This window comes from Myodes glareolus, chromosome 2 (assembly GCF_982192425.1).
Source record: "Myodes glareolus chromosome 2, mMyoGla1.1, whole genome shotgun sequence".
In the NCBI taxonomy this organism is placed as follows: domain Eukaryota; kingdom Metazoa; phylum Chordata; class Mammalia; order Rodentia; family Cricetidae; genus Myodes; species Myodes glareolus.
Window position 1 is genome coordinate 91,015,322 of NC_142027.1, and position 139,303 is coordinate 91,154,624.

The 139,303-nt window shown below is 38.8% G+C and overlaps 2 protein-coding genes across 2 annotated transcripts; both read right to left on the bottom strand.

Annotated features, from left to right (window-relative positions):
* Positions 1 to 5,881: 5,881 nt before the first annotated feature.
* On the bottom strand, positions 5,882 to 55,188 carry LOC146895565 (uncharacterized). Its single transcript, XM_085685287.2, has 10 exons — positions 55,023 to 55,188; positions 53,715 to 53,852; positions 42,399 to 42,535; positions 42,225 to 42,323; positions 39,438 to 39,507; positions 34,660 to 34,788; positions 22,500 to 22,626; positions 21,873 to 21,968; positions 8,103 to 8,185; positions 5,882 to 7,215 (listed from the first exon to the last, which is right to left on the bottom strand). The coding sequence occupies exons 1-10, from the start codon at positions 55,107 to 55,109 to the stop codon at positions 6,577 to 6,579; spliced, it is 1,605 nt and encodes a 534-aa protein (XP_085541413.2). The 5' UTR covers positions 55,110 to 55,188; the 3' UTR covers positions 5,882 to 6,576.
* A 13,727-nt stretch (positions 55,189 to 68,915) lies between these two features.
* Positions 68,916 to 81,255, bottom strand: LOC125396173 (uncharacterized). The gene is made up of 6 exons (XM_048428005.3): positions 81,075 to 81,255; positions 79,019 to 79,178; positions 77,775 to 77,906; positions 76,928 to 77,111; positions 71,001 to 71,116; positions 68,916 to 69,794 (listed from the first exon to the last, which is right to left on the bottom strand). Exons 1-6 carry the CDS (start codon positions 81,205 to 81,207, stop codon positions 69,776 to 69,778), a joined length of 744 nt encoding a protein of 247 aa, XP_048283962.1. The 5' UTR covers positions 81,208 to 81,255; the 3' UTR covers positions 68,916 to 69,775.
* Between the last annotated feature and the right edge of the window lie 58,048 nt (positions 81,256 to 139,303).

The window sequence follows — 139,303 nt, forward strand, 5'->3', positions numbered from 1 at the left end:
CACACATTATGTCATTTACTCTAAGTTAATATGACACATATTTATGGTTGAAGTTATGTTTCTTTTATACAGCCGAAGGCTGGATCATGCTTTCATAATCATTCTCTTAGCCTGTGTTTTTCCATGGGTGAATTGAGTTCATTGATATTAAGAGATATTAATAACCAGTGTTTGTTAATTCCTGTTAGTTTTTGATGAAAGTGTGTGCTTCCCTTCTTTGGGTTTTGTTGGTATGAGGCTATCTGTTGCATGTATTTGTATGAATGCAGATAGCTTTGCTTGGTCAGAGTTTTCCTTCTTGTACTTTGTGTAGTGCTGGATTTGTGGATAGGTATTGTTTAAATCTGTTTTTTTTTTTTCGTGAATTATCTTGTTTGCCAATGGTGATTTAAAACTTTTCTCATTTTAGTAGTCTGGCAATGCATTTGTGGTGTCTTCAAGTCAGCAGCACATCTGTCCAGGATGTGACTAGAACAATGGAAGAAAACAGTATACTACAGAAACATACAGAAAAAATCATAAAGCACAATTAAACAATGAAACAGTAAAAATCATAAAAAATATTTAAGATGTAGTTAAGTGATAATGAATATGTTAAAGATTTAGAATAGGAAAAAGACAACAGGAAAATGTATGATAAATAATATAATTATACTGTCCATGAAGGCATGTTCTTGGTGGTTTGTCCTTTTTGTCCTTTCTTCCCCATGATAATTCATGTAGAAAAGAATTGATGAAGGACAAAGTGCTGTTTGTAATGTTATCTCTAATCTAGAATACCAGATTTGGGGAATGTTGTTCACGGAGTTGTTTAGTCACATTTTTTTTTCAACTGTCTGAAATTTATTAAATTATAAAAGTTTCCATTTCCGCCCCTCCTCCCAACATCCTCCCAATCCTCCCACTCCCCCTCCTTCTCCCTCTCCATCCCTAAGAGCAGTCAGGGTTTCCTGCCCTGTGGGAAGTTCAAGTTCCTCCTCCCTCCCTCCAGGTCCAAGAAGGTGAGTATCCAAATAGACTGGATCCCAAAAATCCGGTATATGCAGAGGAAACAAGTCCCAGTGTCATTGTCAATGGCTTTTCAGAAAGACTCCTGGCCAGCCACATTCAGGGAATCCGTCCACATTCAGAGAATCTGGTTGGATCACATGCTCGTTCAGTCCCAGTCCAACTGGCCTTGGTGAACTCTCATTAGATCAGTCCCCTTGTATCAGTGGGTGATCGGACCCCTCGCGGTCCTGATTTCCTTTTTCATGTTCTTCCTCCTTCTGCTCCTCATGTGGACCTGGAGGGGCTCAGTCCAGTGCTCCAATGTGGGTCTGCATCTTTATCGCCATCCATCGTCAGATGAAGGTTCCCTCTGGTCTTGTCTTCTTTGCTCACATTCTCTTTCCTTCTGCTTCTCGTTTGGACCTAGGAAGTCCAGTGTTCCAATGTGGGTCTGTCTCTATCTCCATCCATCGCTAGATGAAGGTTCTATGGTGATAAGCAAAATATTCATCAGTATGGTTATAGGCCAAGGCCGGTTCAGGCACCCTCTCCTCTGTCCAGAGAACAATCTGGGGATCTCTCCCTGGACCTGGGATCCCATTTATGATCAAGTCTCTTGTAAACCCTAAAATGACTCCCTTAGTTGAGATATATTCTTCCCTGATCCCATATCCATCCTTCCTCCCTCCCCCCCATCCCAATCCCCCGAACTTTACCCATTCCTCCCCTACTCCCTTCTCTCTAACCCTCTCCCCTTCCAACATCCCTCCCATCCCCTCATGCACCCGAGGTTACCTGGGACTCTTGTCTATTTCCAATCTCCAGGAGGATAACTACATGATTTTCTTCAGGTTCACCTTCTTATTTAGCTTCTCAAGGATCACGAATAATAGGCTCAAAGACCTTTAATTATGGCTAGAATCCACTTATGAGTGAATACATACCATATTCCTCTTTTTGGGTTTGCGCTACCTCACTCAGTAAAGGGTTTACTATGTACATCCATTTGCATGCAAAATTCAAGATGTTATTGTTTTTTTTACCGCTGAGTAAAACTCTAATGTGTATATGGTCCACACCTTCTCTAACCATTCTTCTATTGAGGGGCACCTAGGTTGTTTCCAGGTTCTGGCTATTACAAATAGCACAGCTATGAACATAGTTGAACAAATGCTTTTGTGGTATGATAGGGCATCTCTTGGGTATATTCCCAAGAATGGAATTGCTGGGTCCTGAGGGAGGTTGACTCCCAGTTTCCTGAGAAACCGCCACACTGATTTCCACAGTGGCTGCACAAGTTTGCATTCCCCCCTTCAATGGATGAGTGTTCCCCTCACTCCCCATCCTCTCCAGCACAGGCTATCATTGGTGTTTTTGAGTTTAGCTATTCTGACAGGTGTAAGATGGCATCTCATAGTGGTTTTGATTTGCATTTCCCTGATCGCTAAGGAGGTTGAGCATGACCTTAAGTGTCTTTTGGCCATTCGAAGTTCTTCTGTTGAGAATTCTCTGTTCAGTTCAGTACCCGATTTTTTAATTGAGTTAATTAGAGTTTTAGTGTCTAATTTCTTGAGTTCTTTGTATATTTTGGAGATCAGACCTTTGTCTAATGAGGGGTTGGTGAAGAGATTCTCCCAGTCGGAAGGTAGCCTTTTTGTCTTACTGACAGTGTCCTTTGCTTTACAGAAGCTTCTCAGTTTCAGGAGGTCCCATTTATTCATTGATTCTCTTATTGTCTATGCTACTGGGGATCTACCTAGGAAGTGGTCTTCTGTGCCTATGTCTTGGAGACTACTTCCCACTTTCTCTTCTATCAGGTTCAAAGTAGTCAGATTAATATTGAGGTCTTTAATCCATTTAGACTTGAGTTTTGTGCATGGTGATAGATATGGATCTACTTTCATTCTTCTACAGGTTGACATCCAGTTATGCCAGCACCATTTGTTAAAGATGCCTTCCTTCTTCCATTGTATACCTTTAGCTCCCTTTTCGAAAATTAGGTGTTCATAGGTTTGTGGGTTAATATCCAGGTCTTCTATTTGATTCCAAAGGTTGACTTCTCTCTTCTTATGTCAATACCAAGCTGTTTGCAATACTGTAGCTCTGTAATAGTCTTTGAAGTCAGGGATGGTAATGTCTCCAGAAGTTCCTTTATTGTATAAGATTGTTTTGGCTATCCTGGGTTTTTTGTTTTTCCATATAAAGTTTATTATTGTTCTCTCAAGGTCTGTGAAGAATTTTGTTGGGATATTAATGGGTATTGCATTGAATCTATAGATTGCTTTTGGTAGAATTGCCATTTTTACTATGTTGATCCTCCCAATCCAAGAGCAAGGGAGATCTTTCCATTTTCTGGTATCCTCCTCAATTTCTTTCTTCAAAGGCTTAAAGTTCTCGTCAAATAGGTCTTTCACTTCCTTGGTTAGAGTTACCCCAAGATATTTTATGCTATTTGTGGCTATCATGAAAGGAGATGTTTCTCTGATTTCCCTCTCTGCTTCTTTATCCTTTGTGTATAGGAGGGTTAACCATTTTTTGGAGTTGATCTTGTATCCTGCCACATTACTAAAGTTGTTTGTCAGGTGTAGGAGTTCTTTGGTAGAGGTTTTGGGGTCACTTATGTACACTATCATATCATCTGCAAATAATGAAAGCCTAACTTTATCCTTTCCAATTCGAATCCCCTTGATCTCCTTATGTTTTCTTTTTGCTATTGCTAGAATTTCAATAGCCTTGTTTTTTTCCTGATTATAGTTGAATGGCTTTAAGTTTCTCTCCATTTAATTTGACCTTACCTGTCAGCTAGCTTTATATTGCTTTTATTATATTTAGGTATGATCCTTGTATCCCTAATCTCTCCAAGACTTTTATCATAAAGGGGTGTTGAATTTTGTCAAATGCTTTTTCAGTATCTAAGGAAATGATCCAAAACTTCCAAGAAGAGCTAACACCTACATTCCTTCATGTGTTTCACAAGATAGAAACAGAAGAGTCATTGACAAACTCCTGTCATGAAGCTACAGTTACCCTGATACCAAAACCACACAAAGACTCAACCAAGAAAGAGAATTACAGACCAATCTCACTCATGAACATCCATGCAAAAATTCTCAATAAAATACTGGCAAACGAATCCAAGAACACATCAAAAAAATTATACATCATGATCAAGTAGGCTTCATCCCAGAGATGCAGGGATTGTTCAACATATAAAAATCTATCAATGTAATGAAAGAAAAGAAAAACCCACATGATCATTTCTCTGCCCTCTTTAATATTTTAGAATGATTTGTTTCTACCCTGAGCTTTTCTTTAGTTTGATTTTTTTTTCTTTCTATTTCCATCTCCATGGACATCTAGTTTTCCTGCAGCTTTCTATGTAGTAGCTTTCTCTGAACTATTCCCTCAATCATTTCCTCAATCATTTGCTGTTGACTTTGTATTCTCTTAGCAACAAGAGACTCATTTTTAATATTTATATTTTATTATTTGTTAATGTATACTATACATTATAAAATACAAGTATAAACAATATAAAATATAACGTAAAATTTAGCAATATTTTTGCTTCGATGATGTTTAGTGATTAGGGTTCTGAAGAACTTAGGTTTACCCGTTATTTACTGATAAACACTTAAGGAGTGTACTATTGGGGTGCAATAATTTAGGTAGGGAAAAGTAATCTTTACACAAGGAATCCTATGTGATGTTAGAGATTATGTAATCATTTGTTGGAAGATATAACAAGTAAGGTATATTTATTGTAAATCAACACTGTAATCAATACTATTTTAAGAAAGTTGGTTCATGTTTTTTTCCTACTCTAGACAAAAATGAATTGATTTCACTTCTTTTGACACTTTGAATATTAAATATGTCCAGTGTTGCTTCTAGGAGCTTGGTATGGCTTGGTTATACAATTAGCACAAGGATAACATGTATGGGTTATTATCTACCAGCAGCTCCAGCTATTATAGTAGAAAACAGAGTATACATATTTTCATTGAATTGACAACACTGTGTGTTTAACATTCCTGGCTTTCCCAGTTCTATCTGTGAGTACATGAGACTTTGTACTCCCTATACATTACAGCATTTTGTACCTTCAATTTCCAACTCTCCTATATATCACACATCTGTTGTCCTTCATGTTTCTTTTTTCATGCATTGATATTTTTATACATGAATTTGTATATACACATATTCCTAAATACAAAGAGACCAACCCATACAATGTTAATATTGTATGTGTTTTCAGAGCTGTCCATTGGTTACTGGACAACCAGTTTATGTATTCTTTGGGGAAGGGCACCTCTCCTACTCCCTGCTTTGTTCTTTGTTTGATGTTGGTGACTTGTAGCTTTTCCTTGGTAAGCTTTTCTTGCCCACTGGTATCATCCAACTACCTCACACTGATTTGAACCTTAATTATACAAATTTAAAATAATCTGTGTGTCATTCTCTGTCCTACCAGTTCCCAAATGACAGGGAGACTACTTATTATGAATTCTTGTCCTTAATGTAGGCTTGTTTCCAATTAGGTCTAATAACCTGAATTAATCCATAGTTTTAGCCTACATTCTGCCACATACCTCACAAGCTTCTTCCTCCCTGTCTACTAGCAACTCACCAGCATGACTCAATTCCTCCTTCTACTTCCTCTCTCTGCCTAGAAGTCCTGCCTTTACCTCACGCCTAAATATTGTCCATTCAATCCTTCCTAGAACACCAATCATACCAATCTATCTTTACAGTGTACACATATCCCACGACAAATCTACATCTATTTTATAATATGTTTTCATTGTTGTTGTCATTCATGGAACAGTTCACACTTATGATACCCTGCCATTAGAGAACAGACTATCAGAACAAAAAACTACAATAAAAATTGGTCAAAATGTTTAACAGTTTTATTGCACAGACACAGAATGAGAAGACCTGAATTTTAAACAAGCTGATACTTATTTAATATCACAAAAATCATAGGAAAATAATGCATATATAGAGAGTATAATCTCATTACATAAGCAAGCATATGCCAAGAAAGTAAATATGCATCAAAATCTGAAATAGTATGACACTGAATGTTTTTAACACATTATCTTAACATACAGTCAGGAAATGTTATTGCTTAATTTACTCCTACTAGAAATATTTACTTATTCATAATAGTTAATGCTTGAATTGTATGTTAACAACCATGATGCATAAATTCTGTTTACAACAAATGCTTGATGACAATAAAGTTCAAATTTGGATACAATGGTTCTAAATTCATAAGAACTGTAAAGCTGTCTATGCATTGACTAAGCTTTGAAAATTAATTGAAAGATATGAGTCTCTATAATAACTTGGTTAATGTATAAAGATCTGTACAACAAATTAATGTGAGATATACTAAAAAATTTTATGAAATGTACATCACACATGAATTTTTTGATGCTTTCTAAGACTTGAGTTTGTGTGAAAGGACTTGTCACATTCTCTACATTTGTAAGGTTTGTCACCAGTATGGAGTCTGTGGTGAGTGTGAAGAGCTGAGATCCGGGTAACAGACTTGCCACATGCTTGGCATCTGTAAGGTTACTCACCAGAATGAATTCTGTGATGATTATGAAGTGTTGAGACATGGGCAAAAGACTTGCCACATGCTTGACATCTGTATGGTTTCTCACCAGTATGGATTCTGTGATGACTGTGAAGATTTGAGACCTGGGTAAAGGACTTGCCACATGCTTGACATGTGTAAGGTTTCTCACCAGTATGGATTCTGTGATGAGTATAAAGAGTTGAGGCCCTGGTAAAGGACTTGCCACATTCTTGACATCTGAAAGGTTTCTCACCAGTATGGGTTCTGTGATGATTATAAAGTGTTGAGACATGGGCAAAAGACTTCCCACATTCTTGACATGTGTAAGGTTTCTCACCAGTATGGACTCTGTGATGTCTGTGAAGATCTGACACCTGGGTAAAGGACTTGAGACATGCTTGACATGTAAAAGGTTTCTCACCAGTATGGATTCTCTGGTGAGCTTGGAGATTTGCATAATGGGTAAATGATTTGCCACAATCTTTACATTTGTATGCCTTCTCTTTGGGATTAATTCTCTTATACATAGTGAGGCATGCACATTTGTCTAAGCATCTTCCACATTCCATATAGTTGTTTTGACTTTCTTCATTTTGATTGCTTATATAATGCTTCTCTTGTTTCTGATTATGCTGGAACAAAAATAAAGGTGTGTGTTATAATAAAAAAATCTCCTTACAATTATCGTGTATGTATGGCTCTTAGGAAAAACAGTCTTTTATGTATTTAAATAATGAGTAAGCCATATTGTGATTTGATGTTTTGGGACTTTGTTCCTTCAAGATGAGGATTCTGGTAAATAGTCTTCCTAGAGTTCCTAGGAAAAGTTTTAATAACATCATTAAATATGTAAGGCTTCTCACAACTAGAGAAGCTATGATATATTTTCAGTCTCATTTAATTGAGAAAAACCTTCTCATGTATATATCAATTGAATAGCTTGTCACAAAATATAATTATTAATTAACGAAATTAAATATTTAATAGCATATGCATCATTCAGTTCCAGATTTTTCAAAGTTATTTGTAGAATATAAACATGTTTTAAAACATTTTGTTGTTTTTTTTTTTTTCTAAGAAACTTCTTCTGAAAATAATGTGACATCTTTCAAGATAAGGTAGAGATTATTGACATTTTTTGGCAGGGCTACCCAGTGTGGTTGGTGAATACAGATTATTTCAATCATTACATAATCCATCCTCTTTTCTCTCTTCATCCTGAATGTTTTAATTAAATTTATTTATTTATTTATTTAAAATTTCCACCTCCTCCCATCCTCCCATTTCTCTCCCACTCCCCCTACTACCACTACCCCTCTCTCTCCAGTCCTAAGAGCAGTCAGGGTGCCCTGCCTTGTGGGAAGTCCAAGCCCCCTCCCCCCATTCTAGGAAGGTGAGCATCCAAACAGACTAGGCTCCCCAAAAGCCAGTACATGCAGTAGAATCAAAATCTAGTGTCATTATCATTGGCTTCTCAGTCAGCCCTCGTAAGCCACAAGTTTTTTAAGTCACTACTTACAGCTATTCCTGATATCAATTTCTGGATAGGATCTTGTCTATTCTCCTGTGAAAATAGGTCTTGTACTTGATGAAAATAGAAAACTGGAAGAAAGAAAAACATAATTACCTGCACTAGTACACTTACGTGAAACATTTTCAGATCTGCAAGTGACACAGCTTTATTAATATGTAGACCCATATTCAAGGTGGCATATTACAAAAAATAAACTTTAAATCATTCTTTCTAATATAACAATCTTTTTAAGGCAAATGGACAGATCTTTTATAACATACATTAAATAAACTATAAAAATGGAAGGATCGAAGTTATGTTACCTTAGAGATTCCAATCATAATTTTGAGAATTAAGACTATAATGGGTTGAGTGAAATGACCCCATACAATCAGATTTCTGAATACATGGTCTGAAGTTGGTGGACACTTATCGTTAGGATAAAGAGGTATCAACTTACTGGAACACCTATGTACCTGGAGACTGACTTTGAGAATTTTAATGCCCTCAGTTGACAAAAGTGAGCTCTCTTGCTTTCTGTTGTGGTTCTAGATGGGACCTCTCACTGCTGCTCTAGTCCCTTGTCAACCGCTACCTCTGATTCCTCATAATAGATCTTTCTTCTGTATTTTGCCTTTACCTTGGAGTTTTATCACAGCAATTGAAAAGTAAGTATATACAAAGCCAATAACCCAACTGCAAAAAAAAATTTATGTTAATGGATATAAGTTATCTCCACAATCTTTTCAAATGAAGAAATTGAATAATATTAGTAAATACAGAATATTTATTAGTAAAGAAAGAAGAAAATGAAGAACAGGAAGCAGTTATTACTAATTGGTCCACAGGGAATCATGTATGCCACAAGGAAGGGATCAATAAATTTTCAAGGAAATACACTGGGACTGATCTTATCAGAGATATATTTTTATAAAATATATTCTGATTATGACTTTTAATTCCTCAAAAGCCCTGAGATCATTCCCATCTTCACTAATGTCTGAATTTACCCACTTTCTGTCACGTCTTCTAAAGAATGAGAATAAAATAATATAATCAGAGTCAGTGAAATCACACAGGATAAGAGAAGAAAAGGAGACAAAGAAAAAGCACAGTAAACATGTATAGAGAAAGACACACATTTGTCCACACAAAAACTGCATAAAGCAAAACAAGGCAAAACACTAGAAGTTATAATCTACAAAAAGATACCATAAGGTCAAAAAATGAAAACAAATAAATTCCCAAACTAAACACTATGGGGAAAAGGAATGTACAAATACTCCATTGAGTGGTGTTTTTGTTATCCATCAAGTGCTGGGTATGGGGCCTTCCTCTAAGAGTGACTCTTAACCCAGTTCATACTATCTTGAAGAAACTAATTTTCTTGGGGACTTGTGGTCTACTGGAAATAGCTTAGGTAAGATTAGAATTAAAAGCAATCTCTTTGTTAAATGTATTTTTCTAGATTCCTTTATAAAATAAGCTGTCATAGATGAGCGAATTTATCTTAGTATTTACAATTTGATTTTATTGATCAATATATCAGTTTTCAACCATACAATTATGATACAAATGCTGATTATATAACGGCAGAATAATTTAAAATTGTGGATGAGCTTTTTTTTTTCATCTGCTGAGGAAAACTGGAGAGGAGAGTAAGTAGTCATGTGGTCAGAGAGCCTGATATGCAACTCTCTGGGACAGTCCCAGGGAACTGAATCCAGGCCCCCACCAATTCCCTAAGCTTTTTTGGCAACCATGCAGGGTTTGTTCCTGATGCTGGCTTTCTTTACCCCATTCCATCCTGCCCCCAAGCCCGCCTTTTAGTCTGCAAGGTCCTTGGATCCCACAAAATAGCCTGCTTCAGGGCAGAGGGGATCTGAGAGTCTGCTTCAGTGCTGAAGGAACCTAAGAGAGGGCAGACGAAAAAAAAAAAATTCCGAAGTACACAGTCAGTCAGCCACAGCAAAGATGGGACCAAGACACCAAGACTCTGCTGGTCTCATGTGAAGAAAGAGATGGGTAGGCACCAATGAAAGAATTCCTCAAACATCCAGAAAAGCAACATGGTAACACCAGAATCCAGCAAACATGCAACAGGAAGACCTGAACATCCTAAACCAAAAGAAGTAGAAGAAATCGACTTTAAACGTAATTTTATGAAAATTATGGAGACCTTTAAGTAGGAAGTGAAAAACTCTCTTAAAGAAATGGAAAAGACAAAAAAAAAGGTTAGAAAAATTTAATGAATTGCTCAAAAATACCAAAGAAAACGATGAAAATGCAAGAAAACAGGTAAAGGAAACAGTTCAAGACTTGAAGCCAGATACAGAGGTAAGAAAGAAAACACAAACCAAGGGAAGGCTGGATATGGAAAATCTGGGTAATCAATCAGGAACTACCGAGACAAGAATTACCAACAGAATACAAGAGATAGAATAAGGAATCTCAGACACTGAAGATACTATAGAGGAAATAAACTCACTGATTAAAGAACAGAACAAATCCAATAAATTCTAAACACAAAACATCCAGAACATCTGGGACACGCTGAAAAGACCAAACCTAAGAATAATAGGGGTAGAAGAAGGAGCAGAATTACAGCTCAAAGTCCCAGAACATATATTCAACAAAATTATAGAAGAAAACTTTCCCAACCTAAAGAAGGACATCTCTAGGAAGGTACAAGAAGCTTACAGGATCAAAAAATAAAAAATCCAGCAAGTGGCACTGATCCTGTAGCAGGAGATACAATGGAGGGGTAAGTATGTTCCAGACCCGCCACACAAGCCCGGTAAGGGAGCATACAATCTTCCCGCCATCCTTATCTCCCTGGATATTCCGAAGGGGCAGCTTCCCCCAACTAAACCCTCTCTCCTTCTACCCCATCCCTGCTTTCAGCCTGGAACCCCTTCCCTTCCTCTCTCCCTTTTTCGGGGAATAAAATCCTCCAACTCAGCCTGGGTGGGCACCGCCGAGATGGGGCGGTGAGTGCAAATGGGAGGGAGTTCCTTTGTTTTAATAGCCTGCCTGCAGCAAGGTAGGACTGCAGGCAAAGTGATTCCTGGCCAGCAAGGGGCACTAATCCTGTAGCAGAAGACCCAGAGGAGGGAAGAGCCATTGGAGAGCATCTGAAGGAAGAGATGGGCAGGCGCCAAGGCAAGAATTCCTCCAACAATCTTAAAAACAACATGAAAACACCAGATCCCAGCGATCTTACAACACAAGGACTTGAACACCCTATTCCGGAAGAAGAGAAAAACAGTGTCATTATGAAAGCAATAGAGTCTCTCAAACAGGGTATGAATAACTCACTTAAAGAAATAGAAGAGAAATATAACAAAAGTTTGAAGAAATGAGTAAATTCATAAACGATACCCTGGGAAACCAAGAAAAAACAAGCAAACAGGTAATGGAATCAGTTCAAGAATTGAAAACTGAAATAGAGTCAATGAAGAAAACACAAACCGAGGGCCGGCTGGATATGGAAAAGCTAGGTAAACAAACAGAGACTTCTGGAACAAGCATAACCAATAGAATACAAGAGATAGAAGAATGAATCTCAGATTGTGAAGACACCATAGAGAAAATAAATGCTCTGACCAAAGAAAACAGCAAATCCAACAAATTCTCATCACAAAACATTCAGGAAATCTGGGACACAATAAAAAAAACAAATCTAAGAATAATAGGGGTAGAAGAAGGAGAATTGCAGATCAAAGGTCCAGAAAATATATTCAACATAATTATAGAAGAAAACTTTCCCAACCTAAAGAACGATAGTCCTATGAAGGGCCAAGAAGCATACAAAACATCGAAAAGACTGGATCAGAAAAAAACATCCCCTCGCCATATAATAATCAAAACACAAAGCATTCAGAATAAAGAAAGGATATTAAGAGCTGTGAAGGAAAAAGGTCAAGTAACTTATAAAGGTAAACCTATCAGAGATACACCAGACTTTTCTATGGAAATCATGAAAGCCAGAAGGTCCTGGATAGAGGTACTGCAGAAACTAAGAGACCAGGGATGCAAGCCCAGACAACTATACCCAGCCAAGCTATTGTTCACAATCATCGGAGAAAACAAAATATTCCAGGATAAAAACAAATTTAAACAATACGTTGCTACAAATGCAGCCTTACAGAGAATATTAGAAGGAAAATCACAAACCAAGGAAGCCAACATTCCCTACACTACATACAATAACTCAGACATCTAGCAACCCTTCACAAGCACAACTCAAAGAAGGAAAACACATACACTCTACTACCCCATAAAAAAAAAGTGACCAGAGTCAACAACCAGTGGTCATTAATATCACTTAATATCAATAGACTCAATTCACCTATAAAGAGGCACAGACTTAGAGATTGGATACGAAAACAGGATCCAACATTCTGCTGTAAACAAGAAACACACCTCTGATGTGGAAGGGTCTTCTATCTATTGTTATTTTCATTGGTTAATAAAGAGACTGCCTTGGCCCTCTGATAGGACAGAAAATTAGGTAGGCGCAGTAAACAGAACAGAATGCTGGGAAGAGGGCAATGAGGCAGACGCCATGGAGCCCGCCACCAGGTCAGACATGCTGAATCTTTTCCTGTAAGCCACCACCTAATGGTGCTACACAGATTATTAGAAATGGATTAATATCAAGATATGAGAGTTAGTCAGTAACTAACTGTCTAGAGATAATGAGCCAGGCAGTGCGTAAATGAACACAATTTGTGTGTAGTTATTTCCGGGGCTAAGCTAGCCATGCAGGAGCCGGGCGGGACGAAAAGCAGGCCTGCCCGCAGCTCTGAACTCCTCACTGCACACCTCAATCACAAAGACAGACACCTACTCAGAGTAAAGGGTTGGGAAAAGGTTTTCCAAGCAAATGGACCTCAGAAACAAGCGGGTGTGGCCATTCTAATATCTAACAAAATCAACTTCAAACTAAAATCAATCAGAAGAGATGGAGATGGACATTTCATACTCATAACAGGAACAATTCATCAGGAAGAAGTGTCAATTCTGAATATCTATGCCCCTAATATAAAGGCACCCATATATGTAAAAGAAACTCTTCTAGAACTCAAGGTAGTCATCAAACCACCCACACTAATAGTAGGAGGCTTCAACACACCTCTCTCACCAAAGGACAGGTCAATCAGACAGAAACCAAACAGAGAAATAAGAGAATTATTGGAGGTATTGAATCAAATGGACATAACAGACATCTATAAAACACTCCACCCAAATAGGAAAGAATATACCTTCTTCTCTGAAGCTCATGGAACCTTCTTGAAAATTGACCACATAGTCAGTAACAAAGCAAACTACCACAGATACAAAAAAACATTAGTAAACACCTGTGTCTTGTCATATCACCATGGATTAAAGTTAGAATTCAACAACAATGCTACCCCCAGGAAGCCAACAAACTCATGGAAGTTGAACAGTCAACTACTACATCACCCCTGGGTCAAGGAAGAAATAAAGAAAGAAATTAAAGTCTTTCTTGAATTTAATGAAAATAAAGACACAACATACTCAAACCTATGGGACACTATGAAAGCAGTGCTAAGAGGAAAGTTCATAGCACTAAGTGCCCAATTAAAGAAAACGGAGAAAGCACACAATGGAGACTTAACAGGACACTTGAAAGCTCTAGAAAAAAAAGAAGCTGATACACCCAGGAGGAGTAGGAGACTGGAAATTATCAGACTGAGGGCTGAAATCAACAAAATAGAAACACAGAAAACAATCCAAAGAATCAATGAAACAAAAAGCTGGTTCTTGGAGAAAATCAACAAGATCGACAAACCCCTATCCAAACTAATCAAATGGCAGAGAGAGAACATGCAAATTGATAAGATCAGAAATGAAAAGGGGGATATAACCACAGACACAGAGGAAATTCAGAGAATCATTAGATGTTACTACAAAAGTTTATATTCCTCAATGTTGAAAAATGTAAAAGAAATGGACATTTTTTTTAGATAAATACCATATACCAAAGTTGAACCAAGAACAGGTGAACGATCTAAATAGACCTGTTAGTCACGAAGAATTAGAAGCTGTTATCAAAAATCTCTCTACCAAAAAAAGCCCAGGACCAGATGGTTTCAATGCAGAATTCTACCAGAACTTCCAGGAAGAGCTAATACCTATACTCCTTAATGTATTGCACAATATAGAAAGAGAAGAGTCATTGACAAGCTCCTTTTATGAAGCTACAGTTACTCTGATACCAAAACCACACAAAGACACAACAAAGAAAGAGAACTACAGGCCAATCTCACTCATGAACATCGACATGAAAATTCTAAATAAAATCCTGGCAAACCGAATCCAAGAACACATTAGAAAAATTATCCATTATGATCAAGTAGGCTTTATCCCAGAGATGCAGGGCTGGTTCACCATATGCAAATATATCAATGCAATCCATCATATAAATAAACTGAAAGAAAAAACCATATGATCATTTCACTGGATACTGAAAAAGCATTTGACAAAATTCAACACCCATTTATGATAAAGGTGTTGGAGAGACTGGGGATACAAGGATTATACCTAAATATAATAAAAGCAATATATAGCAAGCCGACAGCTAACATCAAATTGAATGGAGAGAAACTCAAAGCCATTCCACCAAAATCAGGAACACGACAAGGCTGTCCACTCTTTCCATACCTCTTCAATATAGCGCTTGAAGTTCTAGCAATAGCAATAAGACAACATAAGGGGATCAAGGGGATTCGAATTGGAAAGGATGAAGTTAAACTTTCGTTATTTGCTGACGATATGATAGTGTACATAAGCGACCCCAAAAACTCTACCAAAGAACTCCTACACCTGACAAACAACTTTAGTAATGTGGCAGGATACAAGATCAACTCCAAAACATGGTTAACCCTCCTATACACAAAGGATAAAGAAGCAGAGAGGGAAATCAGAGAAACATCACCTTTCACGATAGCCCCAAATAGCATAAAATATTTTGGGGTTACTCTAACCAAGGAAGTGAAAGACCTATTTGACGAGAACTTTAAGCCTTTGAAGAAAGAAATTGAGGAGGATACCAGAAAATGGAAAGATCTCCCTTGCTCTTGAATTGGGAGGATCAACATTGTAAAAATGGAGATTCTATCAAAAGCAATCTATAGATTCAATGCAATCCCCATCAAAATCCCATCAAACTTCTTCACAGACCTTGAGAAAACAATAATCAAGTTTTTATGGCAAAACAAAAAACCCAGGATCGCCAAAATAATCTTATACAATAAAGGAACTTTTGGAGACATTACCATCCCTGACTTCAAACTCTATTACAGAGCTACAGTATTGAAAACAGCTTCGTATTGGCATAAGAACAGAGAAGTCGACCTATGGAATCTAATAGAAGACCCAGATATTAACCCACAAACCTATGAACACCTGATTTTCGACAAGGGAGCTAAAGGTATACAATGGAAGAAGGAAAGCATCTTTAACAAATGGTGCTGGCATAATTGGATGTCAACCTGTAGAAGAATGAAAGTAGATTCATATCTATCACCATGCACAAAACTCAAGTCCAAATGGATTAAAGACCTCAACATTAATCTGACTACTTTGAACCCGATAGAAGAGAAAGTGGGAAGTAGTCTACAAGATATAGGCACAGGAGACTACTTCCTAAGTAGAACCCCAGTAGCATAGACAATAAGAGAATCAATGAATAAATGGGACCTCCTGAAACTGAGAAGCTTCTGTAAAGCAAAGGACACAGACAGCAAGACAAAAAGGCTACCTTCTGACTGGGAGAAGATCTTCACCAACCCCTCATCAGACAAAGGTCTGATCTCCAAAATATACAAAGAACTCAAGAAACTATACACTAAAACTCTAATTAACCCAATTAAAAAATGGGGTGCTAATCTGAACAGAGAATTCTCAACAGAAGAAGTTCGAATGGTCAAAAGACACTTAAGGTCATGCTCAACCTCCTTAGCGATCAGGGAAATGCAAATCAAAACAACTTTGTGATACTATCTTACACCTGTCAGAATAGCTAAAGTCAAAAACACCAATGATAGCCTATGCTGGAGAGGATGTGGAGTGAGGGGAACACTCATCCATTGTTGGGGGGAATGCAAACAAACTTGTGCAGCCACTGTGGAAATCAGTGTGGCAGTTTCTCAGGAAACTGGGAATCAACCTCCCTTAGGACCCAGCAATTTCACTCTTGGGAATATATCCAAGAGATGCCCTATCATACTACAAAAATATTTGTCCAACTATGTTCATAGCTGCACTATTTGTAATAGCCAGAACCTGGAAACAACCTAGGTGCCCCTCAATAGAAGAATGGTTAATGAAGGTGTGCAACATATACACATTAGAGTTTTACTCAGCGGTAAAAAACAATGACATCTTGAGGATGGAAACAGAAAACCCTTTACTGAGTGAGGTAACCCAGACCCCAAAAGAGGAATATGGTATTTATTCACTCATAAGTGGATTCTTGCCATAACTAAAGGTCTTTGAGTCTATAATTCGTGATCCTAGAGAAGCTAAATAAGAAGGTGAACCTGAAGAAAATCATATAGTTATCCTCCTGGATATTAGAAGTAGACAAGATTGCCAGGCAAACTTGGGTGCACGGGGCGTGCGGGGGTGGAAAGAAGGGGAGATGGTTAGGGAGAGGAGAGAGGGGGAGTATTGGGGATGGCTTGCGGGAATGGAAGGGGGGGAGGGAGGAAGGATAGATATGGAAGCAGGGAAGTTTATACCTCAACTAAGGGAGCCATTTTACGGTATGCAACAGACCTGATTCTGGAAAGGTTCCCAGGCCCAAGGAGAGGTCCCCATATTGTTCCCTGGGCAGCAGAGGTGAGGGTACCTGAACTGGCCTGGGCCCATAACCATACTGATGAATATTTTGCATGTCACCAAAGAACCTTCATATGGCGAAGGATGGAGATAGAGACAGAGACACATATTGGAACACTGGACTTAACTCCCTAGGTCCAAATGAGAAGCAGAGGGAGGGAGATTGTGAGCAACAAAAGCAGAACCAGAGGGAATCTTCATCTGAAGATGAATGGAGATAGAGATGGGGACCCCCATTGGAGCACTGGACTGAGCCCCCAAGGTCCAATTGAAGAGCAGAAGGAAGGAGAACATGAAAAAGGATGTCAGGACCGTGAAGGGTGAGTTCACCCACTGATATAAGGGGACTGATGGAATGAGAGCTCACCAAGGCCAGCTGGACTGTGACTGAACGAGCATGTGATCAAACCGGATTCTCTGAATGTGGCTGAAATGGGGGCTGACTGAGAAGCCATTGACAATGGCACTGGGTCTTGATTAGTTTGCATGAACTGGCTTTTCGGGATCCTGGTCTGTTTGGATGCTCTCCTTCCTGGACCTGGAGGGAGTGGGGAGGAACTTGGATTTCCCACAGGGCAGGAAACCCTGACTGCTTTTGGGAAAGGGGAGGGAGGAGGAGAGGGAGTGGGGGGAGCGGGAGCAGGGGGAGGGGGTGAGCGGGAGTGGGAGGGTATTGGGAGGAGGGGAGGAAGTGGAAATTCTTTAAATAAATAAATAATGAAAAAATAAAAATAAAGAAAAAATCCCCTCACCATATAATAATGAAAAAACACAAACACGCAGAATAAAAAACAAATTAAGAGCTACAAAGGAAAAAGGTCAAGTAACAAATAAAGGTAAACCTATCAGAATTACATCTGACTTTTCAATGGAAACCATGAAAGCCAGAAGGTCTTGGACAGATGTGCTGCAAACAATACGAGATCATGGATGCAAACTCAGACTACTATACCCACTCCCAGAAAGCCTACAAACTCAGAAAAACTGAACAGTCAACTACTGAACCACCCCTGGGTCAAGAAAAAAATAAGAAAGAAATTAAAGTCTTCCTTGAATTCAATGAAAACATATCCAAACCTATGGGACACTATGAAAGCAGTGGTAAGAGGAAAATTCAAAACACTAAGTGCCAAATTAAGGATAGTCACAAATAGAATAAAGTATCTTGGGGTAACTCTAACCAAGGAAGTGAAACATCTATTTGACAAGAACTTTAAGGCTTTGAAGAAAGAAACTGAAGAGGATACCAGAAAATGGAAGGATCACCCATGCTATTGGATTGATAGGACTAACATAGTAAAAATGGCAATCCTACCAAAGGCAATCTATAGATTTAATGCAATCCCCACCAAAATACCAACAAAATTCTTCACAGACCATGAGAGAACAATAATCCACTTTATATGGAAAAACAAAACAAAACAAAACAGTATAGCAAAACAATACTATATAATAAAGGAACTTCTGGAGGCATTACCATCCCTGACATTAAACTGTATTACAGAGCTACAGTAATGAGAACAGCTCGTACTAGCATAAAAACCAAGACGTTGATGAAGGAAATCGAATTGAAGACCAAGATATTAATCCTCAAACCTATGAACACCTGATCTTTGACAAAGAAGCTAAAATCATACAATGGAAGAAAGAAAGCGTCTTCAGCAAATGGTGCTGGCATGACTGGATATCAACCAGTTATGTAGAAGAATGTAAATAGACCCATCTCTATCACCATGCACAAAATCTCAAGTCCAAATGGATTAAAGACCTCAATATAAATCCGATCACACTGAACCAGATAGAAGATAAAGTGGGAAGTAGCCTGCAATACATGGGCACAGGAGACTACTTCCTACGCATAACCCAGTAGTACAGACAATAAGAGCAACAATGAATAAATGGGACCTCCTGAAACTGAGAAGCTTCTGTAAAGCAAAGGACAAAGTCATTAGACAAATAGGCAACATACTGAATGGGACAGATCTTCACCAACCCCGCATCAGACAAAGGTCTGATCTCCAAAATATATAAAGAACTCAAGAAACTAGACATTAAAATTCTAATTAACCCAATGAAAAAAATGGGGTACTGAACTGAACAAAGAATTCTCAACAGAAGAATTTCAAATGGCCAAAAGATACTTAAGCACATGTTCAACTTACTCAGCGATCAGGAAAATGCAAATCAAAACAACTTTGAGATACTATCTTACACCTGTCAGAATAACTAAAATCAAAAACAGGAATGACAGCTTATGCTGGAAAGGATGAGGAGTAAGGGGAACATTCATCCATTGCTGGTGGGAATGCAAACTTGTGCAACTACTTTGGAAATCAGTGTTACAGTTTCTCAGAAAATTGGAAGTCAACTTACCTCAGGATCAAGCAATACCACTCTTGGGAATATAAACAAGAGATGCCCAATCATACTACAAAAGCATTTGTTCAACCATGTTCATAGCAGCACTATTTGTAATAGCCAGAACCAGTAAACAACCTAGGTGCCCCTCAATGGAAGAATGGATAAAGAAAGTGTGGCACATCCACACATTAGAGTTATACTCAGTGGTAAAAAACAATGATATCTTGAATTTTGTATGCAAATGGATGGGAATAGAAAACACTATCCCAAGTGAGATACCCCAGACCCAAAAATACGAATATGGTATGTACTCACTCATTAGTGGATTCCAGCCATAAACAAAGGACATTGAGCCTATAGTTTGGGATCCTAGAGAAGCTAAGTAATAAGATAACCCCCCCAAAAAACATATATAGATCCTTCTGGAAATTGGAAGCAGATAGATAAGATTGCTAGGCAAAAGTCTGGAGCATTAGGGTGGGGGCTTCTTAGGGGGAAGGGGAGAGTGGGAGAGAGAAGGAAGAAGGGGAGGGTTGGGGATTGCTTGAGGGAGTGGAATGGTTAAGATGGAGGAAGGACGGATATGAGAGCAGCGAAGAAGATATCTTAATTAAGAGAGCCATTTTGGGGTTGGCAATAGGCTTGGCTCTAGAGGGGTTCCAGGTGTCCATGGGGATGTCCCCAGCTAGGAACCTGGGCAGTGGAGAAGGAGGTACCTGAACTGACCTTGTCCCGTAGTCAGACTGATGACTATCTTGAATATCTCACAGAATGATGGATGGCGATAGAGGCAGAGACCCACAATGGAGCACTGGACTGAGCTCCCAAGGTCCAGTTGAAGAGAGGAAGGAAAGACAATATGAACAAAGAAGTCAGGACCACAAGGGGTTGGTCCAACCACTGAGACAGCGTGCCTGGGCTAATGGGAACTCACCAAATCCAGCTGGACTGGGACTGAAGGAGCATGGGATCAAACTGGACCCTCTGAATGTGCCTGACAATTGATGCAGAATGAGGGGCCAATGATAATGGCACTGGGATTTGTCTCTACTGCATATACTGGCTTTTTGGGATCCTAGTCTATTTGGATGCACACCTTCCTAAGCCTGGATGGAGGGGGGGGCTAGGACTTCCCTCAGGGCAGGGTACCTTGCCCTCTCTTAGGACTGAAGGGGGAATGGGGAGGGTGCTCGGGAGAGAAGTGGGAGGAGGGGAGGAAGTGGAAATTTTGATTGCTATTATTTATAAAATAATAAGAGAAAATAAAATAAATAAAATTGTGGATGATAATACTCCACATATAGTTTTATTTTTCATGATTGTTTAAACTATTTTGAGTTTTTTATTTTTCTGTATCCATATGTTGCTGAAGACTGTCTTTTTGCAATCTTCATAGTAAGGCAGGAAGTCATGAATGACTATAAGAAAATAGTACTTTCTGTACACAACATGACAGCTGCCCATAAGAACTCAAGTGATTAGGATAGCATGCATCAGACCTGAGCAAGTTCAAGCCTGATTAATATTCTAGGAAGAATGGCTGATGGGATTTGGAATCCCAAGCCTTGTTGAGAAGTTCCTATCATCTTTAAAATGATTGGAGAAAGGACATTAAGCTTATTTTAAAAATGTGTATAACTCCTGATAGTTCAATCATATGCAGGCCATTCTCAATACCCAGGATTGTATGGGAATTACAGATTGAACTCTAAGTATAAATAAAAATGGGGGAAAAAAAAATCAAAGATATCTGGAGGAAGCAGAACATGTGAAGAGTTGGGTAGTTGAATATGATCAAAAGTCATTGTGAGGCATTCAAAATAATAAAAGTATATATGAATAATAAAAGTATATATGAATAATAAAAGTATATACAAATTTGCTTCTCCAAGCAAACTCAAATATAGATAGAGATAAATACACAAAGGAAAACACAACCTTTATGTGGAAAGCAACATAAATTTTGATATTCAGAGATTTTCAGATATTAAAATAGACCAATAACATGTAAAAATAAACAGCTCTTAGTTTCCAATGAATATTTTGCAGAAATAGAAAAAGCTATCTTTGAAATTCTGTAGATTTTAATGCAAAGAACGAATTCAATAATCTTCCAAAATGAGCAAAACTATAAAATTTATATTTTCTGATTTTATGTGATTCTAACAAACAGTGAAAAACGCATAATACTATCATAAGTACAAAGAAGCAGACATGAATTGTACAGAGAAGTATTCTTTGAAACACTGTGAAAAGTTTTTTCATGCTAATTTTCATTTCAATATTGTTCATTTCAGGACCTGGTGGCATTCAAGCATATGGCAATAAATCATCTTACTTCTGCTTTATATCATAATTAAAGTTAATTATTCAACGTCAATCTTTACGCCATTTTATGTGAATGAGACTTAGAAAGAAATTTAGAATAATTATTCAATGTGAATTTTTATACCATTTCAGGTAAAGATCTTTGCAAATCCCACTTCAGGACAGAATTCCTCCATGCCCTGTTTCCCACATGTGCTAATACTTTCTGTGGCTTACCATTTTCATTGCCTTCTTTCTCTCCTATGTTCACATTCCAGGGCTCTTTGCTTTGTTCAAGGGAGCTGATCAGGTCTGGTTTTGACACTGAAATACCTGAATATTAGAAGAGATATATGCGTATAACTTGGGATAATAGTAAAAACATGGATTTCTAATAAACCACTGTACTGACTATATAAGATGGTATATAACATAAAATTCCAAATATAATTACCTAATTGCTGTCTCCCAATATTTTAAAACACTCAAAAGCAATTTGTTAGTATTCTGTACTTTGAGTTTCTTTGTAAATTACTACTGAATCTAATGCAAATATGTAATGAATCATTAAGTTACAAATCAATATATAATCTATGATATGTCTGAAAAATAAAATGTATTATAAATGTTTGAATGATGACTGCCATCTCCAAGAGTCAGGAGTATATTGACAAGATAAAGTAACACATTTAAGATAAGTAACAAGATAAGTAACAAGATAAAGAACATTGTGTTCTAAATGATGAACTCTAAGATTTTTATTAAATTGACATGTGAAAGTGAGGCAGATAATTCAGACATAAGTGTAAAACACAGTTATAGGAAACAATTATAAGAAGGAATCATGAAAGAAAAGAGTCTCACCCGCAGAGACCATGTTACTGTAGTTCTCCAACATGACTTCCCTGTACAGAGCCCTCTGTGCAAAGTCGAGGCAGTCCCACTCATCTGGAGAGAAATCAATGGCCACATCCTGGAATGTTAAGATTCCCTGTCATGAAAGGAAAGAGTTTATCAAGTGCCCAGGTAAAAATTTCTTTACTTAGACTATGGATACAAGAATTTATTACAAAACTTGAAGTGCTCTTGATTAGCATTATTCTAAAAGACATACTCCAAATTATAGTCTACACAGAAAATCTGTGTGCTGGAAATATTAAACCAAGAAGGACAAACTTAAGCTGTAGATGTACAGGCAGAAAAGGGGTATGTGAATGGGAGCCAGACTATCTTCCTATGAAGTTCCAGACTTCACCATTTAAGGGCATCTATTCTCATGGCAAACTATTTCTTTGGGAACCACAGGTTGAAGAACCATGAGCTGTAAAGTTGCAACCATGCCTGCATGCACAGTTGTCAAATGAAAATATGTCAAAAGTAAGATGTGTTGTAAGGGACAAAATTGCCATATCCTAGAATGAAGCAGAAATTCTCACTGCAAATTATTTCAATGACAACAGTGGGAAAGACCATGAAAGAGATGACACCTGTGTGTGGCAAGCTGGGAAGAGACTGACTTCTAATGCCTTAATAAGTAGTGGGAACACTGTGGACAGATTTAGAAAGTAAAACTGAGGTGGTAGATTGCATAACTGATCCATGACATGGATCAGCTGACATTCAAAGCTGACTCTCTCCTGAAGCTTCAGGGTTCCATCATTGCTTCAAGAACACAATATGAGGGCTGGAGAGATAGCTCAGTGGTTAAGAGTATATTGTCTGTTCTTCCAAAGGTCCTGAGTTCAATTCCCAGCAACCACATGGTGGCTCACAACCATCTGTAATGAGGTCTGGTGCCCTCTTCTGGCCTGCAGGCATACATGCAGACAGAATATTGTATACATAATAAATATTTAAAAAAAATAAAAAACTTTTAAAATAAAAACACAAGATGAGTATGAGAACTAAATTGCAATAAGTTACTCATCAAAATTTACTAAGAAATCAATAAAAACACCAACAAAAATGTTGACTCAACCTCTCTGGGAACAGCAGTCACATAAATTTGATATTCCAACATTACAAACTGCACCTTGCCCTTCATATACTTTTCTACAAGAATCTTCAAGGGAAAGATAGGAAGAAAAGGACAAATCACCAAGTACATGCCCTGTTTGACAGTGTAGTTATATTATACATTGTACATTTCATTATTGTCTTTCTCCTATTCTAATTCTTGAACATATTCACTCTCAGTTAACTACATCTTAATAATTTTCTTTTATGTTTCATACTTTTGTATTGTATGTGTTTCTGTATTACACAGTTTTCTTCCATTATTCCAGTTAAAATCTGTGTAATTTACTCTCATTCCTAAATTATTTTTTCTGCCTCCTTCCAACTTTTACCTCTCACATTATTTCTGCAGTCCTTCATAGTTTTACTGATTTTTAAACACTGTGGATACTATAATACAGCTACAGTTTTCATCAATGTGCATTTTTTCTTTATTTATCATTAGTTGTTTTAATACTGATTTCCATTCTCAACTAAATGATTTTAGTTCCTAATATTAGCAGTAAGGTTAATAAAGTCATGATCTAATATCATTATTTTTAATCAAAATCAATTCACAGTACCAGAAACTACAACTCTGATTGCAAGTGTTCATTGTAAGGACTCACTTGACAGGTTCAAGGTCTTTGCTTTATTCTATACTATGCATGCTAAGTCCTCACTGTGACTCTTCTTGTATATCCTGATGTTGCCATGTGTTGTAGCAATCTTGCTTTAAAAGAATACACAGGTATTTTTACAGTGGGTATATTCAACAAGTGAGGTTGTTCTATAACTTATTAATCTACACTTAGAATATCTTGAACAAGCCCCGTGTCACAGAGTAAGTGATTTTGGAAAGAGATCTGGAAAGCTCATACCTATGTGAGACATCTATATTACCTCCAAAGACGAGGGAACATTACAAGAGAGATATGGGAAAGCATAAAGGAGCAAGAGGATTTGAAGGAGTCAATAGAAATGCTGTGTTCTGGATATGACAGTAAATAAAATATGAACTTTAAACCAACAGCCATAAAATGCCTGCAGAAAATTGAAGTTTTCAATATTCCCTTCTGGATAGAAGAAGGGCTTATGAGGACTTCTACTTTACTGAGAAGCAACTGAGTCCAGATGGTTGCATGCAGAGGAGATGTCATTTTCTTCAGTAAAGTAGTCACAGGTAAATTTGCCATGCTCCAGTAAAAAGTGCCTTAACCATTTTCATTCAATAATCTTTTAAAATTTAGTGGGTCCGAAATGAACTTGAGCACGTGGTAAGTACTAGTTGCATAAAAGTTTATCAACTGGATTTTTAAGAAATCAGGAAAAGACAATGGAGATAAATATTATCACAATAAATTATATACATGGGTGAATGGTCAAAAGAAGACAACATTATGAATTTAAGAATTAAGGAAATAAAAACAAAAAGATCAATGTAGTAATTAAGAGTCACAAAGAGGCAATCCCTACAAGGCAAAACCCTGGGCCCCTCCCCAATCTGTGTCAGCTCCTGTGGCCAACCAGCAGGCATACACTAATATGAGGACAATACAACACGCCACTCTCCCCAATAGACAGGTCAATCAGACAGAAACTTAACAGAGAAATAAGAGAACTAATAGATGTCATGACACAAATGGACTTAACAGATATCTACAGAACATTTCACCAAAACACAAAAGGATATACCTTTTTCTAAGCACAAAGAACCTTCTCTAAAATTTACCACATGCTCAGTAACAAAGCAAACCTCAACAGATTAAAAAAAAAATAGGAATAACCACTGTATCTCATTGGATCACCATGGTATAAAGTTAGAATTAACAATACTAATTGCAGAAAGCCTATAAACGCTTGGAAATTGAACAATGCTCAACTGAACGACCCCTGGGTCAAGAAAGACATTAAAGACTTCCTAGAATTCAACAAAAATGAAGGCACAGCGTACCCAAAACTATGGGACACTATGAAAGCTGTGCTAAGAGGAAAGTTCACAGCACTAAATGCCTACAAAGAGAAAGTGGAGAAAGCTCACACTAGTGACTTAACAGCACACTTGAAAGGTCTAGAACAAAAAGAAACAGACTTACCCAAGAAAACAATACCAAGAATCAATGAAACAAAGAGCTAGTTCTTTGAGAAAATCAACAAGATAGAAAAACCCGTATCCAAATTAATCAAAAAGCAGAGAAAAATATTCAAATTAACAAAATCAGAAATGAAAATGGGGACATTACAATTGACACTGAGGAAATCCAGAGAATCATTAGGTCATACGACAAAATTCTGTACTCCACAGAATTCGAAAATGTAAAAGAAAAGGTCACTTTTCTGGATAAGTGTCACATACCAAAATGAAATCATGATCAGGGGGAACAATTTAAATAATCTATAACATACAAAGAAATAGAAGTTGTCATCAAAAGTCTCCAAACGCTCCGCCACACCAAAAAAAAACAGAGTCCAATGATTTTAGCGCAACATTTAACCAGAACTTCAGAGAAGATGATAACATAGCCTATTTAAGAGCTCTATGTTGACTGAATTTTCTGTACTGCCTGGATCCCTCAATCGTTAATTCCCAAAGAAATCACACAGAGGTCTACATTAGTTATAAACTGATTGGCCCATTAGCTCAGGCTTCTCATTGACTCTTATAACTTATATTAGCTCATTATTCTTATCTTTGTTAGCCACATGGCTCGGTACCTTATTCGGCGAGGCAGTCATATCTTGCTTCTTCTGTGGCTAGACGAGGACTGCTGAAAAGGACTTCCTTCTTCCTAGAATTCTCCTGTTCTCATCGACCCACCTCTACTTCCTGTCTGGTTGTCCCGCCTATATTTCCTGCCTGGTGAGTGGCCAAACAGCGTTTATTTAAAATATAATTGACAGAACACAGACCATTGTCCCACACCACTTCCCCTCTTCTTTTTTTTTTTTAAAAAAAAAAAAACAAACCAAGAACTCTGAATCTAATATCCTTTGTTTTTCTCCTGACCATTAGCCATAACAACTTGTAACAAAAATTCTAAACAAAGGAAAATATCCACAGCCCATTTTTTGGGAATGTGGGCATAGTTTTCAGGCTATATCCTGCTAGTTGGGTGAACTGATAATCTTAGGGCAGCCTAAAGAAAATTTAGAATTATGATCAAATCCTGACTGGAGTATCCTGTGACGCTTGATCATCTCAGGTAGCATCTTGAATCCGTTCTGGATGTAGAACTCAGACACCTGGGCCATCCACTCCTACCGGGGATTTCTCAGGTGGTCTTCCTTGATCAAACCTGATTTTTCTTAACTCAGAATGAATCTATAGCCTCACATTTTCTGTGGAAACAAAAGCAAAACCTCTTCTGCAAAGTAACATATCTTTTGACTTCAATTTTGAAGTCAAGGTATATTCAAATTACCTATCTTGGATTAGTTTAGCAGCATTTATAAGCAAATATTTTTTAGCAGCTGTTGCTCCTTCCTTAGCCATTCAAACAACTCAAAGAGAGCATAATAACATACAGTATCCAGACTTTCTCTGTATTTTTAATTTTTATGTGGCATTATTTTAACCTCTATTTCTTTTATTTTTAATTTTTGGCTTTTTGAGACAGGGTTTCTCTATGTATCTTTGTCCTGGAACCTACTCTGTAGACCAGGCTATCCTTGAATTGAGAGATCTGCCTGCTTCTGCCTCCCAAGTGCTGGGATTAAAGGTGTATGCGGCCACATCTTGAACTCGCAGAGGTCTATCTACCTCTGCCTCCCAAGTGTTGGGATTAAAAGTGTGTGCCACCACACCCAACTACTTTCTCTCTCTAAGGACTTTAACGTTTTGCTTTTCTCTCCCAAGTCTGCATATATTTTTAACATACTGTAAAGCATTTAGAGGTTTTCTTTGTCTTTGAATCACTCTTTACTGTGTATCTCTCTTTTTCTGACCCCGTGAGTCTTTAATTTGCTAAGCAATATGAAAGGATTAAAGCTGTGGCTTTGACAGTTGGATCCAGCCATTCCTTAGCTTTCTGAGATTCCAGCCTCATGGCAGAGGTACTGGCTGTAGCCATGTTTATTGCCACAACTCTATAGTGTTTCAAGGTCCCTGCCAGCAAGCAAGCTGCAGCAGTCTGCTCACAAACCACACTCAAATGCTCTGTAGTCAGATCTCTTGCCTGAAAGTCAGAATTTGCACTGGCAGGATGGCCCTGAAAGCCGGCATTTTAAAACCACACAGCTTTTTTCCTGCTATGGCTGAAAACCCAAAAGCATGTGATAAGCTTTTCATCAACACCATTTAAGTGTTTTGTGGCAGGACCTCTTAAAAGAGCTGCAAGGTTTTGCAGCTAAAGCTGAGTCAGGAAACCTCTCTTAAATTAGAGTGCTTGCCTCTAGCAAGCAGAGCCGACCTGAGAGAGTGCTGCTATTAACAAGCTTTGCTTAACTCTATTATTTTATGTCTGGAATTACTTCCCAAGTTCTCCCAGGCTTTATGTGGATGCAGCTGTCCACACGGGCACCATTTGTTTACTGAGTTTTCTGTCCTGCCCAGTTACCCCAATCATGAAGTCCCAAATAAATCACATAGATGTCTACATTAGTTATAAATTGATTGGCCCCTTAGCTCAGGGTTCTTATAAACTCTTATAACTTATATTAGCCTATTATTCTTATTTTTGATAGCCACTTAGCTCGGTAACTTATTCAGTGGGGCAGTTGCATTTTGCGTCTATGACTGGGCCAGGACTGTTGAAAGGACTTCCTTTTTCCCAGAATTCTCCTGTTCTCATTGATCCATCTCTACTTCCTGTCTGGTTGTCCCGCCTATACTTCCTGCCTGGTTACTGGTCAAATCAGCGTTTATTTAAAATATAATTGACAGAATACAGACCATTGTCCCACACCACAAGAATTCTACTAGGGAACTCTTACAGCTGATAAACACTTTCGGTAATGTTGCAGGATACAAATCAACTCAAAGAAATCAGTAGCCCTCCTATGTACAAATGATAAAGGACCTGAGAAAGAAATCAGAGAAACATCACCATTCACAATAGTCATAAATAATATAAATTTATCTTGGGATACCACTAATCAAAGAAGTGAAAAACCTCTTCAAAAAGAATATTAAGTCTTTGAAGAAAGAAATTGAAGACACCAGAGAATGAAGAACTCTCCCATGCTTTTGGATAGGAAGGATCAATATAATAAAATGGTAATCCTACCAAAAGTCATCTACAGATTCACTGCAATTCCCATCAAAATCCCAACACAATTCTTCACAGACCTCAAAAGAACAATACTCAAGTTGATATGGAAAAACTGAAAGTTCAGGATAGCCAAAACAACCATGTATAAAGAAGAAACCTCTGGAGGCATCATTGTCCCTGACATCAAGCTCTATTATAGAGCTACAGTACTGAAAACAGCTTGGTACTGGCATAAAAACAGACTCAAATCAAAGACCCAGACATTAATCCACACAGCTATGATCACCTAATTTTAAAAAAGAAATTAAAATTATACAATGAAAAAAAAGAAAGCATCTTCAACAAGTGCTCCTGGCATAATTAAATGTCAGCATGTAGAAGAATGCAAATAGATTCATACCTACCATCATGCACAAAACTCAAGTCCAAATGGATTAAAGACCTCAATAATAAATCCAACCACACTGAACCTGACAGAATAGAAAGTGGGAATTAACCTTCAATGCATGGGTACACCAGATCACTTCCTAAATATAAATATAACATCACTAGCACAGACACTGAGATAATAAATAAATAAATAAACAAATAAACAAATAAATAAACCTCCTGAAACTGAGAAGCCTCTGTAAAGCAAAAGAGAGAGTCAATAAGACAAAATGCCACCCTACTGAATGGGGAAAGATCTTCACCAACCCAACATTGGACAGAGTACTAATCTCCAAACTATATAAAGAACTCAAGAAATTAGACAATAAAATTCTAAATAACCCAATTAAAAATGGGGTACTGAACTAAACAGAGAATTCTCAACAGAAGAATCTCAAATGGCTGAAAGACACTTAAAGAAAATTTCAATATCCTTAGCCATCAGGGAAACACAAATCAAAACCATCTTACCCCAGTCAGAATGGCTAAGATCGAAAATACCAATAATTGCTTATGCTGGAGAGGATGTAGAATAAGGGAAACACTTGTCCATTTCTGCTGGGAATGTAAACTTGTACAACCACTCTGGAAATTAGTATGGCAGTTTCTCAGAAAATTGGGAATCAACCAACCACAAGACCCAGCAACACCACTCTTGGGCATATACCCAAATAATGCTTAATCATACTACAAGGTCATTTGTTAAACTATGTTGTTCATAGCAGCATTATTTGTAATAAGCAAAACCTGGAAATAACCTAGATGCTCCTCAACTGAAGTATGGATAAAGAAAATGTGGTACATTTACATAATGAAATAGTACTCAGCCATAGAAAACAATGACATCTTGAAATTTGCATTTTAATGGATGGAACTAGAAAATTAATAGTGAGTTAACCTAGACCCAGAAAAATCAGCATGGCATGTACCCACTCACAGGTGGATACTAGCTATATAGCAAAGTATTAGGAGCCTATAATCCACAACCCAGAGCATTGGGCTGACTTCCCAAAGTCCAGTTGAAGAGAGGGAAGAGTGAGAATATAAGCTAAGAGGTCAAGGCCATAATGGGTTTACCCACAAAACAGCTTACCTGAGATAATGGAAGCCTTTCATCTCTGGCCTGACATCAAAGGAACCAGCCAGCAAGGGACCAAGTTATGCCCTCTGAATGAGGGTGACAGTTGTATGGCTGGGGCAGACTGTGGGGCCACTGGCAGGAAGACAAGGATTTATCCCTACTGCTTATTTTTTCTGGCTTTTTGGAATCTATTCTCTATGGAGGGATACTGTGCTCAGCCTAGATATAGTGGGGAAGGCCTTGGTCCTGCCACAAAACAATGTGCTAGTTTTTGTTGACTCCCCATAGGAAAATGCCTTACCCTCTGTGAGGAGTGGATGAGGGGTGAGATGCGGAGATAACAGGGGGGAAGGTGAGGGAGCAGCAGGAGTGGAGGGAGTGGAAAATGGATTTGGCATGTTAAATGAGAAAAGATTTTCTAAGATAAATTTAAAAAATTCATTTTAAGCAGAAAAACATGTATCATGCAAATAATATTATATTTTTTAAGACACATAGTTCAGTCTGTTTTCAAACTTCATATGCAGTTTAATCTGGCCTTGAAATCCTGATCCTCCTCCCAAGGTCTTGAGAATCTAGTCATGTGTCACTACACTTAGCCCAAAAAAGTAAATTGCATCATTAAAGACTCAATAGGGGCTCACCACATATTGTTACCATTTAAAAATAAAACAACTTGTATTTGTTAAGTATTTCTCTTCTACTGTTTAAAGCTTTTATTTCAGACATAAGGAATGTTTGGGTGTGTCTACATTTGAATGTATGGATTATACTTAAAAAGAACAGTCATTTGAGATACAGCAATGGAAAATGATTTTAAAGAAATAGGCTTTTGATATGGTTCAATGGGTAAGAGCCCTTGCCACCAAGTCTATTGACCTAAATTCATATCTCAGGCCCCACATGCTGGTGAGAACTGACTTTCTCATGTTAACCTTTGACCTACACACATGCACCATGATAAAAATCCACACAGGCACACAAGCACACATTAATGCATGCATACACATTCTCTAAATAAATGACTAGAGAAAAATGTAAAAAGATACAGTCAGTGGGAACACAGGTTTTTCTTGGGACCAATTAATTTAGGTAGATTATTGGAATGGCCTGGGTATTAGCTCACTCTACGGGATATGGGTATGAGAGAGTTTTCAGAAGTCTGCATCTTAAGAGCAGGTTTGGCTTACTTGCAATGCTCGAAAACAATCCCACACCAGTTAGGATTTAAAGGGGTATTTATTTGGGGGGGGGGGGGGGTAAAACTTACAAAACACCAACCATCAGGAAAGGAGCCTAGTCACTGGAGCAGGAGCCGGAACCAAGCACCAGAACCAAGAGAGCGAGCCGAGGCTTGCAGCTCTTTTATAAAGAGAAATATACCACGCCTCAGTGGGCTGGTGTTTCAGTGGCTACTGGCTGAAGGAGCGGAAGGTGCTCCCGCAGCATACTTGGAAGAGAATCAAAACATCTATGGATGATGGATATTCATCACAACTGAATGATCTTCAGCTCTTCTCTTTCAGTCATTCACATCTATGCCTTGCATAAGATTGAGTGCTTTTAATTTCTTGAGCATGTCAACCATAAATACCATGTGATTTTGATGGCACATTACTCAAATGCCTATAATGTCAGATTGGAAATTGTGCTGATCTGGCATGTTGTGTAAGAAATTCTTGCCTCTCTATTATTATCAAAACCCTATCAACCTATTAAATAATTGTTAGAATTGACTATGAGTTGCTTTAGTATACACATTGCCTTTACAATTTAGAATCTATTTACCATGCTAAAAGATGGATTTGTCATTTCGTTTTATGGAATACAGCAAGATTCCCCCAGACACATTTAGTTAAAGTGAAGTAAAAATTTGCAGTGTTTGAGAATGGGAATGCCTGGTGTTATCTTGATTTACTGATCAAAACAAAATCAGTGTTCCATAAAAAAAAAAAAAAAAAAAAAAACTCACTGATCACAGAGAAGTGGAGCTGGTGTCTATATAGTCTTTATCACTACCCGAGTCTTTGGTACAGCAAGGTAGTCTACACACTACTGAGAATAAACATAAGCATCAAGCCCAAATACAAACCATTTGATCTACATTGGTGTCCTGCCTTTAAGATTTGATAGTATAATTGTGGCACAAATCTTGTGGGAGTAATAATTAAAACCTGATTTGACTTAAGGCTAACTTCATAAGATGAAACCCATACTTCACACTGCTTTGGTGACCAAAAACCAGAAACTAGACAGCCCAAAGACCTGATGGAAAGCCCAACATTACGGTTCTAAAAGATAAAAATAAAATTGCTCCAAATGACATTCTACTATACAGAACATACTCATAGATCAAAGCCTTGCTCAACCAAGAAGAGGATAGTGCTCATGTAATAGGTAGAGAGAAAACATAGAGAGGCTCACAGCCAAAGTATATACAGAGATTGAGAGACCTTGAAACACTGCTAAATGGGAGGTCTCTATCAAATACCTCCCTTCAGGGATCACAGGACCATGTATAAAAGGAGGAAATGCCCACATGCCCCTCCCACACACAAACATAACAGCCCTCTCCGTCTATTGGATTGAAGCCCATATTAAGAAGCAGAAACTGAGGCAGTGTACGCAGAGCATGCACAGTTCTGCACCAAATTTAGTACTGGAACTGAAATAAGAAGTGAACACATGCCCAGATCCCTAGCCTAGAAACATCTCTGACTGATATCCCCTTGCAAATGAAAATTTGGTTTGCTTCAAAAAAATGTTACTGGGATAAACTACTCTCAAAGGTAGGCTGCATGCTGAGCCTCAAAAAACTCAACAGCATCTTGGAAGTTCCTTGTGTCATAATGTCATCAAAGAACTTCTCAACTCTTCTTTCCTTTATAATTTATTTTATTTATATATTTTCTTATCACTTGTTACCCTAAATGATATAAATATACTACAGTTTCACTTTAGTGTTTTAGGGAATTCATGACCTTGGAAAGTCGTGGGTCTCAGCGTCTATATCTGTTTCTTGTGACTTTTTCATCTGGGCTACTTTTCATCTGATTGTTTTTTCCAAAAATTCTGTGTTAGTTCTGTTATATCTTACTGCATCATATATTTTTTGTCATTATTCTACTTTAGAAACTAGTTTGTTTTCTATTGAGAGACAGAAAGGGGGATGATATGGATGGAAAAAGGTGTGGAGATTAATTGAGAGTAGAAGAAGAAGAGAAAACCATAATCATGAAATTATGTGAGGAAAAATATTTTCAATAGAAGAAAAATTAAAAATAACAAACCTATAAATACAAACCTATTTTTCTGAAATCTAGACATGAAAACAATCATGTTCATGGGGGGAAATGTGGGGAGATCCCAAGCAAGGGAGCCTCCAATGCAGGGGAACAAATCAAAATAAGTAGGGAAAGGATCCGTTTCTGCATAAAATTCGAAATATTTATGTTCATCAATTGGCAATGCTTCAAAATAATTATTGCTGATAACGTGAATCCAATGCATCATGGCTACAGAATGAAACACTATTTACAATACCAGAAACACAAAAGCTAAACTAATGACCTCTGAAGTGATAGATGTTGTCACAGAGAACCAAGTACAGATGAATGACGTCAACATCAATACATTAAGATAAACTGACGGCAGCTTTTCACACAGAGTCACATCATTATTGTAATGACAGTGACTGTTCACGAAAGAAAGCATGGAAACTGTAGAGTGAATACAACAGCATCAGTTTTATGTTAAGTATAAGCTACATGTATCTGCCACATTCTAGATTCTCAAGTGAATGCTGTATATGTAGTTTTGTTTTTCAGAGAACATGATATTTCAAATTCTACAATCTCATAACTGAAAGAGTTATGCTAAACAATGCATTCTAGGTGATTTAATGTGCATTTTTCTAAGTCAGTAATAAATACAGCCCTTATATGGAAGCCATGCCACACATTTCCATTTTCTGTCTTTATCTGAGGATATGGGATAGTCTATGGAGAAAATGGTCATCAGTAAGTTACAATATTCATCTATCACTATGGAATTCCAAGTGATGAACATGATCAGTTCACTGAGGGTCTATGTCCAGAAAAATAAGCAGGCAAGAACAAAATGGAGGTAAATTCACACTGTGTAAACAATATAAATTTATAACTCTTATAAGAAGTACAAGCAAGCAAATATAAGTCAAAATAAACTCCATTGGCTGGACTATAAGAAACAGAGACGTAAAGATGTGCAACATAAACATAGAACCTTTGCAGAAGAACTGAGCATAGTCTCTGAGCAGAGGCATACTTACAGTAGAATCAGCCCTCTCTTCTGTCTCAGGGAAAACGATGTGGCCTTGTAGCTCCTGGATTCTTTCTTGAGAAACTTGCTTCAAAATTATCAACAGACACCATTCACCTGCTACACACACACTCACCATCTGCAAAAACACAGAAATCAAGAGAGTATTTGCTCCTGGCTTGGTTCCACAGATACTCATGAAAATAAGAGAGATTAAAATGAGTTTCTCCCTTGCTGAGTTCAAGTGGTCTGCTCAGCAGTGAAGTTATATATGTTGTGCTCAACTAAGGCAAAGCAAATATATGGTAAGGAAAGCTAAACTCAAATGTAGACCAAAATCCTATAAAGCTTCACTTTGTTTTCACTGGCCAGGTTCACAAAGATGGGGTTACTACTCAGATTAATGAATGGAAGCTGTGGAATGGAATGAAGCACAACTGAAAGCAATTTCAGGTCAACATGCAGTTATTCATGACTGAAATTTTGAAGAAACTACAACTACTCTTGAATTCTTTTAATGGAAGCATTAGACTTCAAAATGCATCAGCACTAGACATTGTTTATTAAGCATGTAGCACATTATCACAGTATGTTAGGGACACAGCATGGTATGGACTCATATATACTGATATGCATAAAAAGTAAATACTGTGCTTACCGTAATTCACGTGATGATTCTACTTTTACAACCCATCTTTTTACTGAAACATACATCCTCTGCATGAAAGTTGTAGGGATGGGGATTAAAAAGGGGCCCAAGAAACTAAGAATGCATTCCTAATGTGTTTTCTGGTATCTGTACAAGCTTGAAAGATACAGGTAATTTTTAATTGTACCTGTTAGTGAACAATTCAGGGCAGTGTCATGTAAGAAGTTAACTGTTACCAGTAGTTTCTTTGGTTTATTTTTCATAATTGCATGTATACACATTTTTCACAATATATCCGTGTGTGTGTGTGTGTGTGTGTGCACGTGCGCAATATCCATAAGAAGATTTCATAAAATTCACCCCCAATTTCTGGCTTACACTTTCTTTTCAACCACTCTTCTATAAAGATACGATTACTCTATTACAAATATTTATTAGTTTCTTTGGCATTCCTCACACAGGACAACAAAATATGTAATTTTACACACATTATTAATATACTCAGTGTTACCTATAAAGCATTGGTGAACTATGGAGAGAAATCAGTAAACCCCTTCCCCTTTATGTCATCTGACCAGGAGCATCTCCAGATTTAAACTAATTCACTCAACAAGTGTCATCTATTTTATCCTGTCTGATGTGTGAGCCTGAATCTATGCCTTCCTGTAGGCTGTCTTATCAATTTGTCATTGTGCCGCAGTATATGTCTGTCCCTAGCAAGGACTTTATTCTCTTTCTCTTATTGAACAGCACAAAGAGCATCACAAGAGGAAGGGTAGAGGGATACTGTGCAGAAATCTTTAAAATGACTTCACAAGGATTAGTCACTGACTCTATTTGACCCCATCTGATACCAATAACAGACAGTGCTACAAACACCATTGTTTATCAATATCTGTTTATCTCTATACTGTATCTAGCATTTATTGTGGAAGAAAATAATTTAAGGTTTCACCTGTGCATTAGCTTATGATACAACAGCTTATTTTGTGGAAAATCCAAGACAGGTTAGTTGTTACAGTATTCACTTATAAAGACAGACTAAACAAACACTTCATGGTAGGCAAAGGGAAGAGTTTTGAAGAGAATCCCTGGAGCAAAGTATTTAAGACCGTGGAGTGACTGATGAGACATTGTAAAATTAAATGCCTTTCATAGATAGGAGACTACTAACATTTTAAAAGAGACACGGTGGGAAAGATTAGGAAAATACCATTACCAGATAAATATTCTACAGAAATTCTAGAATATTCCTAGAAGTTAAAAGCTAAACACTAAAACAAAGAAACAAACAAGGAAACAAGAACAAATAAAAGCCACTGGCATTAAACTGTGTCATAAGCATGAACAGAAATCTCAAGAGAATCATTAGGTCATACTACAAAAACCTGTACTCCACAAAATTGGAAAATGGAAATGGACAATTTTCTAGGAAGATACCATATAACAAAATTAAATCAAGACCAGGTGAGTAATTTAAATAGACCTATAAACTTCGAGGAAATAGAAGCTGTCATCAAAAAGCTCCCAACCAAAAAAAGCCCAGGGCTTATGTGAACTCTTTACAACAATCTCTGGGTATTTCCTTGTAAAGTGTCACAGGAATCTGGAAATTTCAGTGTCCACCTCTATATTTATACCCTTTAAAAAACAAAAACAAAACAAAAAAACAAGATCAGCTTTCTCCCAGCATGTCACAACACTAAGGGCAAGATCATAGAGGCTTTGCAAATCTTTAGAGTTCAGCAGCTGGTGAAATGGCTTAGTGGCCAAGAGTCACTTGCTCTTGCAGAGGACCACGTTCAATACCCAGCACCCATACAGCAGCTCAGACATCTGTAACTCCAGTCTCAGGGGCTCCAGCACCCTCTTCTGGCAACAACTATGAACATGGTACATACATACAAGCATACATACTAAAGCAGGCAAAACACCCTTACATTTTATAATGAATAAAAATGATTAATAGTTCAGAGAGGATCATTTAAAAATAACAAAAACCACAATAAGAATAAACAAACTAAATTTATTTAGTAAATAAAGCAGTTTATTGTACCCACAGTCTCAGAGCAAAGCTGCATAAACGCGATTTCTGAGGCACTTAGAGGAGCCGCTGGCTGCATCAGAAAATCATGCCTTCCAGTCCGTCCTCCATGAACTTCTTATAAAGGGCCATAAACTTGGCCACAAATGCCTCCAAGTAATAAATGGCTTTGCTGCCCAGCTGCAGTTGATGCTCATAATAGGCTGCCATCTGTGCCACCTCCCCTTTCAGCTGCCCATCACAGTTCTGTGAGACCTCTGAGAGCAGGCCCTACAGAAGTAAGGGAGACTTGAAAAGCAGTGTGGGGGAAAACTAGCCAAACATGCTTACGCCTCTCCCTCATAAAGGAAAAGCTTTAAAGTAGTTTATTTGTCTGTATGTAGGCATATATACTTACATGTATGTATATATGTGTATATACCTGTTACTTTTTGTATGAATCAGTAGTTTTCAACAAAGCCAAAAACACTATGTATACAATAAAACCTGGCGCTTATCCAAGGTCTTCCAAATTCCAAACACAGAAAGCCCCTTGCCAACAGTCTGAATGAAAGGATTGATTTTTGTTTTGGTTTGCTTTGTATGCTTTATTGATGACGCAGAAGACAGATGCAGAAGAAAGTATATCTTGATACAACTGACATTATATAGACTGAGTAAGTTGTACATATGTATTTAGGCTTATACATGCGAACACACAGAAATATTTGATTGCGCGTGTGTGTGTGTGTGTGTGTGTGTGTGTAAACAATTAATGAAAATGAAGACATGAATTTTAAAGAGAGCAAGAAGAAGGGAGAACAAGTGTATGGGGAGGGCTTGGAATAAGGAAAGAGAAAAGGGGTAATTATAATCTCAAAAAATAAAAGAAATAGTGAAAAAATAAAATGTATCTTGGATTTTGATCTTTTTCCGGGCTAGAAATGTAGTATTCGCTTGAGACCATGGCACCATGTAGGAAATCATACCAGTCAGTCACATGATTCTGATGGCGACAATCCATAATCTACAGCACATTATCACTAGCCTGTCCTGTCCGATGGGTAAGTAAGATGTACTAAATTCTTTTCTATTCTTTGAGACTGTTGTCCAGGCTGACATGCTCAAGAGATCCTTCTACCTCACCCAAGTGGCCACCAGATCTGGCTATGTCATTCGCATGACATGTTCAACTTATTACGGGTTTATCAGAAGAAAAAAAAAAGAAAAAGCCCTCATAAGTTGAGAGCAGCTGTGTGCAGTTGCACAAGGGTTCAAGGACCTATATACCAAGGCAGTTATTGTCATATTCATTATACCAATAATATAGGCAATCCAAAGTTGCACCAATAAAGGCCATCTGCAAAAAACTGATATGGTCATCTAGCCTATATTGTTGAATGAAGACTCAGTACAGTGAACAGACTACACACTACTAAACACACACACACACACACGGCTCTTGTAACTAGGTGAAAAAAACAAGTCTATTCAAAGCATTAACACTGTATATAGAAGACGCCCTTGTTCTTTTGTGTATTCGGTATCATGTGAGTTTGTTCACATTACTGTGCAATTTCAATAAATATAAACTGTGAATTCCCTAATACCTGAAATCGGTAAATTTAGCTAAGCAGCCAGCAGAGTGATCCTATAAATCCTAGACTGTACCTACATCCTCAGCCTCATTTCTCCATATGTACCATGTTTTTCCTGCAACATCTGTTTCCCATTCACTTATACAGTTTCATCCTTAGTGCTGAGTGTCAGCTAAAAAAACCTTTCCCTGATCATCCAACCATGGCTGTGCATAACTTGGCTCTGTTATTATTATTATTATTTCACTTTCCTTCCATTAAAGACTCAAAACATTATGAAACATTCTTCACTTGTCTCCCGTGTCACTCCCATGAACACAGCATCACAACTGTGGTCTTCCCTCCCGTCTTCTGTGGTCCCCTAATGATGCCTGGCACATAGGAAGAATGCATCTGTAGAATTACTGAAATGCTAAAACTGATGATGATGTACCTTAGCATTACAAAAGCGCTGTGATCACAGGACTGGTGTCAGGCTATAGCTAGGATTGTTCAAGATGTCAGACAGGGCCACTTACCTTCATTATTATCTCAGGAGGAATACAGTGAGTGACAAACTCATAGAGCCTTTCGCGGTCTTCCAAGAGCCTACAAAAAACAAAGGAATTGCCACTTTGTAATATAAAAGAAGGAACAACTTTAATGACCCAGCTGGTCCAAGTCGACTTTCTTACTTGATTTATCACCTAGCTGTAGACAGAAGCTGTCTGACTTGTGCTATAGCAATGAGAGACAGCCCCAGTACACCCTACCTGTTTGTCTTTTCAAACAGTTTCATTCTGTAGCCCAACTGGCCTGGGCCTCATGTAGCTCATACCGGCTTTGAATTGGTAGCACTCTTTCTGCCTCAGTTTCCTAGGGTAATCCACCAGGACCAAGGACCAGTTCAGTTTTTGAAAATTTTTTTCCATACATTTTAACAGTAGGTATTTATAATAAGGGCTCCTCACTGTATCTCTCACAACAGTGCTGAAGAGAAATCAAGACTTTAGGGGCCTGAGAAATGGTTTGCTGGGTAATCTTCTTGTTTTGCAAACCTAATAACCTGAGTCTGATTGCCAAGAACCCATGGTGAAGGGCCAAAGTGATTCCTGAAAGCCGTCCTCTGACCTCTACAGAGACACACTTATGGCTGTGTGCGCTTATGAGCAAGTACACACATGTAAACACAAACATAGACACACACACCCAAACAAGCAGAATAATAAAAATTAAGAAGAAAAAAAAGTAATTAAGAACTTGAAATGTGGAACCTGAGCTCATCACACCAGAAACTAAATACACTCATTTACTGATGAATCAAGTACTGTGTTTATGCAGCTTAGAATTTTATGCTTAGGGGCTGGAGAGATGGCTCAGTGGTTAAGAGCATTGCCTGCTCTTCCAAAGGTCCTGAGTTCAATTCCTGGCAACCACATGGTGGCTCACAACCATCTGTAATGAGGTCTGGTGCCCTCTTCTGGCCTGCAGACATACACACAGAATATTGTATCCATAATGAATAAATAAATAAATATTAAAAAAAAAAAGAATTTTATGCTTAAAGTATCTACAGAGAGGCTGTGAAAACACTGGCCTGTCTCCAGTCAATCACACAAGAGATGAGGTAATGTCAACATGCAGTGTGAACCTAGTCTATTAACAATACAGCAGGGGCACAAAGCTGACCTTCACAGAAGGGACAGGCAGAGCTCCCAGATAACCACAACCAGGATAAGCCAAGACGAGTGCAAACCCGAGTCCCTAACTCAGGCTCCCCTCATGGCATTTTCAGGAGGGTGGGACGAAAATGCACACACTGCATGTCAGAACAAGAATAAATAATGATACTTTCTAAACTCAGAAAACAACTGTCTTTGTCTTTCTACAATACATTACCAAGAAAAAAACAACTACCCAGGGTTCTGAATGAGCTACTGCAGATGCTCCACTGCAGAAAAATCTAAATCAAGACAGAGATTTAGAAGTTCTCTCTTAAAAGCACACGTTCAAGCTCTTCTCTTTGTCACACAGCAGCACCCACAAGGTCTCACTGACCACCTGCACTAACTGACAGAAGAATCTCCCGAATCCTAACTCATCAGATACCTACCTAGAAACACACACTCCTCTCACCGCTGTTTTCATCTAATCAGGGACGCTCAGGCTCTCCTGGGTGCACTCAAGCCTATTCTGCACCCTAAAAATGATCTTCTCCCCCTAGGGCTCAAGGCGACTTGCTTCTCCGCTGTGATGGGCAAGGATGAGGCTGCACTTCAGTGAGGCTGAGCAAATACCACACTGCAACAGCAGGGGACCTCAAAACTGTCATGTTTATTCAGAGCTACTGAGCCTGTCTTAGTCAGTTAAGCTGCCATAAACCAAACAACTAGTGGCTGAGATATTTCAGTCCTGTCCACTACTGAGTAACAAACCCACAGACGTGAATGGAAACAACTTTGGAGTAGGGCACAACGATGCTTTCTAAGTACTTCCTATTTCTCATCACAGGTCCTGTCCTGGGGCATGAGCAGTGTCTTGCAGTTCTGGACCCATATCGTACAATCTCTTTGATCTCTGTACCAAAGCACCAGTGCCCTTGGCAGGACAACAAACAGTATCACCATGAGAGAAACATTTGGCTAAGTTAGCTCTCAAGCTGGAAGCTCAGTGTCTTTCTAGCACATTCCGCATCAATTACAAAGCAATTACAACAATGACAATTGTTCTTTCAGCCTGAGCACACTGGCACTTTATGCTGTGCAATAAAACTAAGCTACTTTCTGGGGGGAAAAAGATGAATAAATTTCAAATTTTACATGTTATCAGATTAAAGAAAAGCATAAACTATACACACTAACTACTTAGGTTCACGATATTTCAGGTCTTATATAGAATTTTTTCCCTTTCAAATGAGGCTCTGTTGCCAGGAGGCCACTAGTTAGTTCCCTGCCGCTTAGCCCCGAAATAATCACACAAAAGATGCATTAATCAAATTACTGCTTGGCCCATTAGCTCTAGCTTCTTATTGGCTAACTCTTACATATTAATTTAACCCATTTCTATTAATCTGTGTCTCGCCTCGAGGCTGTGACTTACTGAGAAAAGTTCCATCTGGCTCCAGAGGCTACATGGCTTCTCTCCAATCTGCCCTTCTTTCTCCCAGCATTCCATTTAGTTTTCCCCACCTAGTTCTCCTCTGCCCTATCAGGCCAAGCCAGTTTCTTTATTCATTAACCAATAACAGCAACATATAGACAGAAGGACCTCCCACACTAAGGCTCGGGAATTATTGTAAATGTCATGTGCCTCCCTCACACTGTTACCTCTGTGGAGTCTGCTGACTGACGATAGCATTCGCAGTCTCCCTCAGATACACCTCCCAGTCTGTCTCGGGGATTTCTTGGTCTTCAGTAAAAGGGTATCTATGACACAAGAGAAAATAAATTAACAACACATCGTCATGTTCCAGATGCTCCCTGGCTAACGGCCCTACTCACTGCTGCACTCTGCAAGCTTCACACATCAGTAAGGCTTTCCTGAGGTTCCTGCAGGACTTCTCTGCCAGCCTGTGAGCCAGTTTCGAAGGAAGAGCCAGACCCTCCTTCTTGCAGACAGTGGATAGTGCACTGCAAATCTGGAAGACAAATCAACAAAGACGAAAGCACATGAGCCACTTTCTAACTTCTGTTAGCATCGCTGTGGCGCCCTTTCACAGTGCTGCTGCATCCTCCAGGAAGCCACGTGCTGCTGCTGTACAGTCTTTACTGTCTATTATGAGCGAGAGCTGCCTACTGGGAGACACTAGTGCATTTTACTAACAGCTGCTAAGATGAAAGGGAAAACAAAGGAACCAGGGATTCTTACGTTCTCTACGTCCACTATGCTCCCATTTCCCCTATTACAAAGTAAAACACCGTAAGGTAGAAGACTTTAAATACTTCATGAGTCATTATGTAGTGAATTCATAATACTCATTTGTTAAAAGATAGATGAAAGAGAACATGTTCTATATTTGTATTTACCAGTAAACACATCACTCTGTACACCTACTAATGGTTGACCTTTGGATCTGTCTGCAGCTGCCCTTAAATGGTTGATATGCTTCACCTTGTTTTAGAAAACAAAATTTGAGCTAATATTTCTGGAAAGCATAACGTGACTTACATCATCAATGCTGGGAGGAGACACATGAACTGCCAGGCACCTACGGCAGATCGGGGGGATCACCTTAGATGTGGAATTGCAACACAAGATCAGCCTGCAGGTGGACATGTACTTCTCCATGGATCTGTGCAAGGCATGCTGAGCATCCTTTGTGAGTTTGTCCACCTCTGTCAATAATACCACTGGGTCAAAAAGAAACAACACCAGCTTCAACTGGAGGGCACTCAAGCGTTAAGTTACCATCTGCCTTTACTGTGTCCTCATTAATAGGTATGAAATCTTAAATAGATGGCTGATATTCTACTTTTACCTTTGCAAAGGGCAAAATTATATATTTTTTAAATGTTATAATCAAACAAGACTAAGAAACCTGGTCAAAATGAAGTTAAATTAGAATTTCTCACTTCATCCCAGCTTTTATCATAACAAAGTTGCAAGACAAGCATGTGCTGATCTACACTATAAATTCTAGGAATTTGTTAATACTTTGGAAATCTCTGATGCAAGAGTCATAGCCAATGAATACAGTCAACAGGAGAATCTGGGAGGATGTACAGGAAAATTTCATCTGGCTGCAATCGAGGACCAGTCAGCCCCAAGAGGTTCAGGAACTGTGAGTAGGGAGGGGGTGAATCCAAGCTTTGCATTTTTTTTTTATTATAGTAACAAGCTGTTTCCAAAGGACAGCAATAGCAGGAGGATTCTGTTTAAATGTATACACAGACAAAAGGACCTCGACATGTAAGTCAAATTACATTCCATTTGTATAAAAAGAACATGTGACAAAGACACAGCCTCATGCTTGAGCGGGAGTGAAAAGAGGAATCCACAACACTTGTCCCAGCTGTGAGAATGTGAAACCACAGACTGCCAACAGAACACACTGGGGATCACATTCAATACGAACGCAGAAGCCATAAGCAGGAGCAGGCCCTAGAGGGCCCAATCTGTGGCTGAGAACATGGGACCCTAACAGTGAGAAGTAGTTGGTTCTGTAACAAAGGCACTTCCTGCTAAGAGGACGCTCCTGCAGAGCTCAGTAGTGGGCGCAGAGAGAGCAGAGCAGGAGAGACAAGGGCACGGATGTACAGTGGTAGGAAATATGGGTCACGACTTTCTGAAGACAAAACATAGAAACACCTGAGCCCCAAACCTAGAAAAACCCTCTCTGGTTTCCTACTTTCAAAGACTACAAAAAAAACTATTATTTTTTTCACATTTTGTAATAGATGGTCAACAGAAAATAATCACATTGAATTCACAGTTCTAAGAAAATAATTACTTTTCATGTAACCATAAATGTAATGGACAAACATGCTAATCTAACTTTGGAAGCATGAGGACCTGAGTTCAGCTCCAGAAACCATGTAAAAATATAGCCATAAAACCCAGAGCTGGAAAAACAGAGGCAGCTACATCCCTGGAGCTCACAGGCTCGTCAGTAGAGCCAAAATTAGTGTATCCAGGTTCAGTGAGAAACCCCACCTCAAGGATAAACTGAAGAGTGAGCTAGGAAGACAGGCCGTGAGCTAGGAAGACTCTGGCCTCCATGTGCACTTGCACACATGTCACTGTACATCACACCATGGCACCACATATCATAGACACATACATTCAAACGAAATAGACTAAAACTACGAATAATTCAAACAATAAGTATACATACAAATGAAAAAAATGACTTTTTCCTCCAAGTGACAAAGATTAAAAAAAAACAACATGCAGATAACTGCTTTGGAGAAATACAAATTTACATTGTCCCACAGATGAAGAATTTGACAACATACATGAAACACATCAAATGCTGACATTTTTGTCATCACAAAGTCTTATATGTAAGCATTATATGTGTACAAGAAACACTGGCACGCAAAAGTCACCATCAGTCATGTCTGTCCTGGAGATGGGGTTACGGCTGCTCTTCATTTTCTTTCTTCACAGTTGATGATGAAAAGTTTTGGTCACAAACCAGCTATTTTGAAATCACGTTGTTTTTTATTTTAAATGATGTGTGTTCCCAGTATTTTTTCTAAAATGTCAACAGGCACCACAGACAGAGGACTGGAAACACCACAAGCTGAAGCTGGGGCTCGCATTCTTTTGTCTTTTGTCTGTCTCTCTTCCTTCCTTCCTTCCTTCCTTCCTTTCAATACCAGTTTCTTTATGGAGCCCTGGCTGCTCTGGAGCTCACTATGTAGACCACACTGGCCTTGAACTACAGAGATCCTCCTGAATCTGCCTCCCAAATGCCACTGTACCCAGCACACATTCATTTTTAACTCCAACAAGGAGCACTGGTGCCCAGCAGCCTCACAGGAGGCTAGCCTCCTCACCACACCACTCACTTTTGACATCTCTTTGTGAGTTGGTTTCAAGCTACTGTGACTGAGTCTTCAGCATCTCCTGAATTATGACCTGGTCATTGTTTCCCGCATCACTATACAACAGGAGACGTACGATTACATGGATGTAAATACTTACCAAGTATTACACCTTTACTCTTAACCTGTTGGTACATGAAAAATTTCAGGAAGTTTGTCTTCCTTTGTTTTGTTTTTAAGACAGGGTTTTTTGATATGTGGTCCATGTTGCTTTTCAATTTTCAGTTCATCGGACTCGAGTATACCACCATGCTTGGCTACAATTGTACAATCTTGCGGTTAAAATTTTTGTTGAAACTAGTAATATGTAGTTACTATTATAAACCTTTAAAACTGGGATATTTTAGGCTCGTTAACAAACTTCAATTGTATTGGCACTGAAAGCATTCAGTGTGCTCTCACAGTGATATTACTACTCAAGGAGAAAACTAACAGTTTAACAAATACCCTGCTACTAGCTTACTCACTACAGAAAGACCTAATTACATCTCATTTGTCAATTTTACTTTACAGTTACCCATACAGCCATTAAGTTTTCCTCTCTTTGTTATAGCTGGACCAGAACATCTGGACTCTGGTGACCATTTTCCCAGGCAAGAAGTCGGTATATTCCCCAAGTAGCCTACAGAGCAAATACTCTTATAACTTGATCCATTCCCCATCTTTCCCTTGATGAACTGTGTAAGAGTTACTCTACGGATTGAAGAAGACAGTTTGTGTAGAGCATACATAGTGCCTGCCACCAAATCTACAAAAGCATGAGGTTAAGACTCCTCCCCCTACTCCCTCCATTTCACCTTCTTTTCAGAGATACTCACCTCAGTGACATGGTCCATGATGGTTGCTGCCCTAAGGACCTCTGACACTTTTCCCAACTGATACTGCACCATGGATCCCCAGTGTCCCTCCAACCCCCATAGAAGGACTTGGATCTTCTATCTCAGTAGGCATCCAGGCAATAGTTATTGCCTAACATAATCCTCTAATAGAGACAACGAAAACACAAAATATACCAAAGAAGGATGGTGGCCCACATTCAGTATTTGAAATACTTATTCCAGACGGGATTTACATTTTGGACAGCTTTGTTTATGCTCACCAACACTGAAAGAGTCAGGATAGCTCAATAGAACTCATGCAAGGAACTGGAAACTGTGAGCTCTGCAGAGCGAGCGGACTTAAGGGAGAGCACAGCAGGCCAACACCAGGCAGTGGGTCAGGAAACCAGCTTTACTTTAATCTGCTCTGTGTACCAAGCTTCCAAAGGTACAACAATATTTCAAAAAATAACTCTAAGCTGGAGGACAATGACTGTAAACTATTTTTCTTTTGCTAAATTTGTAATTCCTACTACTTTTCTAACAATATTTGGTGGCAGTTTACCTGGGATTAACTTCAAGGTGGTAGTTACTGGCAATGGTGCTGATTTCAATTTTTTTTTTTAGATGGAGTCTGTGAATGAAACAAGAATCTGCTCAACATTTACTTACTGGCTGTCTTCTTTTTCTCATATATCACCAATCACCACTGCTAACTACCTGAACAGTCTTCCACGTTAACACAGAAATAAAGGAAAAATATGTTCATGTTCCACGGCAAAGCATAGAAACAGGAAATCTCATGCACATATGTTTTACTCCTTCCACTTAAAAATGTGTCTTTGCAATCCCTCTCAGACAACTGGTGTGAGATGACGACCATGTATCAACTTAAAGCATGCATGTTCTACAGCTAATTACTTTTGTGGATTTTAACTTTGACGACACTGTGAATGTCTGTTTCAACTGATGAAGTGATCTATCTATGCATACTACAACACACACACACACACACACACACACACACACACACACAATTTCTTAGGTCATAGGTAGCCACTGGTGGGGAGGGGTGTATACATGACCAGGATTGAAAATCCTTGCTAGGGACACCTGAGGCAGCAAACTTCACAGGAACTGGACTGAGCCAGCAACCTGGCCTGGAGTAGGTCTAAGGCAGAGAACTCCACAGTAGCAGGACTGAGCCAGTGACCTGGGCCAGAGTGAGCCTGGGATGGCAAACTCCATAGGAGCAAGAGCAGATCCATACCAGAGGTATTTGCAGAAGCAGGACTGTGCCAGCGACCTAGGCTAGAACAGGCCTAGGACAGTAAACTCCACGGGAGCAAGACTGGATCCAGACCAGCAAAATTTGTGGAAGCAGGACTGGGCCAGCGACCTAAACCTGAGCAGGTCAGAGGCGGTGGGCTCAACGGGAATGGGACTGAGTCAGTGACCTAGGTCAGAGCAGGCTAGAGACAGCAAGCTCTGCAGGATCAGAAGCAGATCCAGACCAGGGACATTTATGGAAAGAGGACTAAGCCAGGAACCCAGGCTGGAGCCGACTTGAGACAGCAAACTTCACAGGAGCAGGAGGGGCGGGGGGGGCGGGAGAACCAGAGACCTCTGTGGGTTCCAGCATGAGTCTGGCACCTACGAGGGTGTAGGCAGGAATCAGTGACCTCCACAGGCCTGGGCATGAGTCTGGGACCTTTGAGAGAATAGACCAGAACCAGGGGTCCTGCAGGTCCAGGTGTGAGTCTGGGACCTCCCAGGAACTAGGCCTGAGCTAGAACCTCTGATGGTCCAGGGGTGAGTCTGGGACCTTGGCGGGAGTGAGCAGGAACCAGAGACCTCTATAGGTCCAGGCGTGAGCCTAGGACCTCTGAGGAATAGGACTGAGCCAGGACCTCTGTGGGACCAACCCCAAGCCAGGGACCTCGGCAGGAGCGAATCCAGACGAGGGCCATTTACAGAAACAATTCTGAGCCGGCACCCTAAAACAGAGTAGGCCTGAGACAGCAAACTCCACGGTAGCGGAACAAATCATAGGAGTGCTGAGCAGGCTCCAGGGACATGGAGACTAACGGGGTGACTGGAACCGTGAGTGTACCACAGAGAGAAACCACCTGAGCCTTGGATCTACTGCCACCTGGAAGATCGATCACCAGAGCCACAGACATCCCAGCTACAAGAATTAGAAGAAAAGATGGGTAGACAAGGAAAGAACATGCTCAACACCATAAAGAGCAGGAACACAAAACCAGTAAAATCTAGTGACACTACAACAGCAAGACCTGAAGAACCAAATATAGATGAAGCAGAAGAAAATGACCTAAGAATACCTTTAGGAAAATGTTTGAGGCCCTTAAAGAGGAAATGAAAAATTCCCTCAAAGAATGGAGGAAAAGACAAACAAAAATTTGGAAGACATGAACAAATTCATTAAAGAAAACCAAGAAAAAGCAATCAAACATATGAAAGAAATTACTTAAGACTTGAAAACTGAAATAGAGACAATAAAGAAAACACAAGCTGACAGAACTATAGAAACAGGAATCATGAGAAAATAATCAAAAATCACAAATGCAAGCATAAACAATTGAATACAAGGGATGGAAGAGAAAATCACAAGCACTGATATACAACAGAGGAAATAGACTCATCAGTCAAAGAAAACATCAAATCTAACAAAAGCTTAACACAAAATATCCAAGCAATATGGGACACCATGAAAATGGCTAAACCTAAGAATAATAGGTATAGAAGAAGGAGTTCAACTCAAAAGCACAGAAAATATACTTTACAAAATCATAGAAGAAAACGTTCCCAACCTAAAGAAAGATATGTCTATGAATACAAGAAGCTTACAGAACACCAAATAGACTGGATTAAAAAAAAAAATGTCCCCTTACAACATAATAATCAAAACACTAAACATACAGAATGAAGAAAAGAATATTAAGGGCTGCACAGGAAAAAGGCCAAGTGACATAAAAAGGCAGACCTATCAGAATTACATGTGACTTCTCAATGGAGACAATGAAAGCTAGAAAGTCATGGTGAAGCATTGCGCTATGCAGACATTAAGAGACCATGGATGCCAGCCCAGACTACTATACCCAGAAAAACTTTCGATCGCCATAGAAGGAAAAAAAAGATATTCCATGACAAAGCCAGATTTAACCGATACCTAGCCACAAACCCAGCCTTACACAAAGTACTAGAAGAAAAACTCTTACCCAAGAAAGTTGGCTGCATCAACAAAAACACAAACAACTGATGATCGCACAGCAGCAAATCCCAGAAAAGTGAAAAACACACAAATTATCATAACCAACAATGAAAACTAAATGAACAGGAGATAGCAATCACTAGTCATTAATATCCCTAATATAAACGGACTCAACTCACCTATAAAAAGAAACAGGTTAACAGACTGAATATGAAAACAGAACCCATCCTTCTGCTGCATACAAGAAACACACCTCAACCTCAAAGACAGACATTGCCTCAGAATAGAAAGTTGGGAAAAACATTTTCCAATTAAATGGACCTAAAAAAACAATCTGATGTAGCTACCCTAATATCTAACACAATAGACTTCAAACTAAAATCAATCAAAAGAGACAAAAAAGGATATTTCATATTATTCACAGGAAAAATCTGTCAAGAGGACATCTCACTACTAAACATCGATGCCCCAAATACAAGGGCACCCATATATGGAAAAAAAAAACAGCACATTTAATGTTTAAATCAAACATTAAACTCCACTCATTAATAGTGGAAGACTTCAACACTCCACTCTCACCATGGTACAGGTCTATCAGACAAAAAATTAACAGTAAAATAAGGGAACTAACAGATTTATGAATCAAATAGACTTAACAGATATCTATAGAATATTCCATCCAAACATAAAAAAAATATACCTTCTTCTGAGCACCCCATGGAATCTTCTCAAAAATTGACCACATACTCAATAGCAAAACAAACCTCAACAGATATTAAAAAAATTGCAATAGCCCCATGAATCTTATTGGATTGCCATGGCTTAAAAATCAGAATTTAACACTAATTCCAGAAAGCCCACAAGCACATGGAAATTGAACAATAATCACCTGAATCATCAATGAGTCAAGGAAGAAAAAAAAGGAAGAAATTAAAGACTTTCTAAAATATAATGAAAATGACCATCCAACATACGCAAATTTACGGGACTCAATGAAAGCAGTGTTAAGAGGAAAGTTCATAGCACTAAATGCCTACAGATAAGAAGCGGGAAAAATCCGACACTAGTGAATTAACAGAACATTTGAAAACTTTAGAACAAGAAAAGCAAACTAACCCAAGAGAACAAGGTGGCAGGAAATAATTGAACTGAGAGCTAAAATCAACAAAATAGAAACAAAGAAGACAATACAAAGAATCAATGAGACAAGGAGTGGGTTCTTTGAGAAAAACCAACAAAATGGACAAACTCTTATACAAAATAACCAAACGGCAGAGAGAGAATATCCAAATTAAAAAATCAGAAATGAAAAGTGGGACATAACAACAGACACAGAGTAAATCCAAAGAATCATCAGGTCATATTTTGAAAACCTGTACTCCACAAAAATGGAAAACTTAAAGGAAATGGATAACTTTCTGGATAAATATCACTTACCAAAATAAAATTAAGACCAGATAAGCAAATTAAATAGACCTATAACTGCTAAAGAAATAAAAACAGGCATCAAAAATCTCCTATCCAAAAAAAGCCCAGGACCAGATGATTTCAGCTCAGAATTCTACAGGATTTTCAAAGAAGAACTAATATCAATACTCCTCAAATTATTCCACACAACAGAAACAGAAGCAACATTGCCAAACTTTTTTTATGAGGCTACAATTACCCTGATACCCAAACCACAGAAAGACATTACTAAGAAAGAGAATTACAGACCAATGTTTTGTCTGTAATTACAGATCAATTACAGACTCATGAACAATACTGGCAAATTGAATCCAAGAACACATCAGAACCATCATCCACTACAATCAAGTCGGCTTCATCCTAGAGATGCAGGGATGGTTCAACATATGAAAATCTATCAGTGCAATCCACCATATAAACAAACTAAAAAATAAACACCACATGATCATCTCATTAGATACTGAAAAAGCTCACGACAAAATACAACATCCCTCCATGATAAAGGTCTTGGAAAGAGCAAGGATACAAAGAACATACCTAAACTTAATAATGGCAAAATACAGGAAGCCAACAGCCAACATCAAACTAAATGGAGAGAAACTCCCATCGAGTCCAATGAAATCAGGAACAAGAGAAGGTTATCCACTCTCTACATATGTATTCAGTATAGTTCTTGAGGTCCTAGCTAAAACAATAGGACACCAAAGGGAGATCAAGGGGATACATTTAGAAAAGAAGACGTCAAACTATCATTACTTGCTAATGATATGACAGTTTACGTAAGCAACCCAAAAATTCTACCAAGGAACTTCTACAATTCATGAACACTTTCAGTAATGTAGCAGGATCCCAGATTGACTTAAAAAAAAAAAATCAGTATCTCTCCTTTACACAGAAGATAAATGGACTGAAAAAGAAATCAGAGAAACATCACCCTTTACAATAGCCACAAATAGCATAAAATTTCTCAGAATAACTCTAACCAAACAATTGGAAAACTTATATGACAAGAACTTTAAATCTTGAAGTAAGAACTTGAAGAAGACACCAGAAAGTGGAAAGATCTCTCATGCTCTTGGGTAGATAGAATTAACAAAGTAAAAATGGCAATCTTACCAAAAGCAATCTACAGATTCAACACAATGTCCATCAAAATTCCAGCAAAATTATTCATAAACCTCATAAAAACAGTACTCAACTACATATGGAAAAGCAAAAAACCAAGGATAGGCAAAACAATCCTGTACAATAAAAGAACTTCTGGAGCCATCACAATCCTTGACTTCAAACTCTACTACAGAGCTACAGTACTGAAAACAGCCTTGTATATGCATAAAAACAGACAGAAGGACCAATCAAAGACCCAGATATTAATCCGCACACCTACGAACACCTGATTTTTGACTAAGAAGCAAAAAATATCAAACAGAAAAAAAGAAAGCATATTTAATAAATGGTGCTGGCATAACTGGATATCAACATGTAGAAGAATGAAAATAGACCCTTATCTATCACCATGCACAAAACTCAAATTCAAATGGATGAAAGAACTGAACATACTGCCACACTCAACCTTTTAAAAGAGAAAGTGGGAAGTACACTTGAACACATTGGCACAGGAGACCACTCCCTAAATATAATCCCAGTAGTACAGACACTGATTGAAACAATTAATAAATTGGACCTCCTGAAACTGAAAAGCTTCTGTAAAGCAAAGGACACGGTTAACAAGACAAAACGACAGCCTACAGAATGAGAAAAGATTTTCACCAACCCTACATCAGTTAGAGGTTTGATCTCCAAAGTATACAAAGAAATCAAGAAACTGGTCATCAAAAATAATAATAATAGTCCAATAAAAAAAAATATAGTACAGACCTAAACAGAGAACACTCAACAGAATAACCTAACATGGTTGAAAGGCACTTAAAGAAATACTCAACAACCTCAGTTATCAGAGAAATGCAAATCAAAATAACTCTGAGATTTCATTTTATACCTGTAAGAATGACCAAGATCAAAAACACTGATGACAACTTATGCTGGAGAGGTTGTGGGGTAAAGGGAACACTTCTGCATTGCTGGTGGGAATGCAAGCTGGTACAGTCCCTTTGGATGTCAGTGTAGCGATTTCTCAGAAAATTAGGAAACAACCTTCCTCAAGACCCAGTAATACCACTTTTGGGTATGTATCCAAAGGATACTCAATCGTGCTACAAGAACATGTGCTCAATTATGTTCATAGCACCATTGTTTGTCACAGCCAGAACCTGAAACACCTAAATGCCCCTTGACTGAAGAATGGATAAGGAAAATGTGGTACATTTACACAACGGAGTACTACACAGAAGAAAAAAAAATAAAGACATCTTGGAATTCACAGGCAAATGGATGGATCTAGAAAACATCATGCTGATTGAGGTAACCCAGGCCCAGAAAGAGAAATATCATATGTACTCACTCATAAGTGGCTTTGAGACATAAAAAAAAAAGTCTGCAATTCAGAATCCTAGAAAACCGAGACAACAATGAGGACCCTAAAAGAGACATACATTGATCTAATCTAATCTACATGGGAAGTTGAAAAAGACAAGATCTCCTGAGTAAATTGGGAGCATGGGGACCGTGGGAGAGAGTTGAAGGGGAGGGAAGAGGAAGGTAGGGGAGCAGAGAAAAATGTATAGCTCAATAAAAGAAAAGAAAATCCTTGCCAGAAACATCTGCTGAGCACTGACAAGAAATGCTTACAGTGATAGCTTGATGCTCAGTTCTCAATTTTTTCACCCCGATACCATAAGGTTCTTGTAGGATACACATAATTCCTGTCTTTTTTCCAGCACCTGATGGCCCATATACTAGGAGGTGAGGAAAGTCACCACACTGCACCTAGGGAAGAAAGAACACAGCATTTTAATTGGTCAAACTCAGGTGCTCCAGGTTAAGTAAACTACTTCTAAAGTACTAAGGTATTTTGTTTACTATCTAACTTCAATAGAAAATTTATCAAACTCTAATGTTTGCTTTCTCTGGGCACTAATTTAATCTAACTTGCACGCACAACACAGAACATTCAAGGCACAACACTAAATGCTTAAAGCCAGGAACTCCCTCAGCAAGTTCTCTGAAGGGCACTTTCAAAAATGAGGGCTGATGGGACTGTGGAACAGATCTCTATAACTGTCTTGCCTGGGTTCTCAAAATTATTTTTTTTTTGCTAAGAAGGGGGTACACTGATTCCCTTGCAAGTTCATTTAGGGGGTACAGGAAGACTGCACATAAGGGATGCAATGGGAAAGAGTATGTTATCAAACAGCAGGAAGAGAATGGCATCAAACTAAAGGGCACTAAGGGCATGGGGGCTTGATCCGATGAGAAGATGTAGACTGTTTAAAAGTAAATTCATTAACGCGTAGAAATAGTATATTAACCCCCTGCCCTAAGAATATAAACAAGTAGCCACAGGAACAACAACAAAAAAAAAAAAAAAAAAAAAAAAAAAAAAAAAAAGCCTGTCCATCCTATGGGTAGGAAACTTAACCTTAAATCTACTGTAAAAACTGGTGTGCATACACAAGAAGTATAATGCTCGAAGTTTACATTATTGCACACATTATAACAACAACAACAACAACAAAAAGAGACAACTAAAACATATCTTCCACGTCCCTCCCGATTCTTTCAAAAACTCTCATATGGAGGATAGAAGCACTAGGTAAAATAAGTCCTCGTTTTCAGAAAGGCCTTAGCTGTGATTCCAAAGAAGTTAGTAACTACGAACAGGGTGCAGGGAACTGTCCCCTCCATCAGCCTGCCATCTAGCTACCAGAAGCAGGAGAGCCTGTCGGCCCCAGCTCCTCAGACAACCGGGGTTTGCAGCCTCCGCCAGGTCCGCACCCCAAGCTCAAGGGACCCCGGGCAGCAGAAGCAGCACTCCGGGGAACTTGTCACTTTGGGTCCCCCGCTAACCCTGGAGCGCCCGCCTTCTCACTCCCTTCCCCCGCGGGCTTTTCGGGAAGCGGCGGAACGTGCCGGCCTCCCCGCTCCCGGTCTGCTCACCAGGTTGCGCAGCTGCACCGCCTGTTCCTTGTGATAGTCCAGTCGGGCGAGGGAGCACGGCCGGTATTTGTCCACCCAGAGGCTCATGGCAGCTGGAGTCCCACCGGTGCGCCAGGCAGCTAGACGAGTTTCCCGCGAGCTCCAAACCGCGGGTCACTTCCGGCAGCGGACGACTTCCGGATCGGGGACTACGGTACCCGAATGGAGCCAGAAATAATCACCCGCGTAGCGCGCGCAGCAGCCCCTCCACCCCAGTTCCCATGTCCCTGTCCAGCATGGGTAATTCATGTTGTAATCCTTGTCCTTTGTTCTCACGCCCTGTGACACTTTAGAAAACATTCGACGGAATTAAAGACACATCAATGACAGTCTGGACATCCAATCTGAGGGCTTTGGAAAAGAAAGTTTCCTCCATTTCATTCATTCGTTCATAAATTCATTCAAATTTATGCCACGGAAATTTATCTTTATTTGTAGAGTTGGTTTTCTCTTATTTTTTTTTTTTATGCCAAAGAGCGTTTGCCTACATGCATCTGTGATGCAATGTGTTCTTAGTGCCCTTAGAGGTCAGAAGAGGACATCAGATCCCCCTACCACTAGGGTTATAGATGGGTGCAAACTGCCAAGTGAGTGCTGGGAACTGAACCCAGGTCCTCTACAAGAGCAACCAGTGCTCTTAACCACTGAGCCATCTCTGCTGCTCTAGAACTGTGTTCTTGTCAACTGCAGTTAATCCATCTGTAAGTTCTCTCACAGGCAGGTGCCCAGTAGAAATCATTGAATAAATAGTGGAAGGAAGAAAGATTTTAACTTTATTTTACTTTATTTTTTATTTCCATTACACAAAATTCTTAATGGATTAGAAAAAAGAAGAAATTAAAGTACCATGAAAGAAGACAAAAAAAACCTGTAGGGAAGAACACATGGGGTTAACATGCTATTTTGTACAAAGCACATTTGAAAATCTTCTAGGTAAAAGACAAAGTGTGAAACACTTGTGAAAATATTCTGCATATCAAGGCCACACAATCATGGTGCCACTTAAATGAACATCTTAAAATGTGCTTTTCTAGTTGTAATGCTGATTGCATATTTACTTTTTAAAAGAGATATATGTTCATATATTCGTGTGTGTGTGTGTGTGTGTGTATGTGTGTGTGTGTGTATGTGTGTGTGTGTGTACGCATCCATGGAGGCTAAACGAGGGCCTCCATGAGTTGAAATTACAGTTGGTTATGAGTTGCCTGGCATAGGTGCTGGGAACTGAACACAGGCTGTCTGCAATAGCAGCAAGGGCTCTTAACCACTGAGCCATCTCTCCAGCCCCTTGATTCCTTACTTAATGTTTGTTTTATTTTGTGCCTTGTTCATAATTCTGTCTTCTGGTTAGAAATTCTTTTGGGGCTGGAATTGTTTTCCACATACATTTAGTAGCCGTCTCTCAATGTGCTAAACACGAATTGATGGTGCTTTCCTGTAAGTCCTCATGTTGAGTGCAGTAGACAAAATATTGTTAAGGAAAAATCAATAACACTCCCAACTATTAGATCTAGTTCCTGATTTCAAGAAACTTTCTGAAACAAACCTGGAACTTCTGCGTCAGGACACCTGCATTTACAATGGTGAGGAGCAAATGTACCTTTTAGATAGCTTTTATTCAGTGTCCACAGAACTGGGCCCATTCTATACTCAAAGATACATATTTTATTAATATTATTTTAATTTATTACTTAAAAAATCCAAATTCCCACTTCTTCCTCTCTTCCCACTTCCTTTCTACTCCCTTCACAGCCCCCCCAACTCCCTCCAATCTTTAGAAAGGGCAAGGCACCCTACCCAATAAGAAATTCAAAGACCCTCCCCCACTACATCCACATAGAGTAAGGTATACATCCAAAGAGAATAGGATCCTAAAAAGCCAATACATGTAGTAGAGACAAATCCCAGTGTCATTGTCATTGGCCCCTCAGTCTGTCCCAACTGTCAACCACATTCAGAGGGACTAGTTTGATCCCATGTTCATTCATTCCCTGTCCAGTTGGAGTTGGTGAGCTCCCATTAGCTCAGACACATTGTCTCAGTGGGTGAACCCGTCAGGATCTTGACTTCTTTGCTAATTCTCTCTCAGGAAAACATCTTTAGTTGTTCTAATATTACAAAAGAAAACCCTCCACAGTCTCTATTGTTGATTTGGAATGAAGAAGCAGGTTCCGAAATAATAAAGTAAAGGAAATCAGAAGCAAAGGTATTGAAGGGCCATGTCTGCAGACACTGGGACTGCGATCATAGAAAGACTTATGGAGATGAGAGGCCATGTCTACAGACACTGGGATTGTGACCATAGAAAGACTCATGGAGATGAGAGGCCGTGTCTACAGACACTGGGATTGTGACCATAGAAAGACTCATGGAGACAAGGGGCCATGTCTACAGACACTGGGTTTGTGACCATAGAAAAACTCATGGAGCTTACAAGTGTGAGGTAGGTGCTACAATAGGCTGTGATTTGGCAGTAGTGCCCAAAAGCATGCCAGTTTCGATAAGGACAGGTAGTTCATGGTGGATCTGCGGGTATTGTTTAATGCTTTGTTCCAGCATTGAAATAGTGTGGAGAAAACAAAGCCAAAAAACACTTCACCTAGGTTTACTTGATTTCACAAACACGAAACACAGGTGTTCCCATTCACTTGGATTTCAGGTGACAGTATAGTGTATGCCCCACGCAAATTTGCAGTGAAATTAATTTTTATATGAAATTTAATTTCAGTTGGGTGCCTTGTATTTTTATCTTATACTCATACTCAGAATTCTTTAATTTAGGAGACCTGGGAAATGGCTAGAAAGGGAAGAGAGAATCTCCTATCATAGGCAGTAGACCGAGACCAGAAACAAGCTATGCCCTGCTTCATGCAGCAGCTTGTGGAGTATTTCCAGATACATGAAAGCATGTTGTGATGATTAATCTTGCTTGTCAGTTTGAAGGGACTTGGAATCACTATGGAAACAAATCTCTGGGTGTGTTTGTGACGGCTTCTCCGATTGGATTAACTGAGGTGGAAAACCCACCCTCAATCCAGGCTGAACTGGTATAGAAGTTGCTCTTTGAAGGTACTAAGGGGAGTGGGCCCATGGTGTGGATATTAATTTTGCTCACAGATGTTGCCATGAGAACAGATGCTGGATTGAAAATGAGAAGAGTCTAGGGTAATGAGAAAATGGATAATATGGCTTGTTCTCTGCATGAGAAAGTCAAAGTAAGCAGGTAAGAAGGACAAGGCTCTGGACCAGCACAGTTGACCTCTCAAGGTCCTGAAAAGACGTAAGGAATTATTCCTTGTATTCATCCTTCCTCCTGATGCTGCTGATTTCAAAAGACTAATTTATAGGTCAATATGGCTTCTATCAAGAGGCTTCCACTTACCTACAAGCTCACTCTGTTGACATGAATCTGAATGTGAGGTAACTGAGAAAGTCCGTGGCTACCTCTTGATGGCTGGGACAGAGTTCACTCTCCTCATGGTAAGTCATGCAAATGTAAGAACAAAGAGAGCTTAATGCAGCGACAGCACTTGAGATACCTACAAGGTTGGACTTGTAACAACTCCACGCAGTGACTAACAGATAGAAAAGATCAACAGTCAATGAAACATAAGTTGGAGATGGGGAAAGAGGGTTTCATATTTCCCTAACTTCAGTGGCAGGGAGCATTACACAGGCTTCTCCATGGCTGGGCTAGGTGAGTGTTAACAAAGCACATGAGCCCTCCATTGGCTCAACACATGACCACCTAAAAAATTAACCAAATCTGTAGAGGTTACCACAGCTTTAGACCAGTTCTTGCCTTGTACTAAAACAGTGGTTCTCAACCTGTGGGTAGCAACCTTTAGGTGTAGAATATCAGATATCCTGCATGTCAGATATTTGAATTGAGATTCATAAAAGTAGAAAATTACATTTATGAAGTAGTAATAAAATAATTTTATGGTTGGGGTCACCACAAAATGAGGACCTGTATTAAAGGGTCACAGCATTAAGAAGGTTGAGAACCACTACCTATAACATCTTTAGACAATGGATTTGAGACACTTTTTGCTCTCCTGGAAACCTCTCCCTCTCTCAAGAGTTTCTCTATTAAAGTTTTTTCATTTCTCCTTTTCTTATTTTTCCATAAAAATTCTCAGATTCTTCTTTTCTTTAACAATTCTAAATGAAGAGTATATCTACTTTGCATACTCCCATGCCCACAACTTATATTTTTACGGGTATAAGAGCAAAATCAGGGCCCACTGGTCCTGGGTCATCTCTCTTTTATGTCTGTGAGCATCAGATAGTTGTGTCTGCACAACTGGTCTGTGAAAGGTCCCCGTGGTGGCTATTCCTGGAGGTCAACTTCATTACATCTAGAACGAACTACAATTTAGAAATGGAGAGTTTGCCTATGATAATTTGCTTAGTTTGAAGTGGTTGAATTTACTTCTAGTCCAGACCTTTGAGGTCGGAAGACACACACCTTTGATCCAGACCTTGAGGCAGTAAAACATGTTTTCAAAGGATTCTTGATATGGGAAGACATGGAAGAAGGAAGCCTTTGTTCTTTGCTTGCCCTTGCCTTGCTAGTACATTGATTCCTTCACTAACATTAGCTTCTAATTCAGGATTCCAGAGTCTACAGAAGACCAGCGTCATTGGCTCAGAAAATTCTGGATTCTTGGAAATTTCTATTCATAGCCAGTCCTTGTTGGAATAGCTATAAGTCATTCTAATAATTTCCCTCTATACATGGGGAGAGATATAGATATAATATATATTGAGATAAAATGTATATATTGAAAGAAAAATTCAGATTATAAGTTCTTGCACTCTAGGGAACCCTGACTAGTCTACCTGCTAAAGCCCTATATCGGCACCATCCATGAGGTAGGGTCCAGGACTGCATAAACGGAGAAAGCATGCTCAACACACGTATTTATTGCTCTCTGACTGTGATTCTCACCTCTGTGGCATGAGTTCTAAAAGGTTTTAGGTGACTGTGGTTTTGCTCCACATGTGCCATAGCATGGTGTGTGTATGGACATGTGGGGATAAACTGTGGAAGTCAATATATATTATATGTGTGTATGCATATATGTGTGTATTATTATTAGATTCATTTGTTATATACACAGAGTTTTGCCTACATATATGCCTTCAGGCCAAAAGAAGGCAGCAAATTTTATTATAGATGGTTGTGAATCAGCATGTAATTGCTGGGAACTGAGTTCTGGACCTCTGGATGAGCAGTCAGTGTTCCTAATCTCTGAGCCATCTTTCCTATTTATTAATAAAGTAGAAATGGCAAGATCTCAAGAGTCCAAGAAATCAATTACAGGACATAATGCAGAGTAGAAGTGTAACATGACGGGCCGGCTTGTTGGGGTATCTGTCCCGCCCAGTGCTCCACAGCTGGCAAGCCCCAAAGGAAAATCAACCACACAGAGATCTCTATAAGTTATAAAGCTGATTGGTCCATTAGGTCAGGCTACTTATTAGCTCTTATAACTTATGTTACCCCATTATCCTTATCTATGTTAGCCACATGGGCTCAGTACCTTTCTCAGTGTGACAGCTTACAAGTTGCCTCTCCGGTGGTCTGCGCAGGAATGGCTGAGGAACCTCCCTGCTTCCCAGAATTCTCCTGTTCTCATTGCTCCACCCCTAGTTCCTGTCTGGCTTTCCCGCCTATACTGCCTGCCTGGCCAATCAGCGTTTTATTAAAATATGATTGACAGATACAGACAATTCTCCCACACCATAGAAGGGTCAGTCAAAAAAAAAAAAAAAAAAACCACTCTGGCTCGAGTGGAAGAAACACATCCAGGATCAGGATCTGAAACCTGAACCTGTGAAAGAAATACTTTATCCCTAAACCCAGAACCAATGAAACATGCTCTGACTCTGAAACCAGAGCCAAAGAAACACACTTTGTCCCTAGAATCAGAACCAATGAAAGAAATATGCCCTGGCTCTAAAATGAGACCCAAAAGGCTAAAAAGGATCAGTGAAAGAAACTGGCCCTGAAGTCAGAGCCATCTCTGTCCCTGACCAACAAAACTAATCCATCCCTGAGCAGAAGATCTTTTTCCTGGGAAAACTCTGCCCCTAAGAAGCCTTATATAAACCCCTCTGCCTGTTCAGTTGTGTGCCATTCTCCAGGACTCCTGCTTCCCAAATAAATCTCTTTCTCAAAGGAGTCTTGGGTAAAGATTTTCATTCACCCCACATCCCCACAGAAAAACCTAACTGGGACATCCTTTCGGGGAATGAACCTAAACAACCTTACTGAGCCGCACCCTTGGGGAGCTGAGCAAGGCTGAGCAGAGCAGAAGAACCTGGCTGGGACGTCCCTTAGGGGACTAAGCAGAAAAACCTTGCTGCAATGTTCCCTTACTGGGGTTGAGCATAGCTGAGCAGAGCAGAAGAATCTTGCTGAGACTTTTCCTTAGCTGGGATGAGCAAAAAAAAAAGTAACAACTTTTAGTCAGAGTGGGAGAGGAGATTGCTACATTTCTGTCAGGGGGGCTTTCGGTTTAACAGAGTGTTAGCAGAAGTAATATCTTGAACTGAAGAAGAAGCCGATAGCTTCCTTAGGGAAACTGAGAAGAGCTCAGCTATAGTGGCTCTCAAGGAGAGGAGCTAGATTGCTATATCCTGCGGGGAGACCATTCCCCACTGCACTCCAACTTCTTGTAGCCTGGCTTTTAAAAAGTCAGGACACCTTTTCCTCCAGGTCTGAGCTGTCCTATTGTGGCTCCAGCTTCCTGTCCTGTCCTATTGTGGCTCTACCCTCCTAGAGCTGTCCTGTTGTGACTTCAGGTACACCCTGGCTTCCTGATAAGTCAGGATATCTTTGCAACTCCAGAGCTGTAACACTCACACTCGCTTACACATAAAAGTTTCCTCTTGTTAACTTGAAGGCAACAAAACAGGACCCAGTGAGTTCTTTCCAACTCTTCGACACCTCCGAAATCCTGTGCCATTTTCTCAGTGATTTCACCAGGAATTTTAATTATTATCATTCTCTCAATTGATTACAATTTCCTCTCCCTCCACTCTGCCAAGTCCCCACCTCCTCTACTCCAGATCCACTCCTCCTCCATTTCCCTTCAGAAAAGAGCTAGTTTGCCATGGATATCAACCTAACATGTAAGACTAGGCACAAAGGGCCTCAGGAGCCAGGAGAGGCTCCACCTTGACCAGATTTCGTTTGGGGATGTATCACCTTCTCCAGGCTTGAAAGGATGAATCCACAAATTGAAAGCTGGCCCAGGGAAGCTGCAAGTGCCCTCCAGCCCACTACTCTTACCCTTATCACTAGTACAAAGGATGTCACTTTTCTTCTTCCTTTACAATCGCCATATATTTGATTTAAAAGTATTCATGAGTTTAATACACAGATTGAGTTCAGACCCTTGCATGCACTTGACTTGGCATCAGAGTCACAAAGGCAAAGAACAAATAAATACAAATATTTGGATTTTGGGTTTGGAGGCCCCATTCAATAACCTGGTATTGAGTAGACCATAAAGTGACTTTCTGGGCAAGTAGCTTCTGACAGGTTGACTGACTGTAAACTGAGGCCGAAGGATAAGAGAAACCATCAGAACCGCTTGGTTGTTACTGAAAGAAAAGCTCAGTACAGACTGTCCCAAACCTTAGCATTCATGTTTCCACCCCCAGCTTCATTCCTATAAGATCATGTGTTCTAGGCGGCTAAACCTATCGGATTTCTTTGTTTTCCAACTTATGTCTCTCGGTTCTTCCCAGAGCAAAACCTGATGCCTGGGCAGGAGTGTGATAGAGACTCATACAATTGTACTATCTCCAATTGAAATCCTGAGCCTGCGGCCAGAGTCACAAAACTCAGGGATTGAGGCATTCATAAGTGAGCTCCCAGGATGTATTTGAACAGACCCTGAGAAGTGATTGTTTATGTGAGATGCTGGTACTGTGAGTTGGTCGTGATTCTTTGCACTTGCCTGGCAAATGATTGCATGCTAAAATCTCCTGGTAGCTCATGGTTTTCCCTGGTCCCAAATGGAACATCATAGTTTCTGATGCAACACCAGGGACTCACCATTGCTCTTCGTGGTTCTGTCTGAGATATTAACACTCTTTGCATTTCTTCAGGATCCCTTTGTTCTCTCTGTCCCTGCCTCTCTGTTCCCAGTGAATCATTTTCCCTCATTTGAAGGACAAAGAGGAAAACTTTCATGATGTAAGCAGCCTGAAGTAAATTACTATCAACTAAATATAAAGAAATAATAGGAAAAATCATCTCTGACTAAAGTGAGGAATGAGCATATCGAAGGGACTGTAGAGAGAAAAGCAAAGCTGTGCTTACTATTTAATCATGACATTGAAAACAAAACAATATAAAAATCAACAACAAGATGATCATAATTAGTATAATTATTATTTTCTGTTTTATTTGTATTTGCTTTTCTATAATGCAAGACATCTTGACTAGAGCCTCCCATTCCACCATTCTTAGTCTTTTCCCATATCCCTTCACCCAGATATGCTGTTTCTCCATTTCTGTTTACATAAGAACAGGCTTCCCAAGTATAGGACCAAATGCAGCATATCAATATGCAACAAGCAAAGGAAAAAACTATCATGTTAAGCATGGAAGAGACAACCAAGTTGGAGCAAAAGAGTCCCAAGAGCAGGCAAAAAAGTCAGCAATACAGCTACTGCCACTTCTAGGAATCCTACAAATACCCAATCTAAACAGCCATTACATATATGCATACCGAAAACTTAGTGCCAATTCATGGCAGGATCAATGATTGCCACTTTATTCTTTGTGAGTCCCAATAGACCCTTCTCATTTGGTTCTCTGTGTAATGTCCAGATCCTACAATATGATAATAATGCCTTTAAATATCAATGAGTTCAATTCTCTGATCAAAAGAAAGAGCCTTCCTGAATGAATCAAGAAATATCAGTCACTTTTCTAAAAGCAACATATGTTGACTTTAATGATAGCCATTACCTTTGAGCAAAATGCTGGATAAAATAATTATCCAAACAGACAAAAAGAACAAGAAGAAGACAGAAGTTCCTATGTGCTAACTCCAAAGCGAGGCCGGGTGTAGCCTAGCAGGGATTGGTGCCAAGCCAGTGGGAATTCTTCCACATTTGTTAATATCTGACTTGTTACATTCACAGTCTATATTATTTTCACTTAAACCTCTAAGGATCAGTGAAAAGGATACAGCTGGTACTGAGGGTGTGAAGGAGGAGAGGGACCTGTGCAAAGCAAGGGTTCTGTTGTCTGCACACTCTGTAGTACTGCAGACAAGGGTTCACAGATGTACCTTTATACACAAACAAAATATACTACTTTTTAATACACTTTAGTCTAGAGTAGAAGAAAAACATCAACCAACATACTTAACTTAGTGTTGATTATGATAAACATAATTTCATTGTTGTATCCAGCAAATTATTACATGACTTTTAACATCACAAAAAGTGTCATGTGTAAAAGATATTACTTTTACTTACCTAAAAATGTTGCACTCCCAACAGTATATTTGAGACCTTTCTCTGTTTATCAGTAAATAGCTAGTAGGCAAGTCTAAGTTATTGAGAATCCAAATCACTAAGCATCATCAAAAAGCAAAACTAAACTCTATATTTTACTTTATATTATATTCTGCTTAGTTTATAGCTAGATTGTATAATGTATGGTACACATTAACAAATCATTAATTATAAAAATTAGAAATGAATCTGCTTCTTCTAAGAGGAAAAACAAACAATAGTAAATGTTTGGGGAAATGACTGTGACCAAAGGTCATAGAGAGCTACTACATAGAAAGCTGTGAGTCAATTAGATAACCATGGAGACAGAAATGAAAAAGAAAAAAAACCTATGGTAAAGTTAAGTGTAGGAACAAATCACTCACAAAATGTTAAAGAGGGAAGAGAAACAAATAAGACCATCCTGCTGAAGAGACACCAGCTGGCAAGAACAACAAAGTCCAAATTGTACTTCAGATTATACAGTATGAGAATGTCCTGCATACAAGGGAACTACCTGCACTACGTCCCTCTCTAACATGGTCTAACATCCACATGAGATAATGAACAAGGTATCTGATTATCTTTACCAGATTCCCCCTATACAATAAGTAAAATGCTACTGTGAGAATACAAACATCATTAAATGAGCCTGTTTTCTACAGAAAGAGACATGGTAAAAACAGAATTTGGTGACTGGTGGGGGCTTGGTAAGAGTACTGGATTCCATGTCTCCCCTATGTCATTGTTTCAGTACAATTTACCAGCTCCTACTTACTAGAATAGAAAAAACAGCAGACAGAGCAATGGTCAGTCAAAATTCAGGGAATGCTGAAATATATTTTCGGATTATAATATGAAATTTAGGCACAAAGAGGCCTCAGAAGAAATAGAAACATGGAGAACTATGGACAAAGTAGCCTGAGGAAAAAAAGCATATAGATGGAAGAAGATAAATATTAGAACATAATGAAGCACAGCCTGCTGCTACAGAGAGAGGACCAAGAGGTGAGTGGCTAGCCAGCTGGCAGAACATCCCCTCTCTAGGCCCTCCATACTGTGACAAAACCCTGGGTCCCTCCCACACCTGCCTCTGCATCATTAGCCAGTCGACAGGAGAGTTTCCCCACCCCGACCATCAGACCCTGTAAGCTACAAATCCCACCCTTCCCCAAAACTGCCATATCTCCGCCCCCCACAACCTCAGTGGAAAGGTGAAACACAGCCTGCTACTATAGAGAAGCAAACAGGTGAGTGACCAGCCATCCAGAAGGACACCAAACTATCTAGGCCCTCCAAACCATGGCAAATCCCCAGAGCCCTCTTCTACCTGCCTCAGCTTTTCTTGCCAGCCAGCAGGACAGTTTCCTGCAGGTAGGCTGCACCAAAACCCCTGCCACACAGACAGTGACAGTATACAACAGACAAAGAACAGTTTCCAAGACACAGACAGCCACTGCAAGAATTAGACCACTATACAAAGACAATAATGGCATCAATTGAAGGAAGAGATGGGTAGGTGCCAATGAAAGAATTCATCCAACAGCCTAAAAATCAACATGGTAACACCAGAACCCAGTAGCCATACATCGGGAAGACTAAGATCAACCTACCCCAGAAGAAGAAAAATAAAATGATTTTAAACATATCTAAACACAATAAAAGCAATAGACAGCAAACAGATAGTCAACATCAAATTAATGGAGAAAAACTCAAAGCGATTCCACTAAAATCAGAAACAAGACAAGGCTGTCCACTCTCTTCGTAACTATTCAACATTGTTCTTGAAGTTCTGGCTAGAGCAGTAAGTCAACAAAAGGAGAACAAGTGGATTCAAAATGGAAAGAAAGAAGTCAAACTTTTGTTATTTGCAGATGATATGATAGTATCAAAACTCTACTAGGGAACTTCGACAACTGATAAATACCTTCAGTAATGTGGCATGATACAAGATCAACTCAAAAAAAAATCAGTGGCCCTCCTATTTACAAATGATAAAGAAGCTGAGAAAGAAATCAGAAAAACATCACCCTTTATAATAGCCACAAATAAAATAAAATATCTTGGTGTATCCCTAAACAAAGAAGTGAAAGACCTATTTGAGTAAGTCTTTGAAAAAAGAAATTGAAGAAGATACCAGAAAATGGAAAGATCTCCCATGCTCTTGGATAGTTACGATCATCATAATAAAAATGGCAATCCTACCAAAAGCCATCTGTAGATTCAATGCAATCCCCATCAAAATACCAACACAGTTCAACTGCTCTCCAGTTCAGTTTCCCTGCTACAGTAACCTATCAGATGACAGCTCAGATACAGAGATGACTTCTAGTTCTAATAATATTCAAGGTTTTACATTTTGTATATTACCTACTAGAAAATACAGAATATGTTGTGGGATCCTGTATAAGGGCTGAATTGGAAGTTCTCAATGATACACATCTCTTCAAGTCTTGCTGCAGCAGTAGAAAGCAGAGCCTGAGAAACCTCTCCCATCTCCACTCAGGAATGGTGACTGAGCATCATGTAGAAGGGGACAAAGAACAATTTAAACTTTGAAAAGACTACAAAATAACAAACTGACCTTTCTATTTTTAACTTGGATACCTACCATCCTGCTAAAAGACAGCTTCTAATACAGTTTTAAATTGGATACACATTCGCCCACCCATCAAACTCTAAGCCAGTGCTTAGTTTACTGCAAGAAAAAGTGTACAGAATATTTAGGATGCCAAGTATTTCATAGGAAAGCTGAACGGTGCTGTAAAGAGTCTTTTTAATTGTTTAACACCACCCAATAAATGAAATTAGGAGGATTTCTGGGGACAGAGTTGATACTGTTATATGATAAACCACATGTAGTCTGGTCTTTCTGTGGAGAGGCAGTGGCTGCAGCATTTTAAAATGTCTGGGTACACTATTTCTTCTCATGACAATTTGTCATAATTCAGTAGCATGAGCTGCCCCTAGAGATAGTTAAATATTTCGAAATGCTACAGCATTACCGAAGTTCTGATGACTCAGACCTGTACTCTTTATCGTAATTCGCACTGAAAAATAGCACTGAAACTAGTCTACAAACTGATTAAATTTAAAGAAGAGGAAGCATTTACGATAACTGTACCTCTTTTTTCTTTTTTACTGTTTTTATTGAGCTATACAGTTTTCTCCATTTTCCTCCCTTTTCTTGTACTTTTTATACTGTTGGATATTTATAATCAAACTTTTACTCTAGGGTATTGAGGAAATTTGATCTTATTAGAAAAAAATAAAAAAGGAACCTTGGAATTTGATGCAAAAGTAGTATGCTAAATTCTTAGCCTGAGAAAAATCTGAAAATATTATTTAATAGTAAAAGTAGACAAGATTTCTCATCTGCCTTGTAGCATTAAGTTAGTTTGTAAAATTCACATTTATGTTTACATGTATGCTTGTGTGTGAATGTTTTCTCTACATGTATATGCTCTACATGCATGCTTGGTGCTGAGGTCAGAAGGTATTAGGTCACCTGGAATTTTAGTTTCAAAAGAATGTGAGCCCCCTAATGGGTGCTGGGAACCAAACCCAAGTGCCCTTAACTACCGAACAATCTCTCCAAACCCTAAACTCATACTTCTTAAATTTAGCAGATGGAATGATGTTTTGAGTATCCTATATGAGACAGCCTTATGGAATTTGATCAACTGTTTTGTGACAGGATCCAATGGGTAAGAACATTTTGGAGCTTTGAAAGAATCCTTCTGACACAGTTCCCGATATTCCTACTGTAAGTAGATGACAGTGCTGGAGCAGGCCCTTACTCTGCAGCTCCACAATGTAACAGCCATGGTTTAGGAGTGAGAGGTTGGAAGACATCTCCAGAATACAAACTTGTAGCTGAGCAGTTCCCTTCTGCTGTGGGTATACTATGCTCATGTATTTCAAAGGCCATGTTCACTGGTTTGCTATCCCAGCATCACAATGGGCAATTGTGACTGGAGAATGGGACAGAACTAATGTGGTGCAGAACGGGGAGTTCCTTTCTTTCCAGAGCCCTTCTTCATTACATTCTCTTAAATCTGACTGTGACATAAAGTCTAGGTAGTAAAGACAGGAGTAGATAAGGCCATCCACATCCAAGGTACTACCCTCCTGTGTCGACCTGCCTGGATGCGAACTCACTGAGTAACCAAGGCTCCTGGAACATGCAGAAATCCATCTCTGCCCATGAGTTCTAGAGTCACAGGAGAGCAACCCCACACCTTACTCAAGAAGGGTAGTAAAATTGAGGAGTTGAAACTTGCTTTTATTCATAAAAACAGTCATTATACTCAATAGGGTCTTTAGAAAGGGTAGTCAGTATATACAGTGTAGAGCTTTAACCAACTATTAAAACAACAAGAATAAATTATTTAAAAACTAACAACAAAATTTAAACAAAAGCAAAGAAAAAATATCCAAGCAAATAAAAACCAAACCCAAACCAGAACTCCCACTCCAATTAAGCTAAAAACATTCTCTAATTCTAGATCCAAAAAATCAATCGAGAGCATCTGGCTCTCTAAGGACACCAAAAATGACCTGTCCTCCTCTATAAACCCATCCTCAGGACTGAAATGCCAGTCCAGGCTGTGAAACTGGAGAGTCCCCAGACATTTTCTTTATGGACGATCAATGACTAACACGGGTGAGGGATGCTGTAGTCTCTGTAGTGCATTATCTTCAGCAACACTTTCCTGTGACATGGAGTCCACCTCAGCACTGCACAGGAGAGGGAATCCTGTTCTTTTCCCTGGGGTGTGTATAGTCTACAGCACAACATCAGTACAGTCTTTCTTGTGACATTCCTCACCACATATGGAGGTCTCAGCCGGCTTACTAAAGACTTGGAGAGTAAACTGGCAGAGTAAGCCTTGCTCAGCAGCATATCCTCCCCTTGCTGCTGTGCACCACTCAGGGTCCACCTGCTGACCAATGTCAGGATTCTGAGTAATTCTTGGTGGGTCCTCTGAATCTCAGGCTTCTTTCTGATGACTTCCTTTCTGCAGGAATAGTGCACCAACAGAACTTGAATCAGATTGGGGATGGATCCCCTGCACTCGGTGGAGATTTTCCTCACTGGTTAGTTCACATCTACGAGGAGGGGTCTGTTTTTCAGTAGGTGTTGCAGCTAGAGTGGAGAATGTGTGAAGCTTCCTTCAGCCTTCTCAGTTCTCCAAAGCGGAGCTGTCAGAGAAGGAAAGACAATCAGACCCATAGGAAGCCTCACTGGACCAAATCCTAGACAAAACCAGGGCTTGACCACACATGGGAAACAAATGTCAAGGAAGAAAACCCACCCCATGAATGCCAAAGTTGCAGGGGATAGGAGTCAATGGTGGCTCATTGGCCTGGGACACTCAGGGCTACTGCTTCAGCAGGTCTGTCTGCAGGAGGCTCTCATCCTGGACTGTGGCCAGTTCCAGATCATGCTGGAGGTTTTCATACCTAGGAGAGGAAGGCAGCTGGGACATAGGTCTGTTTGGGACCTGCCCTGCCAGCTTTTGAGCTCCCACCAGCTCTACTCAGCTGGACAATGCAGCATTACATCTGAGCTGGGCTCATTCACTCCTTGCTTCCTCAAGGATAAGAGAGCACCCGGGCTTTATTTTTTTCTCCATTTTTAAAGCTGCTAAAAATTGAGCTGAGAAATACACATCATGATGAACTAGAAAAACAGCTCATTTCTCCAAAAGTTCAGATACATTCTTTTGAAAAAACATCAGCATAGCAATGTCTGGGTCACAGTTCAGTAGACATTCATGGCCTTGAATAGATGCCAGGAAACTGTGAGCAACCTGGGAAATTAACTGTATGAGGCCCTCTAGGGGAGCTAGGGGAGAAAACACAACATTGCATTGAAAGCTCGTTTTATTCCTTCAGCACAGAAACTTCCATGAATTCAACATGCCAAATTCTAAATGTGATTTTAATTCCAGAGAAACCTCCTTACAGGAAACAGATACAAACTATAGAGAGCCTATAATCAATAAGAAGGTGCTGTACACAAATCTGACAAAGGGTAGATAGAATTTTACCTCTAAAGGTGAGACTCCTGAAGGAAAATAAAGTGGCAGGAGAAGTCACCATCTTCCACAATTAACACTGTCCCTGTTAGGTCTGGAACTACCATAGGAAGGATCAATGCGCTCAGAACACATGAGAGCACTCAGAAGTAAAGAAGTGCACACAATGAGAAAGATTAAGGGTAACACATATTGTTTCCTGTGCAGACATTTCTGTTGACTGAGGAGCCCAATATTCTCAGATGTTCTTTCCCTGGCTGTGACCGAAAAGCCATGCAAATGGCCAGAAACCCAAATAGGACAGAGATTCAGTAACACTTGGTATAACTATTTGGTATAACTCCCTCTTCGTGGCCTGGGATCCTACCTCATCTGGGAGACAGCGAACGTATTCTGCAGCTTTTCTGCCAAGTCTATATGTTTGGTGACCAGATCCCTCAGCTTCAGCAGGGATTGTTGTCTTTCCTCCAGTGTTTCCTGTTTCTTTTCATTAGAAGATTACGTTCTTAGTGAAGGGTTGAACACTCAAATGCACACACACATACACACACACACACACACACACACACACACACATTCCTGAACGCACACTTCTGGACAGACATGTACAAGAGCATACACATTCAGCAAAATAAAAAGAATTAATAATTTGATACTTCTCTGTGTCAATGGTCTCATTTCCTTAATAAAAATACACAGAATGACAGAAAGGATGCAGAAACAGGATCCATTTTTTTCTGCTGCATACAAGAAACAATCTTCAACATCAAGTATAGACATTACCTCTGGGTAAAGGATTGGAAAAAATCTTTCAAGCAATTGTACCTAAAATACAAGCTGGTGTAGCCATTTTAATATCTAACAAAATGAACCTCAAACCAAAATTAATCAAAAGAGATGGGGAAGGACACACCACAAAGATGACATTTCAATTCATTTTTTTATTATTTGTTTTTGAGACAGGGTTTTTCCATAGCTTTGAAGCCTGTCCTGGAAGAAGCTCTTGTAGACCAGGCTGGCCTTGAGCACACAGAGATCTGCTTCCCTCTGTTTCCCAAGAGCTGGGATTAAAGGCCTGCACCTCCACCACCCGGCCATCATTTCAATTCTTAACATCTATGCCCTAAGTAATTTTTTTAAGAGAAACATTACTATAGGTTAAAACACATATTGACCCCCACACGCTGATATTTGGGAACTTAAATACCCCAGTCTCACCAATGTGCATGTCATCAGTGTGCAGGTCATGCAGGCAAAATTAATAAATTCTGGATTAACTGAAGTTTAAACCAAATAAGCAAAACAGATATTTAAAGAACACTCTACCTAAACACAAAAGGGTGTACCTTCTAAACAGCATCCGAAAGAATTTTCTCCAAAACTGACCACATACTTAAACATAAAGCAAGTCTCAATAGACACAAGAAAATTGAAATAATTCCCTGCATCCTATCAGACCATCAGGGACTACAACTGTATATCAACAACGAAAGAAAGGAAAGCATATATAAGTTCATGGAAACTGATGATCTCTATATTGAATGAAAAGTGGACCAATTAATTAATTAATTAAACACTTTCTAGAATTCAACGAAAATGAATACATAACATAGGCAAACTTATGGAACACAATGAAAGTAGTGTTAAGAGCACTAAGTGCCTACATTAAAAAATGGGAGGATATCATACTTGCAACTTAATAGTAACACCTCAAATCTATTGAACAAAAGGAAAGATGTCCAAGAGGAGTAGACCAGAAGAAATAATCAAACTGACAGCTAAATCAATAAAATAGAAATGAATATAACTGTACAAAAATCAAAGAAAGAAAGAAATGGTTCTTTGAGAAAATCAACAAGATAGATAAACCCTTATCCAAACTAAATAAATATGGGCAAAGAATTAATAAATAAATTAATTTTTTTAATTAATAATTAAATTAATTTAATTAAATAATCAAATTAATAAAATCAGAAACCATATGGGGACATTACAAAGGTTACTGAGGAAATCCAGAGAATCACAAGGACATACTTTAAATCATGTACTTCATCATACTGGAATATCTATTAGAAATAAATAATTTTCTCAATAGGAACCACTTACCAAAGTTAAATTAAAATCAGATACATAAATAGACCTACATCCCCCCGTAAAAATAGAAGCCATTGTAAAAAGCCTTCCCCACCCCCCAAAAAACCCAGAGACAAATGGCTATAGCACAGAATTCTACCATACTTTAAAAGAATAGTTAATGGCAATACTCCTCAAATTAGTTTGCAAAATAAAAACAGAAGAAACAGTGCCCAAATCATTTTATGAGTCCACAGTTACCTTGATACCCAAACCACAAAAAGACTCAATGAAGATACAGACCAATTTCCCTCATGGACACAGATGAAAAGGTACTCAATAAAATACTTGCTAATCAAATCCAAGAATATTTCAAAAAGATTATCTATTATGATCAAGCAGCTTTAGCCTAGAGATGTAGGGATCGTTCAGCATATGAAAATTCGTCAATGTAATCTACCATACAAACTGAAGGAAAAACATATGGTGATCATTTTACTAGATACCCAAAAATCTTTGACCCTTTCATGATGAAAGACCTCAACACAAAAACAATCATATTGAACCCGATTGGAGAGAATATAGGGAATAGCCGGAACATGCCAGCAAAGGACGTGATTTCTGAAGAGAACACTGGCAGTGCAGGCACTAAGATCAACAATTAACAAAGGACCTCGTGGAACTGAAAGGCTTCTGTAAGGCAAGGAACACCATGAGTAGGAGAAAATAAAGGCCTACAGAATGGGAAATGATTTTCATCAACCCGCATCTGACAAAGGGCTAATATCCAAAATATATAAAGCATTCAATAGATTATAGACATCAACAAACCAAATCATCCAATTAAGAAATATGGTACAGATATAAACAGAAAATTCCCTAAAGAAGAATCACAAATAGCTGAGAAACACTTAAAGAAATGTTCTACATTCCTAGCCATCAGGGGAATTTGAACCAAAAACTCCTTTGAAGTTCCACCTTATACCTCTCAGAATGGCTAAGATCAATGGCACGAATGATATAGCTCATGGTGGTGTGGATTTGTAGAGAAGGAAACACTCCTCCATTTCTAGTGGGAGTCCAGAGTTGTCCAGCCTCTATGGCATCAATATGGCAGTTCCTCAGAAAATTGGGAACTGATTTACCTCAAAATCTAGGTACGCCATTCATGGACATATATCTAAAGGATGCTCTCTCCTACCACAAGAACACTTGCTCAAATATCTTCACTGTGGCTTTATCCATAATAACCGGAAACTAGAAGCAACCTTGATGTCCCTCACTGGAAGAATGGATAAAGAACAGGCAGTACATTTACAGAAGGGAATATTACTTGGTTGTTTGAAAAGAGATATCCAATTGCTATTATAAGCAAATGGGTGGAGCTAGAAAAAAATCATGCTGACAGAGATAACTGAGATCCTGAAAAACACATATTATATGTATTCACTTATAAGTGGGCATTAGTTTTTAAGTAAATGATAATCAAGCCACTCTCCACAACCCAGAAAAGTTAGGTAAAGAGAAGGTCACTAGAGGAAACACAAGAATTTCCCTGGGAAGAGAAAATAGATTAGATTTTGCCAGTGAACTTGTATGGGGGAGGGATGAAGGGAGAGTGCAGAGAGACAGTTGGAGTTGGGGGCTCCCAGAGGCTGCTGCAGAAAGCTAGTATAGATAAAACTTCCTGTAATCTATGTGGGGGATCCTAGTGAGGACTCCTAGTAATGGAGCATATGGAGTCTGAGCTGACCACCTTCTGTAGCCAAGCAAGGTTTCCAGTGCTGACACTGGATTGCATTCAGTTGGATATTTGGCTGGAGGGGATTCTGTGGAGATCCCTAGAGAGCTCTGGCTCATGCTAGGACAGAGTGTTGATCTCTGAAAACTGACAGTGGGGTCCCATTGTTGTGGACAACATCTACATATCATTGAACCTGGAGAGGGCAAGCTGTTGCCTGCATGGAGCCTTCACCCATATACTCTAGTCTCTTTGGCATGGGAAGGTACTCTGCAGGTTACAGAGAGAGAAACATGATATCAACTCAGCCACAAAAACCTCGACTTACAGTCTGTCCTCCCCGCAAGTTATGCTGGGCTCTGTTGGTGCAGAACTTGAGAAAGTGGCCATACAATGTCTGGCTTAACTTGAGGCTCATGCAAAGTGAGGCAGTCCATGCCCTATAATCCCTGGATGGCTAAAATCTGGAGACCAAATAGCCTAGAGACATATCATAGAAGCAAGAATGACTAAAAAAATCAATGAAATGATTACTAATATTCCTATAGATATTCTGCTATACTCATAGATTGATGTCTTGCTGGTCCTCATCAGAGAGCTTTTCTCTAGCAGAAGTTGGATGTACAGAAACACAGACAGACATTGTGAGGAAGTGAGTGTCTAAATTGGAACTTTCTATCAGTTCTACCCATTGGAGCTCAGAAAACCTTTCAGAAGAAATGGGTGGGGGGAATTTTAGGAGTCAGCGGGAATGATGGGGTGGAGGACACTAGGAGAACATGGACCACAGAATCAAGTAAACAGGGCTCACATAGGCTCACAGAGTGATGTAGCAAGCATGGGGCCTGCATGGGTCTGTATCACGTTCTCTGCATATATGCTGTTGTTTCACTGGAACTCTTAATAGTGGGAGTGGATGTGTCTCTGACTCTTTTGCCTACACTTGGGTTGTCTTTTCTCCTATTGGAAAGCTTTGTCCAGCCTCTGCATGAGGGATTTTTTTCTTGTTTTGTCATGCTTGCCTGTTCTTTTCTGAAAAGAAATCAAAGTGTAGCAGATCTGGGAAAAGGGAGGTTTATGGGAGGTGAGAGAAGTCGGGGTAGAGAAAACTGTGGTTGATATCTATTGTATGTGAGAATAATTTATTTTCAATAAAAAAGAAATGAAATGTTCACTCAATAAAAAATGTGAATTGTTGAAGAGATACAACACTTTAAAATAGAGTTATTAACTATGTGGTCTCTACCCAAGAGAGAGCTTAAAATTTTCTTCCTCTAAAATATTAACAAGGAGCAGGAATACATATGATTCGATGGCATATAATATTTTTCACTTATAGCTGGGATTCATAGGCCATGGCTAGTGAGAAGGAGGTAAAATTGCCTTTTCTGTGAAGAGCGAAATTTATGGACAGATCAATAGGAGGTGTTGGATTCTGCCTCCTTCAGGAAAATCCTCTGTTATTGGAGGTCTCAAACACAATGAGAGCTGGAGGGTTGCACTGAGCAGAAACCAGCTATAGTGTAAGAGATGGTTTAAAGGTAATAACTTCCTCAGTTCCTTCAGGACAGACATCTTATCTGTTTGCTTCAGGTATAGCTTACTTCCTGGTATTTATGGGACTCCCAACATAGACTCTTGAATGGTTAAGTGAATGAAAGCTACCTTTATGTTATTTGTCTTAAAGCTGCCTGTCTACTATTGATAAAGCATCTTAAATTATATTTTCATTGATGCTTTTGAGATGACTATAATTTAGCACTTATGTCTTAAAAACACAAACGTCTAGTCGACTGACGTTTGACATTTAGTTTAACCTTCAATTTTAATTTAAGTATTTAGACTAGGTTTGAGCTTGTGATGCAAACCCTTAATCCTAGCTACTCAGAGACTGCGACAGAAGTACTGAACGTTAAGGTCTGAACTGAATTACACTAGGAGTTCAAAGCTCATCTGTGGAATGTTGTGTGACCATATGTCAAGACTTTAAAAGGATCTGGTGATGTATCTCATTGTTAGAATGTGTAACAAACATGAGTAAAGCCCAAGATTTAATGTTATTTTAATAATTAGATCAAATGACCATGTGAGACCTGCTATTTTCAGAAGGGAAATTAAGGAGGAGTGGACCTGGGGTCCGGGGAGCAGGGGGTGAAGGACTGGGAGAAGGGAAGAAGGTTGAACTGATGTTGAGATGAAACATGAGAGAAGATAAAAAATGTAGAAGAGAACTACTCCTTTGACAATTACACAAGAATCTTCTCCTCAAAGCTGTTTCCAGTCATTGATCTCACAAGATGGCAAATCCCCAGAAAGTCTTGGAATGATCACAGAAATCAACAGTTAGATGGGACGTTAGCGAGCCACTGGAAAAGTGAGTGGATGATCAGACGTGTGAGTGTGTGTGTGTGTGTGTGTGTGTGTGTGTGTGTGTGTGTGTGAAAGACGGTGGACAGCCTGCCCACAGTGCTCCAGCCTACCTCCTTCTCCTCGGCACATAGCTCATAAATCTCCTCGTCAACCTCTTGACAGAGATTCTTCACCTTCTCACAGGACTCTTGCAGTGAAATCTGCTCCCTCCGTAGCTTTCGGTTCTCCTCTCTCAACATAGTCACTTTTTCCTTCAACTGAGTTCGCTCACTCAGGAGCTGGTTGTGGAGAATGCTGAACCATCACAAAAACATCATGAGCCCTACCTAGCCTCCATCTCCCATATCACCTATGCAAGGTCCCATGTCCCCAGACAGTCCCAGACCAGAGCCCACAGTCACCATGCCAGCATAACCTAGTGGCTGTCAAATATCAGAGAAGAGCCAAATTACAGAAAGACTCAGATTACTTCTGAAAACTATTACAATAAAAGGAATGCTTGTACTTCTGAGAGCAGGGTTTGCCTCCTACCACATGTACTTAACTGTTCACGGTATTGGGAATGCATCAGCAGGTTGGGAGGTAGAAGACAAACATTCTGTGAGGGAGGACAGCAGACCCAATTGAAATATATTCTATCTATGGGTAGAATGGGGTCACCTCTGTAAACCCCTACCAGAGCCCAAGAGACCCACAGATGTCTGACACCCTCATCATGGTACAAATAGATTTTCTATCTAGAGGCTCCTGAGGCTGTCAGGACAATGTTGTGATGGGATCACAGATACTTCACTCTTAGCAAAACTCGTCCAAAAGGCCCAAGTCAAGAGCATAAGAAAAACTGCTTTTTATAGGGAGACAGGCCAAAAGGAAAATTCTCACTTTGGTTCAAAGACAAAAACATGGCAAAAGCAGTCACTCTCAAGGAATAGAGTCCCAGTGAAGGCAGTCACTCACCTGTAGGAGACAGTTTCCTCAGTCAGCTCCTTGCACTTGTACACGGCTTCTCTATTCTCTGTGGGGAATTTCTGTAGGTTCAACATCACTTTCTTATGCTCAATATTCACCAACTCCAGTTCAAAATTTAGCCTGCATTAGGACAGAGCCAAGGAGCAAAGAGCCCCATGAATTCTGGATCCTATGAATTCAGGATATGCCCTAAACACCCCAGCACAGTCAATGTCACATTCTGATATCTATCAACTAGGACAGCCTGGTGCTTGTTAAACTTGCTGACCTGGCCCCAGACCAGCAGTTATGGGTGCAAAGAGAGTGATCCAGAGCTGCATGAGTTCCATTAATGGGCCTGGAAGTATAGAATAGTTAAGTACTCAGGTGCTTGTGTCACAAGTCTGATTCCACCAGAAATCTATGATAATGTTGTTCCTGACTTCAGAACGAGGATTTTTGATTCCAGGTTCCTATTGCTATATGGGTGTCTGAAGCACAAAATCAGTATTTCCAGGGAGGAGATCCAACTTAAGGATAGAGTTATAAGTCTCCAGTAGATTCCAATGGATTCCCAAAGTGAGCACACGGGCCAGGAGTGCTGCTGCTCGAAGTGGAGTTACCTGACCTTAGTACTGGCATCACCTGGAAACTGTGATGACATAGAAAGAACCGTATGCCCTGCCACAGACACCCAAATGCCAGGATACACACACACACACACACACACACACACACACACACACACGGAGGATGCCAAATAAATGTAGGGAAGTGGAATTGTCTCAGAATATAAGAAAGAAGACCAGAGAGGAGCAGTGATGAAGTTCAGACTTCAAGTCACACACTGAGATGGACCAAGTTGACCAGGCCCCTGTAGCTGCTACAGGAGCAGCCAGTACTGAAGCACCTGCTGGTTAAGCACAAAGACTCACCATAAACTCACAGCACCTAGCATCTTCCACAAGACAACACCTGTCAAGGCCTCATGAAATGTATGCTGAGAGCTCACAAACTATTGGCTCATCCCCAGACTGATTCAGGCCACAGGCTCTGCTTTTCATCTGGAGGAATCTCAACAGCCTGTGTCCTGATATCACTCCTACCAGGTTTCAGCTATGCCTCTCAGATGCCCTCAGGATAATTAATTTGGGGAGAACACCCAGGAGGTGCAGCCTCCAGTGACCTGAGGAATGCTGGGGTTGACTAAGTAGGGTCAAGACAGTTACCAAGGAACTGGACAAAATGACTACCTGTTGTTCAAGTCCTTGGTGGTATAATTAGCCAGGATTCCATGAAGTTCATTCCTTTCTTGGGTCATCATCTGAAGCTGCAGGGTCAGTGTATCCACCTTGTTCATCTGATGCTCCTGTCTAGTAACAGAGTTTGGGATTGATGTCTTTCCAGTACTTCCTGCAGGTAGATAAACATGAGTAAATTTATGCAGTAGTATGACACAGGTCCGGGAGAGATCATGTTGAGTTCAAAGAAGAGGCCAAGGAAGAGTGAATGCATGGAACTCAGTGAAGACCCCAAGGATCAGGACAACTGTTCTCAAACTGGGAGCTCATAAGCCATGCCTCTGTCTTCGATCACTCTGGAAGGCATATGTCACCAAGCCATGCTGCTTTGGAAATATCAACTCATTTCTGATGTGCTGCAGAAAATTCCTGGAGTCTCAAGGACTTAGCATGATGAATCCCTTTCACCTTTGGCCAGGAATAGAAGTAACTGAATGTCTGAGATCCTGGTGCATAGATGGGGAGTTTCACATGAGATACTCACAGAACCTAAAGAATCCACTGATGATGAGTTGTAGCAATACCCTACTCTCACACTTCATTAGTCTGTGCCTCCCGCTGGCCCTCTTTCCCACTCAAAATAAAATTAAGGAACTCCCAGAACAGCAGTTGTATTCTTGATAACTCCTGGATCTCTACCAAACTAACTAGCAGCAATCCTTGACTATGGGCCTGCACTTTAGTAACCCAGAGAAGCAGCCTAGAACAATCTCATCCAAAGATCCCAGCTACTAAACCCCATTTCTGTAAGGTCCAACTCAACCCCCAACTTCCTCCTTCGAAAGTCAGATCTCTCTGCCAGCCAGTGTGCTCAATCTTGCTATTGTGTCTTCTGGTGAACCCTATATACACATAATGAGCGCCCCAAGGACACAACACTGTTGATTACAAAAAAGATGCCAATGACTTCTTAGGATACAGCAGAATGTCCAGACTGTTAGGGTCACTGCCAACTGCCATCACTTATCTCATAACTGTCTCTTCTTCAGTTCACCAAAAGCCAAGCTGGCTTTTCCAGGTGCCTTTCCTGAGGCACAGGGGAAGCTTTACAGCAGCTCTCTGATACTTAGACTAAAATTAATTCTAATTTAATACTTCATCATGTATGGAGGTCAAAAGTCATTTTCTAAACATTCCCAAGGAACAGCTCTTCCCCTCCTTAGGATCTCTAATCAATAAGATGGGAAGTGAAGGACACTAAGAAATTAGCTCATGTTGATGTTGAATGAAGTTCGGTTTCATGAAGTGAATGACTATCTCAGGAAAGATCCACAGAGCTGTTACAATGTGTGGGAGTGATGAGGATTGTGGGTGTCCCGTCAGACCAAAGATAAGTCACATGGGTAATGATGAAAATTTCTCCCCAAAACTTCAGCAGAATACATTCCATGCATCATGACTTTAGCAAAGGTGAGATAACCTAGTGACAGGACAGGCTGGAGACACCTCAGGACAAGGAACCCACAGGTGAACCCTCACACACCAAGAACAAACACTTGCAGGGAGAGCAATGGCTCATTCCTGCACTCAAGTTAAAGATGACTGGTTATTGAGAGTCAAGAACTCAGAAACCTTAGGGGTCACTGACATGCAGCAATACTCAATGGTTCCTACCCTGCAAGTGGATGTGAGGTAAAATTTGAGGACCTCCAGCTGTGACCAGAGGACTTTAATCTCCCTGTTATTAGTGGCCCACAACCAAAAGAAATCCAGTGTGGGTGAAGTACAGTGATGAAACTGAAACCTCATTCATATTCTCTCTCCTTCCTTCCCATTCAGAGTCAAAGCAAAGGACCCCTAGCACAGCAGCTGCTGGGATGACCATTATTGGCTCTCTGCCAATCTAACCATCAGATATCCTAAACTCCAGGTCTACTCCTCAGGAATGAAGAGAAGCAGGATAGATCCATTACCTTCCCAAAGCTCTAAGATTCAGTGTCCCACCATGAAAAACCAAGCTGAAGCCTTCCACCGTCAAGAAACTCTCCACTCCCTACCCAGGACTCACTGTGTTTTCCCCAGAACCATTTATGTCTTGACGTGCGACACTGAGGTTGAAGGGCATCGTCCTTCTGCTTCCCTCTAGTCTCGTTATGCTCTCCCTTCTGTCTCCCAAGCAGCCTGCTCAGTCTTGCCAACATGGCTACATCCAAAACCTGTAGGCAATGAACAGATGCCCCAATGGCAGTTGGTGTTGCCACAGCACTGCTGACATCATAGAGAATGCTGGGGCTCTCCAGGATACAATAGAATGTCCAGGGAGGGGTCTGCTGCTGTCCACGGCACAGCCCTTACCTCTCTGGCTAATTTCCTCACTCCAAAATGACCTGAAACCAAGCTGCCATATCAGGAGCCACTCTGGGGTCAGAAAGAAAGCTCTTATACAGGTAGTGAAAAATATTGCCCCTGGAGAATCAGCAGAGCTCACTCAGGCTATAAGGTTGTGAGTGAAGATGTGATTCATTCTTGACATGTCTGGCTGGAGCCACATGATGCCAGATGAGCCCTCAGATATTTAGAAAAAAACAGTCCTAGAAAGAATATGATAGTCAATTGAATCAGTACACTGAGGCAAGAGCAGTGACAAGTCAGAGGTCTGTCGGGGCTGTGTAGAGGCACCTTCAGTTGGAAACACACATGCACATACACACACATACAGATAGGAGAGACACACAATCATGGGATAGAACATGATGTAGATCACTGCTATGGGGCTTCTATCAGCAAACAAAAGCCAAATTCCTTGGCCTAGAGCCAGCTGTTATGATATATGTGCTTGTTGATGGCTTTGGGTACAATGCCCATTAGGAGATAATGAGAAGGACAGGCAATTGGAGAGGATTGGGGTTATTGAATCAAAGAGTTTTGTTATAGCCTAACCTCAATTTTCTATTTCTGACAGTTCTTGTAAAGGGGATCCAGCCAATTGTCAGCCTGGAATGTATTTTTTCCAGATCTCTGGACTTTCTCAACAGAAGTATGTTCCTTAGAACCTAGGGCTGATGAGGTCTGCCAGGTGATCTGTGCCATTTCAGATAGTGAAGCCCTAATAAAGTAAATGTGATTAGCAACTTTTTTTCCAAATAGGGTCTTGTAGAGACCAACAAGTTGAGAACCAAACATTTGGCAAAACTGGTATGAAAAATTTTATGAACATACAGAGTGGTGCTGTGGTAAAACAGCAGTAGTGAGAAGTGAGATACAGAAAGAGAGAATGTGATTTGCAAATCAATCCAAGATGTGACAAAATCTAGAATGCAAGGGATAAAGGTACCAGCAAATTCTAGCAACTAAGAAAGAGGCCTGGTCCTAGTGGCATCCTTGGTACTTCAGACAGCTTGGCTTTTTCAATAATTAATTGTGAGATATCACACTTCTCCAACTCAGGAGATATACTTATCCTCCCCAGCCAAATACGCACAAAACCATTCTGTATGTGCCTGCCTCTAATCTCACCAATCTTACATACAAAGAGACTTCATTGTCTTCCAAATGCCCTGAGATTCAGTTGACAGGGGACAGCACCTGCCATCCACAAGGCTTCCTCTCAGTCCACCCTTGGAATCTGGAAGGTGCTCATGAAATGAACCTAGAGGTAAGATTTTGCCCACCTGATTCTTAAAGTGCAGTCTTGAGATACTCAATCTCTGGATGACAACCCTAACTCATCACTCTACAGGAAAGGGATTCTCGCTGGTCAGCTAGTTTTTCTTCTTCCCTTTACATCCTTCAGGAACCTAGGGGACAGCCTCCTCAAGTCTATTCACAGCTGCACAGTATACAGCTTGGCTTCATAACCCTCAAGTCTGACCTCAGAAGTCAAGAGAAAATTGACAGACTTCACAAATACTCACATGTCTGGAGATGCCGAGATTATCTGTTGTTCACTCCAGCACCTTGCAGGGCCAGAACGTGGTTCCCAGAATAAGCATGTTATCTTCTCTGATATCATCCCTGGACACACAAATCTGGCTGGAAGGAGCCAGGTTCTTTTTCTTTCCACTATTGCATAAGCCCTTAATATTGTGAGGTAAGTACATGTATTATCTCTGCTTGGACATTTGCCTATCAAAGAAAACTCACGCACCCAAAACATAATAACTTCTGCTATCTCTAGTTCTAACAGAGTCTTGTTCTAATTCTGTACTCCTTAGTAAATGAAACTTGTGTCTTCTATTGCTTAAAGTTTTCTTTCTTTCCATAGTAGACACCATTGAGAGTTTGGAGAAATCATTAGAGAACTGGCTAATACGGCATTCATCATCCATTCCCTTTACTTTAAAATTATTCGGTGATGTGCCCTAAAAACAACAGGCCTTTATGTTACCTGCACCTCTATTTTCTAAAAAGCTTTCAGAGATCTCACATACAGACATCATAACAGAATTACTTGCCTACTCCTCTATCAGTCAAAAAGGGTCCTTAAGGGATCCATGCATATTTACCATTAAGTCTGCAAATTCTTCATGCTTGATGCGTGCAGCCCTCACCTTGGGCTGAACTTAAGACATACTTCCAGGAATAGAATTATCACAGAGAAGAATCTAAAACAAAAATATGCATACAAAACTAAACACAATATTTCAAATAAAAATGTCAGCCTTGTATAAATGATGTTACATATACATGAACATCTTTCCACATTGGTAGGAACCAGAAATACTTGGAGTGCATGTGTAAAAGTTTAAATGTTCCTTTATCAGGTGGTTAATGAATGCTGCTCCCATTAGAAATAAAAACCTCTGCTGGCTGTACATAGCAACAACTACCGACCTTGGCATATTCCACAAGGCATAATTCAAAGGGTAAATGATGCATCACTGGGACACATTACTCAGATATTTTAGTAAAATTTTCACTGTATGATGCTCTTGAAGAGTACCCAGGTTTCAGTCCACTCACCCAAAAGGTGTCTCACAGCCCTCTGTGACTCCAGTTACAGAAGGCATTACGCCCTCTGTTGACCTCTTTGGGCAGTGCAAACATATGCAGCAGAGGCATACATTCAGGCAAAACACCCACACATGTAAAATGAAAGTGAAGAGAGTTTTTAAATGCCCTGGATTTTATATTCTTCCTGACCCATTCATGAACTATTCTAATGAGTCGGTTCATGTGTCATGCATTTTCTGGTAACATTCCTGCTCTTGATAATGTTTAAGACAGGCTCTCCATATATATTCCTGGCTGTCCTGGAACTCATCATGTAAAGTGTGCTGGACTAAAAATATCCAAATGACTCTGCATCCCTCATTTTGGGTTTAAAAGTGTGCATCACCAACCCTATTCCACCTTTTTGGGTAACTTCATTTTATTGTTTTTGTTTTGTCAGTGAGACAGAATCTCACTCGATAGCCAAACTATCCTAAATTTCACTATGTTGACCAGGTTGACTTTGAGCTCTCAGAGATCTACATATCTATACCTATTGAGTTCTAGTATTTAAGGCATGAACCATTATACATGGCATGACTTTCTATGTGTTTTTAATAGATGGAGGATGCTGTTTGAGGCTGCTTGTTCATTCCCGGCTTCCCAGACCATAAAATAATCACTCAGAAACCATATTATTTGTAATACTGTTTGGCCAATAGCTTAAGCATATTTCTGGCTTATTCTTATATCTTAAATTAACCCATCTCCATTAATCTGTATATGGCCATGTGACAGTGGCTCACCAGTATGGTCCTGTCTGGTGTCTGTCTCCAGTTTGACTACATGGCTTCTTCCTGACTCAGCCTTCTCTCCCCCAGCATTCAGTTTAGTAATTTTTATCAAGAGGTAAAATCTGTAGTTTTCTAAATTGAAATGGAAAGATGTGAACAAAGCCAGAAAATAGACTTATCATAAATCAGAAGATTTATGGAAGATAAAAATCAAGATCATATGTGAAACTGAAGTATCCATTAAAATTCCATAGGACAAAATTAGGTACATTTGTATATAACTAGAATGCAATTCTCTTTTAAGAATACAGGTGATAGAAGATGCCACTTAGGTTCAACTTTTTATATAGAGAAAAGGAAAATCCATGCTAGAACTTGGTTTTGAACCTTAAAATGGCCTACAAAGAGACTGCCTTTGTCAGGGAGTAATCTGTTTCTCAACTGCTTGAAGTACAAAAGACTTTCAAAATATCAATGAAACATCCTGTCAAAGCTTGACACATGAGATTGTAGGCTATGAGAACAGATGGGATCAATCTGACTGCTATAGAAGTGGGAATGAAGATCACACACTTACTTAAACCTCCTTGACAAAAAGGGTACATAATCTAATGAAATGTTCATGAAATCATTTCTGATGGACTGGCTCAAAAGAAGCACTGGGATGCTTGGTTATTATAAACAGAGGTCTTACAAATATCATGGACTGGAAGGTGATGAATGAAGGTGGTTTTTCTGAAAAAAATATGTGTTAGAGAAGCAGTATTGATAGATATGCTGAAAAATATGTATTAGAGAAGCCGTGTTTTATGGCTGAGTCACTGACCATGATGGAGCTGTGCTTAAAGAGGAGGTGAACAATAAAGTTTGCTTCACCAGGGACGTCAGGACTGGTGTGCAGCTTTAGTGCCTTTGCAGAGCTCCATGGTAGATGGTGATCTTGTGGATCCAACTAACATTTTAAGGAAAGGGTGAAATATTATGTAACAATTTCCCCTATTTGACATAAATATTTTCTGTTATTTTTGAGATTATAATTACATTATCTCCTCTTCTCTATAATCCTTGCAAATCCTCCCTACACTCTCCCTTGCTGTTTCTAATGTATGGCCTCTCTTTTCATTCATTGTTGTTGCATGCATATACATGTATACATGTGGTTTTACAGTCCTAAATGTAAACCAATCATTCTTTCTAGATAGTGTGTAAGCTTTCTGGACTCATTTGATATGGGATTTACAACTGGTGTGCTCTTCCCTGGGTGAGAGCATTCTCTTAAGTCTCAGAAAGTTCTAAGGAAAGAATTAGGGAGTTCATAAGCATTTAAATTATGGTTGGGAAAGCTGGAACTTAAAAGATTAATAAGGCCCTTCTACTCCCAAACTTACATAGGTTTTAAGTAAGAACTGAAGAAATGAGAACCTCCGTCTCAGTCAGTTGTAAACAAGTCATGCAGACATGTTCATGGTACTAGTTCTCCTGCATTAACCTCAATGAACTCATAAATTTGAGGAAATAGGAATTACACAGTCGTCCCTGGATGGCAGATAAAGAAAAGAAGAACTGATAAGTAAAAAAAAAAAATGGCTGTGTTCGAGTTTCCTTTTTATTTTCTCTACTGAAACAAAAGCTTAAGAAGCTTTTTCTTCCACCAGCAGGCTGTCTCCTCCAGCTGTCCAGTTCAAGATAGATGTTCACAGTCAGTTCTGAACTTGGTCACCTGAAGCTGCAGGTGATCACAGCTCTTATGAGTGAGCAGTGGCTGGGTCATGTTCAAAGACAGCATGTCACAGCAGTCCTCCTCACCCCCAGGCAGGACATTCAGGACCCACTTGTCTAGGTCCCCTGTGACTTGAATGATGTCCCCTGTGTTTAGGGGGAATGGTGGGTCTACAGGTTCCATTTAGGAATGAGCATTCAGGGTCACTTCAACATTTTGAAATTATGAGGCTGTGCATTTGCTGCTGTGCACTACATAAAGAAGAACCTCTGACTGACCAAGGCCAACAGCTGAAGAGATCTGTTTGCAGAAACAGAAATATTTACAAAGCAGTTCCTCTTGTCACGCAATGTAACAACAGTAACATCATCTTAAAGGACTCTATGCCTCATCCAGCCATGTTCTTTTGACCAGTGCCAGGTACTAATTCCTACCTAAAGTGCAGGCCTCACCAGATCAGCAGGAAGTTAAATATACAATAATTCTCAAGTCACTATTGCACCAGTAATTTTCCTCATATTCTGTATGCTCCATTTTTTTAAAGTAAATTTTATTAAATTATAAAAGTTTCCATTTCCGCCCCTCTTCCCAACACCCTCCCACTCCCCCCATTCCCTCTCCTCCTCCCTCTTCGTCCCTTAGGGCAGTCAGGGTTTCCTGCCCTGTGGGAAGTTCAAGTTCCTCCCCCCCTCCGTCCAGGTCCAGGAAGGTGAGTGTCCAAACAGACTGGATCCCCAAAATCCAGTATATGCAGAGGAAACAGGTCCCAGTATCATAGTCAATGGCTTTTCAGAAAGACTTCGGGCCAGCCACATTCACAGTCTTCATCTGGCGAAGGACGGCGATACAGTCGGAGACCCACATTGGAGCACCGGACTGAGCCCCCCGAGGTCCAAATGAGGAGCAGAAGGAGGAAGAACATGAAAAACGAAATCTGTATGCTCCATTTAAATGATATTTTCTTATGCCAAAGTAAAACGTTTTAATTTCATATGATCTTATTTGTTGATTTTTTATTTCATTTACTGAATAGACAAGAGTCATACTCAGAAACCCCTTACTTGTGCTTAAAACTTGGAAGATTTTCTTTACTGTGTTCTTTGGCATTTTTAGAGTATCAGGTCTCATTTTGACTTTCATGACACATTTGGTGCAGTTTGTGTACGGTAGATGTTAAAGAACAGAGTTTCATTTTCTGCATGCTGAAAACAATTTCTCATAATCGGCATATCTGAGACAGTATTTCAAATGCCAACAAACATATGAAATATAAATATGTGTGCAAAGCTACCCTGGTTACTCACCAGTACATTCTGCTTAAAAAGTGGACCACTTTGAGGTACCCAAGCATGTAGTAACACAAGGTCAAACTCTGACCACTCCAGGTAAGTCATGGCAACAATCTGCATATGAATAAATTTCAACAGGACTTATAGCCTGGCTCAAATACTCTAGATTGTGTTGTCATTTTCTTGAGTCCCAATACCCATTTCTCACGAAGTATAATAAGATTTGAAGTGCCCATAATTTCAGCTTTGAGTGCCTCTTTAATGATTACATTTTTTTATCAAATCTAAATTTTTCTAAATGCTGCAAAGGAAGTGAGGAAAAAAGAATACATATGCTATGATCATTGTAAAATAAAACATCTCAGGTACAGTGGATACTATAATAATAGCTGTGACTTAAAATTTAACATAGATGTACCAGCTGTATCACTCCTGGATGTGCATACTTTCCAAGTGAGTTCACTATACTGATTCACATATATGTATGTGTGTGAGAGTTTGTGTGTATTTGTTACCACTGCTCTTCCTATAACAAATGATTCAGGGAATAAGATTAGATAATCACCAATATACGAATGGAGAAAGAAAACATAATATGCATAAATCATGCAAGATACTAATCAATGAAAAAAATATAGGAAAAATACATAATTCTCAAGAAAATTGTTGCAATCATGTATCATTAAGTCAAAGACATAGACAACTCTCCAAAATACAAATAACACATATCTTCTTTCATAAATGAAATCTAGAAAAAATAGAAAAGAATAAAAATTTTGCAGAAGTGTGAGGACAAATATTTTAGATGGAGGGAGTACAAGAGAGAAACGAGCAGGCATAGATGAATGAATAAACTTTCTGGAATGAAGTTAAACAATGATTAGAAAAATAAAACCTTAAATCATTGTATCTTCCACAAAAAGATCTCACGCTGTAGCATGGCCCATGGTATCCAGAACTCCCTGTGTAACCCACACTATTCTAAAACTCATGTCTCCCAAGGGCTTGGATAAAGTAGATTTATATTTTGTAATATAAATTTTTATATAAATACTAAAAGGAAAGTGAATAAGAAGCCATTAATCGAATTTTTAAATTTAATAAATTGAAAATAAACATGACAAGAAGCAAGAGAAAGATACATATCTATATAACACTAATAAATCTATAGGCACACTAGCAAAGAAAAATGAAAGACTATTAAAGTTACTCACATCCACCCTCAGCTTCTGCAGCAGGGTCTTCAGTGTTCCAAGGATCTCCTCCCTGCCCCCACTGCCGCCCTTTTGTCTCCTGTGTCCTTGGAATACCAGCTGTCCCTGTTTCAGTGCTGAGGAGTTATATCAGGAGAGGTGAGTGGGTGCTGGCTGGGGCAGTCTGTCCAGGAAGGGAGCACAGCCCCCCCCACCCCAGTGTTGGTGGCAGGGTCTTTGGTGTTCCACTGGACGCTTCCCTGCACCCACTGTCATTCTTTGGTCTCCTGTGTCCCTGGAGTACCGGCTGTCCTTGCTTCAGTGCTGAGGAGTTCCATCCAGAGAGGAGGAGAAGGACAGGCGTCAATGCAAGAATTCCTCCAACAACCTGAAAGGCAACATGACATCACCAGAATCCAGGGATCACAAAACTAGAAGAATTGAACACTCTACTCCAGAAGAAATAGAAGAAATTGACTCTAAGCGGAGCTTTATGAAAATAATTGAGGAACTTAAACAGGAGGTGAAAATCTGCCGTAAAGAAATGGAAGATAAGTATAACAAATAGATTGAAGAAATGAGTAAAGAAATGGAAGAGAATTATAACAAAAAGTTTGAAGAACTGAGTAAATCTGTAAAAGAAATTCTGGGAAACCAAGAAAAAACAATCAAACAGGTAATGGAAACAGTTGAAGATTTGAAAACTGAAATGGAGGCAATGAAGAAAACACAAACTGAGGGCCGGCTGGATATGGAAAATCTAGGTAAATGAACAGAGACTTTAAAACAAGCACAACCAACAGAATACAAGAGATAGAAGAACGACTCTTAGTCTCTGAAGACACCATAGAGAAAATAAACGCTGTGACCAAAGAAAACAGCAAATCCAACAAATTCTCATCACAAAATATTCAGGAAATGTGGGACACAATAAAAAAACCAAAACTAAGAATAATAGGGGTAGAAGAAGGAGAAGAATTGCAGATCAAAGACCCAGAAAATATATTCAACAAAATTATAGAAGTAAACTTCCCCAACCTAAAGAATGATATCCCTAAGAAGCATACAGAATGCCAAATAGACTAGATCAAAAAAAAAAATCCCCTCGCCATATAATAATCAAACACAAAACATTCAGATTAAGGAAAGAATATTAAGAGCTGCAAAGGAAAAAGGTCAAGTAACTTATAAAGGTAAACATATCAGACTTACACCAGACTTCTCTATGGAAACCATGAAAGCCAGAGGTCCTGGATAGAGGTACTGCAGAAACTAAGAGACCATGGATGCAAACCCAGACTACTATACCCAGTCAAGCTATCATTCACTATCAACGGTGAAAACAAAATATCCCAGGATAAAAACAAATTTAAACAATATGTAGCCACAAATCCAGCCTTACAGAAAGTTTTAGAAGGAACATCGCATCCCAAGGAATCCAACATTGTCAATACTGCCTACAATAACTCAGACAACTAGTGAATCTTCACAAGCACATCTCAAAGAAGGGAAACACATACTCTACTACCCCCTCCCAAAAAAAAGGAAAATATCCAGAGACAACAACCACTGGTCATTAGTATCACTTAATATCAATGGACTCAATTCACCTATAAAAAGGCACAGCCTTAGAGATTGGATACGAAAACAGGATCCAACATTCTGCTGTTTACAAGAAACACACCTCAACCACAAAGACAGGCATCTACTCAGAATAAAGGGCTGGGAAAAGGTTTTCCAAGCGAACGGACCTAAGAAACAAGCAGGTGTGTCCATTCTAATATCTAACAAAATTGACTTCAAACTAAAATTAATCAGAAGAGATGGAGATGGACATTTCATACTCATAACAGGAATAATTCATCAGGACGAAGTCTCAATCCTGAATATCTATTCCCCTAATATAAAGGCACCCACTTATGTAAAAGAAACACTTCTAGAACTCAAGGCAGTCATCAAACCACACACACTAATAGTAGGAGACTTCAACACACCTCTCTCACCAATGGACAGGTCAATCAGACAGAAACCTAACAGAGAAATAAGAGAATTATTGGAGATATTGAATTAAATGGACTTAACAGACATCTATAGAACATTCCACCCAAATAGGAAAGAATATACCTTCTTCTCTGCAGCTCATGGAACCTACTCGAAAATTGACCACATACTCGGTAACAAAGCAAACTTCCACAGATACAAAAAAATATTAGTAACCACCTGTGTCTTGTCAGATCACCATGGATTAAAGTTAGAATTCAACAACAATGCTACCCCCAGGAATCAACAAACTCATGGAAGCTGAACAGTCAACTACTGAATCACCCCTGGGTCAACGAAGATATAAAGAAATTAAAGTCTTCCTTGAATTTAATGAAAATAAAGACACAACATACTCAAACCTATGGGACACTATGAAAGCAGTGCTAAGAGGAAAGTTCATAGCACTAAGTGCCCAATTAAAGAAAATGGAGAAAGCACACATTAAAGAATTAACAGCACACCTGAAATTCTAGAAAAAAAGAGACAGGTTCACCCAGGAGGAGTAGAAGGCTGGAAATAATCAGACTGAGGGCTAAAATCAACAAAATAGAAACACAGAAAACAATCCAAAGATTCAATGCCACAAATAGCATAAAATATCTTGGGGTAACTCTAACCAAGGAAGTGAAAGACCTATTTGACAAGAACTTTAAGTCTTTGAAGAAAGAAATTGAAAAGGATACCAGAAAATAAAAAGATCCCCCTTGCTCTTTGATTGGGAGGATCAACATAGTAAAAATGGCAATTCTACCAAAAGCAATCTATAGATTCAATGCAATCCCCATCAAAATCCCATCAAACTTCTTCACAGACCTTGAGAGAACAATAATCAAGTTTATATGGCAAAACAAAAAAAAAACAGGATAGCCAAAACAATCTTATACAATAAAGGAACCTCTGGAGGCATTACCATCCCTGACTTCAAACTCTATTACAAAGCTACAGTATTGAAAACAGCTTGGTATTGGCATAAGAACAGAGAAGTCGACCTATGGAATCGAATAGAAGACCCGGATATTAACCCACAAACATATGAACACCTGATTTTCGACAAGGGAGCTAAAGGTATACAATGGAAGAAGGAAAGCGTCTTTAACAAATGGTGCTGGCATAACTGGATGTCAACCTGTATAAGAATAAAAATAGATCCATATCTAAGACCATGCACAAAGCTCATGTCCAAATGGATTAAAGACCTCAATATTAATCTGACCACGTTGAATGTGATATAAGAGAAAGTGGGAAGTAGTCTGCAACACATGGGTAGAGGAGACCACTTCCTACACAGAACCCCAGTAACATAGACTATAGGAGCAAAAATGAATAAATGGGACGTCCTGAAACTGAGAAGTTTCTGTAAAGCAAAGGACACTGTCATTAAGACAAAAAGTCAACCTAGTGAATGGGAGAAGATTTTCACGAACCCCACATCATACAAAGGAATGATCTCCAAAATGAATAAAGGACTCAAGAAATTAGACATGAAAATTCTGAATAACCCAATTAAAAAATGGGGTGCTGAACTGAACAGAGAATTCACAACAGATGAACTTCGAATGGTCAAAAGACACTTAAGGTCATGCTCAACTTCCTTAGCGATCAGGGAAATGCAAATCAAAACAACTTTGAGATACCATCTTACACCTGTCAGAATAGGAAAACTGAACAACACCAATTATAGCCTATGCTGGAGAGATGTGGAGTGAGGGGAACACTCATCCATTGTTGGTGGGAATGCAAACTTGTGCAGCCACTGTGGAAATCAGTGTGGCGGTTCCTCAGAAAACTGGGAATCAACCTCCCTCAGGACCCAGCAATTCCACTCTTGCGAATATACCCAAGAGATGTCCTATCATACTACAAAAGTATTTGTTCAACTATGTTCATAGCTGCACTATTTGTAATAGCCAGAACATGGAAACAACCTAGGTGCCCCTCAATAGAAGAGTGGTTAAAGAAGGTGTGGAACATATACACATTAGAGTTTTACTCAGCGGTAAAAAAACACTGACATCTTGAATTTTGCATGCAAATGGGTGGAAATAGAAAACGCTTTACTGAGTGAGGTAACCCAGACCCCAAAAGAGGAATATGGTATGTCCTCACTCATAAGTGGATTCTAGCCTTAATTAAAGGTCTTTGAGACTATAATTCCTGATCCTAGAGAAACTAAATAAGAAGGTGAACCTGAAGAAAATCATATAGTTATGCTCCTGGATATTGGAATTAGACAAGATTGCCAGGCAAACTTGGGTGCACGGGGCGTGGGGGGTGGAAGTAAGGGGAGATGGTTGGAGAGAAGGGAGAGGGGGAGGATTGGGGATGGCTTGGGGGAATGGGATGGGGGGAGGGAGGAAGGATGGATGTGGGAGCGGGGAGGTGTGTATCTCAACTAAGGGAGCCATTTTAGGGTTTACAAGAGACTTGATTTTGGAGGAGTTCTCAGGCCCAAGGAGAGGTTCCCAGATTGTTTCCTGGGCAGCGGAGGGGAGGGTGCCTGAACTGGCCTTAGCCCATAACCATACTGATGAATATTTTGCATATCACCATAGAACCTTCATCTGGCGATGGATGAAGATAGAGACAGAGACACACGTTGGAACACTGGACTTAACTCCCTAGGTCCAAATGAGAAGCAGATGGAGGGAGAGCGTGAGCAAGGAAGGCAGGATCGGAGGGAACCTTCGTCCAACGATGGATGGAGATGGAGAGGGAGAACACCTTGGAGCACTGGACTGAGCCCCCAAGGTTCAAATGAGGAGCGGAAAGAGGGAGAACATGAAAAAGGAAGTCAGGACCGCGAGGGGTGCATTCAACCACTGATACAAGGGGACTGGTCTGGTGGGAGTTCACCAGGGCCAGCTGGACTGGAACTAAATGAGCATGTGATCAGGCCGGATTCTCTGAATGTGGCTGACATGGGGGCTGACTGGGAGGCCATTGACAATGGCGCTGGGTCTTGTTTTGTCTGCATGTGCTGGCTTTCTGGGATCCTGGTCTGTTTGGATGCTCACCTTCCTGGATCTGGAGGGAGGGGGGAGGAACTCGGACTTCCAGCAGGGCAGAAGGCCCTGACTGCTCTTGGGACTGGAGAGGGAGGAGAGGAGGGAGTGGGAGGGTATTGGGAAGAGGGGAGGAACTTGGACTTCCCAAGGGGCAGGAAGCCCTGACTGCTCTTGGGACTGGAGAGGGAGGAGGGGAGGGAGTTGGGGGAATGGTAGAGTATTGGGAGGAGGGGAGGAAGTGAAAATTTTGTATAAATAAATGAATAAATAAAAAAATAGCTCCTCAGTTAGGGGTTGGGGCTCATATACCCCATCCCATTTCATTCTAGAAATTACTGGTTTGATTTTATGCAAGTATTGTACATGAACCACAGGTACCCTGAGCTCGAGGTGCCATTGGTCCTGTCACATCCAGAAGATAGGTAAATCTTCTTAAAGTAAAAAGAAACAGGTGGGGAAACAGACTTAGGCTTTATTCCATTGACTTTCATATATGTTTTTAAGAATTGTGATGGCAAATAAAACATGAGATGTCTCCTTTACCTATGAGTAAAGTTCTGAGAATAAGAAGCAGGAGAATGGTACCCATCACTTAATGCTATGTGGTTGATAGTAGCAGAAATAAAATAAAAAATAAAAAAAATAAAGTTACTCACATAGGGAGTGAGAAAGTAGACATTGAGGATCCCACAGGTTCTAAGATGAAGTAAGGAAATATGGACAACACTAGGCTCATGAATTTAAAACTTGGATGAAATAATAATGTAATAATGCTGTCCTTTCAGAATGTCATCCTGTCATCCTGGATCTTCACAGCGGGCATCTAAGCCTCATGAGAACTTGGGCTGTGAGGAGTCAGTATGCTCTGAGAAGACTGCCCCAGCCCTCACTGGAGCTGGGCTAAGAGGAGACTGTTGCCAAGAAGGCCCCAATTGTGAGGAGATGGGGGTCTCCCACATGTGGGGCCCACCCCAGACAGATGCTGAGCCTGGCCTCCCTGATCTGGGACTGTTCTCACCATGTAGAGAGCACCTCCCTCTTCCTCCACAAGGCCTCAGCAGAAGAATTCCTTGGCAATTCTTAGCCTGAGCCTGCTCTATGTTCCAGACAGGAAGAACAAGGCCTAGTCTGATTGGTTAAGAGTTTCTGCCTGGATGCTCATTGGGCCAGAATGCATCAGAGGCGGGCTTAAACCTCACATACCATTTATGATTGGATGTATTGTCTGTGGCTCTATTTGGTGGCTGTCATTTCTGGTGGGATGTGGCTTTGGTGGGAAAGGTCTGAGGTGTCTCTAGCGGGATAAATAATCAACATATAAATTTGTATATAATATACAAAAGTCCAATCCAATACAAACATTTAAAACTGGTAGTTGCTTTTAAGTGGATTCAATAATTTACCTTCTTATTTTATCATAGCTACATGCTTCATTTTTCTTTTCAGAGTAGATACAATAATCTACACTTACATCTTATCATATCTATAATATCCATAACCCCTAAATTACCAAAAACACCAACTCCACCTCTTGGGAATATGTGTGCTGTACTCTTAAATTTATTTCCTGCTTTATGAGGTAACAGTATCTATAGGGGACCCTGTAAGAAAAAAATGGGTTAATTGTCAAGTCCTGGGAGAGATAGCTGTACCATTTGTCCAGGTTATGTATAATTGGAATACGAAGGTCTTGCCTCAAGTTCTGGCTAGAGTTGTCTGTGATATTTTGTCATCTCAGCTAGCCACATCAAAATTGTTCTGAGCAGTTGGTAATTCAAAGACGACCTTTAAGTGTTGCTATCAGCTGAGTGGCATCATATGAACCAGGTGAAATCATTGTTGTGGGGTCTCATCTTGTTCCTGTAGACTTCAAAGATTACTGTAGGAAAATTTATTATTCACTATGGAAACCTTAAACATTATTTATATCAAAACAGAAAGTTTGAATTTCACTAGATATATATGCAAAGAAAGGTACAACAGAGATGAAAATATTTTGGGGGTAAAGCAAAATTTTTGAAAGCAGAGTTTTGATAACATTAATCCTTAGATTTTATCATCCTTTTGTCCCACGCCAGGTGGCTCCTGATATGAGATAGATACTAATTTTTTCTTTTAACTACTTTTTCTATTCAACATGCTTGAATAGAGAAGGAGAGCCACCATCCAACTCCAAATCTAGGCTTTGATTTCTAAGTAAGTGAGTCATGACTACCTTTACATTGAGAAGTAGGAAGATATGTTTAGGTAGTGAGATTTTACCTGCAGAGGATATTGGTATCATAAATCAGATTTCTCTTTACTTGGTAATGCTTTCTGGATAGCTATCTCTCTTCTTTAGGCATCTACATTTCTAATGCCTCTTGATTGTTCAAAGATGGATATTATCCTGCAAAGACAAGAATAGAACACTGCCCCAGCACTTACAAGGTTTCCTTACAACCTGCAGGTTTGTCACCTCTGTGGATGAGCTGTCATTTACATTTATCAATAGAATTCTCATTTTCAAACCAGATTTTGTTTATTTTTGATTCTATCCATAGCTTCTCTACTCCTGTGGTAAAAATAGCAAAACCTCTTTCCCAATGTGGCACATCTGGTTTCCACTCTGAGGTCAACACATCCTTGAAACACACCGGGTCCTTTAATTCAGAAGGCATTATTATTATTATTATTATTATTACTATCCAATGTCTCTCTGCAGTGGTTGTTCCTTTCTGATTAGCATTAAGAAAAGTCAAGGTTAATAAAACATTGTGTAATCCATTTCTGGGGATCTTTATTATCCCTTTCTGTTTGTTTAATATATCCTTTATAGATTGATTTGATCTTTCTATAACTGCCTTACCTGTAGGATTATGTGGTATACCTGTAATATGCTTTATATTATAATTAGCAAAAACCTGCTACATTTTCTTAGAGATATATGCTGGAACATTGTTTGTCTTTATTTGTACAGGTATACCCAAGATAATAATAACTTAGAGTAAATGTATGATTATTGAATCAGCCTTTCATGAACCTAAAACAATTTCCCATTGACAACTTGAACAGGAAAAAGTCTCCTATTACCCGCAAACTCTGAGGAACTCTGAAACACAGGCTGCAACTACATAGAGAGGACCAAGATGTGAGTGATCACCCCAACAGTGGGGCACCCTAATTTATAGGCCCTCCCTACCAGGCAAAAGCCTGGGTCTTTTCCCAAACTGCACAGCTCTCTAGCCAGTCAGCAGGCAAACTTCCTGCAGGTAGGCTACTTCAACACCCCCACACTACCAATAAGACCCTGTAAGCTATGAGTCCCATTCCAACCCCTCCCCAAATTTCTATCCTCTCCTCCACTCACAACCTCAAAGGAACTCTGGATCATAGGCTACAATTACACAGAGAGGACCATGAGAGAAACTCTGAAGCACAAACTGCAACTGCACAGAATGAACCAAGAGAATGGACCAAGAGATTCGACCAAGTGAGCAGGCCAAGAGAAATCTCACCAATTTCCTGAAACAAAAAACAGCAACAGTACAGAACAGACCAAGGACAATTTCAAAAGATGTTAAACAGCAACTGCAAGGATTGGACCAAGAAGCAAAGACACTGCTAGCACCAATTGGAAGAAAAGATGAGTATATGCCAATGCTCTTAGCCTCCGCACTTTTCTGTGAATACCCAAACCTCGAAACAGGCGCGCGCTTTCCTGACTCGAGTCCACGAGAATGGCCAACTGTCCTAAGGGTTTAAACACACAGACACAAAGAGACCTGCTCATTCACCAAAGAGCAAATGGCAACTTTATTAAACTCAAATCGGGTATATATAGTAGTGGGCAAGAGGGCAAAAGGGCACGGCCCCCTCCCATCAGGAGCAGAGGAAGAAGATGACAGGTGCCCGGTGCCTCAGGCCAGAAGCAGCTGGGGGAGGCAGCGTGGCAGGCGTATAAGGCCCGTGGCTGGAACCTTGTTCACAGGTGGAATTACCATAACAAAAGAGAGCCAAGTTCTTTCTAAGCTATACCCTCAGGCCAGTGCAGAGCAGAGAAGCCAGGGAGCCAGAGGTCAAACAGCCTGTAAATTGCCACAAAGAAAAGGGGGAAAGACCTGGGTACCTACAAATGCAAGAATTCATTCAACAAGGTAAAAAGCAACATGGTAATATTAGAATCCTGTGGTCATATGCTAGGAAGACTTGATCACCCAAACCCAGTAGAAGCAGAAGAAAATAATTTTAAAATATAATTTTATGAGGGATGATAGAGGTGTTTAAAGAGGAAATGAAAAATTCCCTTAAAGAAATGGAGGAAAAGACAAACAAAAAATGGAAGAAATCAATAAATCTCTTAAAGAATCCCAGGGAAACCAAGGAAAAACAATCAAACAATTGAAACAAACAGTTCAAACAGTTCAAGACTTGAAAACTGAAATAGAGGCAATAAAAAAAAACCACAAACCAAGGGAATTCTGGATATGGAAAACCTGGGTAAACAAATAGGAACTACAATTGGAAGCCTAACCAACAGAATACAAGAGATGGAAGAGAGAATCTCAGGTATGGAAGATACTATAGCATAAATAGATTCATCAGTCAAAGAGAATGTTAAATCCAATAAATTCTTAACCCCAAACATTCATGAAATCAGGGACACCATGAAAAGACCAAACCTAAGCACAATAGATAGAAGGAGAAGAACTCAAACTCAAAGGCACAGAAAATATGTTCAACAAAATCATAGAGGAAACTAAAGAAGGATATTCCTATGAAGGAAAAAAGAACCTTAAAGAACATCAAGTAGTGTGGACTAAAAAATAAGTCCCCTTATCATATAATAATCAAAATTCAAAACATAGAGAATAAAGAAAGAATATTAAGAGCTACCGAGAAAAAGGTCAAGTAACATAAAAATTTAGATCAATCAGTGTTATACCTGACTTCTCAGTGGAAACTCTGAAAGCCAGAAGGTTCTGGACAGATTTGCTGCAGACACTAAGAGACCATGGATGCAAGCCCAGACTACTACTACTCTAACCCTCAAACGTTTAAATGAACATTGGTGGAGGAAACAAGATATTCTATGACAAAACCAGATTTAAACAATACCGATCTACAAATCCAGCCCTACATAGAAAACTAGAAGGAAAACTCTATCCAAGGAAGCTAACTCGACCTATAAAAACATAAGCAACAGATAACCTAATACTAGCAAACCCCAAACAAGGGAAACACACAAACACTACTATAGAAAAATAACAGTAATTTACAATCACTCTTCATTAATATCTCTTCATATCAGTAAACTCAATTCACCCATGAAAAGCCCCAGGCTAAGAGAATGGATATGAAAGCAAGATCTATACTTCTGCTGTATACAAGAAACACTTCAACCTCAAAGACAGACATTACCTCAGTGTGAAGGGTTGGGAAAAGATTTTCCTGATGAAGGAGGGTTATCTGTCTATTGTGTTATTTTCATTGGTCAATAAAGAGACTGCCTTGGCCCCTTGATAGGACAGAAAATTAGGTAGGCGGAGTAAACAGAACAAAATGCTGGGAAGAGTGCTATGAGCCAGATGCCATGAAGCCAGCCACCAGGTCAGACATGCTAAATCTTTCCCGGTAAGCCACACCTCGTGGTGTGATACAGATTATTAGAAATGGGTTAATCAAGATGTGAGAGTTAGCCAGTAACTAACTCTGTAGAGATAATGGGCAAGGCAGTATTTAAATGAATACAACTTATATGTGTTATTATTTCTGGGGCTAAGCTAGCCGTGCAGGAGCTGGGCAGGATGAAAAGCAGGCCTGCCCGCAGCCCCCTACTACATATGGCGCCCAGACGTGGATAATTGAATCCACAGAAAGCCTGAGAAAGCTTGGAAAGAATAGAGTAAAGCATGTTTTCGTGGTATGGTAGCAGCAATTTCTCGGGTCTGCTCTGCTTGCTAGAGGCAAGCAAATGCTCTCATCTAAGAGAGGCTTCCTGACTCAGCTTTAGCTGCAAAACCCTGTAGCTCATTAAGAGGTCCTGCCATGAAACACTTAAACTGTGTTGATGAAAAGCTGAATGCATGCTTTTCGGTTTTCAGTTGTAGCAGGAAAAAGGCTGTGCTGTTTTAAAATGCCGGTTTTCTGGGCTGTCCTGCCAGGGCAACCTCTGACTCTTTCAGGCAGGCAGTCCGACTGAGTGTGGTCTGTGAGCAGAATGCTGCAGCTTGCTGGCAGGGACCTTGAAGTAATTCTAGAGAACAACATCCCCTCTCCCAGTTAAGTTTGTCCTTGGGTTTAGGGACATCATTTAGGGGTTGGTTATAAGTAGTATAGAGTTGAGGGTTGGGGGAGGAATTTTATAAACGCAGGAATCTTAAAAAAAAAGAGGGATAATTGGATTATGGGATAATAGCTTTGTACTTGTGAGTTATTGTTTTTAGACAAATATATTGGTATTGATTCTTATATATTGATACAAAGTTAAATTATGTTGACTATTTTGTGCATGCATGCTTCTACCTCTGTTTAAAACATTTTTATGTATTGATATATATATATATTGTATTGATATATGTATATTTTACCATATTGCATTGTACACTTCTACCTCTGATTAAGATACCTATATATTGTTTATGTATTGATATATATTTACCATATTGCAATGTATACTTGCACATTGTTTATATTTGGAGGTCATATTGTCCCCATTTATTGCACAGTTGTTTACTATTTTAGTCTTTAAGTTAGATAGATATTGAGAATAATATAGATCAATAGTCATCTAAGTTTGTCATTTATAATTAGACTAATCAGGTTCTTTAGATACATAGAGATTATATTCAGTATAGATAGATAATCTTCAACCTCTTCAAAGAGCTGTAGAAAATGGCCTTTAATCTAACTCAGAGTTCTGTGGTAGGGAGACACAATCCTTCCTGGCAACACTGATCTATTCCCGAGAGAATGTTGAGCACCAAAGACATTCCACCTGGAGCCTTTCTTCTTGGCAGAACTGACCTTTGGGTAAAGAAATGCCCATACCTCAACTACTGACAGAGTTACAGAGTATCCGTAAATGGATAAAACAGGACTGTCATATCCTGCCAAGACAGGATAAGATAGTTTTGAAAAGTTACTTGCCTTTGAAAATGGTATGTCAGTTACGTTAGGCCTTAGCCAAAGTTGGTTGCTTCAAAGCTGCAAATGTGATTTTGGGTGTTTGCCCAGGTAGCCAGTTGTCTTTGTGATTTGTTACATGTTCTGGAAGTTTGATTGCACTTCCTAATTACTTAGGTAACATTATTTCCCTTCTCAGATCTTTGATGGGATTGAAGATTATATAAACGTAGTTACTTTCCTTTTATGACGTGGCCGAGTTATTTCTTATACAAGACTTAAGCTAGTTAGAATAGGATATTTGTATTTATTGTATATAATTGTGTAGGTTTGTACTTACTGTATATAATTTCGTAGTAGGCTTAGAACTCTCTTACTTAAACAAAAGGGGGAGGTGTTGTGGGAGTAACTTCCTCTGCCTCAACCAATAATCGCTGAAGCAGGAGCCCACAGTGCAGCGGGGAGCGACTTCCGCTCCGTCAGCCAATAGCTGCTGAAATACCAGCCCACTGGGGTGTGGTATATTTCTCTTTTAAAAAGAGAAGCAGATCCGGATCAGGCCTTTCTTGGTTCTGGCTCTTGGTTCCGGTGCTTGGTCCCGGCTCCTGCTCCCGGCTCCTGCTCCTGGCTCCCGCTCCTGGCTCCTGCTCCAGCGACTAGGCTCCCTTCCTGATGGTTTATAGTGTATGTAAGTTTTACCCCCCAAAATAAATAACCCCTTAAAACATAACTGGTGTGGGATTGATTCGCTAATAATTATGATATAGATATAAATAATTTCATTGGTATGGATTTTAAGGTCAATTTTGTTATATGTATATATATTTCTGATCTTGACTGATGTATTGTGATTGTGTAGTTCATTTTAAAAATGTAATATATAATTAGAAAATATAGGTTGTTAATGGATAATATCGATAATAGTCAAGCTTGTAGTAATGTTAGTCTGATTTTCTAGAAGTGCACAGATATATTTCAGATAGACATTCATATCTTTCAACGACTACAGAACATGGCATTTAATGCTTTAATAACTTAGGATTTTTCATGACAATGAGACACGTCTGCTCCTGGCAGCACCAATCTACTTCAAGAGGAAGATGGGCATCGAAGAGGCTCCTTATGGAGCTGGTTAGCCATTTGGGCAAGAAACTGCTCTTGCCTGGACTGTTATATAAACTGGACACAGAGAACCCGCAGAGAGAGAACTGCCGAACTTGCCTAAAGGTGAGATGATCTTTCGGGGTTCCTGATTCATGAAAGAGTCTGCGAGACATTCTGCAGGACACAGCAGATAGTGACTGAATTGCCTTTGAAATTTCCTGCTTCATGGAAATGTCTCTGGATATTATGGGCCTGAAGGCCGAAGATGGGTGCCCCAACGATACAGAGGAACTTTGGGTGACTGTCCAGGCAGCGAAATGTCTCTGTCATTTCTAGAGTTTTGGAAGTTGCTTACTTCTTGTTTACTTAGGTAATATATCCTTCTGAAGTCTTTGATGGAGTTAAAGAATGGATAGTCGTAGTTATAGTTTTCCATTATTATGATAAAGATATAGTTATAGATATTGTGACTGTAATTCTTGCTTGATAACTGTTTTGTTATGTGTAATTTTACTATGTTAAAATGAAAGCCTTTCTTTTTTTGTTTAAACAGAAAAAGGGGAAATGATGGAGGAGGGTTATCTGTCTATTGTGTTATTTTCATTGGTCAATAAAGAGACTGCCTTGGCCCCTTGATAGGACAGAAAATTAGGTAGGCGGAGTAAACAGAACAAAATGCTGGGAAGAGGGCTATGAGCCAGATGCCATGAAGCCAGCCACCAGGTCAGACATGCTAAATCTTTCCCGGTAAGCCACACCTCGTGGTGTGATACAGATTATTAGAAATGGGTTAATCAAGATGTGAGAGTTAGCCAGTAACTAACTCTGTAGAGATAATGGGCAAGGCAGTATTTAAATGAATACAACTTATGTGTTATTATTTCTGGGGCTAAGCTAGCCATGTGGGAGCTGGGCAGGATGAAAAGCAGGCCTGCCCGCAGCCCCCTACTACATTTTCCAATCAAACGGACCTAAGAAACAAGCTTGTGTAACTCTCCTAATATCTATCAAAATAGACTTCAAACTAATGCCAATCAGAAGAAATTGAGGAGGACACTTTATTCTCATAACAGGACCAATTCATCAAGGTGAAGTTTCCATTCTGAACACCTATGACCCAAATACAAGAGAACCCATATTTGTAAAAGAAACATGACTAAAGCTTTTAGAATTTGACCCTGGCTTGTCTCAAGATTGAAAATCCAGTGTGGACAACATTCAGCCTATCCTTTCATCAGATTGGGTTCTATAGTTATGTTCAAGACAATAATCACATCTTATAAACTGAATGCAAGTATTTGTTGCAGGAGACACAAAAGTCACATCCAAGAACATGCCACAGAACAAAATATACTTGAGCTAAAATACCTCTTTTTTTTTCTTCCTGAGACTTTTTCACAGTTCCCCAAGGCATTATTCAGTATGAATCATTTTGACTGTATTTTGACACTTTGAATATTGAGTATGTCCATTGTTGCTTCTGGGAGTTTAATATGGCCTGGTCACACATAGCACAAGGGAAATATATGTAGGCTATTATCCACTATCAGACCCAGCTGTCAGAATAGAAAACAGAGTATACATATATTCATTGGATTGACAACTTTGTGTGATTAACATTCCTAGTTTCCCCAGTTCTATCTGTGAACATGTGAACCTTTTTATTCCCTACAAATTACGTATTTGTACCTTCACTTTCCTACCTCCAACTCAGCTATATACTACACATCCCAGTTCTGCTTCAAGTTTGTGTCCTTTTTTCATGCATCGTTATTTTTATACATAAATTTGCATATACATCTTTCCTAAAGACAAGAAGACCAATCCATACAATGTTAGTGTTCTGTATGTTTTCAGGGCTGTCCGTTGGTTACAGGACAACCAGTTTATGTGTTCTTCTTTGGGGAAGGCCACCTCTCCCACTCTCTGTTTTCCTAAATGACTAGAGTTCTTTGTTTGATGTTGTTGCCTTATAGCATTTCCTTGGTCGGTTTGGCATACCCATTGGTATCGTTTAACTACCTCACACTGATTTGAACCACAATTATACAAAGTTTAAGGTAATCTATGTTGTGTTTCATTCACTGTACTACCATATCCCAAATGACAGGTAGAATTCTTATTGTGAATGCTTGGCCTTTATTTAATCTTGTTCCAATTAGGTCTAATAACATAAATTATTCCATATTTTTTAGTCTACACTCTGCCACATACCACATATTCTGCTTCCTCCCTGTTTACTCACAACTCAAATGCATGCCTCAATTCATCCTTCTACTTTCTCGCTCTGCCAGGAAGTCCTACCTGTATCTTGTGCCTAGATATTTTCCATTCATCTTCCGATTACACTAACCACAGCAACCCATCTTCACACTGTGTTGACATATTCCAGAAAAAATCTACTTATAATTTATGACATATTTTTATTGTTGTTTTCAACCATGGAAAATCTCATATTTCTGATGCCCTGCCATTACAGAATAGGCTATCAAAACAAAAAATGCAATAAAAATTGGCAAAATGATAAACATTTTTATCGTGAAGATACAGGATAGAAAGACTTGAAATTTACGATAATCTGTTATTTATGTGAAATCACAAAATGTCATAGGAAAATACTTTTTATATAGAGTATAATCTCATTACATTAGCAATAATATGCCAAGAAATTAAATATGCATCCAAATCAGAAATAGTTGGCATGACTGATTCTTTATCACATTAACATACAGTCAAGAAATGTTATTGCTTAAATTACTCCTACTATGAATATTTATTCATAATAGTTGATGCTTAAATAATATGTCAGCAACAATGATGCATAAATTCAGTTTATGACAAATGTTTGATCACAACAAAGTTTATATCTGGATACAATGTTTCTAAATTTAAAAAGAAGTGTCTTGCTGTTTAAGTATTGACTAAGCTTTAAAAATTAATTAAAGGATGCCTGCCTGGGTAATAACTTGGCAATGTAAGGAAGATCTATACAATAAATTAGTGTGAGGTATACTAAGAAATTTTACAAAATTTACCCATTAAAAGAATTTTGTGATGCTTTCTAAGAGTTGAGTTTGTGTTAAACGACTTGCCACATTCTTAACATCTGTGAGGTTTCTCTCCAGTATGAATTTTGTGATGAGTATGAAGATGTGAGACCCGAGTAAAGGATTTGCCACATTCTTGACATCTGTAAGGTTTCTCTCCAGTATGAATTCTGTGATGAGTATGAAGATGCGAGACCTGGGTAAAAGACTTGCCACATGCTTGACATCTGTTAGGTTTCTCACCAGTATGAATTTTGTGATGTATGTGAAGACTTGAGGCTTTGGTAAAGGACTTGCCACATGCTTGATATCTGTAAAGTTTATCACCAGTATGGATTCTCTGGTGAGCTTGAAGTTTTGCATGACAGGTAAATGATTTGATGTAATCTTTACATTTGCATGCTTTCTCTTTGGGATTAATTCTCTTATGCCTAGTAAGGCATGAACATCTGCGGGAACACTTTCCATATTCAATATAACTGTTTTGTTTCTCTTCATTTTGATTGTTTATATAATGTTTCTCTTGTTTTTGGTCATATTGGAACAAAAATAAAGGTTTGTGTTATAATCAAAAATATTCTTAAAATTTTATCATATATGTATTGGCTCTTAGATCAAACAGAATTCATCTATGTATTTAAATAATGAGTAAAGCTATATTCTGATTTGATGTTTTGGAAATTTGTCGCTTCAAGGTGATGATTCTGGAAACTATTCGTCCTAGAGTTCCTAGGACAGGCTTTAATAACACCACTAAGTGTGTAAGGCTTCTCACAACAAGAAATGGTATGAGATAATTACAGTCTCATTTGGTTGAGAAAAACCTTCTCAATTGAATAGCTTGTCACAAAATGTAATTATTAGTTTAGGGAACTCTACTGAATGTTTCATGGAATATGTGTCATTCTGTTGTCAGCTATTTCAAAATTCTTTGTAGAATAAGACATGTTTTAGAACTTTAATTATATATATATATTATATAATTGAAGAAACTGCTTCTGAAATTTTTCAATGATCTAGTGTGACATCTTTCAAGATAAGGTAGAGATTATGGATCTGTTTTGGCCGGACTACCCAGTGTGGTTGGTGAATACAGATTATTTTGATCCTTACATAATTCATTCTCTTTTCTCTTTTCACTGAATTTTGAGAACATCCTTAAATGCAAGGTTTTTATGTCACTACTTACAGCTATTACTGATACCAACTTCTGGATAGGATCTTCTCTATTCCTTAGTGAAAACAGGTCTTGTGCTTAATGAGAATACAAAACTGGAAGGCAGAAAAGTATATAATATCTGAGTTATTACACTTATGTAAAATGTTTTCAGATATCTAAGTGACAAAATTTTATAAATACATAGACCCATATGCAAGGTAGTATATTACAAATATAAAGTCAAATTATTTATTCTAATGAAAGAATCTTCTTAAGGCAAATGGGTAAGAGATTTTTATAACATGCATTAAATAAATTATAAAAATGGAAGGATTGAAGCTATGTTACCTTTGAGATACCAGTCATAATTTTCAGAATAAAAAATTAAGACTATGGTGGATTGAGTGAAATGTTCCCATATAATCAGATGTCTGAATACATGGCCTGAAGGTGGTAGACATTTATAGTTAAGATTAAGAGGTATCAAATTACTGGAACACCTATGTCCCAGGAGACTGGCTTTAAGAATTTTAATGCCTTCAAATGCCAAAAGTGAGCTCTCTGCTTCCTGGTGTGGTTCTAGATGGAACCTCTTCTCTGATGTTCTATCCCTTCGACAACTACTGCCACTGATTCATCATAAAATATCTTTCTTAGTATATTTCCTTTATCTTGGAGTTTTATCACAGCAATAGAAAAGTAACTAATACAAAGCCTATAACTCAACTACATAACAATCACACTCATGAAACTGTATTATCTTAATGGATATAACACTTCTCTATAATATGTTGAAATAAACAAATTGAATAATATTAATGAAAAATATAGAATATTAATTAATAGAGAAAGAAGGAAATTAAGAACAGGAAGCAGTTATTACCAAATGATCCCCAGAGAACCATGTGTGCTACAAGGAAGGTGTCCATAAATTTTCAGACATTAAAAAAAATCACTAGGACTGATGTTATTATCAGAGATACATTTTCTCTTTTTCTTATACAGAAAATAGATGAGTTCATAAAATATATTCTGCCTATGTCTTTTTATCCCTCAAACACCCTGAGATTATCCCAATATTGACTTATGTCCCGAGTGGGCACACAAACATCTGGGTGCAGAAATGCTCCATAGCCAGAGTTTGCACCAGTGGCACATCCCAGAAAGCTGTGTTTTAAAATGGTGCAGCTTTTTTCCTGCTGAAGCTGCTGAGTCAGGAAAATTTCTCTGTAGCACACCCTAGCAAACAGCAAAAAGCTGTGTTAAACTCTTTTTCCTTTTTAAGCCCTCTCAGGTTTTTAAGTGGATTTAGTCATACATAAAATCATACCATCTGCATATAAGGTTCCTTTGATTTATACCTTTGCTATTTCTAGAAGGAGAGAGCCGCTTGTCGGCTCCCAGCCATCCAGCTAGGTTAGAGCAAAAATAATACCACAAAATTGTATTAATTAAATCACTGATGGCCTATTAGTACTAGGTTCTTATTGGCTAACTTTTATGTATCAATTTAACCCATTTCTATTAATCTGTGTATCACCACGAGGTTGTGGTCTACCAGCAAAATTTTAACACATCTATCTTCTGTGGTGGCTTCATGGTATCTCTCTGACTCTGCCTTTCTTTCTCCCAGAATTCAGCCTAACTTTCCCTGCCTATCTAAGTTCTACATTGATATAGGTCCAAAGCAGTTTTTTAATTCACTAATGATAATCACAGCACACAGAGGGGACTCCCACATCACCTCCCCTATTTTGTTTAAACAAAAAGAAAGGTTTTAATTTTAACATAGTAAAATTCATATAACAAAACAGTTATTGAGCATGAATTATAGTTACAATATTTCTATCTACCTTATCTTTTATTATAACTAAGGAAAACTTTAAGTTCCTTAACTTCTTCAAAGACTCCAGAAGGATATAATATTACATAATTAAACAATAAGTTTATTGTAAGCAACTTTCAAACTTCAGAATTGACAAAGACTTCTCACTACCTGGACAGTCACCCCAAATTTTCTGTACCATTGGGGCATCAATCTTCAGCCTACTGGCCCATAGTATGCAGTAGACTTTTCCATGAATCAGGAAATTTCAAAGACAGTTCCACCAATATTCGCAGTTTGTCAGTACACTTTCTTCTCTGTTCTGCAGAACATTTGGCATACTTTTTCATGAAACAGGAACCCCAAAGGACAGTATCACCTTTGGTCAATTTCAGCAGTCATTTCTCTGTGAGTCCTGCATGTCCAGTTAAGCAGTCCAGGAAAAAGCAATTTCTTGCCCAAATGGATAACTAACTCCATAAAGAGCCCCTTTAATGCCCCTTTTCCTCTTGAAGTAACTGGTACTGCGAGGAGCAAATGTGTCCCTGTCATGAAAAGTTCTAACTTCTTAAATTTAACATTTTAAATGCCATATTCTATAGTATTTGAAAGGTTAGAAAAATACCTGTCTATCTGAAATACATATGTGTACACCTAGAAAATCTAACTAACATGACTGCAAGCTTGACTATTATAGATTATTGACTATTAACCTGTATTTTAATCATACATTACATATTTTAAGTGATCTGCACAAACACAATAACTTAGTCAAGAGCAGAAATATACATATAAGAAAATTGACCTTAAGTTTGTATCAATAAACCAAGATCTATACCAATATAAATATCTATAGCATATCCCCCTTATAATGTAAAAGAACATTTATAAACATTATTTGGGAATATGGGTTTAGTTATTATCCAAACTGTTTCTTACTGTTTATTGGGCAAAGTATTTTTCTTTGTGGGGATGTTCAGAGCAACCATTTGGGAGATCTTGTTCCCTCATACCACACCAGTCTGGAAGCAATCCACAGGTTCTAATCCTCTGTGGAATAAAGAGAAGAACCTCTTTCCAACGCAACATATCCTTAGACCCCAAATTGGAAGTCATGATTCCTTTATACTATACATGCTGATTTAGCGCAGCAGCCCATACAATGAAATGTACCTCTGTACTTAGATCATTCACAGTCAGAAAATTTAAAGAAAGCACAGTGATATTCATAATCCAGACTCTGGGAATTTTCCATCTTTATGTGGCATATTTTTTCTTTATTCCTTTTAATCTATGACTGTTTGTACTCTGTCTCTTTAAAGAGTTTACCTTTTCAAAAAAAACCCATTTATTTCTTTTTCATAACTATATGCTTTTTCTTCTCTGTCCTACTCCTATGTACATTTTTTTAAAGCACTGTAACTCATTAGAGGTCTTTTTATGTATGAATCTGTCCTGTTGTGTATCTTTAATTCTTTATTGTCAGGAGTGTTTCTTAAAATCTAAGTCCTTCATATGAACTTAAGCAGCCACTTTTTTTAGGGGAAATATGGTCCTGCCTCCTTACTCTACCCAGTTTAGCATGGCCAAGCTGCTTGCTGTCTCTGAGAGCCATGCACAGTGCCCCGTTTTAGACACACAGTCAGTCTATGTTGCCATTGAGCAAGTTGTAGCAGTTTGCTTACACATCCCACTCAAATGCTCTGTTTGTGCTGGCAGCATGGCCCAGGAACCTACAGTTTTTTTTTTTTAAAGAAGCCATGCCGTTTTTTACTGTGCCTCGCAGTGCCTTGCTCACTGCAAGCCCATCTGCAAAGTTTTGGCATGTCTGATTCTGGTGGTAGCTCCATTGTGTCTTTCTGATTCTGGCTTCCTTTCTTCCAACATTCAGCCTAGCTTTCCCTGCCTACGTAAGTTCTGCCTTGCTATAGGTCCAAAGCAGTTTCTCTATTCATTAATGGTAATTGCAGCATACAGAGAGTACTCCCACATCACATATTCATCACTTCAGGATCTCTTTCATTGAACACAAATGGAAAGAATAAATATCCTTGTATTGTCCCCTATTTTAGTGGAAATGCTTTGACTTTCTCTCCATTAAGTTTGATATGGGCTATACACTTGCTGGAAATTGCATCTTTTATTTGGTGGTATGTCCTTTGCATCCCTAATCTCTCCAGGATTTTTAACAAGAAGAGGTATGGTTTTTGTCAAAGGCATTTCTGGATCTAATGAGATGAACAGCTGGAATTTGACTTTTAGTTTGTACTAATGGTAAATTACATTCATTGGTTTTCATTTGCTGATCCATCACTACATGTCATGAGATGAAGCCGATGGTAGATTATCCTTTTTTTTTATTTTTTATTTTTTTATTTTTTTTAGTAATTTTATTAAATTATAAAAAGTTTCCATTTACGCCCCTTCTCCCAACGCCCTCCCACTCCCCCTCTCCCTCTCCTCCTCCCTCTTTGTCCCCAAGGGAAGTCAGGGTCTCCTGCCCTGTGGGAAGTCCAAGTTCCTCCCCCCTCACTCCAGGTCCAGGAAGGTGAGCATCCAAACAGACTGGATCCCAAAAATCCAGTATATGCAGAGGAAACCAGTCCCAGTGTCATTGTCAATGGCTTCTCGGAAAGACTGCAGGCCAGCCACATTCAGAAAATCCGGCCACATTCAGAGAATCTGGTTGGATCACATGCTCGTTCAGTCACGGTCCATCTGGCCTTGGTAAACTCTCATTAGATCCGACCCCTTGTATCAGTGGGTGATAGTATCCCTCGCAGTCCTTCGTCATTTTCTTCCTCCTTTTGCTCCTCGTTTGGATCTTGGGGGGCTCAGTTCGGTGCTCCAACGCGGGCCTCCATCTGTATCGTCATCCAACGCCAGATGAGGGATCTATGGTGATAAGCAAAATATTCATCAGTATGGTCACGGGCCAAGGCCGGTTCAGGCAAACCCTCCTCTGTCCAGAGAACAATCTGGGGATCTCTCCTTGGACCTGGGATCCCATATATAATCAAGTTTCCTGTAAACTCTAATATGACTCCCTTAGTTGAAATATATTCTTCCCTGATCCCACATTCATCCTTCCTCCCTTCCCCCCATCCCGGTCAACCGAGCTTTCTCCATTCCTCCCCTACTCCCTTCTCTCTAACCCTCTCCCCTTCCATCAACCCTCCCACCCCACCCCCATGCACCCAAGGTTACCTGGGACTCTTGACTATTTCCTACCTCCTGGCGGATAGGTAAATAATCTTCATCAGGTTCGTCTTCTTATTTAGCTTCTCTAGGATCACGAATAATAGGCTCAAAGACCTTTAATTATGGTTAGAATCCACTTATGAGTGAATACATACCATGTTCCTCTTTTTGGGTCTGGCTTACCTCACTCAGTAAAGCGTTTTCTATGTCCATCCATTTGCATGCAAAATTCAAGATGTCATTATTTTTTACCGCTGAGTAAAACTCTAATGTGTATATGTTCCACACCTTTTTTAACCATTCTTCTATTGAGGGGCACCTAGGCTGTTTCCAGGTTCTGGCTATTACAAATAGTGCTGCTATGAACATAGTTGAACAAACGCTTTTGTAGTATGTTTGGGCATCTCTAGGGTATACTCCCAAGAGAGGAATTGCTGGGTCCTGAGGGAGGTTGACTCCCAGTTTCCTGAGAAACCGCCACACTGATTTCCACAGTGGCTGCACAAGTTTGCATTCCCACCAACAATGGATGAGTGTTCCCCTCATTCCACATCCCCTCCAGCATAGGTTATCATTGGTGTTTTTAACTTTAGCTATTCTGACAGGTGTAAGATGGTATCTCAAAGTGGTTTTGATTTGCATTTCCCTGATCGCTAAGGAGGTTGAGCATGACCTTAAGTGTCTTCTGGCCATTCGAAGTTCATCTGTTGTGAATTCTCTGTTCAGATCAGTACCCCATTTTTTAATTGGGTTAATTAGAGTTTTAGTGTCTAGTTTCTTGAGTTCTTTGTATATTCTGGAGATCAGACCTTTGTCTGATGAGGGGTTGGTGAAGATCTTCTCCCAGTCAGAAGGCAGCCTTTTTGTCTTACTGACAGTGTCATTTGCTTTACAGAAGCTTCTCAGTTTCAGCAGGTCCCATTTATTCATTGTTTCTCTTATTGTCTGTGCTGCTGGGGTCCTACTTAGGAAGTGGCCTCCTGTGCCTATATCTTGTAGACTACTTCCCACTTTCTCTTCTATCAGGTTCAAAGTGGACAGATTGATGTTGATGTCTTTAATCCATTTGGACTTGAGTTTTGTGCATGGTGATAGATATGGATCTATTTTCATTCTTCTACAGGTTGACATCCAGTTATGCCAGCACCATTTGTTAAAGACGCTTTCCTTCTTCCATTGTATACCTTTAGCTCCCTTGTCAAAAATTAGGTGTTCGTAGGTTTGAGGGTTAGTATCTGGGTCTTCTATTCGATTCCATAGGTCGACTTCTCTGTTCTTATGCCAATACCAAGCTGTTTTCAATACTGTAGCTCTGTAATAGAGTTTGAAGTCAGGGATAGTAATGCCTCCAGAAGTTCCTTTATTGTATAAGATTGTTTTGGCTATCCTGGGTTTTTTGTTTTTCCATATAAACTTGATTATTGTTCTCTCAAGGTCTGTGAAGAAGTTTGATGGGATTTTGATGGGGATTGCATTGAATCTGTAGATTGCTTTTGGTAGAATTGCCATTTTTACTATGTTGATTCTCCCAATCCAAGAGCAGGGGAGGTCTTTCCATTTTCTGGTATCCTCCTCAATTTCTCTTTTCAAAGGCTTAAAGTTCTTGTCAAATAGGTCTTTCACATCCTTGGTTAGAGTAACCACAAGATATTTTATGGTGTTTGTGGCTATCGTGAAAGGTGATGTTTCTCTGATTTCCCTCTCCGTTTCTTTATCCTTTGTGTATAGGAGTGCCACTGATTTTTTGGAGTTGATCTTGTATCCTGCCACGTTACTAAAGGTGTTTATCAGCTGTAGGAGTTCTTTGGTAGAGTTTTTGGGGTCGCTTATGTACACTATCATATCGTCTGCAAATAACGAAAGTTTCACTTCATCCTTTCCAATTCGAATCCCCTTGATCCCCTTATGTTGTCTTATTGCTATTGCTAGAACTTCAAGCACTATATTGAAGAGGTATGGAGAGAGTGGACAGCCTTGTCGTGTTCCTGATTTTAGTGGAAAGGCTTTGAGTTTCTCTCCATTCAATTTGATGTTAGCTGTCGGCTTGCTGTATATTGCTTTTATTATATTTAGGTATGATCCTTGTATCCCCAGTCTCTCCAACACCTTTATCATAAGTGGGTGTTGAATTTTGTCAAACGCTTTTTCAGCATCCAATGAAATGATCATATGATTTTTTTCTTTCCGTTTATTTATATGATGGATTACATTGATAGATTTGCGTATGTTGAACCATCCCTGCATCTCTGGGATGAAGCCTACTTGATCATAATGGATGATTTTTCTAATGTGTTCTTGGATTCGGTTTGCCAGTATTTTATTGAGAATTTTCGCATCGATGTTCATGAGTGAGATTGGCCTGTAATTCTCTTTCTTGGTTGTGTCTTTGTGTGGTTTTGGTATTAGGGTGACTGTAGCTTCATAAAAGGAGTTTGGCAGTGACTTTTCTTTTTCTATATTGTGGAATACATTAAGGAGTATAGGTATTAGCTCTTCCTGGAAGCTCTGGTAGAATTCTGCATTGAAACCATCTGGTCCTGGGCTTTTTTTGGTAGGGAGATTTTTGATAACAGCTTCTAGTTCTTCACGACTAACAGGTCTATTTAGATTGTTCACCTGGTCTTGGTTCAACTTTGGTATATGGTACTTATCTAAAAAAATGTCCATTTCTTTTACATTTTCCAACTTTGTGGCATATAAACTTTCGTAGTAAGATCTAATGATTCTCTGTATTTCCTCTGTGTCTGTGGTTATGTTCCCCTTTTCATTTCTGACCTATTAATTTGCAAGTTCTCTCTCTGCCGTTTGAGTAGTTTGGATAGGGGTTTGTCAATCTTGTTAATTTTCTCCAAGAACCAGCTTTTTGCTTCATTGATTCTTTGAATTGTTTTCTGTGTTTCTATTTTGTTGATTTCAGCCCTCAGTTTGATTATTTCCAGTCTTCTACTCATCCTGGGTAAATCAGCTTCTTTTTTTTCTAGAGCTTTCAAGTGTGTTGTTAAGTCTCCAATGTGTGCTTTCTCTGTTTTCTTCAGGTGGGCACTTAGTGCTATGAACTTTCCTCTTAGCACTGCTTTCATTGTGTCCCATAGGTTTGAATACGTTGTGTCTTTGTTTTCATTATATTCAAGGAAGACTTTAATTTCTTTCTTTATTTCTTCCTTGACCCAGGGGTGATTTAGTAGTTGACTGTTCAACTTCCATGAGTTTGTTGGCTTCATGGGGGTACCATTGTTGTTGAATTCTAATTTTAATCCATGGTGATCTGACAAGACACAGGTGGTCACTAATATTTTTTTGTATCTTTGGAAGTTTGCTTTGTTACCAAGTATGTGGTCAATTTTCGAGAAGGTTCCATGAGCTGCAGAGAAGAAGGTATACTCTTTCCTATTTGGGTGGAGTGTTCTATAGATGTCTGTTAAGTCCATTTGATTCAGTACCTCCAGTAAATCTCTTATTTCTCTGTTAGGTTTCTGTCTGATTGACCTGTCCATTGGTGAGAGAGGAATGTTGAAGTCTCCTACTATTAGTGTGTGTGGTTTGATGACTGCCTTGAGTTCTAGAAGAGTTTCTTTTACATATGTGGGTGCCTTTATATTAAACAGGAGGTGAAAATCTGCCGTAAAGAAATGGAAGATAAGTATAACAAAAAAATTGAGGAAATGAGTAAAGAAATGGAAGAGAAATATACCAAAAAGTTTGAAGAAATGAGTAAATCCATAAATAAAATTCTGGGAAACCAAGAAAAAACAATCAAACAGGTAATAGAAACAGTTCAAGATTTGAAAACTGAAATGGAGTCAATGAAGAAATCACAAACCGAGGGCCGGCTGGCTATGGAAAATCTGGGTAAACGAACAGAGACTTCAGAAACAAGCTTAACCAATAGAATACAAGAGATAGAAGAAAGAATCTCAGACTCTGAGGACACCATAGAGAAATTAAACACTCTGTCCAAAGAAAACAGCAAATCCAACAAATTCTCATCACAAAACATTCAGGAACTGTGGGACACAATAAAAAAACCAAATCTAAGAATAATAGGAGTAGAAGAAAGAGAAGAATTGCATTTCAAAGGTCCAGAAAATATACTCAACAAAATTATAGAAGAAAACTTTCCCATCCTAAAGAACGATATTCCTATGAAGGTTCAAGAAGCATACAGAACACCGAATAGACTGGATCAGAAAAAAACATCCCCTCGTCATATAATAATCAAAACACAAAGCATTCAGACTAAAGAAAGGATATTGAAAGCTGCAAAGGAAAAAGGTCAAGTAACTTATAAAGGTAAACCTATCAGACTTACACCAGACTTCTCTATGGAAACCATGAAAGCCAGAAGGTCCTGGATAGAGGTACTGCAGAAACTAAGAGACAATGGATGCAAACCCAGACTACTTTACCCAGCCAAGCTATTGTTCACTATCAACGGAGAAAACAAAATATTCCAGGATAAAAACAAATTTAAACAATACGTAGCTACTAATCCAGCCTTACAGAGAATACTAGAAGGAAAATCACAACCCAAGGAATCCAACATTCCCAACACTGCCTACATTAACTCAGACATCTAGCGACCCTCCACAAGCACAACTCAAAGAAGGAAAACACATACACGCTACTACCCAAAAAAATGACCGGAGTCATCGATCACTGGTCATTAATATCACTTAATATTAATGGTCTCAACTCACCTATAAAGAGGCACAGACTTAGAGATTGGATACGAAAACAGGATCCAACATTCTGCTGTCTACAAGAAACACACCTCAACCACAAAGACAGACACCTACTCAGAGTAAAGGGTTGGGAAAAGGTTTTCCAAGCAAATGGACCTAAGAAACAAGCGGGTGTGGCCATTCTAATATCTAACAAAATCGACTTCAAACTAAAATCAATCAGAAGAGATGGAGATGGACATTTCATACTCATAACAGGAACAATTCATCAGGAAGAAGTCTCAATCTTGAATATCTATGCCCCTAATATAAAGGCACCCACATATGTAGATTATCTTTTTGATATGTTCTTGGATTCAGGTTACAAGTATTTTACTGATGACTTTTGCATATATGTTTATGATAAAATTGGCACATCTTTCACTTACTTTTTGGGTATATGTGGTTTATATATCAAGGTAAATTTCCTCATGAAAAGAACTTCACAGTTTTCTGCTGATTTATTTTGTAGAATAATTTGAGGAATATTCATGCTAATTCAAGAAGAATTGTGAAAACATAGAAAGTAACACCTACTCATATGATTCTGCTGATTGGATATAGTATTAGAATTATTCCTATGTCTTTACCCATAAACTGTTGCATCTCTATGCCTTCATTCTCAATGCTTCAGGTGTAATTTGACAACTAAAAGGTGACTCATAGGTGGACATGGTGCAAAGAATAACAAAATATACAGTTTTAAATAGTGTGTTTCTATCAAACCCATTTCATTCTATCAGACCTCATTCAGCACAGAGTGATAATACATGGTAAGAGCAGGAAGTCATGAATGACTATAAGAAAATAGTGCATTCTGTATACAACATGACAGTTGCTCATATAATCTCAAATGTTTAGAATGGCTTGCATCAGACCTGAGCAAGCTAAAGTCAGATTAAAATTCTAGGAATAAAGTGTGAAGGAACATGAAGACCCACACCTTGCTGAGAAGCTTCTATCATATTAAAGATGCTTGGAAAAGGGGCAAAAAGTTTTTAAGAATGTGGAACTCCTAATAGCTCTACCATATTATAGGCCATTCTCAACACCCAGAATTGTATGAGAATTACAGATTGAATTCTGTGAGTCTAAAAATGAACAGAAAATAAAACAAAGAAGTCTGGAGGAAGTGGAACATAAGAGGAGTAGAGAGTTGAATTTGGTCAAATGACATTGTAAGGAATTCTTAAATAATTAATAAAAGTAGTAAACATAAAATTTTATTATTTACAATTCTGCTTCTCTAAACTCAAATATAAGTAGAAAATGCAAAGGAAAGCAAGATAATACACTAACTGTATGTGGAAATTAACATTTAAATTATAATATTCAAAGATTTCCAGATGACTATAATCATATATGACTCTAAACAATTCTTAGTTTCTAATAAATATTTTGCAGAAATAGAGAAAGTTACTTTTTAAATTCTATAGAATCTAATGCAAAGAATTAACTCTATACTCTTCCAAAAGAAGTACAACTATAAAATTTATAAATTTCTGATTTTATGTGATACTACACAACAGTGAAAATCTAATACTGTCATAAGAGCAGATAAACAGACATGAAAGTGTACAGAAGAATATTCTTTCAAACACTCTGAAAGTTTCTTTAATGCTAATTTTCAATTCAGTGTTGTTAATTTCAGTGCTGTTCATTTTAGAGCCTGGTGGCATTCAAGGATATGGTAACAAATCATCTTACTTCTGTTTTATAATGTAATTTAACTATTCTTGGTGAATTTTTAGGTCATATCGTGTGAAGAAAACCTACAAACTAGTTTGGAACAATTATTCAATGTGAATTTTTATATCATTTCATTTAAAGATCTTTGTAAACCCTTCTTAAGTACAGAATTCCTCCATGTCCTAGGTTTCCCACATGGGCCAATGCTTCATTCAGGCTTACCTTTGCCATTATCTTCTGTCTCTTCTATTTTCACATTCCAGGGCTCTTTGTTTTGTTCAAGAGAGCTTATGAGGTCTGGTTTTGACACTGAAAGACCTGCATAGTGGAAGTGATATATGCTGTAATTTGGGATTATAATAAAAGATATAGATTTCTAATAAAGCACAATAATGTCTATATAAGATGGCATATAATATAAAATTCCAAATATAATTTCCTAATTGCTATCTTCCAATATTTTATAACTTTTAAAAGCAGTTTTGTTAGTATTTTATAACTTGAGTTTCTTTGTAAATTACTACTGAATGTAAATGCAAATGTGTTATGAATCATTAGACTGCAAATCAATATATAATCTATGATGTGTCTGAAAAATAAAAGGTATTATAAAAGTTTGAAAGTTGAATGTCATCCCCAGGAGTCAGGAACTTATTGATAAGATAAAGTTATATAAAACACTGTGTTATACATGATGAACTCCAAGATTTTTGATAAATTGGCATGTGAATGTATGGCAGAAAATCAGACATAGCTGTAAAACATACTTGTAGCAAATATTATTATAAAGAAGGAATCAGGAATAAAAATTGTCTCACCCACAGAGACCATGTTACTCTTGTTCTCCTACATGACTTCCCTGTACAAAGACCTCTGTGCAAAGTTGAGGCAGTCTCACTCATCTGGAGAAAGATCAACTGCCACATCCTGAAAAGTCAAGATTCCCTGTCATGAAAGAAAGTAGATTATCAAGTGCCTAGGTACAATTTTTTTTTAACTTAGACTAAAGATTCAAGAGTTCATCACAAAATTTTATGTGTTTTTGATTGGCATTATTGTAAAAGTCTTACTCCAAAATACAGACTGTACTAAAAATCTGTGTACTAAAAATATTAAGCCAAGTAGGACAAACTTAGTTTGTAGATCCACAGGCTGAAACGGTGTATGTGAATGGGAGCCAGATTATATTCATGTGAAATTTTAGACTTCACCTGTCAAGAGCCTCTATCCTCATTGCAAATTGTTTTTTTAGGAACCACAGGTCTAAGGAACATAAACTGTAAAGTTGCAACCATGCATGCATGCACTGCTGTCAAATGAAAATGTGTCAAATGTAAAATGTGTAGCAAGGGGCAGAATTTTCATATCCAAGTAAGAAGCAAAAATTCTTACTGCAAATCACTACAATGACATCAGTGTGAAAGATCATGGAAGAGCTGATATCTGTGTGTGGAAAGCTGGGAAGAAAAATACTGGCCTGAATGAAGAAATAAATGTGGAGGATGGGTCAAAACCTCTAGTAGGACATAGGAAGCATATATTCTGGCAGACTTCTATAAATGATCAAAGATCAAAACTGAGTGTGTATAAATGGCGTTTTTATTGAAGACTTACTACACATGGGTGCAAATGTAAGTATCATAAATCCAGAATCTTGGTATCTGAGTTGGCTTCTTCAAGAAGTAGATGTTCAGTTCCTGGGAATTGGAACCCTGTCTCAGGTAAAACAAAGCACAAGTTGGGTTGAATACACAGGGCCAGAAGGGGAAATAGGAAGACTGAGGCCATATATAGACAACATTGTAGTGAGTTTGTGGGGTCATGACCTATTTCTGCAATGGAATACCCAGATTAACATTCCTGCAGTCCCCAAGATTTATATTTCTGAGGAAAATAATAGAAAATATTATAGACGATGAACACCAGCCATTCAGGCTGTACAAGAACACAAAACAATTGATAAACCTTCAGAGGTACCAATAGCCCTACCTTTAAAAAGGTTAACTGAGAAGCCAATATGAGTTAAGCAGTGGCCTCTAGCCGAGGAAAAGTTGCAGGCTTTAGAATAGCTGGTACAAGAACAACTAGATGCTCAACATATTGAAGAATCTACCAGACCTTGGAATTCTCCTGTATTTGTTGTTAAAAAGAAGTTCCGAAAATGGAGAATGGTGACAGATCTTATAGCTATCAACAATGTTGTTTAACCTGTGTTCCCTCTACAATCTGGAATTCCTCTGCCTTTTCTGTTACCAAAGGTATGGACTCTCATAGTTATTGATTTAAAGGACTGTTTCTTCACTATATCTTTACAAGAAAAGGACAGGGAAAAGTTTGCCTTCACAGTGCCTACTACTAATAATTTTAAGCCTAGTAGGAGATATCAGTGGACCATTCTCTCATAGGGAATGCTCAATAGCCCCACTCTGTGTCAATACTTTGTCAGCCACCCATTGAAAATAATACATGATCAATTTCCTAAGTCTATAACTATTAAATGGATGACATTTTGTTATCTGATTCAAATACAGATACTTTAGAAAGGATGTTTGAAGAAGAAAGTCTTGTGTAAACGGAGAATACAAATTGCTCCTGAAAAGACGCAAAGAGGAGATTCTGTGAAATACCTAGGTTACAAAATAGGTTTATAGAAAATTAGAACACAAAAGGTGTCAATTAGGAAAGACCAGTTGCAGACTCTTAATGACATTCAAAGATTATTAGGAAGCATTTCCAGTCTACAATTGACTGTTGGGATAAACCTAATCTAATAATTCATTTTATTAGATGAATAAATGATGGTGATGAAGACTTGAATAGTCCCAGAGAATTAACAGCTGAAGCAGAAAAGGAATAGAAATTGTTGAGGAGAAATTACAGGAGACACATGTGGATAAGGTGAATCTAAACCTTAACTGTACTCTACTCATATTGCCTTCCAGAATTTCTCCTACAGATATTTTGATGTAGAGGGACGATATTATTTTAGAAAGGATCTTTTTAGCCACCACACCTTTAATCCCAATGCTTGGGAGGCAGAGGTACGTTGACCTCTGAGACTTTAAGGGACAGAGGTAGCTGACCTCTGTGACTTCAAGGTGTGGTAGCACACACCTTTAATCCCAATGCCTGGGAGGCAGAGACAGACAGATCTCTGAGTTCAAGGTGTGGTAGCACACACCTTTAATCCCAGCACTGGGGAGGCAGAGACAGTGGGACTCTGTGAGTTCAAGGACAGCCTGGTCTACAGAGTTATTCCAGGACAAAGATATACAGAGAACCTGTCTCAAAAAGTAAAAGTAAAAATAAAAGAAATAGAGGTTAAAATAAAGATGGAAAATACACAGAGAATCTTGATACTGTATGTTATTATGCTCTCTTTGAATTGTTTGAATTCTGAGGAAGGAGCAACAGCTGCTAAAAGACTTTTGTTTATAAATGTTGCTGAACTAACCCAAGATAGGTATTTTGAAAATACCTTGGCTTCAAAATTAAAGTCAAAAGGTATGTTACTTTGGAGAAGAGATTTTGCTTTTGTTTCCACACAAAACGAGAGGCTCTGGATTTATTCAGAGTTAAGAAAAATCACCTTTGACCAAGGGAGGCCACCTGAAAAATCTCCGATAGGAACAGATGGCCCAGATGACAGAATTCTACATCCAGAACAGATTCAATACTGCTGCCTGAGATGATCAAGACTCACAGGATACTCCAGTCAGGACTTGATTATAACTCTAAATTTTCTTTTGGTCCCCATAAGACTATCAGCGCCCCCAACCAGCAGGAAGTAGCCTGAAATACTACGCCCACATTCCCAACAAATGGACTATGGGTATTTTCCTTTGTTTAAAAAAAAGAGGGAAATGATGCGGGAGAATTGTCTGTATTCTGTCAATCATATTTTAATAAAACGCTGATTGGCCAGGCAGGCAGTATAGGCAGGAAAAGCAGACAGGAAGTAAAGGTGATGCAATGATAACAGGAGAATTCTGGGAAGCAGGGGTTCCTCTGCCATTCCTGCGCAGACCACCGAAGAGGCAGCATGTAACTTGCCCAGCTGAGAAAGGTACAGAGCCATTATGGCTAACATAGATGAGAATAATGGGTTAATATAAGTTATAAGAGTTAACAAGAAGCCTGACCTAATGGGCCAATCAGTTTATAACCTTATGGAGTCCTGTGTGTGATTTTCTTTGTGACTTGCCGGCTCTGGGGGACTGGGCGGGAACAGATACCCCAACAAGCCGGCCCTCATGTTACAATATAAATCAAGTAAAAATTTATAAACTTATGTGGTGAAGATCTCTGAATTAATTATAAAAGGTAATTTGAGACATTGTCAATTAGCAGGGATAGACACAGCAGAGATTATATAGTGCCTTTTACTACTTAAGAAATAAAAAAAGTTATGGGAAGACAATAGACCCTGGAAAAAGGCTGGTGTTAATTTTTGGGAGAAATTAATAGCAATCATCCCAAAAGTGATAGACTTAACCTTATAAAGAGAACTTATTGGATTCTTCCCCAAATTATTCATGATGCACCAATAACAGGATACTGAACATTTTATTCTGATGCAAATAAATAAGGGAAGGCAGGTTACAAATCAGAAGAATTAAGTAAGGTCAAACAAAACATTTAAATTCTGTCCAGAAGGCAGAATTATGCTTTTTAATGGAACTAAGGGATTTTCAAGAACTTCTCAATAGTTACTGATTCACAATATGAAGAAAGAGTTGTTTTGCATATTGATACTGTTGAATTTATACCAGATGATACAGAATTGACTTCATTTTTTTATCCAGGTGCAAGATATAATCAGGAATAGTCTTGGTCCTATATACATAACACACATCTGATCCCAAACAGGTCTGCCATGTTCCCTAGTACAAGGTAATGCAGAAATTGATCAAGTATTGATTGGAGTTGTGTTTCAGGCCTCTGAATTTCATAAAAAACATCATGTCAATAGCAAAGGTTTAAAGAAAGTGTTTTCGATTACATGGCAACGAGTTAAGGAGATTATAAAGAGAGGTCCAATTTGCTCTTTCTATAATCAAACTGTTTTCTGCAGGGAGTAACCCAAAGGGTACTCAGAGGAATGAAATCTGGCAGATGGATGTGTTCCTCTTTACAGAATTTTGTGAATTAAAATATGTACACCACATCATAGACAAGGATTCAGGTTTTCTTTGGGCAAGCACCTTGAGCTCAGAAAAGGTTGATTCAGTAATCATGCATTTATTAGAAGTTATGGCTATCATGGGCATTCCTGCACAAATAAAGACAGACAGTAGTCCAGCATTTGTATCTAAAAAAGAAACGCTTTGTTGCCTATTAAAATATAAAGCACATTACAGGTATACAAAATAATCCTACAGGTCAGTCAAGTATCGAATGTTCAAATCATACTATAAGGATATGCTGAACAAACAGAAAGGGATGGAAAATACACCCAGACATTGCATAATGCTTTATTAACCTTGGATTTTCTTAATGCTAACTAGAAAGGAACAACAGCAGAAGAGAGGCATGGGATAGAGGAAAAAACTTCTGAATTGAATCAACCAGTATAGTTCAAAGATGTGCTGACCTCACAATGGAAACCAGGAGATGTGCTATGTTGGTGAAGGGGTTTTGCTCATGTTTCCACAGGAGAAGAAAAATTATGGATACAATTAAAATTAATAAAGATTCACTTTGAAAAGGAGAAACCTCTTGAAAAAGTATGACAACTCATCCACAGAGGAGACAATCATATCGGTGATCAGAAAACCTCATAAGACTTGGGCCAGGGTTCTGCTCTTGTCTTTACAGAAAAATATACAACTTCAAAAATTCAAGAGACCCTGTCTCTTTGGATGCTGACAGAGGCAAAAATAACTATCCAATAAGGATCATCAAGAAAAAGGAATATGACTTTTTAGGCATATCCATTTACATACATGCATGCATATATACATACATACATATATTCATATCTATCTATTTATCTATAAAATAATACGGATATCTTTAAGAATATATAGAGCTGGCTTGGGAGTTGGAAATGGCTCTGTGTTATTCCTTATGCTCTGGTCCCTTTAAGAACTAACCACGCCCACTCCCAGCCACTTCTGACCTCCCTCGCCGCCATCCTAACTCTCTCTCTTTCTGTCCCCCGTCTATTGGTGTGTATACACGTGTCTCTGTCTCTCCCTATGTTTCTCTTCATGTCTCTCTGTTTTCCTCTTCTTTAAGTAATAAATGTCTCCCTCTTCTCTAAGCAATAAATGTTTAGCTTTATGTATAGCCTTATGTCCATTTACTCTTCTGTCCACCGCATCCAGCTGCCTGACTCTGCCGCTTCCCCGGGGAACCTGCACTGCTCTGGCAGCAGCCTCTGCCTGGCTCGCAGGCCTCTCGGGGCATCCCATCATCATATTTTTTTTTAAGAACAATACTCTATACTTCTCTAAATCCAAGTTTGTTTTGAAAAGGAACATTCAGAATTTCTGTCTCATATTAGGAACCATCTGGTATGGGACAGAAGGAAGACTTTAGGAAAAATTTTACTTTCTCTGTCTCTATTTAGTCTATATCTATTCTTCATTGAATGTATGTTTAAATGAATGATGTTTAAGTTTTCCACAATGAATAATAGATTTTTCTACTATAATCTTTGAAGTTTCCCAGAATAAGATGGGGGCCCCACAGCAACAACTCCACCTAGTTGACATGACATCATGATGCTGACTGTACTACTATAAGACCAGTTTTTGAGTACCAGCTGCTGAAATGGTGCACCTTCTCATTACATTCTGGCCTGAACTCCAAATAGGAACATTGAAGAAAAAAAACCTATCGACTGCTCAGAAATTTTTGGCAACTATACTAGACAGTAAGTTTGAAACTTAACCATCCCTTTACTTTTGCAGGATCCCATTAAGAGAACATTGCTTCCATAACAGTAGGAAGCAATTCTAGAGGATGATGTCCCATCCCAAAAAACTTTGTTGGAAACACTGTTTAGGAGTTCTTGATTATTACTTGTACTAGATAGAAGGTTGGGGTGAAAACTATGTTTACTAAAAAAAAAAGAAGAAAAAGTAGTAATAGTGGGTATTAGAGTAAATACTTGTGAGCTATTATTTATGGATAATTTACATTGGTATGGTTCTTGTCTATTGATAGAAGTTCAAATTATATTTGTTATTTTTGTTACTTCCCTCATCAAGGTTCAACATGTTAATGCTTGGGTGTAATAAACTTTTCAGGTAATATTATTGTAATGATGGAGAATTTCCAAATATTTCCACTAAAATAAGGACCAATACAAGGTTGTTATATCCTATATGCATATCAAATACAGTGGAATATAATTACTCAGAGTAGAAAATTAAAAAGCAGTAAAGAAAAATGTCATAAATAAGGAAGTGGAGTAGTCAATCTGTCCTGAGTTGGAGAAAATATGATTTACTCTTAGATCAATGATCTCCACCAGAGAAAATAACCCTAAACCTCACAAATAACCAAATGGCCAGAGTTGCTAACAATACAATATTACATTAGTTATTGAATATTTCAAAGTTATAGGCAAGGACACCAAATGAAGAATTTTCTGTAATGCTAGTTCTTTTATACACATTGCATTGTGATGCCTTTTTTCAAATTTGTTTATGTTGATTATTTCTATGCAGCTTTTCTAGGTGCAAAAAATAGTGTGATACTTGATCAAAGCCATTGTATACGTATCAAATTTTTAGTAGTTCTCAGGAAAAAATACATACCTGAGAATTACTTTCTAGAATTAAAATTCAAATTAAACATATTCCATGAGCCATTGCCTTGGTGTGCTCTCATGCACAAATACATATTCTTTAATACAGAGTTGAGAATAAAGACTTCACTAATTTCATTACCTATGTTGGGTTTCTACATATATTTATAATAAAGATTCCTTTGATTCATAAAACATTTCTTTTTTATCTTAAATGCAGAACTTGTCACAACTGGGATTAAGTGTTAAATTTTGTGTCATGTACACTGCTGACATGGAGAATGGTTTACTATACTTTATATGGTTTTCTCATTAAAATAGGAAGGACAATTTAAAGCTACAATGTATACAAAACATGGGAAAGAATTACATGCATTTCAGTGCATATCACTTTACTGGGTTTTATGCTTTCTCTTCAGGTTAAACGACTGTTTCAAATGATTAGAACATTTTCTAACAGGAGCATTGAATTCTGAAAGTATAACTGGATGGATTTAGGTCTGTTCAGAGGAAGTAAAAGTTTTATGATGAAGAAGAGATATACTTTGTACTCCTTAATATTTTCAACCAAAAGTGTGGGTCTAGCAAAAATATACATTGTAACTCAATCAGATTTATCTGTTAAGGACACTGGTTACTCCATGTCTCATGTCCAAATGTAAAACCCTTGGAAGTAAACAAAAGATTACAGAATTGAGCGTTAATAGATGAATTTAAGCTGAAAGTATTTGGTGATCTCTACAAGTGACCAACAATGTCAAGTTCAGTGGATTTCATGTGAATGAGTGAGCAATTCTAAAACTTGGGGAAACATTAATATACAAAAAATCTATGACATAACTACTTGAGCCTATTTTGTATCCATGTCAATTTTAAAATCTACATTAACATGTTTGTATGGCAAATAACTTATCTACACTACTGCACAGAACAGCATACAGAAACAACCAAAATTAAAGTTTGGGTCAGGTTTCCTTATTGAGCAGGAATGGACAGAACACAATAACATAAAAATGGAGAAGTAAGCTTTAATTTCTATATAAATCTGTATACTTTAAATTGATAATTGTATATTTGAAGCAGCGATGGACTATCAATGTTGTCTATAATAAAAAGATAGTAAATCATTGCAAAATAATTACAGAGCCCTTCTTTTTTTCCCAAATATATGCTATAAAATATGCATGATTCAGATGGAAATATGAGTTACTATTTTTTAATATTTTTAACACATTTTAACCTATAGGTCATATATAGATATAATATATAATTATGCACATATCATTATACACACACACTCACATACCACACATAAATTACAGTTTCTGGCTGAGTGTTTTTGTGAATTCATGACTGTGAAAACTAATGATCTTTGCCTCTATGTCTCCCTTGTGTCTTGCCTTGGACTTTTTTTTTCTTTGATTGTTTGTTTTTTCCTATTATCCTGTGTTAGTTTTTGTTTTATTTTATTATATCATAGTATATTTTACGTTATTGTTCTCCTTACCAAGCAGTTTGGTTCCTAATGAAAGACTGGAAAGGGGTAGGTATGGATTGGAAATTTGTGGGAAGGAAGTGGGAGTACTAGTTGAAAGAAAACCAAAACCAGAAATTACATGAGGAAAAACTATCTATTTTCCATAGAAAATAAAGTAAAAAATTAATAAAGTTATAAATATACACCTATTTTTCTTAAATCTCCACATGAAAAAAAAACATGTTCATGGAGGGAAGTGTGTGGAGATCCCATGCAATGGAGGCTCCAATGCAAGGGAACAAATGAAAATAATTAGGGAAAAGTTCAGTTTCTGCATAAGTTGTGAAAGTTGTTATGTTTATCAATTGGCAATGCTTTAAAATAATTATTGCTGATAACATGAATTCAACATATCCTTGCTACAGAATCAAACACTGTACATAAAATCAATAATGAAAAAAAGAGGAAAACAACCTAAATGCCCCTTGACCAAAGAATGGATAAGGAAAATGTGGTACATTTACACCATGGAGTACTACACAGCTGAAAAAAATAATGACAACTTGAATTTTGCAGGAAAATGGATGGAGCTAGAAAACAATTTGAGTGATGTAACCCAGACACATAAAGACAATTATCACATGTACTCACTCATAGGTGGTTTTTAAACATAAAGCAAAGAAAACCAGTCCACAAATTACAGTCCCAGATAACTTAGACAACAATGAGGACACTAAGAGAGACTTATATAGATCTAATCTACATGGGAAGTAGAGAAAACAAGATCTCCTGAGTAAATTTGGAGCATGGGGATCTTGGGGAAGGGTTCAAGGGGTGAGAGGAGAGGCAGAGAGGGGAGCAGAGAAAAATGTAGAGCTCAATAAAAAATCAATAGAAAAAGGAAAAAAAGAAAACTTAAGTGGGAAGGAGAAAATAGAAAAGAAAATTTAAGAGGGAAGGACAAAAAAAAGAAAAACCAAACAAAAGTTTCTGAAGTGGTTAAGAATGTCAGAGAGAACTATATATAGGTGAATGAAGTCAGCATCAGTACATTAAGATAAACTGATGACAGTTTTTCACACATAGTCACATCATTATTGCTATGATAGCAATTGTCCAAGGAATAAAGCATGGAAACTGAAGGGTCCTGAAAAAACTAGTGGGCAAGATCAAAATAGAGGAAAACACACACTGTGCTAGCAATATCCATTTAAAGACTCAATAATAACTCTCATAAGATGTACCGACAAGCAAGTGGCAGTTGAAATAAACTCTGTAGACAAGACTATGAGAAGCACAGAAGTAAAGATGTGCAACATAAATATATAACCTTTGTAGAAGAAATTAAATGTAGCTACCAAGAAGAAACTTATTGGAGAACCATCCATCTTGTCTGAGCTTCAGTCTCAGGGAGAATGTTATGTCCATGTAGCTCCTGATTTTTCTTGAGTATTTGCTTTAAAAGCATTAAGAAACACCATTCACCTGCTACAAGCACACTCACCATCTGCAGATCCTCAGAAATCAGGAGAGTAGTCAATCCTGGCTTGATTACACAGATACTCATGAAAACAGGAGAGATTAAAAAGCTGAGTTTCTCCCTGGCTGAGTTCAAGTGACCTACTCAGCAGGCTACTTATCCAGTGAGATCCTGGGCTGTGATGGCCTGTTGTACCCAACCACAGCAAGTAGAAATGGGGAAAGAAAACGGAACTCAAACAAAGGTGAAAACCCTGTAAAGCTACTCATGCCCTCCACCTTGTTTGTACTGGCAAGGTTCACAAAGGTGTTGGGGTTGCTATTTAGATTAAGGAGTGGAAGCTGTGGAAAGAAGCAGAAGTGAAAGCAATTTCATGTCAACATGCAGTTATTCGTGACTTTGAAATTTTGAGAGAGCTACAAATATTTTTGGATTCTTTTCATGGAAACAGTTGAGTTCAAAATGCATCAATATTAGACATTGTTCATTAAGACTGTAGCATATTATCACAGTATGTCATGATACAATCTTATGTACTTATATATTTTGATATAGTATGAAAAGTAAATATGGATCTTAATTCCCAGGATGATTTTATTGTTAGGAACCATCTTTTTACCTAAACATAAATGACAAAGAGCTATGTATGAAAGATGTGGGATAAGTGAAGAAGGACCCCAAATAAAGAAGAATGGAAACCTTGAAGTAAGGGTTTCACTCTATTTACTTACTTCACTGTCTTGAGAAGAAAATATTCTCAATTGGAACTTGCTGTATCACAGATAGACCACGTACGTGCACAGCACGACCACAGCATGTAGTTTGAAATAAAATTCTGCTCATTTTGCCTGTTGTTTTCTCTCATTTGTACAGGGAGTTTTTACTTGTTTCTCTCTCCTCCATGACCACTTGAAAATGCTTTACAATGATGCTGAGCTATTTTTACTAAAACACATTTGATCTTTCTGACAATTTAACAGTTTCTCTTCCTACTGTTGCTTAATTATGGTCTTCCTGTGTAATAGTTGTACATGGATTTATTCATTCATCATTGTCATCAAAGCTTTATTATCAATTGCTTCTTCTCTTTCTTAGAAGAAGCTGAATCTGTATAAACATGTGTATCTAGATGTTTGACATTATAAATATCTCTCTTCACTGTCTGTGATCTCAAGTCAATCTAACATGTACTATTAAAAGTGATGTATAACCTTCACATTTAAAATGTTATTCATGAGAAAAAGTCCTATAAACATGCTAAAATTTTTAAAAAAGTTAAGTTAAATTCATTAAAATGAAGTAAAAATTTTACATGATACTTAAAAAAGCATTTCTTTCCACTTAATGTGTAGTAAAGATAGTCTTCAATTTGAGATATAACAATTGATTTGTGGAAAACATCATTGTTTAATAAACACTCCTAGGGAACAATATTATAAGTTCTCTGAGGAAACACATAGATCAAATCCTTAGACTTGAGAATTGTTTTTATATATTAAATCTCATCTAATTCATGTTTTTGGATATGTGACACACCATAACATAAGTTTATTCCAAACAACACTGACACAATTAAGGACATGGACTTATGATTTTTAGTTCACTTTTGGAAAATGTAAATTATTCAGTTCTTAAAGACAGTCTAGTGATTTGAGACAGACTGAACATAACTGAGAGATATAAGATTGAAAATATGAACATCCTGTAGCTTCAGTCTCTTAGAACCCATTATCATAGTGGGATGAAGTGAGGGCAGAATTGTGTACCTAAGACTGTCACCAATGAGGGTGAAAAATAAATACTTTCCAAAGCTCCTCTTTTACTGATGAAGATCAGGTGATCTCACAGATCATTTCTCTCACTAGTCATCACTTGAAGTTGAGTGTTCAACCTCTCCAACTTCTTAACCTGCTTCTTGCTGAGGCCGATTGGGATGGACGTTGTCTCCACAGAAGTCCCTGTTGGGCAAATGAACACAGATGAACTGGCCCAGTTCCAAGGCGCAGAGCATAGAGAGACCACTCTGAGTCATAAACAAATCTCTGAGAAACCATGCATGCCTGTGACCCAGTGACATCCTGAAGGATTTTATCCCAGGTCAAGATGACTTCTCTGTGAATCTCAGGTCTTTCTTTTCCCTAAAGGATGGATGTTGCCATGTCAAGTTGGTTTTCTTTGTCTCCCTTACCACATGCTTCTCATGGCCAAGCAGCCAGCCACCTCAGGCATGTTCACAGCTGCACATAACTCAACATGGTTGCAGAGTCCACAAGCCTTTGGCTTTAGAAGCCAAGAGAAAATGGCACAGTCCACAATACTCAGGTGGTATGGAGCTGCTCTTATTTTCTGCCAGGTCACTTGAAGTGCGTGGTAAAGATGGAGAAATAACACAGCTTCCAAACATGGTCAACAGACTCAGCTAATCAAACTCTGTGTTCTTCCTGTCAGATGTACTCAAAAAATTGGTTTGGGCATGAAGGCACCATGAAGGTTGTAGCTGCCAGTGACCTGTAAAATACTGGGGATGACACAATGGGGTCAAGGCTGTCATTACAGAAGTTGGCATGAGTACCTGTTGTTAAAATCATTGTTAGCATAATGAACCATGATTACAGGCAGTTCATTCCTTTCATATGTCACTGTATGCCACTGAAGGGTCAGTTTGTTTTTTTACACTTGTCTTTGCTTTCTACTGGGATAGGGGAAGAATAATTCAAAATCCCCTTAATATTTTGAAGTAATGATCTGCCCATTTTTATTTTTTATTTCTTTTTTTGAATTCTTTTAAGAATCTTACATTATAAAGGCTGCATCCCACGAATAAAGAGATGTAGGATTGCAATATACAGAAAAATTCCATAATGTTTTCATTTTTATTATTTTGAATTTATACAAAATATGAATATTTATAAGAAAGGCTGTGGTGTCTTGACTTACACTTGCACATTTTCTTCACATAGTGATCAAACATGGGTGAATATTCCAACCAGCCCTCTAAACCTAAATCACATACTTGTGGTGAGTACATATGCAGCCTCATTTCTCACATATTCTACTTATAAAATATAAAATGCTGAATTATTTTTTGCTCTGCTGTGTAACAAAAGGAGAGGATATCAGAGAGTGATAAGATATCCCCTATTCACGGATCAGTAGAGAAACATAGTAATAATGGCTATCTTACCAAAAGCAATCTACAGATTCAAAACAACATCCATCTTTTTTTTTCAAAGTTTATTAAATTATAAAAGTTTCCATTTCCACCCCTCCTCCCAACACCCTCCCACTCCCCCCACTCCCCCTCCTCCTCCCTCTCCATCCCTAAGAGCAGTCAGGGTTTCCTGCCCTGTGGGAAGTTCAAGATCCTCCCCCCTCCCTCCAGGTCCAGGAAGGTGAGTATCCAAACAGACTGGATCCCAAAAATCCAGTATATGCAGAGGAAACAAGTCCCAGTGTCATTGTCAATGGCCTTTCAGAAAAACTCCGGGCCAGCCACATTCAGAGAATCCGGCCACATTCAGAGAATCTGGTTGGATCACGTGCTCGTTCAGCCCCAGTCCAACTGGCCTTGGTGAACTCTCATTAGATCAGTCCCCTTGTATCAGTGGGTGATCGTACCCCTCACGGTCCTGATTTCCTTTTTCATGTTCTTCCTCCTTCTGCTCCTCATTTGGACCTTGGGGGACTCCGTCCGGTGCTACAATGTGGGTCTACGTCTGTATCGCCATCCATCGTCGGATGAAGGTTCTATGGTGATAAGCAAAATATTCATCAGTATGGTTATAGGCCAAGGCCGGTTCAGGCACCCTCTCCTCTGTCCAGAGAACAATAAGGGGATCTCTCCTTGGACCTGGGATCCCATTTATAAAAAAATCTCTTGTAAACCCTAAAATGACTCCCTTAGTTGAAATATATTCTTCCCTGAGCTTTCCCCATTCCTCCCCTACTCCCTTCTCTCTAACCCTCTCCCCTTCCAACAACCCTCCCATCCCCCATGCACCCGAGGTTACCTGGGACTCGTCTATTTCCAATCTCCAGGAGGATAACTACATGATTTTCTTCAGGTTCAACTTCTTATTAAGCTTCTCTAGGATCACGAATAATAGGCTCAAAGACCTTTAATTATGGCTAGAATCCACTTATGAGTGAATATATACCATATTCCTCTTTTTGGGTCTGGCTTACCTCACTCAGTAAAGCGTTTTCTATGTCCATCCATTTGCATGCAAAATTCAAGATGTCATTGTTTTTTACCGCTGAGTAAAACTCTAATGTATATATGTTCCACACCTTCTTTAACCATTCTTCTATTAAGGGGCACCTAGCTTGTTTCCAGGTTCTGGCTATTACAAATAGTGCTGCTATGAACATAGTTGAACAAATGCTTTTTTGGTATGATAGGGCATCTCTTGGGTACATTCCCAAGAGTGGAATTTCTGGGTCTTGAGGGAGATTGACTCCCAGTTTCCTGAGAAACAGCCACACTGATTTCCACAGTGGCTGCACAAGTTTGCATTCCCACCAACAATGGATGAGAGTTCCCCTCTCTCCTCATCCTCTCCAGCATAGGCTATCATTTGTGTTTTTGACTTTAGCTAATCTGACCAGTGTAAAATGGTATCTCATAGTTGTTTTGATTTGCATTTCCCTGATTGCTAAGGAAGTTGAGCATGACCTTAAGTGTCTTTTGGCCATTTGAAGTTCTTCTGTTGAGAATTCTCTGTTCAGATCAGCACCCCATGTTTTAATTGGGTTAATTAGAGATTTAGTGTCTAGTTTCTTGAGTTCTTTGTATATTTTGGAGATCAGGCCTTTATCTGATGAGGGGTTGGTGAAGATCTTCTCCCAGTCAGAAGGTAGCCTTTTTGTCTTACTGACAGTGTCCTTTGCTTTACAGAAGCTTCTCAGTTTCAGGAGGTCCCATTTATTCATTGATTCTCTTATTGTCTGTGCTACTGGGGTTCTACCTAGGAAGTGGTCTCCTGTGCCTATGTCTTGTAGACTACTTCCCACTTTCTCTTCTATCTGGTTCAAAGTGGTCAGATTAATGTTGAGGTCTTTAATCCATTTGGACTTGAGTTTTGTGCATGGTGATAGATATGGATCTACTTTCATTCTTCTACAGGTTGACATCCAGTTATGCCAGCTCCATTTGTTAAAGATGCTTTCCTTCTTCCATTGCATACCTTTAGCCCCCTTGTCGAAATTCAAGTGTTCATAGGTTTGTGGGTTAATATCTGGGTCTTCTATTCGATTCCATAGGTCGACTTCTCTGTTCTTATGCCAGTACCAAGCTGTTTTCAATACTGTAGCTGTGTAATAGAGTTTGAAGTCAGGGATGGTTATACCTCCAGACCTTCTGTTATTATATAAGATTGTTTTGGGTATCCTGGGTTTTTTGTTTTTCCATATCAAATTAATTATTATTCTCTCAAGGTCTGTGAAGAAGTTTGATGGGATTTTGATGGGGATTGCATTGAATCTATAGATTGCTCTTGGTAGAATTGCCATTTTTACTATGTTGATCCTCCCAATCCAAGAGCAAGGGAGATCTTTCCATTTTCTGGTATCCTTCTCAATTTCTTTCTTCAAAGACTTAAAGTTCTTGTCAAATAGGTCTTTTACTTCCTTGGTTAGATTTATCCCAAGATATTTTATGCTATTTGTGGCTATCGTGAAAGGTGACGTTTCTCTGATTTCCCTCCCTGCTTCTTTATCCCTTGTGTATAGGAGGGCAACTGATTTTTTGGAGTTAATCTTGTATCCTGCCACATTACTAAAGGTGTTTATCAGCTGTAGGAATTCTTTGGTAGAGTTTTTGGGGTCGCTTATGTATACTATCATATCGTCTGCAAATAACGAAAGTTTAACTTCATCCTTTCCAATTTGAATCCCCTTGATCCCCTTATGTTGTCTTATTGCTATTGCTAGAACTTCAAGCACTATATTGAAGAGGTATGGGGAGAGTGGACAGCCTTGTCTTGTTATTGATTTCAATGGAATGGCTTTGAGTTTCTCTCCATTCAGTTTAATGCTAGCTGTCGGCTTGCTGTAAATACCTTTTATTATATTTAGGTATGATCCTTGTATCCCCAGTCTCTCCAACACCTTTATCATAAAGGGATGTTGAATTTTGTCAAATGCTTTTTCAGCATCTAATGAGATGATCATATGGTTTTTTCTTTCAGTTTATTTATATGATGGATTACATTGATGGATTTGCGTATGTTGAACCAGCCCTGCATCTCTGGAATGAAGCCTGCTTGACCATAATGGATAACTTTTCTAATGTGTTCTTGGAATCGGTTTGCCAGGATTTTGTTGAGAATTTTTGTGTCGATGTTCATGAGTGAGATTGGCCTGTAATTCTCTTTCTTGGTTTTGTCTTTATGTGGTTTTGGTATCAGGGTAACTGTAGCTTCATAAAAAGAGTTTGGCAATGACTCTTCTGTTTCTATATTGTGAAATACCTTAAAGAGTATAGGTATCAGCTCTTCTTGAAATTTCTGGTAGAATTCTGCATTGAAACCATCTGGCCCTGGGCTTTTTTTGGTCAGAAGGTTTTTGATAACCGCTTCTAATTCTTCGCAACTAACAGTTCTATTTAGATTGTTCACCTGGTCTTTATTTAACTTTGGTTAATGGTATTTTTCTAAAAACCAATCCATTTCTTGTACATTTTCCAACTTTGTGGTATATAAACTTTAATACTAAGATCTAATGATTCTCTGAATTTCCTCTGTGTCTGTTGTTATGTTCCCCTTTTCATTTCTGATCTTATTAATTTGAGTGTTCTCTGACTGCCGTTTGATTAGTTTGGCTAGGGGTTTGCCAATCTTGTTTTTTTTTCTTCAAGAACCAACTTTTTGTTTCGTTAATATTTTGGATTGTTTTCTATGTTTCTATTTTGTTGATTTCAGCCCTCAGTTTGTTTATTTCCAATCTTCTACTCCTCCTGGGAGAGTCTGCTACTTTTATTTCCAGAGCTTTCAGGTGTGCTGTTAAGTCTACAATATGTGCTTTCTCTGTTTTCTTTAATTGGGCACTTAGTGCTATGAGCTTTCCTCTTAGCACTGCTTTCATTGTGTCCCATAGGTTTGAGTATGTTGTGTCTTTATTTTCATTAAATTCAAAGAAGACTTTAATTTCTTCCTTTATTTCTTCCTTGACCCAGGGATGATTCAGTAGTTGAGTGTTCAACTTCCACGTGTTTGTAGGCTTTCTGGTGTTCGAATTGTTATTGAATTCGATCTTTATTCCGTGGTGATCCGACAAGACACAGGTGGTTACTAATATTTTTTTGTATCTGTGGAAGTTTGCTTTGTTACCAAGTATGTGGTCAATTTTCGAGAAGGTTCCATGAGCTGCAGAGAAGAAGGTATATTCTTTCCTTTTTGGGTGGAATGTTCTATAGATATCTGTTAAGTCCATTTGATTCATTACCTCTAGTAATGCTCTTATTTCTCTGTTGAGTTTCTGTTTGATTGACCTGTCCATTGGTGAGAGAGGTGTGTTGAAGTCTCCTACTATTAGTATGTGTGGTTTGATGACTGCCTTGAGTTCTAAAAGTTTTTCTATTAAATAAGTGGGTGCTTTTATATTAGGGGTGTAGATATTCAGTATTGATACTTCCTCCTGATTAATTGTTCCTGTTATGAGTATAAAATGTCCATCTCCATCTCTTCTGATTGATTTTAGTTTGAAGTCAATTTTGTTAGGTATTAGAATGGCCACACCCGCTTGTTTCTTAGGTCCGTTTGGTTGGAAAACCTTTTCCCAACACTTTACTCTGAGTAGATGTCTATCTTTGTGGTTGAGGTGTGTTTCTTGTAAACAGCAGAATGTTGGATCCTGTTTTCATATCCAATCTCTTAGACTGTGCCTTTTTTTAGGTGAGTTGAGTCCATTAATATTAAGTGATATTAATGTCCAGTGGTTGTTGATTCCTGTTCTTATTTTGTGTGTGTGTGTGTAGTAGAGTTTGTTTGTTTCTCTTCTTTGAGTTGTGGTTGTGAAAGGTCGCTAGATGTCTGGGTTATTGTAGGCAGTGATGGCAATGTTGGATTCCTTGGGTTGCGATTTTCCTTCTATCACGTTCTGTAAGGCTGGATTTGTGGCTACAAATTGTTTAAATTTATTTTTATCCTGAAATATTTTGTTTTCTCCATTGATAGTGAATGATAGCTTGGCTTGGTATAGTAGTCTGGGTTTGCATCCATGGTCTCTTAGTTTCTTCAGTACCTCTATCCAGGATCTTCTGGCTTTCATGTTTTCCATAGAGAAGTCTGGTGTAAGTCTGATAGGTTTACCTTTATAAGTCACTTGACCTTTTTCCTTTGCAGCTCTTAATACTCTTTCTTTAATCTGTATGTTTTGTGTTTTGATTATTATATGGCGAGGGGATGTTTTTTTTTTTTTTGATCCAGTCTATTCGGTGTTCTGTATGCTTCTTGAACCTTCATAGGAATATCGTTCTTTAGATTGGGAAAGTTTTCTTCTATAATTTTGTTGAATATATTTTCTGGGCCTTTGATCTGCAGTTCTTCTCTTTCTTCAATCCCTATTATCCTTAGATTTGGTTTTTTTATTGTGTCCCAGATTTCCTGAATGTTTTGTGAAGAGAATTTGTTGGATTTGCCATTTTCTTTGACCAGAGCATTTATTTTCTTTATGGTATCTTCAGAAGCTGAGATTCGTTCTTCTATCTCTTGTATTCTATTGGTTATGCTTGATTCTGCAGTCTCCGTTCGTTTACCTTGGTTTTCCATATCCAGTCGGTTCTCGGTTTGTATTTTCTTCATTGCCTCCATTTCAGTTTTCAATTCTTAAACTGTTTCCTTTACCTGTTTGATTGTTTTTTCTTGGTTTCTCAGGGTATCATTCACGGATTTACTTATTTCTTCAAACTTATTTCTCATCCATTTCTATACTCATTTCTTCAAACTTTTTGTTATACTTCTCATCCAATTCTTTAAGGGAGTTATTCATATCCTGTTTAAGGGACTCTATTGCTTTCATAATGGCACTTTTTCCCACTTCTTCTGGGTTAAGGTGTTCAAGTCCTTCTATTGTAGGATCGTTGGGATCTGGTGTTTTCATGTTGTTTTTCAGATTGTTGGAGGAGGTCTTGCCTTGGCGTCTGCCCATCTCTTCCTTCAAATGCTCTCTATTGGAACTTCTGGTACCGGGTCAGGTTCCCTTGTTGGGCAGGGACTTCACTGATAGAATGCCCACCTTTCCTCAGGTAGGCTATTGAAGCACAGGCACTCCCTCTTTCTGGGATGCACCTACAGCGCAGGCACAGCGTGCAAGGCAGCTGAACTGGGGAAATTTTATGGCCCCAGGGGGAAGGGAGAAATATAGGAATTTGTACCTGGATGGAAGGTGGGATGGCAGGCGGGAGAGCTTAGCAGGTTGGAGCCAGCACTGCAGGGTGACCTGGGAGTCTATGGGGTCTGGAAAAGCCTGAGCTCCTCCTCGCCGGGCCCCTGCCATTAACCAGAAGCAAACTCACTCCTCCGATGGCCCTCTGGTAGAAGTCAGGGCCCCTTGCTCGTCAGGAATGTTGCTGAGCTGACACCAGGTCCACCTGTCCTCAGGGAGGCCTTTAAGACCCAGGAACTGCCTCCTGCCAGGATGCGCCTACACCCCAGGCCCAGCATGCAAGGCAGCTGAGCTGGGGAAATTTTATGGCCCCCTCAACATCTATCTTAATTGCAACAAAATTCTTTACAGACACGAAGGAACACTACTCAACTTCATATGGTTAAATGTAAAAACCCAGATAGCTAAAACAATCCTGTAGAGTAAATGAACTTTCTGATTTCAAGCTCCACTGCAGAGCCAAAATAATACATACAGCATGATAGTGGCTTAAAACAGACAGGGTTGATAATGAAATCAAATTAAAGTCCCATATATAAACCCACACATCTGTGAACACTTGATTTTTGACAATAAATCAAAAATGTACAATGCAAAAAAGAGAGTATCATCAACAAATGTTGCTGGCAATACTAGAGTCAGCACGTAGAAGAACTCAAATTGTTAAAGAGTTGAGAGAAACAAATAAGTCCATCCTCCCACTGGGACACTAGGTGGTAGTCACAATAAACTCTAAATTATAGTTCAGATTATGCACTCTGATGGTGTCCTCCTTACATACAGACTGTTGGCACTAAGACACTTTATAATGTGGTCTAACATCCACAAGAAATAATGAAAAAGGTATATGATGATCTTTACCAGTTTTTCTCAGTAAAACGAAATAGATTAAATGCTACTGTGTGAATCCTAACATCATTTAATGAACCAGTTCTTTGCAGAAAGAGACACATATTAAAAACAAAACTTAGTGACTGGTTAGGGCTTCAAAGGTGGCCTGGAGACCATGTCTCCCTTACTTCAGTTTTTCAATAAAATTTACCTTCTTCTGCTTACTAGAATGGAGACAACAGCAGACAGAGCAATGTTCAGCCAAGATTCAGGGAATGGTGAAGGGCATTTTCAATCTATAATATGAAGTTTAGACTCCCAGGGGCCTCAGAAGACCCAGCTGCGTGGACAGTTACAAAGAATACAGAGTGCGAAAAACCATTTGGATTTAAGGAGATAAACATTCATAAGTACAATTTAGACTTAAAATGCAAGCTTACACAGAATTCTGAAATAATTAAATTAGAATATCACAGTCAGAAAAGTTAGAATATCCAGCTCCCCAGAAATGTAGGAATTTCCATTAGAATTGCATGCTGC

Coding starts and splice junctions, on each gene's coding strand:
- LOC146895565 (XM_085685287.2), bottom strand. CDS start 55,109: ATGAGCCTCTGGGTGGACAAATACCGGCCGTGCTCCCTCGCCCGACTG. Junction 34,789..39,437: donor CTCCTGAGATAATAATGAAG/GTAAGTGGCCCT, acceptor GTGTTTTTGCAG/ATGGTGAGTGTGTGTGTAGC. Junction 22,627..34,659: donor AAGAGAGGGCTGATTCTACT/GTAAGTATGCCT, acceptor CTTTCATGACAG/GGAATCTTAACATTCCAGGA.
- LOC125396173 (XM_048428005.3), bottom strand. CDS start 81,207: ATGTTGGCAAGACTGAGCAGGCTGCTTGGGAGACAGAAGGGAGAGCAT. Junction 79,179..81,074: donor ATGGTTCTGGGGAAAACACA/GTGAGTCCTGGG, acceptor ATCTACCTGCAG/GAAGTACTGGAAAGACATCA. Junction 71,117..76,927: donor TATGTGCCGAGGAGAAGGAG/GTAGGCTGGAGC, acceptor TCTAATGAAAAG/AAACAGGAAACACTGGAGGA.